General features: G+C 43.5%; 5 protein-coding genes, 1 long non-coding RNA gene and 1 pseudogene across 8 annotated transcripts; 4 read left to right on the top strand and 3 right to left on the bottom strand.

Moving 5' to 3' along the window:
• Nucleotides 1–20047: 20047 nt before the first annotated feature.
• LOC112166236 (zinc finger MYM-type protein 1) lies at nucleotides 20048–23975 on the bottom strand. The gene is made up of 4 exons (XM_024303027.2): nucleotides 23574–23975; nucleotides 23335–23460; nucleotides 22849–22942; nucleotides 20048–22653 (listed from the first exon to the last, which is right to left on the bottom strand). The coding sequence occupies exon 4, from the start codon at nucleotides 22639–22641 to the stop codon at nucleotides 20152–20154; it is 2490 nt and encodes an 829-aa protein (XP_024158795.1). The 5' UTR covers nucleotides 22642–22653; nucleotides 22849–22942; nucleotides 23335–23460; nucleotides 23574–23975; the 3' UTR covers nucleotides 20048–20151.
• An 816-nt stretch (nucleotides 23976–24791) lies between these two features.
• LOC112201582 lies at nucleotides 24792–26006 on the top strand. The gene is made up of 2 exons (XR_002936815.2): nucleotides 24792–24937; nucleotides 25838–26006. It is a non-coding gene; the product is annotated as an uncharacterized LOC112201582 (long non-coding RNA).
• A 2169-nt stretch (nucleotides 26007–28175) lies between these two features.
• LOC112165511 lies at nucleotides 28176–29853 on the top strand (annotated as a pseudogene).
• Nucleotides 29854–30335: 482 nt separating this feature from the next.
• On the bottom strand, nucleotides 30336–34140 carry LOC112202607 (pentatricopeptide repeat-containing protein At1g79490, mitochondrial). Of its 3 annotated transcripts, none has more exons than XM_040519381.1 (2): nucleotides 31351–34140; nucleotides 30336–30917 (listed from the first exon to the last, which is right to left on the bottom strand). In XM_040519381.1, exon 1 carries the CDS (start codon nucleotides 33932–33934, stop codon nucleotides 31400–31402), a length of 2535 nt encoding a protein of 844 aa, XP_040375315.1. In that variant the 5' UTR covers nucleotides 33935–34140; the 3' UTR covers nucleotides 30336–30917; nucleotides 31351–31399. The 3 variants fall into 3 exon arrangements, with proteins under 3 accessions (XP_040375315.1, XP_024199374.1, XP_024199373.1); XM_024343606.2 differs by having other exon boundaries at nucleotides 30338–30835; XM_024343605.2 differs by having other exon boundaries at nucleotides 30339–30798.
• A 1667-nt stretch (nucleotides 34141–35807) lies between these two features.
• Nucleotides 35808–37281, top strand: LOC112202609 (extensin). The gene is made up of 3 exons (XM_024343608.2): nucleotides 35808–35974; nucleotides 36050–36964; nucleotides 37065–37281. The coding sequence occupies exons 1-3, from the start codon at nucleotides 35893–35895 to the stop codon at nucleotides 37094–37096; spliced, it is 1029 nt and encodes a 342-aa protein (XP_024199376.1). The 5' UTR covers nucleotides 35808–35892; the 3' UTR covers nucleotides 37097–37281.
• Nucleotides 37282–38146: 865 nt separating this feature from the next.
• On the top strand, nucleotides 38147–42571 carry LOC112202608 (inosine-5'-monophosphate dehydrogenase 2). The gene is made up of 4 exons (XM_024343607.2): nucleotides 38147–39227; nucleotides 39548–39727; nucleotides 40730–40987; nucleotides 42049–42571. The coding sequence occupies exons 1-4, from the start codon at nucleotides 38235–38237 to the stop codon at nucleotides 42118–42120; spliced, it is 1503 nt and encodes a 500-aa protein (XP_024199375.1). The 5' UTR covers nucleotides 38147–38234; the 3' UTR covers nucleotides 42121–42571.
• Nucleotides 42572–61275: 18704 nt separating this feature from the next.
• Nucleotides 61276–61815, bottom strand: LOC112203318. Its single transcript, XM_024344305.1, has one exon. It carries the CDS (start codon nucleotides 61813–61815, stop codon nucleotides 61276–61278), a length of 540 nt encoding a protein of 179 aa, XP_024200073.1.
• Nucleotides 61816–121896: the final 60081 nt, after the last annotated feature.

Here is a 121896-nt window from a genome sequence, read left to right as displayed (position 1 = left end):
TTTCAAATCAGATATGTGAGCTGTTATTGCCATGGCGCTACCTAATATGCATTGTCTAGCTTAAATGAGTATCAGAATTGCAAGTCTGATTCTTTTTTCTTTTATTTTAATTGGATAACTTATTGTATATAATCAGAATGATTATTCAGTTTATTAGTCTAATAGTTTATACTAGTATGTAATCACATGTTCTGCATGTGTATGAAAAATTTAATTGTAAAAAAAAAAGTTATCTGCAGAAGTAATAGATTCAGTGGGTAGTTATTGCAGAGAGAAAACAGTGGGAGAGAAAAGTGGAGGTTGGGGAATCATTTCTTTTTAATTTTCTGAATAAAAATCTATTTTATAATTGTCCTATTTACCCTTGTAATTTAATTTATTCTTAAAGTTTTTTAATATTTCAGGGTTAAACCTGTCAAAATTTTCAGTTTTGGCTAACAAAGCCTCTTCTCTTAATAATAGTATAGATATGAATTTTTGGCTCAAATGACTCTTGTCATCTTCAACTTATTATCATCTTCAACTTGTTTCAGGTGATGCTTTTATCAGGGTATTCTGTGAGCAAGCTTTTGAATCTACCATCGCATTATGCAGCTAGTTTGATATTGGTTGCGTGCTGCGCGGTGGTATGTCTTCATATGATATAGACGTTTGTATTTATATCCTTCACTTCATCATCTTTCACTCTGAAATTAATTTTTTTATTTGTTGACTTCATGCAAGAACAACAAGTAACATTGTCACTTATATCGCACGGTATATATACTCTCTTCTTATTTAGTTATTTGTGTCAAAAGGTCTGGTTTTATTTTCTGTTGCTGAAAGTGCCAGTTTTCTGTCAATACTTTCTTAGGTCCAAATTGTCTATTTCAAAAATTATTTCTGTGTAAGTAGCATGTGGTACTCATCGCACTCCTCCATGTTGCGAGCAATAAAGTTTAGGCAAGTTCAATAAGTATAGTTATCTTCCTAGATAACTATACATAGATCTATGTATTTCAGCAATGAAATTTTTAGCACTTATCATTCTTAAGGTCAATGTGTGCTGCTACGGTTGTTCTAGTTCAGAAATTGGGTTAATTGTGAGAGTTGACGATACGAGCACGTACCACAAAGTTATTTTCACTTTGGATAGTTAGTGTTGTGAAAGCCTTGATCATTGCGGAATGATTTATTGTTTGATTTCCAAATACTATAGGGATATGCAGCTCGGGAGTTTGCCAAGTAGGGGGTTAAGCCAGGCGAACTAGCAGTAATTTCCAAAGAGGCGGTATGGTAAATTTCACTTTGTTTATATCTAGTTGATTGTGGATTTTGAGATATTTTATTCCATTAGTTGTCATTTTTTTGAAGAGTACATCAGAAAATAGTTTATATGCATGATGACTGCCCACTTTTTACATTATTGAAGATATAACTTTCATCATTCATGTGGATGTCGTGCTTACTGATTGTACTTTCTGTACAGAGTGGTTTATGCATGCTTGACTTTCCTTGCATGCAGGTTGTTGAGGATGATGATGAAACTGATATTGTCAGTTGCCGCAGATTAAAAGTAGAGAATGTAAAAGCAATATCCCCTATCTTGTTAGAGGTAAGGCCATGCTTTACAGGAATTAGACTGAATTTTTTATGGTACTGTGAGTTTACATTATGACTAGTAGATAACATGTCAACTGCGTTTTTGATAAAAACCAGTTTAGCTTCCTTGGTAAAGATTTAATCAGATATAAAAATGCTATTGAAGTTGATCTTCCTGTTTATGAGGCAATTGTAATATTTCAGGCTGGTGAGCAGATGGTTTTCTAATTTTACGATATTTCATTTTCTGTGGTGATTAATTGAAACCTTGATGCAAATTTATGAAAACTTTTTTTTTTGTTTCAGGTAACTATAGCAGTGACGAACTATTTGACAAGTTGGACACCCGTAAATTGAATGCACATTTAAAGGCACTGATATCTGGCCTTACAGCGGAAGTATTGCATGCAGCCGTGCATACAATGTGTCTATCACATTGGAATAATACGTTAGTGACTTAGTGCTGCCATCACTGATTTTGAACCTTGCATGTTTGGCTGTGCTTAATTAATATCAGCTGTTATATGTTGGTTAATTTTTTTTTGTCACATATCTTTGCTCTTCCAATATATAGTCTTAAATCGTATGTCATCATCCCCCTGTTGTAGCGATTCTTACTTTCTTGTTTCCTTCGTACTTTTGACAGTTGAACAAGAAAACTATCGAGGGTGATATATTAGCAACCAAGGAGGTGAAAGACAGTCAATTAAGAATTTTAAATGAGCTAGTCATACACTAAACAATGATATCTGTTACTTGATGGCATCTATAATTGTTGGTATTCTCTTTGCAGGTTGAAATGGTTTGTAGTCATCAGCGTGATATCGAAGAGCCTCATAGTGCACAAATGTCTAGGATAATGGAGAAGATTGGTGAGCTCTTCCTGAGTTCAGATTGGTGAGCTTCAGGTAATAGAGCTATCTGCTTGACTTCCTGAGTTCTTTATGCTTGAAACATCTCGACATAGAAAAAAATATATAACCTCTTTTGTATGCTATTATATGTAAGGTAGGGGATTGCTTAGCTCTGTGACTTTTAACACCTTTCTTAATTACATTTCAGGTTGATATCATCTCTAAGGGCATCTCCAACAATGTAGTCAAAAGCCAAAATGACTAAGGGGTTTTTTTTTGCACCATCTCCAACCCAAATCAAAAGGGTGTCAAAATGGCTTTTGAGCCATACCTTGAGTCAAAATGACTAAGGAATGAAGGTAGAAAGCCAAAATGACTTAGGGGAAAAAGGATGGGCCCCACCTTCCACTATTCAAAATGAGCGGCTCTGATTCACTCTTCATGAATTCGATTCAAAATGGAAGGCCTAGATTAATTGATACAAAAAATTAAAAAATAAATATATAATTACTTAATTTCTAATCTGACAGTCAGAAAAATGCGATTAATTAAATTCAACGGCTAATAATAGAGTAATGTAGTTTTAAACGAGAAAAACTTAAAAAAATAAAATAAAAATTTCTAAAAAAAATTTAAACGACGATATATTATATAAGATTATTATGTATGATATATAAATTCATTTTGTAGTTAAATAATTATCTAAAATAATTAAAATTATGAAATGACTATGACTTTTGACTAAAAGGGGTTGGAGATGTAAAATATGAATGAATAGTAATGACACTAGGGGGTGTCAAATTTTCCAAATGACTTTGACTCTTGACTAAAGGGTTGGAGATGCCCTAATCATAAGCGCAATATCACAGGATCCTATAGTGCACAATTTGATAGCTTAATGGAGAAGATCGGTGAGCTTCAGGTATGACCTTAATTATCTGGGACTTATTGGCATCCTTAGGATCTCATGATTAAAAATGGTAATTAAGGTAATGGAAGAGGGAATAAAAAGAGTAACATCTTCGAATATTTTAATATTCAGATTAATATGGGAGATCTTAGATAGTCCATGACATGTAACACCTTTACCAATCTGATTATCTGACTTGTACCTCTCATTGTCTTATTAAAACCAATAGTATTACCAATAGATATACATGCTTCAATTGTTCGAATCAAAACATGTGGTCTATACAAAAATTATTGATGGTGATTGTTATAAGACTTAGCAATCTACTGAATGAGCTGGTGCGAGCAAGTTAACTTGACCGTTTGGTATTGAACTATTGTCACAGGTATTTCCAAAGTCCCTCTTGAGAAAGTTTGCTTGGGCAATGGATGTTGGCCCTGACTTCAGATTCTGATCTTTGGAGATGCTCTGTGCTCTGAGCACCTCTGGTTAGTATCCTTTCATGGCTTCCGAAGAGACAAGCAATTAATGTCATTTTGAATGCATGGCCACAAGAAACTAATGTAAATATTTATTATAATCTGCATGGTTGCAGACTTGCAGATATATGGGTACAAAATGGCACTGTGGGCAGAGCATTTAGGACTTGTTGAAGAATGTCTCAATCAGCCAGAGTCTTGAATGTGTTCAAAGGGTAAGGTCATTAGGTGAGCAGAAATGGAGTCAATACTAGAGCTTCTGCAGGGTCCTTGTCCATTATGTGTAGGATCGATGACTTAAGAGATCGAAAGACTGCTTATCATCTTTGCCTACAAGAGAGCTTCTGCCAGAACAAATGAAGGTGCATTAAAGGAAAGCAGCAGTAATCTATGTAGTTTAGGTCTTCTTAGTTAGTGTACATACATGTACATTTGCAAGCATAATTAGCTATAAATGGGCCATGCTCGTTGTACCGCCAAAGGTACTAATTCCAACCAAAGGAATGACAGGCAGACGTGCCGCCAGGCGGGCTACAACCTCAGCGTCGGACCACCTACAGATCGCCGCCGACGCGCCGCCACGAGCTGTGTCAAGATAGCATCAGAAGCTTCTGAAACTGGGAACTGAAGCATATCAGTCCCACATCGAAAACAAAGACAAGATCGGTCTTTTCCTCACCTATAAAAGGTTCTCTCCTCTCTCCTCATTAATTACGCATTCAATACTTTCCTACTGTTACTTTGTCAACATAAATACATTGACTAACTTAGGCATCGGAGAGTTGAAGACCGCCCGGCGCGGTCTCCCTCTGACGCCCATTGTATTTTACTTAACAGGTAACGGGAACTACAACAACAACACTAGTATCGATCCGCCCACCGGATCAGCGTTAACTAAGATCTAGCTACCGCTAGACTTTTAGACATCAACATTGGCGCCGTCTGTGGGAACCCTTGAACTAAAGGTCATCCCACTACAATCACCATGACTAACGACAGTGGGGGAAACGCTGAAGAGCAGACAGAACTCCCCGCCATCCCCCAACCCTCCGACCCCGCGATCGGCGTTAACCGCGCACTATTCACAACCCCGGCCAACCCCGGCGGTGAGGCAAATCCAGGCAGCAGCCGCCCGTCAGGCCAGGATCTCGTCACCATGTATGAGATAGCACTGGCGGATCTTCATAAGGCAAACAGAGAACGTGAGGCGGAGCGTAAGGAGAAGGCCGAAGCCCAAAAACAGGTGGCTGCGCTCATGACACGTTTTGAGGAACTAAAAAACACTTTGGCGGCCACCGACCGCCCGGCACAGAGCGAGCAGTCACGCAGCACCAGGCGTAGTCGACCCAGCGCCGGCACAATGGTGCCAGGGCCGGTCGTACAAATGCATGTACCGCTGAACCCACCTGGGTTGTCGGGAATGGGACCGCCGCCCATACCCCAACTAATGTTAGAACAGGTGGCGGAATCACTTCCGCACACCAACCGCTCGAATGCCCGGGCAAGGACTGAGGGCGATCCTCCCATACCTAGGCGCAAGCCAACTCGGCAGGTCAGTCAGGCCGATTCCGCCGGCGATGCAACCGCCCAACTATTGGAAAGGATGCACCAACTGGAGCAGAGGTTGATCCGGGCGGAGACGGGCGTCCCGACGTCAACTCGGAACCCACTATTCACTTCCAGACCCGGCCCCTTTTCCGCCGCGATCCTGCAGGCTGTCAGACCAACATATGCAAAAACCCCAAAGATGTCGCAATATGGCGGAATGACCGATCCCTTTGTTCACATGGACACCTTCAAGAAGGTCACCAACAACAAGGGGTTCGACGACGCCACCTTATGCCATTTGTTCAGCGAAACGTTGGACGGCGAGGCAATGAACTGGTTTTTTGAATGTCCGCCAGGATCGGTCGGCTCATTCCATGCACTGTCGCATGCTTTCCTCTCCCGCTTCATCTTATTGTCCGCCGGACATCACAACACAAGTCAGCTGTTCGGCGTTAAGCAGGGGGAGGACGAATCATTGAAGGCCTTCGTCACAAGGTGGCGGGCGGCAGCATCTCAGTGCCGCGACCTAGACAAAACTATGGCATCGGCGGCCTTCAGGAAGGGACTCCTCAAGGGACCGTTCCTCTATCACCTCAATTACAACCATCCCAATGCAACGTACGACCACTTCATGAGTGAGGCGGTCATTCACGCCCAGGCGGAATTCATCACATATGGAGAGACCCCACCGCCAGCAACGCCAGCAAGGTCAGCACAACCATCTTCCAGTCACCAGGAAACCGCTGACAAGCCCCCCTCAGCACCGCCAACTGACAAGAAAAGAGAGTGGCAGCAGGGCCACCACCAAACCAAGCGGCAGAAGGGGCAGCATTTTTACAAGGGAAACCGCCCAACTCATGGGGATAACAACAACAAGCAGACGGAGTCCTCACAGCGGTATGCAGTTTTCACGGTCCTAACGGCCTCATATGAAGATATCTATAATCAGTGCAAGGATCAGATCCCACCGCCACCCCCTCCAAAGTACCCAAAAACAGGCAAACCCAAGAACACTGGCAAGTGGTGCAAATACCACGCGGACAGCGGCCACAATACAAACAGCTGCAATGCTCTCAAAACAGCCATTGAGACTTTGTACCGTGACGGCAAGTTGGAGCAGTTCAAGGTGCGCCAACCACCACCAGTGATTGCCAACGTTGAAACCTTGGGCCGCATCAACACCATCGATGGCGGTGCTCCAATCACCAACATGTCTCACAGGGCAAGAAAGCGCTATGAACGCGCTAACCACCCAAAGGAAGTTTGCAACATCCGCTATGAAAGATCCGCCAAACTCCCGAGATCAGGTTGGGAACCTATCACCTTTTCAGAGGAGGAGGAGCGCGGAGTACATTTACCCCATGACGACCCATTCTTAGTCGATGCCATTCTTGGCAAATTCTCGGTGGGGAGAATCTTGGTAGATAGCGGGTCCGCTGTCAACGTCATCTTCAGCGGTTGCTACGACCATCTCAAGCGGAACAAGAAACTACTCCAAGATCATGAGCCACTGCTCAGCTTCTCCGGAGACATCACACAACCGCTAGGGTCGGATTACATGAGACTAGTTATTGGCACTAGTCCCTGTATGGCGGAGGTGCACACGGAGTTCATCATTGTCGACTGTTCCAGTTCGTACAACGCCATCATTGGTCGACCAGCGCTTAATAAGCTCAAGTGCATTATTGCCGGGTACATGCTTCTCATGAAGTTCCCCACACCCAACGGCACAGGTTGTGTAAGAGGAAGCCAACAGTTGGCACGAGAATGTTATTCAACGACTATAGCACGGTCAACGCGCCGCCATGAAATCCTGACAGTAGGCAATGACCCACCACCACCTAATATCTTTGAGGATCCTAGAGATGAAGAGAAGAAATATGTAAAGAAGGAGCCGGTCAACCCGGACACATCGCTGAAGGTTGTCTGCATCTCAGACGAGCATCCTGAGAGGACAGTCCGCATAGGTGCCCAACTAGATCCAGAAGTGGAGGCAGAGCTCACTCAATTCCTACGTAATAACGCCGCCGTCTTTGCATGGTCCTATGCGGACATGCCAGGCATCTCTACTGAAGTAATCACTCATAAGCTGACCATCAAACCTTCCTTTTATCCCATCAAGCAGAAGCGGAGGGCTTTTGATGAGGAAAAGTACCAGGCAATTGGACAGGAGGTCGCCAAACTACGGGACATTGGATTCATCCGCCAAGTCATCTACCCTCAGTGGATCTCAAATCTGGTAATGGTAAAAAAGCCCAGCGGCAAGTGGCGGATGTGCGTCGACTTCAAAAATCTCAACAAAGCATGCCCGAAGGATAGTTTCCCGCTACCTCGTATCGATCAGTTGGTCGATGCAACTGCCAGACACGAACTCCTCAGCATGATGGATGCCTTCTCCGGATACAATCAGATCAAGATGCACCCCAGCGATCAAGAATGCACCACCTTCACCACCGACAAAGGCCTCTACTGCTACAATGTCATGCCTTTCGGTCTGAAGAACGCCGGCGCAACTTACCAGCGGTTGATGAATGCCATGTTCGCTGAGCATCTGGGAAAAATCATCGAGGTCTATGTGGACGACATGCTAGTTAAGAGCATAAAGGCCAGTGGACGTGTTGACAGGACCCGACCCAGGAATCACCCCACTTACCTGGATACGAGCCTGCGGGGCCCACTTTAAGCGAAATCCTACCGAAAATTCGGCAGAACCTCCCCTAAAAATGGGCTACCCAAAATTCCACAAACCTGGACAAGATTTCAACTATATCTTCTACTCAACCTACAATATCAAATTTACAATCCATGCACATATATTACATCCGAAAAGCTCAAATCCCAACATAATCCTCCGTAAGCAACAACAACCCATAATACAACATCCATCAAACTTCAAGAAAATGTTTATCAGAGCAACACTAAACTAAGCCGATATCATACAAGGTAGGTTAAGTAATAACCTACGGGCAAAAACGGAAGCGCTGATTTCCAAGTCCTTGAGCCTGGACGCAATCTCGGCTAATCTGAAATCTGGGCATTTGAAAACGAAGGGCCCAGGGGAAAAACATATAAAATCCATTAGAGTGAGTTGACAAAACCGAAACGAGAATCAAAACAATTTATGGTATGCTTCCCCATTTCTCTTTTTAACAAAACCATCATGCAGCCAAATCCTATGAAGTTCCAACTCAAATCCTTTTCCATGAAACTCATTTGATGACTAGGAAGGACTGCTTCCTAGGCATCTCATGTCATCGGGGAGGGACTGCCACCCGATGACGCATCGGAAGGGACTGCCAACCGGATAGGAGGAGGTGATTAGTTGGGACTGCCAACTAGCCACAGGTAGTAGACGGGACTGCCGACTAACTACTTCAAGTCATCTGGAAGGGACTGCCAACCAGGTGCGTCGGATGGGACTGCCAACCGAGCTGTAGTCTGGACGGGACTGCCGACCAGACTATTACTTAGAAGGGACTGCCAACTAGGTAAGATACGCATGCGCCAAAACTGGCCTCCTTGTCAACTGTTTCCTTTTTGATCCTTTTCTTTCCATAGAGTCACAATTTCTCACATAACAATCCATTTCAAAATTTTATACCATGCTGCATGCATTATTTAAATAAAATAAAGGTCCACTCACAAGTGAATCCCGCAGCTAACCCTGCTGCCTGTCTGTGTCCTCCTCGCTCGAGGGCTCAATATGTCCTGTCACAATAAAATAGGATATAATTAACCATATAATGAGATACTCTCAAAAACAACTCATTCCCCTCGGAATAAGCATCCGTTAATCACAAATTGTCATAAAACTCCCTCACTTAAACTTGGGATTAAATTCTATAATTCCTTAAAATCTCAAAGCCCTTTAATTCAAACTATTCAACTGATTTTTAATTCGATTTCTCAATCGTTCAAGGACCTCACTTAATTTAAATCTTCACAAGAACCTTTCGATAACTAAACAAATTTTAATTCACTTCCTTCAACAAAATTTTCCACCAAATTATAATATAAATCCTTTCCAAAAATTTCCAAATTCATTCTTAACCTTCCTTATTTCCACTCACAATTCCATCTCTAAATTTCAACTCCTCTCTAAATTCTCTTTTCCAAAACACAATCTCCACTCCAAACTCCTCCACAAAATAGAACAATTCCACATTCTTTCTTAATTTTTCTCTCCTTTGCAAAATCACAATTTCAACTCTAACAATCTCAAATTCTCTCTACTTCCTAACAAATAATTCATAATAGTCCTTTAATAAGAGAATTCACCCAACATTACCAACATGACAAATCCAACAACCATGTTCAACAATCCAAATCCAACAAAACCTCAATATCCAACAATTTCAAATTTAACACAAACTCAAAGATTAAATTCAATTCCAATCAACCTATTTATTCCAAAATCAACTTCATAACCCACACAACTATCTCTAAACCTGCAACAACAACCAAATTCAAGTAGGAATATCCAGAAAAATCAAACAAGAACCCAAGAATTCGAGAGTTACTGTTCACGGTACTGTTCACAGTCTCAAACACCTTCAAATCTTCCTCCACCGATCAAAACGAGCTGCAACAAGGTTAGGAATACGTTCAGTACTTCCCCAACAACCAAAACCCAAAGAAATTCGACCGGAAATCGCCGGAAAACTGAGATCAAAGCAAAAATCCATTTTTTTCCATTTCTGCAATTCTCCTCATATCTCCAAAACCAAAACTACCCAAGGTGAAATACTTACATAACTAGAAGGAGAAGGAAGAGAGGATCACGCCGTGCCCAACGATGCGTTCTGGGGTGGCCGGACGGCGACGAATTCGCCGGAGGAGTGCGACGGCGAAAAGAAAAGAAAAAAGGGGGAGGGGGTGACTCGGGTTCTACCCGTGCTCTCTCTCTTTTTTTTTTTGGATTCTTTCCCTTTTCTCTCTCTTCCATCTGTTTTAATAAGCCCTCATTCTACAAATAGAATCTCACATACAAAAAGCCATGCCAAAAATAGAAATTTCTATTTTTGGTCATAACTTTTCCGATATAAATCCAATTTAAACAAACTACGTGTCCACGAACTCGATTTTGCGTATTCTACGACAATCTCAAATAAATTTCCTAATTTACCGGACTAAAGAAAAAGTCACTCCTCGGTCAACCACGGTAAAAAGTAATTAATAGGTACGGGGCATTACACATGTGGCAAACCTCAGGATCATAGTAACCATCCTCCTGGCCTATGGTATGCGCCTCAACCCAGAAAAATGTTTCTTTGCAGTCACCGCTAGCAAATTTCTGGGTTACATCGTCAGCGAGCGAGGTATCGAGGCTAACCCAGATAAGGTACAGGCCATCCTCAACCTGTCGGACCCCAAGTATAAGGTGGACGTCCAGTGCCTCCAGGGCAAGTTAACCGCCCTTTCTCGATTCATCTCTCGACTTACTGACAAATGCGCCCCATTCTTCAAACTCCTCAAAACAACTCACAAGAAGGTCATTGACTGGAACCCAGAATGTCAGGCGGCGTTCCAGGGCCTAAAAGAATATCTGGCGGCAGTCCCTCTCTTTTCTGTCCCTGTCCAAGGAGAGACACTATTCATATATCTGGCGGTCTCGGCAACGGCAATAAGTTGCGCCATTGTTCGGCGGGAAGGCCGGCAGAGGTATGAACGGAGCAGAAACAAGGTATTCACCGTTGGAACAGCTGGCCCTCGCACTTATCATTGCCGCCAGACGCCTCCGGCAATATTTCCAGGCTCACACGATCCATGTGTTAACCAACCAACCGCTGAGGCAGGTGATGCAGAACCCTGAGCACTCGGGGCGCCTCAGTAAGTGGGTGATTGAGCTCAGCGAACTTGACATCGAGTACAAGCCAAGAACCGCCATGAAGGGCCAGGCAGTAGCGGACTTCATCGCTGAACTTACTGAGCGTCAGCTGGAACATGGTACTCAAACCAAGTCTGGAGCAGAAATAGTCAGCAGTGCAGAGGGAACCCCCCCACAGTCCGATTGGAACCTACACGTGGACGGCTCCGCCTGTGCCAAGGCCAGTGGCGCCGGAGTCATCTTAACCGGACCCGGGGGACTGAACGCAGAATACGCGTTGAAATTCAACTTCAAAGCTTCAAACAATATGGCGGAGTACGAGGCGCTAATCGCCGGTCTACTTCTCGCCATTGACTCAGGAGCTGACAACGTCAACATATTCAGCGACTCCCAACTAGTCGTCAACCAGGTCAACGACAGCTTCCAGGCCAAGGACCAGCAGCTAGCGGCATATTTGGGATACGTCAAAACGTTGCTAAAAAAGTTCAAATTTCACACAATCACACAAATCCCCAGGGAAAAGAATGCCAAGGCCGATTCACTGGCGAGACTGGCAACCGCCCAACCACATCAGAGTCCGACGGACACAAGGGTGGAGTATATCGACAAGCCGAGCATCACAAAGACCCTGGCAGAAATCTTCAACGTTCAGGTCAACCCCAGCTGGATGGACGAGATCATTACATATAAGCGCAACGGAACGTTGCCAGAAGATAAGGTCCAGGCAAGACAGCTCCAGCGAAGAGCAACCCGCTACAACATCCAGCACGGCAAGCTCTACCGCCAGGGATTCACCCATCCTAACCTCCGCTGTCTAACCCCAGAGGAAGGAAGGGTTGTCCTGGCAGAAATCCATGGCGGGGAATGCGGAAACCACTCGGGCGCCAGATCCCTGGCCAACCGCACAATGCGACAAGGCTACTTCTGGCCCACACTTGGCGATGACGCCCGGCGGATTTCGAGGTCTTGCCACAAATGCCAACAGTTTGCAGATCTCCCACACGCACCAGCGGAACCACTGTCAATCATCGTGGGCCCATGGATTCATTCCACGTGGGGCCTTGACCTAATGGGAAAGTTCCAAACTGCCAAGGGTCAGTTCAAATATATCATTGTTGCCATTGATTACAACAGCAAGTGGATAGAGGCGGAGCCACTAACGGCAATAACTACCGCCAAGGTAATTCGCTTCCTTTGGAAGAATATCTACTGCCGCTACGGTGTCCCACACATAATCATTACAGACAACGGCACACAGTTCAACAATGACGAGCTCATCTCCTTCACCACCAACTTGGGCACTAAGCTGAGGTTTGCATCTGTCGCCCACCCCCAAACCAACGGCCAGGTCGAAGCGGCGAACAAGATAATAAAAAAGTTGTTAAAAAAGAAGCTCGACAACGCCAAGGGTTTATGGGCGGAAAAGCTCCCAGAGGTCCTGTGGGCCATCCGAACAACTCTAACCTCCGCCACTGGCGAAACTCCTTTTTGTATGATGTTCGGCACAGAGGCTGTCTTACCCATTGAAGTCACTCAACCTACCGCTAGAGTCGAAGGCTACTGCCCAGAGACCAACAGCGCCGGCGTCAACTTGGACAGGGACCTCCTAGAAGAGAAAAGACTCAAGGCCCATTTACACAATTTACAAAACAAACAACGGGTATCACGTTTCTACAACGCCAGAGTCAAGGCCCGGAACCTCCAGCTGGGGGACTCAGTCATGAAGGAAGTCATTCCACCACCGACAAAACTCCGCCCAACTTGGGAAGGCCCGTACAAAATTGTGGAAGTCGTTAGCCCAGGCACCTTCTACTTATTGGACAAGGACGGCGTCACATCGGCCCGCCCTTGGAATACTGAACACCTTCGGTATTACTACAAATAGTCAGACCGCTACCCAGGAGCATCTTGACTTAGCTAAATTTTTTGTTCAAATATTTAGCTAAGGGAAGCTACCCAATGGGTACTACCCCACTTTTGTACACTGATCAGTCAGCTATCAATGAAACGAGGAATTATTTAAACCATTGTTACCAAGTCTAGCACTGAGGGCAACTGGCAACGCCAGCAATCGTCGGCGGACCTCGTCCGCTACGAGGTGCACTTGGACCAATCCTAATTCCTTTAATGTTTCATTGATCGACAAAAGAAAAATATAACTCAAAAACACTACACACACATCATGACAAACCAAGTCAGAAATTTATTTTACTCCCCAAAATTCTTTACAAACTGATATGCCTCGGCGGCTACAAAAAAAAGGGAAAGCAGGAAAAACTATGGAGGTCTCAGCTAGCTTCAGCGGTTGGCTTCGACTTCCGCTGCTTCAACAGGCGGCGGCGCGACCGATCGGCTCGCTTGATCGGACCCTCGAGCTGTCGGACTGGGGGTCTCTATGGTACCATCCGCCCGGGTGTGTGCCTCCAGAAATCCGGCAAGTGACACCTCCGACGGGGTCTGCTGGGGAGTCTGCTGGGACCCTTCCGTCGGATGTGGGCCACTTTCCCCGCTGCCCGAGTGAGTACCTGCAGCTGGGGCAGGCACGACTTCTGTCTCCGGCGGGACACTTTCAGCCGGCGGTGCGTCAGGCTGTGAGGCTTTGACAAAGTCAATGGTGCCCTTCCGCTTCAACATATCTATATTGGCCCGGGCGCCAGCCTTCGCCGCCTCGGTCAGTGCGTTCTTAAGCTCTGCCGACTGCTTGAACGCTTCAACAGCGGCGGCCGCGGCGGTACTCCCTTCAGCTCTCAGGCGGGTAACCTCACCCCCCAGCCGCTTCATTTCGGCCATCCTGTCGGCGGACTCCCGCTGCACTATAATGAGTTTTTTATCCTTAGCGGCTATCCGCTCCTGCAGCAGATCCGCTCCTGCAGCAGAGCGATCTCCTGCTCTAACTTGGAGACGCGTTCATTCTGCTCCAAGTCACGCCTGATGGCCACATTGAGCTTGCCGCGGACGTCTGCATAGTCACATTCCGCCTTGGCCAGCCCCCGCTCGACCTCCGCCAGTCTCTCCTTTGCCTCCGCCAACTCCCTCTGGAGACCTCCGATTTCTTCCCTCAGCTCTCCCTCAATCCGGGGCTGCTTCGACGCCGCCACGAACATATCATGCAATCCCGCCGATATTTGACCAAACGCCGAGCTGAAGGGCGATTGGTCAATTGCCGTCGGGCGCGATATACCCGCCAGACCGCCGAACCCCAGCCGCTCGCATAGATGGAAGAGGAACTCCCGCTCCCCTTCTGTCATAAACGGTGCATACTCGGCGAACGAGTCTAGCTCATTGACGGCGGGCGCATCTCCCTCTCCCTCCACCGCCGCAGTCTTCGAAGCAGCCTGACGGGCCTTCTTCTGACGGCGGGCCCCGACCACCTCCACCTCATCTCCCTCTTCCGCGTCAGGAGACTCAGCCGTCCGGCGCTTTCTCTCCAGCGCCCTCTGGTTCCAAGCGGCGGTCCTCGTCACCCTCACTGGCGGTTCCTCCCTTGTCACAATGACATCTTCCGCCGGTTGAACCACCTTCTGAGGACCACGCCTGTGGGCAGGCATCCGCTCCTTCTGTGGCCCGGCCGCGGCGCTTCCCCTCTGATCCCCGCCGGCCGTCTGGGTCCCCACCTGCACTGTTGGCAGACCATCCTCACCAAGATGAGACTGGTGCGGCATCGGCATCTCCACCGGAACCTCGGACTGGCTAAGCGCCAACGTCTCGGGGTTCACCACCGTCTGCTGGGCGGCCAGCCCCTCGGCATACATGGCCTCCAAAAAATTGTCTATCTCCGCCCGGTCCATGGCCTTTTCAAACGCGTCGCGACTCGATTTGTTGCCCGACGGAGTTTCTAAAAAAAAAAAAAAAAAAAACAACGGCCACCAGTCAGTCGCAATTCAAATAATATTAAGAAACGATGTGGTGGAGGATCCTCACCGATAGAGCGTGTTAATCGCAGGTCGACCAGCAACTCCCAACCAGTCAGCAGGCGGAAATCAAGCAAGTTTCGGTTCCGCCAGCAACCTCTGATCCTCGCCACGCGGCACTCTTCTTCGCGCGTCAGCGTATACCGAAGTCCCGCTGCACAAAAAAAACACGTCGTTAGTAAGAATACAAGTTCAAGCACGTAAGCACGCCAAACATTTTCAGCGGACACCGGACACCAACCTCGAATAGGTTGGAACTCAGACTTAATCCTAAATGACGGCCCTTCTTCATTCGACCTGGCGTGGTACTCCCAACCGTCTGTAGCGACGCAGAAGGTCCCCCGCCAGTAGGACATGGAGTCCCTCAGATTCTCGATCAGCTTGGGCGCTCCCTGCCGGCGACTCAAGTTTACTTGCCCTTTGCAGCCTCGGCGCTTCACATATACTAACTCGTAGAAGTGAAGCACTTCCGCCACAGTAGGCCCCTCGCACCCGGATAACCGCCAAAGGGAGTTCATGGCCAACATCAACCGCCACATATTGGGGCAAATCTGACCAAACGCAAGGCCAAATTCGCACACCAGGATCTGGAGGTTGGGCACCAGCGGGAACGTCAGTCCTTGACGGAATATCGCCTCGTGAACGGCAGCAAATCCAGCTGGGAGAATCGAGGCCTTCTCATCAGCCGTTGGCGGGCGCAGCTTCACCGACCCCGGCAAGCGGAACGTCTGTTTCAGTCGGTTGACGGCAGCGGCGGTCATCCGCCCACCTGCCTCGTCGACGGCGGTGCCATCTGAGAGAAACCACGCCGATTCAGCATTTTGCCCCGCTACTTCCTCTTCGCCAGCGGAGCCGCTAGCAGCACTATTGCTTGCCAAGCGCTCGTCGCGCCTAGTTTTGGCAGCAGCGGCCTCACCCGCCCTTGAGCTCTCTGGACGCGAACCACGGCCCATTGCTACGTCCCAGAGGATGGTCTGAAGCGGCTCAACCTCTAGAGGTTCTGGCAGTGAGGTTCCTGCATGGGCAGACGGACGCAACGAATCAATAAAAATCCTATCCGCCGCGCTGAACGACACGTCAGACCCAGAATCCTCACTGCTCGAAATCTCTATGACGTTAGCCATCCCAAACCCTAAAACCCACATCAGTTAGCACAAACACAGATCTAGCCTATTCTCACATCAAATATAGCCAAAGGCATCAAGAACAAAACCCAGAAAACTCCAAAGTACAAACAAACGCACTCAACCCAGACTCGGCTATCCAAGTCCTTAACCACTAAACGCATTGGCTAACCATAATTCAACCCCCCATAAAAAACCCCATTTCACACCTCAGACCACACCCAGAAAAACAAACACAACAAAACCCAGAAATTAGCAGAAGCAAAAGGGCAGAGAAGGGAAATCCAGGTACCAACCTCAGTGGTAAAGTCTTCGGCACGGTGGCGAACGGCAGTCCTGGGAGGCTATTATCGTACTCTCTCCGGGAATCGTATACCTAAAACTTCGGTAAACTCTCTCTCCGGTCTCGGAAAAACAGGGCTCGCAGACGATAGCTAGGTTTTCAAATTTTCACAAAGTGTCAAATCTCCCAAGGTTCCCCCCCCCCCTTTTATGTCGGCATCAACGCATCCTAAGCCGTCCGCTCCATAACGACATCACGTACCAGCCGTACACGTGTCATCAGCCTCCACTCACTCTCCGGAGTACTCGAGGCGTTACCTCGGTTACGAAACCTACAGTTACTGTCATTAAAGGCTAGAAGACGGACAGGCTTAGGAGGCAAGCCTACGCACGCTAACCCGCTGTAGGTTCGACACGTGTTAACCACTGTAAGGACAACTTCGTAACTACCCCCCGCCACCGCCAGCGGAATTTCTCCCTTGTCATTTTCCAAGAGACGAAGTCTCCGCTGAGCGAAACCCCGCCAGCGGAATTTCTCCCTTGTCGTTTTCCAAGAGACGAAGTCTCCGCTGAGCGAAACCCCGCCAGCGGAACTTCTCCCTTGTCATTTTCTAAGAGACGAAGTCTCCGCTGAGCGAAACCCCGCCAGCGGAACTTCTCCCTTGTCGTTTTCCAAGAGACGAAGTCTCCGCTGAGCGAAATACCGCCAGCGGAACTTCTCCCTTGTCATTTTCCAAGAGACGAAGTCTCCGCTGAGCGAAACCCCGCCAGCGGAATTTCTCCCTTGTCATTTTCCAAGAGACGAAGTCTCCGCTGAGCGAAACCCCGCCAGCGGAATTTCTCCCTTGTCATTATCCAAGAGACGAAGTCATTTTCCAAGAGACGAAGTCTCCGCTGAGCGAAACCCCGCCAGCGGAACTTCTCCCTTGTCGTTTTCCAAGAGACGAAGTCTCCGCTGAGCGAAACCCCGCCAGCGGAACTTCTCCCTTGTCATTTTCCAAGAGACGAAATCTCCGCTGAGCGAAACCCCGCCAGCGGAATTTCTCCCTTGTCGTTTTCCAAGAGACGAAGTCTCCGCTGAGTGAAACCCCGCCAGCGGAACTTCTCCCTTGTCATTTTCCAAGAGACGAAGTCTCCGCTGAGCGAAACCCAGCCAGCGGAACTTCTTCCTTGTCATTTTCCAAGAGACGAAGTCCCCGCTGAGCAAAGCCCTGCCAGCAGAACTTCTCCTTTGCTATCCCGCAAGCGGGGTGTCTTTCGCTATACACCTCTGGCGGAACTCCCTTTTCATCTTGCAAAATACCGCCAGGCACGTCTACCGGACGCTGCTTCCTGCTGCATCCAGCTGGGGGATGTCCGCCAAACGGAAAATCCCGAGGCTACGCCTCACTGACAACGACCGCTACGCGATGTTACCGTCAGACCGTCCCTACGGGACACAGGGACTAGTCAAACAGTCTACGACGGCCCTGATCAGGCACGTTGACCCCCGTCATTTGGGTGCTAAACATTGGGCTCGCTACCCGACACCCTCTGCTCCGCGCAGCTCCCCTCATCAAACAATTTACCGACCATCCGGAGGTCTATCTTCGCCGGGGAGTGGGGGACTCCCTGGGGGGCCCAGCAGGGGCCCACCCGAAAGGGTATAAAGCGTTTGCTCAGTAAAACCAACGGTTGACAACGCACTGACGCTAATTATGCTCTTGCAAGTCTAGCGGAGGAAAACGCTTCAAACCGCCGGATAACTCCCCAACCAAGATTGCCCTCCTTGACTGGGGACTTGGGGGACTTGTACATACATGTACATTTGCAAGCATAATTAGCTATAAATGGGCCATGCTCGTTGTACCGCCAAAGGTACTAATTCCAACCAAAGGAATGACAGGCAGACGTGCCGCCAGGCGGGCTACAACCTTAGCGTCGGACCACCTACAGATCGCCGCCGACGCGCCGCCACGCGCTGTGTCAAGATGGCATCAGAAGCTTCTGAAACTGGGAACTGAAGCATATCAGTCCCACATCGAAAACAAAGACAAGATCGGTCTTTTCCTCACCTATAAAAGGTTCTCTCCTCTCTCCTCATTAATTACGCATTCAATACTTTCCTACTGTTACTTTGTCAACATAAATACATTGACTAACTTAGGCATCGGAGAGTTGAAGACCGCCCGGCGCGGTCTCCCTCTGACGCCCATTGTATTTTACTTGACAGGTAACGGGAACTACAACAACAACACTAGTATCGATCCGCCCACCGGATCAACGTTAACTAAGATCTAGCTACCGCTAGACTTTTAGACATTAACAGTTAGAACATTTTACAAGTACAGACTCAATCTCTGTTGTCATAGCTTGAATTATAAGGATTGTAGTACTGTTTCTATGGTCATAATTGAGCATTATTTCTGGAAAAACGTTTATATGGATTTCTTCTTGTTGTCCAAGTTTCATTCATACAACACAATACAAAACAATGTGTTGTATGACTGTAAAAGAGTTCAAAATTAAGGCTGTTCCCACAACAGTCATTGGTCATTAGCCAATTTGATTACGATATTCACACCACAGCTAAACAAATATAATTGTTGTGTGAACTAACAACCAACAACAAAAGAAAACAAAATTCTGTTATGTGAGATTCATAACACACAACAGAAATAAATCATCTTTGTTGTCTGAGTAAGCAACAGACGAGAGATCATTTAACTTTGGTTGTGTGTTACATATCTCAGATAACAAAGAATGAGTTATATCTGTTGTGTGTTATTAATCTCAGACAACAAAGAATGAGTTATATCTGTTGTGTGTTATATATCTCAGACAACAAAGAATGAGTAAAATCTGTTGTGTGTTATGAACCTCAGACAACAAAGAATAACTTATATCTGTTGTGTGTTATTGTAATACCCCGAAAAATCCAAATTAATTTCCGAGGACATTTTAGAATGATTTCGTAGTCATGGAAGGAAGTACGAAGCTTTGAGGAGTTGTGGATTTAGCTCGAACAATTTTATTTCGAAATCGTACGTCATTTAGGGGCGTCTCAAAAAGTGACTTTTTATACGTACCGAATTTGGGAAAATTTTCTTCATGAAAGTTGTAGAGCTCGTCGATACGATCGCGTGCATATGTGGAACGCAAAAATCGGAGCTCGTATAAATTAGTTATGATTTTTTTTTAAAATTCCAATTTAGTATAAATATTTCATTTTCGGAAATTTCCGAGAAAATTCAGAAAAATAAAAAAAAGGGAGGGAGTCGGGCTGCTGCTGCGGAAACCGGCCGGAAATCGCAAATTTTCTTCCTTCCGCCATTTCTTCCTCCTCCGGCCACCATAGGACGTGAAATTCTTGGGGTAGCCTCGCCTCAACCTTGCGCACCTCCCCATGGCCTCCTTTCCTCCCCTCACGGCGGCTAAACGGCGGTGGAGACAGTGGCGGAACCAGGATCAAATTCCTGTCTAGGCTAATTAGAAGGGCACAATAATTTTTTTTTTTTTTGAGGTTTGGAACCCAGTGGGAGGCTCATCCTCACGCTTTTATTATTTTGGATCAAAACATACAACGGAGGGGACATAAAACCAAACCCCGTAAATTAAAAACTACAAGCATACATTTGTTGTAAAATAACACTAAACTAACTAAATCGTACCCTCCTAGACCCACTGAGTTCAAACTCAGCAATCACAGAATCATTATCAATGCTATCGGCAAATTCTTTTTCGATGTAGAGAACCATCAAATCATCAAAAAACTCATCTTCCATCTTATTTCGAAGTTTGTTTTTTATGATGGTCATAGATGAAAATGCTCTCTCTGTTGTTGCTGTAGAAACTGGCAGAGTCAGCACAAGACAAATCAATCTATAAATCATAGGAAAGAATGCTGACTTTCTTGATTCAACTAACCGCCGACACAAATCAGACACAGTAGTTGTGTTGGCAAATCTTGGATCCTTCTGAATACCAGCTACAAAATACCCACACTCCACATCTAGAGCAAGCATATCATATGAAGTAAAATCTTGAGGATAAAACCTCAAAGCAAGATTGCAAGCATCTTCACATTTAAATGATCGAAAATTATCGCGTGGATCAAATGTAGCACTAAGAATAAGGAGCTCCAACGAATTATCTGTAAATCTACTATCCAACTCTGCCAATTGAAAGTCTATCACAGCATTAAGTATATTGACCCGATAATAATGCTCATTTGTAATATTTTGTTCACAAGCCCTTATACTTTTCTTATAAGGAGCAGACATATCTGGCATAATAATATCATGCTCACAACAAAATGTTTCAACCCTCATAATCAAATCATCCCAACCATCTTCTCTCATATCTTGAAGTTTTGATTTTGTTATTGAAAGAAAATTGAGAGCATTCAATATGTCTATGGCTTTTTTTTGCAATGACTGACAAAGAAAATCAGTAATCTTCATGACATCATGCATCAAAAGCAAGCAAAACACAAAATCAAAACGCTTCATTGCATTACCTACACTCTTTGCTTCTCCTTGTACTTTATTTGGTCCATCTGCAACCAAATTTGCAAGAGTTGTTTGGGTAGCTCCAAATAACTTAATCAAACTTGAAATAGAGCGAAGATGTGAACCCCAACGAGTAGCCCCTGCTCGTTGCAAAGTGCAAGTCTGATTAGCACCTCTACCAGTCTCAAGTGCTCCAGCAGCCACTAAATTTGCAATTTCTTCTTCTCTAATAACTCTCAAAGCTGAATGTCTTTTTGCAGAAGAATCAACAAAATTTACAATCAAACTTAGAGTTGAAAAGAATTCCCAAATATCATGCACCCCTTTAGCTGCAGCATTTAAAGTCAATTGTAAGCGATGAGCAAAACAATGAACATAATATGCATATGGACACTCTTGACGAAACAAAGCTTGCAAACCATTAAATTCACCCCGCATGTTGCTAGCACCATCATAGCCTTGCCCACGCATATTTTCTACTTGAAGATCATATTGAGTAAGGACTTTAGATATCTCATCTTTTAGAGTTTGAGAACAAGTGTCTGCCACACTAAGCACTTTGAAAAACCGTTCTCTAATAAACCCATCACAATCAACAAATCGAAGAATGATAGACATTTGTTCCCTATTAGATACATCAACAGCTTCATCAACAAGGATACAAAATTTGGCATCTCCCACTTCCTCCCGAATCTTGGTTCTAACTTTGTTACCAAGTATATTTAGAAATTGTTTTTGAATAAGGGGAGAAATATATTTGGCATTACCAGGAGCATTTTGTAAGACTCTGCGAACATCCATATTCATTCTTCCAAAGGAATCCACAACCGCATTGAAATTGCCACCATTGGATGAATTAACCGATTCATCATGGCCTCTAAAAGCACAACCTTGGCGTGCCAACAACCTTACACTCTCTATAGTAGTAATAAGCCGGAGTCGGTTGTCTGCTACTTCTTGTGATGATTGTGTGCTAATCACTCTTTCAATATGCTTAGATGGGTTTCTTAGTGACTCCCACTTGTGCATGGCAATATTATGTGGGGAATTTATGCCTCCCACGTGATAGACAATGCCAGATTTTTTTGACATAACATTCTTCCAACCTTGAAACCCATGCTCAGTAAATGCTGGATGATGAGATGGGAAACTATCAAACAAGAAACAAGGAAAGCAAAATGCTTTGTCCAACTCTGCGGAATACTCAAGCCACGGCCATTCTTTGAACCACTTAGGATTAAATTTTCGACCTTGACCTCCGTCAAATGATAATGGGTAAAAACTTAAGTGAGGTTGATACGGTCCTAAGACCACATAAGCTCTTCGAATATTGTCACGCTCATTCAAAGGGTACTTGCATATTGGACGCCTTATTCCTGGATCACGTTCAAGAGAACTAACATCAAAACTTTCTTCTCTCTCAATTCTTTCATTATGACACTCTTCTAGTGGAATAGATGGTGAAGGGTTTAAAGGGACATCATTAACAGATTTCTCAGTCACATTTCTACTCCCACTCCCACTCCCACTCCCACTCCCACTTCTAATCTCATCGACACTATCACTTGATGGAGCACCACTTGTAAACCATGACAAAAGATTTTTGTACCTCTTGGGTTTCCGGTGATCTGTCATTATATTCAATACCTATAGTATTATATAGATACCACCATTAGAATTGTATATATATATATATATATATATATATATATATATATATATGTACATTTCATACATAATGCAACTACAACTAATTATACATTATTATTAGTTACTAACTAGCAGCAGACATTAATTAGACACTATACACAAACACTATACACATAATTAGACAAAACCCACCTCAGGATCAGTTGATAGAAGGCGCCAATATATGTATGCACGATCTCTCAGATCAGGATTGTCTGTCTCCACAGTAGCATTATTAAAAAAAAACCTGCAAGATGGACCGACAATCTCAGAATTTTTACTTGGTGCATATCTAAAGAAGTAGAGCTGTGGGCTGTGGCCAATGAGCAAGAACATGCATTCAAAATAATAAGACAGTTTTATGCCCTTTAGATATTGTATTATACTATAACAATCTAATTGAAACTATTTGCTTACAGTCAATTAAGTCCAAAAACAATATCAAATATTGTTTTATATCTTCTGAGGGGTGAAAATGCATTATCAACCGCATTGAACAATATTAGCCTACAGCCTACTGCACAAATAAACTGACTAAGCCGAGTGAAACAAACCCAAAAGGCCAAAACCGATATCCCCATCACAAATCCAACAATCCCAATCATCTACTTATACCCAAAACTCAAAATCCCAACTCACAATTCATGGAGCCATGGAAGGCCAGAAGTCCAGAACTCTTCCAGAAACCCAGGCAATCAGCCAAGTAACCAACTCTTCGGTCACTCCAGTCTACAACTCTGCAAGAAGCCAAGAATCTCTGCAAATCTGCAAATCGAACAAGATACCCAGTGAAATGGAATATACCCAGTGAACCCACATTAAGAAAATCGAACAAGATAAGAAATTGGCACAAAGGAGACTAGGAGAGTGAGAGAAACCTTGGGCTGTTGGGCTGTTGGGCATTAGATCGGGCAATGGAAGGGAGAGGTGGAGATTGGAGAAGAAAAGGCAGACCTGATCACCTGAATCACCTGATACTCTGAGTCTCTGATATTTCCGATCTGTGCAAAATAGGGGAGGACCAGTGGAGGCGAATCGCGAAGAGATGAGAGGACTGAGGAGTCAGAGGACTGCTTGACGTGATGACGTCTCAAACTCTCGAAGATGTGGCTGGGGGAGAACGCGGAGAAACCTCTTACCTCTCTATTCTTTTTTTTTTTTTTTTTTTCTTTGAGTATGGGCTGAAGTCAGATAGATTAATAGATATATATATACTTTGTCGTTTTTTGGCCAAAAAGTTGTCTAGGCTTGAGCCTAGATAGCCTACCGTGTAGATCCGCCACTGGGTGGAGATCGAAACCGGTTTTTGCTCAATTTTGAGTCAAAACCGATATCTCGAGTTCTAGACGTTCAATCTTTGAGATTCTTGGACAGATGCACTCGGAATGAAGTTCTGAATCACTTTCATGAAGAAATCGAAGCGAGTGGTGGACGTTTTCACGTTGATCGGAGCTGCTACCGGTTTCTGGAAATTTTCCGGCCAAACCGTGGCTTCTAGGTAACTTTTCGACCACTTCCGTTCATTTTCAGACTTTGTGCTAGTTAGGAAAGTGGTTGGGCTTGATGAGACGAAGAGGAGCAGCCAGGCTCCGACACCATTGGCGGTGGTCGGCGGCGGCTCTGTCCTTTTTCCGGCGACCCTTTTTCCGGCCACCTACGGGGGTCAAAAATGTGATTTCTTTACAGTTTTAGATTCTAGGTTTCGATACGATCGTTTGCATATATAATTCATAATTTTTGGATATCGTATGCTTTAGTTATGAATTTTACGGTTTTAATTAATTTCGATGGTTCGATTAATGATCTGTGAAGATCGGACCGTCCGATGGACTTGTAGTTTTGATATGTTGATCGTATGACTGTCCCGGTGACTTTGTGAGGTCACGGACGAAGATCAGACAATTGGATCTTCGTATAATTGTGAATTAGTGATTTGGAAGGCGATTCGTGAGAATCCGACCGTCGGATTTTCATGAAATTTTGTGGAGATGTTTATAAGGACGATTCAGGAAGATCCGACCGTTGGATCTTCGTGATAATTTTGGGGGATGATCCTATGGGCGATCCGTGAGGATCCGACCGTTGGATCATCATATAATTTCGATCCGACCGTCGATCGTCTTTATTTTAATTATGAGTTGTTGGCTAAGTTATGATCATATTGGATTTAGGTGATTGACGGTCTTCCTTTGTGAGCGGTTTTGGAGTGTTTTGTGAAATTGAAGACGCAGCGGGATTAGGGGTGAGTAAACCTCACGTGGTTCATATTACGAACCGAACACTTTTAAATTAATTTATTTTGTCGTAATTGTGTGAAAAAATATTTATGGAATAAATATTTGTTTTTAATCATATGGACTTGATCAACTACTGTCCATAGGTAAGTAAAATGTTTTAATTATACAAAATGAATTTCCTAATTTTCTTGTGTGTGATTTATAGTTGGTATTAGTGATTATCCCTGTGCGGATGATTACGTATATATATATTTACGTGGATATATATATGGAATGTTGTGACATTGAGGTGGGTGTGGAATTATGATAATTTGGTTGAGATATGATATTGTATTGGAAATTACCATGATTGTTTATGATGATGTTAACCGATAAATGTGTGTGATAATCATGTTGATCTTCTGAGTTGATTAGAGGGTAGAATTGTAGTGCTCTGAGGACTGAGAGTCCGAAGACCGCCGGTTAGATAATAACCGAGATGTAGTGCTCTGAGGACTGGGAGTCTGAAGACCGCCGGTTAAATAATAACCGAGATGTAGTGCTCTGAGGACTGGGAGTCCGAAGACCGCCGGTTAGATAATAACCGAGATGTAGTGCTCTGAGGACAAGGGAAAAGTCCGAAGACCGCCGGTTAAATAATAACAGAGATATAGTTGGATCCAAACAGTTGGGATGGACCAAAGTAGTGATATTGTGGATTAGAGGATTGTGGAAATGTATTCGTTGTGGATTTTCCGTGTTTTGGTTTGATGTTTCCTTACAGATGTTGAGATTGTTGGTTGTTTACTTGAGTTAAAAGAAAGATGATTTATAATCAACATTTCCTTCTTATTTACTCACGAGCTGTCAAAAGCTTACCGGGTTTGGTGTTGTTGCAATCCCGGTACACTATTCAAATTGTGTAGCGGGTAATCTTGCAGGTTAGGAGAATCAGGGCGGTGATCGTGCGGGTTAGAGTAATTGTTGTAGTTTTACAATGATTGTAATAGTGAGGTGAGTGATGCTCAATTTGAGCTTTACATATTTACTTTGTATAAGTGAGTTGTAATAATTAAATTGAGATTTGAAATTTGAGTGACTGGTGTTGTAGTTGATTTTTCATGTTTCGGATTATGAATTAGTTATTCAAAATTCGGGGCGTGACAGTTATGAATCTCAGACAACGGCAAAATTTCTTTTTGTTGTCTTTGTCGTTGTCTGAATGTGCCAAGGCATCCCCACGCATGCCATGCCAGGCACCTGCCTGCGCAGAATTCACACAACGGAAATATGTTTTCTGTTGAGCAAACAGTTATCACACAACGGTGGAATCACCGTTGTCTGATTTTTCAATCACACAACACTCACTTAGACTACGGTGAGCTTGGTCATCAGACAACAGAAATCCACCGTCGTCTGATGACCTTTTTGTAGTAGTGACTCTTGCAGTGAAGAGCTACAACATGGAGAGGTTGAAGCAAAATGTGCAGGTGTTCGACTGGGAACTAACAGAAGAGGATCTTGAGAAGATCAATCAAATCCCACAGCGCAAAATGATAGTTCGAGAAGAAGAGTTGGTTACGGCTACCGGACCATACAAGTCCCTTGATGAGTTATGGGATGGAGAGTATTGACTTTACACTCTAATTGCCGCACTTGTTTTTTTTTTTTTTTTTTTTTCTGTTCACTTTCCCGCGGCGCTGATCATTGTTGATTTAGGTTGGGAACTATCTTTCCTTTGTGTAAGTTTGGGCTATGTTATTCCATCTTCTTGGGCTTGCCCTTTGTCAAGTCCAGTATCCAAAAACAAGGGTGCCAGCTATGTCATGTATCTATGGCATGCATTGTATAAAGATTTCTATTCGATTCTGGAAACGTAATAACGTATTGCTTGGTTTTCATTCTCTGCAAGCCTCCTTTTTTGTAAGTGATCATTTGGAAATGAATGACATATGAAAGCCAGCGAGGCCTAATTAGCAATAGTTACGTTTCTACTTACATGAGTGAACATCCACTTCATGGATCCCGTAAAGAACAACTGGGAAATTAGGAAAAACCTTAATAGCATCCTACTATTGTTACTGAAATGTATCATCTTTAAGACTGGCTACGGAGGGTAAGCCAAAAACAAAAATCACCGTAGTACCAATAGGTAGGAGTTTTTTTCAAGAAAAGGAAATTGCATTAATTACGATATTGGGATGTTTACATCCACTATAAGTACATCGGATAGTCATTGTGGCCCATTCTCAATAAATATCCGATATCATCAAATATATATTAGATATTTGGTATATATCCCTGATAATATGAAAAAATATCTATAAAATCTAATTAAAAAAAAAAAAAAACTCTGTAATTCTCTAAATGCAAATCTTCTACCGTTTCTGCGAAATTTCTCTGACATTGTCAAATATCCCCGATCTTAGATTTTTGGTATATATCCTCGATAATATGAAGAATTATCTGTAAAATCTTATGAAAAAAAAATGAAAAAACTCAGTGATTCTCTAAATGCAAATATGTGTGAAAGAGATCTTCTCAAGACGAATCTAAGTAAGAAGAAATACCCTCAAGGTGATTATGGGTGAGAAGTAATTCTCTAAATGCAAATCTGTGTGTAGAGAAATCTCCTCAAAACAAATTTGGATGAGTATTCCCTTCGAGGGAAATTCAAGTGAAGAGAAATTTCCTTAAGACGAATCTGGACAAGGAGAATTCATGATGAAGCAATTTTAAAAAGTAACTCATTCACTTTATCTTTCTCAATTATATGAGATTGCCTCAAATATAGTAAAGTTTTAGACAAAGAGAATAGACTATTAAGCTATGATCCGCAAAAAAATGTGGTGCAATTATATGAATTATTTGATACCGTGTATTCTGTGACTTAATCTCCATGTAGTCTGTAGTTGAACAATAGCAAGAAAATAAAGGTTTAATTATTTAGATGAGGCCAAGTGACTTGACAGAAGGAACCATATAAGGCATATATGGATGACAAGATGGGAGCAAAGTATAGACTAGACTACAACAATGCATCTTAAAAGAAGTGAGAAATAATGAAGCTATTGTGTAGTATGTAGTTAAACAGTATAAAGAAGCTAGAGGTTCAAAGCATAATTATGGAACTACCAAATATGGTAACTATCAAATAGAATAAATGCATGTTAGAGCAGGCCGTACAATTATTCAAAAGATGACAAGTTCAATCATTCAAAAAAGGGCCGAGTGCGCCACTAACCACACTCGGGTCGCTCCTCGGCCGCCTAGACTGGCCTACATGAGCAATGACGTTACTGGCCAAGTGGAAGAGCGAAGAGAGTTTCATCGAGTCTTCTCTCCTTGACTGAAGAACAAACGAAATCTATAAAAGAACCCAGCTTTCAGCAAAATCAACCGAGATGGCAGCAACCCAAATCCCAGTAGTGGTTCTTGAATCCTCCGATGGCCACAGGACCATGCCTGTGCTTGGCTTCGGCACAGCATCCAACAATTTACAACCAGAGGTTCTGATGGAAGCTGTTCTCGAGGCCATCAAGCTCGGTTACCGCCACTTCGACACGGCTTCCCTGTACGGCTCGGAGCAGAGTCTGGGAGTAGCCATAGCCCAAGCACTCAAACTGGGCCTCGTGGCTTCTCGGGACGAGCTCTTCATCACTTCCAAGCTTTGATGTAATGATGCTCACCCTGATTTGGTTCTCCCTGCTCTAAAGAAATCGCTTCAGTAAGCCTAGCGATTTCGGAAAGAAAAAAAAGAAAAAAGAATTGACTCTCTCTAAATGTATTGGGTGCATGATGACTAATCTGTGTGAATTCTTTTGTGTAGGACTCTTCAATTGGAGTACCTTGATCTGTATCTGATTCACTGGCCCATCAGTGGCACGCCTGGGAAAGTGATGGAATTTCCCGAGGAGAAGGACCAAATGCCGATGGACTTCAAGGGTGTGTGGGGAGCCATGGAAGAAGCTCAGAGACTTGGCCTCACCAAATCCATTGGAATCAGTAATTTCTCTACCAAGAAGACTCAGAATATGCTCTCTTTTGCTACTATTCCTCCTTCAGTCAACCAAGTGAGTTGGTCCCTTTTTTCCCCTGGCAATTCTAGTAGCACTGAACTGATATTTTTATCAACATTGATCAAGTTTGCGCATGTATAGGTTGAGATGAGCCCATTTTGGCAACAAAAGAAGCTCAGAGACTTCTGCAAGGCCAACGGTATAGTTGTGACTGCCTTCCCCCCATTGGGTGCCATAGGAGCCAGTTGGGGTACCAATCATGTTCTCGAAAGCAAAGTGCTCAATGAAATCGCCGAGGCTCGGGGAAAGACTGTTGTTCAGGTTAACTAAACTGCCTTGTAGTTTTGTTGTAGAAACTTATTGGTACCCATTAGTTTTAAAAACATAGAGTTTGTGACTTTGATGTGGTACTTGTTCTGGTTGCAGGTGTGCATTAGATGGGTTTATCAGGTAGGAGCAACTCTTGCAGTGAAGAGCTACAACAAGGAGAGGTTGAAGCAGAATGTGCAGGTGTTCGACTGGGAACTAACAGAAGAGGATCTTGAGAAGATCAATCAAATCCCACAGCGCAAAATGATGGTTCGAGAAGAAGAGTTGGTTACGGCTACCGGACCATACGAGTCCCTTGATGAGTTATGGGATGGAGAGTATTAACTTTACACACTATGTATGTTTTTTTGTATAAAAATAAGTTGCCAGGTCTTCCCTCTCCGTCTGCTTCTGTGTTTAATTACTGCACTTGTTTTTTTTTTCTCTCTTCTGAGGGTGGTTTCCCGTGGCCCTGATCATTGTTGATTTAGGTTGGGAACGATCTTTCCTTTATGTAAGTTTGGGCTATGTTATTACATCTCTTGGGCTTGCTCTTTGTCAAGTCAGTATCCAAATAAATAAATAAATAAGGTGCCAGCTTGGTCATGTATCTATGGCATGCAGTGTATGTAAGACTTCTGTTCGATTCTGTAAACGTAATAACGTATCGGTTGTTTTTCCTTCTCTGCAAGCCTCCATTTTGTAAGTGATCATTTGGAAATGAATGACATATGAAAGCTAGCGAGGCCTAATTAGCAATAAAAAAGCTAGGGTTGTTCCATTTCTACTTACATCAGTGAACATCCACTTCATGGATCCCGTGAAGAACAATTGGGAGATTAGGAAAAAGCTGAATAGCATCCTACTATTGTTACTGAAATGTATCATCTTTAAGACTGGCTATGGAGGGTAAGCCAAAAACCAGGGCTGACCTTGAGTTTTTAGGGGCTCTAGGCGAAAAACAAAAATGGGGCTCCCCATTTTTAAATATATTCACAATTTTTTTGTCTTTAAAAGTAAATTGGTAACTTTAAACAATATATAATTACTAAAAACATAGCAATATAGCAATCCCAATATCATTTACCAAAATATTATATTAATTCAAATAAAGAACTTAAAGTTACAATAATCAGTATTTTTGTTACTGAAAAAGACTTAGATATCACATTACATTATATATGTTTTTTTTATTGAGACTTGGTTCCCTCTACTTGGGCCGGCCTTATACATGAGGTTCTTCAATAACTGGGGTACATTCACCTTCCTCCTTGCTATCTGAGTCTGGAGGATTGGTTCCAACCAAATTTTCATTGTTGGGACTTGGGAGGGCTGATGGAGCTACAGTCTAGGGCACCAGTTTGAGAAGAGAATCTTGGAACACTAGGTGAAGAAGAGGATGGAACCAGTGAATCCAGAGGCTGAGACACCAATTGTGGAGCGGTACACCACTAATACCAACAATGTCACTCGGCGTTGTGACCTGCGCAACAGCGGCCTGTTTCACAACTGCAATCGCTGTTGTAACCAGTGCAACACGAAGCTGAGCATCCTCCGTACTAGAAAAAAGAGCAGGAACATTACCCAGCAGAGAGACTGGCCAATAATAATGAAAAATTCATGACTGCCATCTGTTCCTTTTGTAGCCCAAGTTAGCTTTGACTTATTAACCACTAGACTGAACTTGTCAGCACAAACTTAAACAGTAAGAACAAGTGGTGAATTGACCAAAAAAAAGAACAAATGGTGACTGCTACAAGAAGAAACCTAATCGGAGGCATCAAATGCAGAAAAAGAAGCCTGAAAATTTAGACTGCCATCATATGCTTAAGTAGACAAACATTCAATAGCCAAATTCCATTCCTCTAAGTAACACCAGAGCTTATAATAGGGAAATGCATCATAAGAATAAAGAATCTACAAATCAATAAGCACGGCTGTCAACTGTCACTAGACATAAGCATAACCCAACATGGATCTGCAGGATACATATGTCAAAATATAGCACCAAACTTTCATAATACTCATTGATTCAGAACAAAGACAAACCGCCAACCCTTTATATACATGTTATCATTAATTTCAGACAAGGTCAAAAATAAGAAACTTACATTTCCAGTTCCAAAGCACAATCTGACCTACTTCAGCTATCGCAAATGTTTACATTCCTTTCCTTCCAATGAGCATTTTGGGAGGGGACAGAGATCTTAGTTCAGGCGCAGAACTAGGAAAAAGAGTGTTCAGCTTATGCATGAGGATGTCAGACCTAGATGGAATCTCATTCAGAAGAAACTGTTGAACTATGGGTTTTTTAAACCACTCCATGACAGCATCTCCTGGAGCCCTCAGCACTACTTTACTAACCTCAAATGGAGATTCCACAGAGCTCAAAATTTGTGCAATCACAATCTTTAAAGTTGGTCCAGTGACCAACTTAATACGTCTCGGGACAACACCATAATACAACATTCGTTTCCGGAACCTATGGAGAGTGTGCACAACTGATATGAGAGCAGCTCCAACTGATAAGTTCCTGACGTCAAGGGACCAAGCTATTTGTTGATCAAAAACTATTGCCTTTGGGAAAAGCTTATTCTCATAGGCGACTTTCCAAACACATCGAGCTCGGTTTATCTGTCCCATAAGAACAAGGTAATTGAGGAGAACGTTAACAAAGTACCTAGCAGGCCCCTCTTCCAACTCATAGTCAATACCTTGGAAAAATTCCCTCACAAAAGATAACACCGGTTGTTCCCTCTGTTCTGGGCCTGTGAAGAGTCCGCACATAAAAGCATGTGCCTTGTGTCTTGTAGTACCAAGTATTGACATCAAATGCCTCTCATTCTCTTCTTCCTGGCATCTTACAAGATGTGCTAGAATGGATGTGTACAGTACCAGATCGACTTTTGCAGCAGAGTTCACATAAGTTTCAAGGAGAGGCTTTGCTGACTCATACAAACCACTCTTCATACATGACTCAAACAGCTGTCTAATTATAAAATTATTTGTTCGGATCCCTGATGAACCCATGAAACGTAGCCACCGCAGAGCAACATCAACAGAACCATCCTTGATATACACCATCAGCACATCACTAGCACTCACATCAACAGAATATCCCATGCTCTTCATCTCAAGCAAAATTTTGGCAGCCACATCCACAAGCTTCTTATTTGCTAAGAGCATCAGAAGGCCAGTGTAAGTACTCATACCCGGTCTTAAACCTGCATTGGTCATCGAATTATACAGCTTCATGGCAGGATCTACTTGTCCAGAGGCAGCATGCATTTCTAATAGACATGAATATGTCGATGGAGTGGGTAGAAATCCAACCTTCTCCATATCCGTAAAGGTAGACATTGCAATATCAAGTTTTCCGGATTTTGCATGGGACTCAACAATCATTGTGTATAACCCAAAGTTAGGCCTAAAGCCTGCTTTCTTCATCTCATCCCAAAGTCTAAGGGCAGCATCCAACTTCCCAGCCTTCACATTTGACTCAATCATGGATACATACATAGGAGCGGATGGCCTGAAACCATAACCCTGCATTTCCATGTATACCTTCATTGCCATGTCCAACCTCCCAGCTTTTCCCATTGAATCAACAAGCGATGCAAAGACATTAAAGCTGGGTTTAACATTTTTTTCTTTCATTTCTTGGAAGAGCTTAAATGCTGCATCAAGGCGGCCCGACTTTGCCAAGTTTGGTACCATCAACTCATATGTTGATCCATCCAACGAACAATTTGCAGCTTGCATGCTTTCATATATCTCAAATGCCTTATAAGGTAAACCCTTATTTAAAAACAGCAGTATGAGTGAATTATATGTCTGAGTATCAACTTTACATCCTGAATCTTGAATCTTCTTAAAACAACAAAATGACACCTCCATTTTATCCGCTTTAGCCAAAAACTGAATGACACGATTATATGCAGTAGATGATAAAACCCCATTATTACTCGAATCCTGCACCATTTCATCAAATAATGATTGAATCCCATCAAAGTCCCTACTTTCATTCAGGCCATCAAACAATACGACATAACACTCATCACTTGGCAAATACCAAGGTTGCCTCTTAGCCCATCGAAACAAACTCAAAGACCCTTCACTATCATTAATCACCTTCAATGCTTGAGTGATGTGAGTCATGTTTGGCACAAATTGGAGTTTGTCCAATTGGGTCTCCAACTCAGGCCCCCATTTCCACCTCTTCACAACCTCAACAATCTTAGCAATCGCAGAGGCGTTCAGAAGCGGCTTTTTCAAACCTCCCACCATCACATGGTCATCGAGCCCCGGCTCGACAGACCTTATACCTTTCCCAGTGTAAATAACACTTCCTGATTCATCCAAATACTCAATTTCCTCAGTCCACTCATCACTGTTCTTCCCAGAAGAGTAATTTCTAACAAAAGCACACCCAACAGATAATGGAGTTTCAGAAAGATTTAATCTTGAAAACCCAGAGCTGCCAATGAAATTGGGTTTTAATGGTACAGAACATCTAGGAGAAATTAAGTTGGAACCCACTATAGAGCTCCAAAATCTGGAACTTCCTCCGTAACTATTGAGTTCTCTGGTGCAGAGATTAGGGTATGAATTGAAATTGTGAAATAAAGGGTTTAAGGCAGGGTTTTTGTAGAGTCTGCCAAAATTTCTAGGACACAACTTCCTCCTATAAATCATTGAGTTCTAAGTAGAAAGAGAGAGACTTGAATTAGGGACCGCAAGGGTTTAAGAGCTCGAATGCGTTACCTGATTGAGAAAAGATGCCGCCTTTTCAGAGCAAAAGCTTAAACCCTAAGTGCTCATGAACCAGCGACTGGGAGCGACTATGAGCAGGCAGCGTTCCGGTACTGTGGCTGAAAGAGCTGGAAGACTTGGTTTTTAGGAGGAAAATACTTCTTTGTAAAAATGGAAATTAAAATATTTTTCGTTTATTTATTTATTTTATTTTATTTTTTTAAAAAAATTTATACTTTTTTCCTTTTAGTCACATTACTTTACATCTTCCTATTTGCCACTTTCACTTTCTTTCTACACCCACACTAACTCTCTCTGGCGATGCCACCTATCTCCGTCGCCAGTCGCCACACACCTTGTGCTAACAACCCGGCCGCTTTTGACAATTAGTGAAAGCTCACTGCGTCATCGAATCATTTTCAAATGTTATTGAAATTTGTGCATGAATTAGTCGTTTTTTTTGAAATGTTAGATTTAATAACCACCTATTCAATTGTTGTGTAATGTGTAAATTTTCTAAAATTATCCACGTTTCTAGTGTTTACTATTTGGTCTTCCGAACATCTATCTCTTAGACTCCCAATATTCAACCCGACCAAAGCCAAAAGAATGTATTGATACTTGGAGGATTGTTCTCTATTTGGTATATGAAATGCATTATTTCATTCAATTTTAACTTTATTAAAAGTCTTTAAGATTAGCCCGAGTGATGTATAGAGAGGATGGAGAGCAAATAGTTCTTTCATGTCACAATCACCTTAGTTATATCAACACCTTACACTCAATTACTCGATTCAAAACACTTTGTCTAATTACACTATTATTCGAAAACCATTGTAGGTGTAGCAAGTTAACACACATTCTCTCACAATAACTAGTCACATGATTAACACTAAAAATTATGCTATTTGACTTGTGAAAGACAATATAAATTAGCTATTACTCTTGTTACCCCAAAAAATTTTTGAAACAAAAGTTTAGCAATTTCATTTTGTACGTAATTTTCTCTTTTCATTAAGAATATTAATGAGACAAAAATTTTCAAACAAAGACAATGTGATGGATAATTGGGTACACAATTAAATCAAGATAAAAATTAAAAAGATTAAAATAAGAACAACTAGGCAAGTAAAAACATGTATATTGTTTTATCGGGCTAGTTACTTAGACAAGTTGTAGGTATTGCGGAGTACCAGCCCATTCTCAAACTCACACGTCCACATTGTGTGAATGCATAAGACATTTGTCTCAAATACTTTTATCCTTTGTGCTAAAGTTGGGCGTTCTATGTTTCATAATCAAGTATGCAAATGTACTTTCAAATGAAAATGTAAATAATTTGAGAAAAGAAAGCAGATGGTTTTTGATATGAATATCGCATATACACTTGGTTTGGTTTTCTCCAGATATGAAAAACTAGTCCTGAGAGAGCTTTAATTTGAGTAGAAAGCAAGCAACACAAAAGGCCCAGAAAAAAACCACTTTCATTTTTCCCAAGATCAAGCAAGCATATATTCCAGTTTTGCTACATGCAAAAACTAATTAATGAGGCAAAAGATGATATATGCAGGCTGTGATAGAACAATTCATCTTCCTATAAAATACAGTTCTCCTAAGAACTTTTAACCCTTTTTTGTATTCCTTCAAACTCACATAACTCAGTAAAGTGATTGAAAGTTGGACTGTGCTAAAGAATCAATCTTTATGGCCAACCCGGTCTACATTGCCCTTTCTTTGGGCAATTCCAGAGGAGTCCAAGGCTGCTTGGTATATAAACTAAAGCTTCTTCTCTATTTTCTTGCTTGAGTTGATTCAATTCTAGTCTTTGAGTTTGTGGGAAGTGGATCAGATCGAGAATTGCTCAAGTGGTTAGCTTGGAGTTTTGGGTTTTTTGTTAAGTCATGGAAACAAGCAGAGAGTGCATGAGAATTTGCGTTCTTCTTCTCTATTTGACTGCAGCAACTATTTCCTTCACTCAATGTGGTAAGCCTCTTTCTCTAATTCAAGGATTTATTGTGGTATATTGTAGTTGACATGCAAGCCTAAATCTTTTGTCAGATGCAAGAAAATCACATAGATTACTAAAGGGTCTTACAAAACCCCCTCCAACCCATCACAGAAGTCTGTTTCTCAGAACGGCAAAGAAGTTGAATTTAGTAAAGCGCATTGAGTATAACCCATTTGGTTCATCAAAGCAACAAAACCAAGAACCCTATGGTTTGAATTCACCACTTTCATTGCCACCTTATGATTCACTAGCTCCACTTTCCTTGCCTGATCCAAATGCTCCTCCATTTTGTACTTACCCACCCAACACTCCACAAACCCCCTCTACAACTACTCCAACACCCACCACATCATCACCCCCAAGCCCACAATCACCTTATCTTTACGTTCCACCAATTCTTCCCACGCAAAGCCCACCACTAGTCCCAATAGGCACTATCCCAGGCCCACCACAATCTATCTCCGTACCTGGGCCGCCGGAGTCTATACCGAGTCCGACCATCTACTTCCCAGGCCCACCGCAATCTATCCCGACCCCTAATCCACCCGAAACCGTCCCAAGCCCACCGGATTACGAGCCCAGCCCGCCAGATTTTTCTATTCCAAGCCCGCCTTCTTTCGTCCCATCTCCTTCCTATGGGTTCCAACCAAGCCCACCAGTGTTCGAACCCCCTGTTGTGTTCCCTCCACCAACCACTCCGCCGAGTCCAAAGAAAGGCCCGACAGCGGCCCTTTGGTGCGTGGCCAAGCCGTCGGTGCCCGACCCAATCATCCAAGAAGCCATGAACTACGCTTGCGGGTCTGGAGCAGATTGTGATGCCATTCTGCCCAATGGGACATGCTTTGAGCCCAACACATTGTATGCCCATGCTTCGTTTGCCTTCAATAGTTACTGGCAAAGGACCAGGGTTGCTGGTAGCACCTGTTCGTTTGGAGGAACAGCCATACTAGTCACAGTTGATCCAAGTAAGTTTCCCAACATCTAAAGACTGTACTGCATTATCTTGTAGAACACTTTTGATTTTATTCGTATTTATCACATTATCTTTTGTGATGTGTTTCACAGGTTATGATGGGTGCCGGTTTGACTATTATTGATCACAATCACAAAAGCAGATCTCTTCTTCTTTCCCTTTCCCTTTAACTTTCCCATTTCTTAGTACGCAGGGTACACAATTTCGTATATGTAACCAGAATATGAACAGGAATTTTGTAAGTAAAATGTAGATTTAACTCTGGTTGTTCACAAGGTTATAGATTTCAATAATCTTGTGTTATGGTGATTGGAATGAACATGTCTATTCTCTGCATCTGTAATAGAAGAATGAGAAACCTAAGGTGACTCAGTTCCATTTCAGAGTCCAGTCAGGGAGCACTTTCTTAGTTTTTACTCCTACAAAGTACCAACCCTTTAAAGTTTAAACAAATAAGATTGAAGACTTTGCTACAATGGAGTACTTTGCTTTGCCAAATCAAATAGAAGATAAGAGGGTTTGCTTTTGTTAGTGCTCTATTGAGTATTAACATGTAATCTCAACACTTGGACAGGGTGCGTATAATAATGGAGTGGACCTAGTTAGAGATGGTTCATATCTTTGTTCCGATAGACATATACAATAGCTTCTACTAGCTAATTCTATATGGGAATCCCGACTATGACACTTTGTGAGGAGTTTTGTCAAATTTAACAGGAAAAATGGACATGTCAAATCCACATCAGATTAGATGGAGGGCTTTTCTCTTTCATTTCTTATGGTTAGACACTCCATGTAGCAAAAAATCACTCCGTTGAAATGCTCTCAAGAGTAGCTTATCATGCCAACTAGCATAACATTGGTTATGACTAAAATTCGCCAGATCATTTGCTATAAAGTTAGTCTCTCTCCAAATATCAACGAAATCAATACACTGAAAGTGAATTGTGGTTACTTTTCGAAGAGAAAACTTTAGTACAAGTTCTCTTTTCTTTTTTTTTTTGGATATAACAAGTTCTCTTTTCTTTGGTTAGAGAAAGGACTCAATTGGCTGATAAATTCTATCAAAATTAAATAAATAAATTTAAGTTTTAACCCGTACTTGGATACCATACCATGCACTCGCCCACACCCAAGCAGCAATATTTGGACATTTCCCTCCATATTTAGTCAGTCCCCACCAAGCTCACTTTGCCCACGCAAAACCCTGAACCCCTCCTCTTTTCACTCTCTCTATCTCTTCCTCTCGCGGCGGCGCCACCATGTCCATCATCGAAGACGGCTTCTCCTCCGACCGCCTCTTCAACCAGGGCTACTCCTACACCTACGATGACGTCATCTTCCTCCCTCACTACATCGACTTCCCCACCGACGCCGTCCTCCTCCCCACCAAGCTCTCCCGCCGCCTCCCCCTCTCCATCCCCTGCGTCTCCTCCCCCATGGACACCGTCACCGAGTCCCACATGGCCGTCTCCATGGCCGCCCTCGGCGGCATCGGCATCCTCCACTCCAACGCCGCCTCCTCCGACCAGGCCGCCATGGTCAGATCCGTCAAGGCCCGCCGCGTCCCCCTCCTCTCCGCCCCCGTCTTCAAGTCCCCCGAGGACCGCATCCACAACGACGACGTTTTCGACCACGGCGCCAATCCCTACGTCCTGGTCACCGAGTCCGGCGCCCCCAGTTCCAAGCTTTTGGGCTACGTGGCGAGCCGCGATTGGGTGAAGCTGGCGGACAAGGAGGTCAAGATTTACGATTACATGGTCAGCTGCAAGGACATGGTTTTGCCGTGGAGCTCCGATTTGGGGAGGATTGAGGAGTTCATGGCGGAGAAAGGCCGTGACGTGGCGGCGACGGTGAGGGGCGACGAGGTTGTGGACGTTGTGGGGAAGGAGGACGTGGAGCGGATCAGAGGGTACCCGAAGTTGGGGGTCGGGTCGGTTGGGCCCGACGGGTCGTGGAGGGTCGGGGCGGCGATAGGGACGAGGGAGTCGGATAAGGAGAGATTGGAGGAGTTGGTGAAGGCTGGGATTGATGTGGTGGTGTTGGATAGCTCACAGGGGAACTCCATTTATCAGATTGAGATGATCAAGTATATTAAGAAAATGTACTCAGATTTGGATGTGGTTGGTGGGAATGTGGTGACTGTGAGTCAGGCACAGAATTTGATTCAGGCCGGTGTTGATGGGTTGAGGGTTGGGATGGGGTCTGGCTCCATTTGTACAACTCAAGAGGTTTGCGCCGTCGGCAGGGGACAGGTATAAAGATGTATTCTTTTTGTTCAAGTATTGGTTTTGAGATGTGTGGAGTTTGATTAGACTGTTTAGATTATTAGTGGATGAACATTGGACCTAGGACTTGTCGAATTAATGGCATTTTCGCTCATTGGTGCTTGCTTTACTCTCTTGTTATGATATTAATGCCAGCATAGAACTTAACCAAAGGTTTGAAACCCTGCAGTGTGTAATAAATAGCACTATAATACCATTCTTAACTTGTGAAGAAGTGTGGATCGTGTGATAGCTATGCCTTCTTATACTGAAGGTTTTTTTTTTTTAATGTTGGCAATATGTTTCAGGCAACTGCGGTTTACAAGGTTGCATCTGTTGCTTCACAAAGTGGTGTGCCTGTCATTGCTGATGGTGGAATTTCCAATTCTGGACACATTGTCAAGGCTTTAACCCTTGGGGCTTCTACTGTCATGATGGGGAGCTTCTTAGCTGGAAGTACTGAGGCCCCTGGGGCTTATGAGAATCAGGTAATGCCTGAGATATGAAAGGTTTACTGCTAAAGCAGATATACTGCCTACACCATCTTATATAATTGTTACTTTCACCTTTCTTCCTTGCATGGGTATCATTTGAATATTTAATCTTTTATTTCAATTGAGGAATTTTAGAGGGGTGAGTGAGTTTATCCTTTATTAGCTGGTATAGAAACTCTTCTCGAAGATGTATGTTTCTAGATTTGTCACATGTCGTGGTCTTTGTTCTCATGGTTTTTGGACTACTTCAGCTATGGTTATATGGAATACTGCAAAGTACCTCTGTTTTAGTGAACCCTTGGAGTTGATGCACCATCGAATTTATAATTCTACAGTGTCAGGAATGACATCACATGGTTGTACTCTCTGCGATGACTAGAATTTCAATAGTATGAGGGTTTAAAATGCAATCTTGGATCTTTCATATGTTAAAGCTGAACTTATAATGGGGTTACCGTAGGTCCTGGGATATGTTTTCTTATGTTCAGTCATTATCATGTTGAGAGCAGTTGATTTAATCTTCATTATTGTGGCACAATGTCATTGATGCTAATTAAACTTACAATCCAACATGACAATGCCATTGCGTAAAGACTCGCTTTCTACTCTTGTCTTCTTGCATCTGAACATATTAGGTTTTTCCGTCATGTTTGGTAGATGAATAGGAAAACTGACCTTTTAGTCTTATTGAGATACCTCAAGTGGAGAAAATTGCCAATCTTTTTGTCACTCCAAGACCATATTTGTATTATAGGATTCATATGGCTTTTCAATTGGTACTTATTTCAGAATCAGAATGACAGATGAACATAGACATAGATTTTTATTTCAAAATCAGAATGACATATGTACTTGTGTATACATACTTGGGCTTTCAACAAGCTCAATGCTGTGTGTTATTTCTTAGGCATTTGTTAATTAACCTTCAGCATGCTTAGCTTGTACTGCTGAAAGACGTATTTCTGTAACATTAGTAATTTCATTTTTCTATACCAGAATGGTCGCCGGATCAAAAAATACCGAGGCATGGGCTCTCTTGAAGCGATGGCAAAAGGGAGTGATCAACGGTACCTGGGAGATACAGCGAAGCTGAAGATTGCACAGGGGGTGGTTGGTGCAGTTGCAGACAAAGGTTCTGTTTTAAAGTTTGTACCATACACAATGCAAGCAGTGAAACAAGGTTTCCAAGATCTCGGCGCTTCTTCTCTGCAGTCTGCTCATGACCTCTTAAGATCAGGGGTTTTAAGGCTAGAGGTATGGCTACCCATAATGCGCGTGTTGTTGTTTTGTTATTATCAAGGAATCATTTCTATCATATGCTTGAATCACAAATTATGTTATAGTTGACGATTCTGGCAATTATTAACTGTTCTTTATCTGTTCTATTTATCTGTTCATCACTTTCAAGTGAAAATCACCAATAAAAGGGGGAAGAAACCTATTAAGGCAGAATACCATGGAGTGTCACAAGTCACATGTATGAGCACTGACGTTTTAAGTTTTAGAACAGAACTAGGTGTTAAATTTCTATCTAGTTTGGATGATTTATGCCATTAAGAGCCATCTTGTCTTTGTCACGTTTGTAGAAGTGTTTGCAATGGGTTATAGAATAGTGTCATTACATTCTAAAATGTATCTCTCTTTATGGCAATAATCCCATTGCTAGTGGCTAGTGCCAGCCAGATTACCAGTTAGAAAAAATTGACAGCCTTTCTTTGTTTGTTAAGTTAACATGTTATAGGTTACTTAATCAAGAACTACCAAATAATAAACAGAGATTAGGGAGTTATGGGTAGGGCCTTTTTAAGTCCAAAGTGGATTCGAGAGGGTCAGCTGGATTTGTTTAAAAAACAAAAAAGAATTCAGGTGGGCTTTTACTTCAGAGGTATCTACCTTCCATTAAGGGCCTCAGAGCTGAAAGATTAGGTGCATGGCTGGGCTGCCACAATGTTAGGTTCCAGTTGGCTTTACATTAGCAATGTAGGTGTATGTCAAAGCAATTTATCATGTCCTTTATGAAACCTGGATGATGAATCATTCCCCTTATTTAATTATTATTATTATTCTTTTCTGGGAGGAATAGTGTGCTGTATCTATATGTTACTTTTTGCACACCCTGGATGGGCAAAGGCGGTTTAGGGTGTTAACATGCTATAGAACACGTGATATGATTTCCTACAATGCCACCTATTATATCAAGGAAAATTGCACTCCATGATCGCCTTATTATTGGTGCTGGAATCTGAGGTGTTGTGATGGCAATCTCTGAACCCTAAGATGGAAACACAGTCAGTTGATTATAATCTATTGTGCAGGTAAGAACAGGAGCTGCTCAAGTGGAAGGTGGAGTTCATGGGTTGGTCTCTTATAAGAAGAAGTCATTTTGATGGCAATCTCTCTTGAGCCTTCGTTATTGATGCTGGCGTGGTATTGATTCAGCAACCAAAAACTTGGCATGAGGAGCAAGGATCAAACCTGCCAAACTGGTAGAAGTTTTGCAAGAGTCTTGTTATTGAGGTGCTCTCTGGCTTCTTGTTGGTCATGAGGGCTTCCAGCGGCTTATGTTTCTTTGACTCTGCACTAAGTGGGATGTAGAACTAGTTTGATTTTGTCAGTACTGTTTAGGGTCTAGTTTTTGCTTGGATAGAGTTGAACTACTCTTTATTAGAAATTATGAGTTATGTTCGTTACTAATGTATGATTAGTGTCAATAAACATGCGATTCAATAAGTTGTGGTTCCAGCGTTCACCACATGGTTCTTTTCTAGATGGAATTGCAACCTATGGATTGATGTATTTGATGACACTCGATATAAATCCATCATTCTCATTGGATCATATCCATATATTTACTTCTAACTCTGTGTCGGTGCATGGATGTTATCAAATTGGCAGGCACTTTCCTTTTCTTTGAAGGTTGAAGATGATCCCATTTTTGACCTAGGTAAAGGGTCTCTTGGGTGGGCGCTTGTCTTCATTCTTCCGGTCCTTGTTAACTAGTAACTACTGATGAAAATGTAGTGGACAAAATAAATGACTAGAGCGTTATGAGTTTTCTTGATATATCTATGCATCTAGCTAGTTTGAGTCTATCTGCTACCTGATTCCAGACAAATGACTTCAATATTTGACCAATTCACTTTGACATTGGAGTCTTGAAGATGACCAATCTCCTAACAAATGTTGAATCAAAGTGAGGACCCTTTCCACATAAAATGATTTAGTTTTCATTTTTTTTAATTTCATGGTAAACCTTGAGTTTGGAGTGGACAAGGGCTACATCAAGATGAGATCACACATGAAAGTTTCAACAGAGAATTAAATGTTCTATAGACCTTGACTTTGGCATTCAGATTCAGCTTTATGTTGTGTTCTTACTTCCCAGGCATTATAAATAAGCTGCAGATGTGGGAGATTAAGGAGAAACTAATAACTACTGAAAAAAATGGTTCATAAGGCCTGTACTATTTACGTGGTGATTCCCTTGATCCTATTGTTATTCTTCTTCTCATCCAACGTCGTTTCTGCTGGAATTTCTTACATTCGAAAAACCAGTTAGTCTCTCTCTCCCTCTCTCCCTTCCTTCCTTTCTCTATATGTTGAGATGATATTATCTGTTTAATGTTATCATGAATATTGCAGAAGAGAAAAGGAATCACCATGTGAATATGGATATTATTAAAGGAAGGAAAATAGGCGTACCAGTACCTTCTACACCTGGAGATAGCCATGGTAATTGTGAAACTAGCTTCGGTTCTAGAATATTGATCATCTATTTACCTAGCTACTTCAAGTTTTACAAGTTTGTTAACGCATATGCTCACTTTTGATTTACTTTTACTCAGGTAACGTAGGTTGATGATGATGTATCTGACAGTACAAGGCACACTTGCTAGCTGGCCAGGGATCCCATAAATCTTAATGCATGATTAGTTTCTATTTTTGTTTGCGAGATTTTGTAGGTTGGAATGTAGTTTAATTGTAAATAATATCCTTGTTGAGATTTCAGCATGATGATAGGGGAGTAGGTTGATTTGTATTATGATAAGCAGCAATGTTAATTTCGTGAGCAGACGATCAATAAATTAAGGACTTCTCAAGGTAGGGGAGCCTGGGGAGAGCTTTATATACATGATCTAGGCATTAACTATATGGTTTTCGATGGCGCCCAAATTAGATGTTAGAATGATACTTCCACAAGGCATATGAATCATCATGTACGTACATTAATGAGGCTTCGCAACTCAATTGATTGATGTACGTATTCCAGTATGCAAGCAAGCTAGGCCCCTAGGCTAATTAAGAAAGACTAAATGGTTAATTGGTGATAGATCGAACACTAAAATGGTTATGGCTTACTCTACATGCTATAAGTAGTGAACCGCTCACTTATATCTGTTGTCCTTGGTATCAATTTTTGGATGAAATTTTTCTTTCTTTTGCTACTTGTCCATGAATGTGAGTACCTGGGATAACACTATTTTCATCGAGTTTTGGGTTAATCATTGCTTGATACGAACCCAAATCAGATGAGCCTCTAGACTTGAACAATAAGCAATCCGGTCGGGTTAGCATCAAGTACGTGTAACTCAATGTGACAAAGTAAATTAACAACTCAATTTAAGCAGGTCAACCCAAACCTTTAGGGTATGTGCCGACTTTTTTGCACTACTAGAATTTAGACCGAGTTAGATTAGGTTAGGGTGAGGCTATTGCCACCCTATCATCTTCTTAGTTCACCCGACATCTTATATTTTTTTTGTAAATATTCCCATATTGCCCTTGTATAAGACATCTAAAAAGCAATCAAAAAAAAAATTGAACAAATCGAATGATAAGCAGTTATTCAACACTAGAACTGCAGTAGCCATAACCAACGCATGCGGCGTACCTCTGTCAATGTGGCTGGGGGTGGCGGACGCAATCAATTCCTTGGCCTATGAGGTCGAGTTGCTGAGGCGCATGTCAAGCATGGTATGTGAATGGTTGCTATGGAGGCATTTCTATCATCTAAAGCCATGCCCAAAAGCTCCAAAGGAACTTGATGCTATCATTGTTAATCGCATCCATTATCCTCAATAATGGAGGTTTGGATGATTGTCACAATTAATAGAGGATTGTCATAACCCTAATTCTATATCATCTTCCTACTTATGTAATTCCATAATTAATGGTGATTGTCAACCCTAATTCTGAGCATAAATAGGAAGAGAAGAAAAGATCATATGATTTGAAAAGATTGGAGTTCTGGGTGGAAGACGATTGTGTTCTTAAATTTTTATTTTTCATTTCTCTTTGTAATTATTTTTGTAAAAGTAAAATGACAATTGGAATTGGCCTACTCATTTCATTTCATAGCCCCTTTATATAAGGAAGGAATTACAATAGAAATATCGATTACAATGATGATATTAAATGCTGATTTATCAGTCTTTGATGATGATTGATTGGTAATCACTGATTCCTTGATTCTCTCTTCGTCAGTTACTTTGACGAAGACACATAATGTTATTTTCCTTTAACACTCCCCCTTGTGCCAAGTCAAAGACGAATTGGTGCATGAGTTGTTGCCTTACTAAAAACCTTTCCAAGTAACAATAAAAACCCTGTGGGACAAAAAATATACCTTGGTCTAAGGAAAAGAGCACAACGCACCCTTTTTACATTTGAGGATGACATGTGTGTGTTAGACTCCCCCTGACGTCTACACCTCCCCCTGATACTTACATTAATCAGGAGAGCTTGAAAAGTCTTCGCATTCCTATACTTTTCACATGTTTCTCAAATATGGCCTTAGACAATGATTTTGTGAATAAATCTGCCACATTCTCCTCAGACCTTACTTGATTCACTTGAATCTTGAGGAGGGCCTGTTGTTGCTGATTGTAGAAAAACTTTGGCGATATATGTTTTGTATTATCACCCTTGATATATCCTAGCTTCATCTGTTCGATGCAAGCAACATTATCTTCATAAATGCAAGTAGGCTCTTCAGTGGTAGAACTCAAACCACTAGTCCCTCGAATATGTGTGATGATAGCTCTTAACCATACACACTCACGAACCGCCTCATGTAGAGCAATGATCTCTGAGTGGTTCGAGGAGGTAGCCACAAGGGTTTGCTTGGTTTATCTCCAAGATATCGCCGTGTTCCCAATGGTAAATACATAACCAGTTTGGGAACGACCTTTATGTGGGTCAGAGAGGTACCCAGCATTAGCAAAACCAACCAAAACGTCATTTGGCGTTTCAGTGTAGTGAGTGGCGCTTTCGCCATCAACATTTCCTTTAGGGATTGCAGTTCCATCTGCGGTCCCTCTTGTCTCTCTGTAGGGAAAGAACAGTCCCAAGTCAATGGTTCCTTTTAGGTATCGAAGAATGTTCTTGATACCATTCCAGTGACGCTGTGTTGGCGCTGAGCTAAATCTAGCTAACAAGTTCACTGAGAATGCAATGTCTGGTCGAGTACATTGGGCTAAGTACAATAATGCGCCTATTGCACTTAGATAGGGAATTTCAGCTCCCAACACCTCTTCGTCATCTTCCTTTGGACCAAATGGATCTTTCCTTGCATCCAAACTTCGACCGATCATGGGAGTGCTAGCAGGATGCGCTTTGTCCATGTTAAATCGCCTGAGCATCTTTTGGACATACGCAGACTGGTGGATTAGTATTCCACAAACCCGGTGTTCTAGTACAAGGCCTAGACAGAATCGAGTTTTCCCAAGATCCTTCATCTCAAATTCGGATTTCAAGTAGCTCGCGGTTTCTCTTATTTCATCAAGAGTACCTATCATATTCATATCATCAATATATACTGCTACAATTGCAAATCCGGAACTTGTTTTCTTTATGAATACGCAGGGGCATAATTCATCATTTTTATATCCCTTCCCAATCAAGTAGTCACTTAGACGGGTATACCATATCCGCCCGGATTGTTTCAATCCATAAAGTGAGCATTTCAACCTAATTGCAAACGCACTCCGTGGTTTAGAGTCACTTAACTTGGGTAATGTAAGGCCATCAGACACTTTCATATATATTTCTGAATCCCCATAGAGATATGCAGTAACCACATCCATGAGCTGCATTTCCAGTCCTTCAGAAACTACTAAGCTAACTAAGTAGCGGAACGTTATAACGTCCATTACGGGAGAGTATGTCTCCTCGTAGTCAATTCCAGGGCGTTGTGAGAAACCTTGCGCCACAAAGCGAGCCTTGTATCTCAGGACTTCATTCTTCTCATTACGCTTTCTGATAAAAACCCATTTATGTCCTACATGCTTTACACTTGGTGGGGTTAGCACTCTAGGACCAAATACCTGTCTCTTTGTCAGAGAATCTAATTCTGCCTGGATTGCTTCTTTCCATTTAGGCCAATCTGCTCTTCGTTGACATTCTGCAATAGAGCGTGGTTCGATATCATCGTGCTCTATGATTTTTTGAGCAACAGTGTATGCAAATACATCATCAATGTGTATGGAAGATCTTTCTATCAACTCATACGCACTTTCATAATCCATTGAGATTTCTTTGTTCTCTGGAATCATTTCAAACATCGGAGCGTCCTCCAGTATTGATTCATGGACATAACTATAATCTGAGACAATCTCATGAGAGAGATTCTCTACATTGATGATTAATGGATCGGTTTGTGCCTTACTCGCCTTCTTCTTCCTTGGGTGAGTATCAATAGAACCAAGTGTCCTCCCCCTCTTCCTTTGAGGAGCCACGGCCTCAACCACACCTCCACTAAGTGTGGTTGCAGTGCCTCTATCTGCGGCACCGTGCCCCTTGTTGGGGACTTCTAACCTTGCAGGCACATTTGCAATTGGTATATGTGATCTTGTCACTTTTGCGATATTAGTAAACGCATCAGGCATCGAATCTGCTACGTTCTGAAGATCTATTATTCTTTTCACTTCACTTTCACATTGTGGAGTGCGGGGATCAAAATGAGACAGAGTGGGGGCAAACCACGACAATTCCTGTCATTCCCTTGGAAAATCCTTTTTCCTATCTCCCCCTAATGATGGGAAGACTGTCTCATCAAAGTGACAATCCGCAAATCTAGCGGTAAAGAGATTGCCTGTCAAGGGTTCCAAATAACGGATAATCGTTGGAGATTCGTATCCAACATAAATATTTAATCGTCTCTGAGGACCCATTTTAGTGCGCTGTGGGGGCGCAATAGGCACATATATTGTGCAACCAAATCTACGTAAGTGTGAAATGTCAGGCTCATATCCAGTTACCAACTGGTACGCAGAAAATGGTTGGCTAGCAGTGGGTCTGAAACGAATAAGTAAAGCTGCGTGCAATATTGCATAACCCCATGTAGATATAGGCAAGTTGGTGTGCATAACCAATGCCCTAGCCACCATCTGTAGCCTTTTGATGGTGCCTTCTGAGAGACCATTTTGTGTATGCACATGGGGTACAAGATGCTCTACATCGATCCCAATAGACATGCAATAATCATCATATACTTTTGATGTAAACTCTCCAGCGTTATCAAGCCTTATAGACTTGATAGGGTGATCAGGGTGGTGAGCCCTTAAGCGTATAATCTGTGCTTGGAGTTTTGCAAATGCAGCATTTCTTGTGGGCAATAAAACGACATGTGACCAGCGTGTCGAGGCATCCACCAGAACCATAAAGTACTTAAATGGTCTGCATTCTGGATGGATAGGTTCACAGATATCTCCTTGTATCCTTTGTAAGAATGGAATGTTTTGTTTTGTATCTTTAGCATAGGAAGGTCTCGATCCTGTTTTTGCTAAAGAGCAGGCTTTGCAAAACGAGTGATGTGCCTTTGAAATAGTCAATGAGGCATAATGGGAGGGAGGTAGTGCTTTTGGTACTTCAAAAGACAATGGCTGCATTTGAGCAATACTAGGACCGACACCTTGTAGTGTGGCGGATTTTTCTCCCATTTTATTTTTCACTCGAAAGAAGGGATGTCTGTGTGAGTTCTTTAGAATACGGATCATCATGTCACGACCGGGGTGTCCTAGACGGTCATGCCAAAGCCTGTATGAGTCAGTGTCCCACATTTCATTATTTTTGACAGCATATGATTTAGGCCTAGGCATAGTCGAGCCGAGTCGGTTTCAGGCCCAAACCGAAGTCGAACCGATCCAATCTGAAATACCATTTTTGACACCGAACACCATATTGTTGCTAGCTGGGCTGAAAATTCGGTTGGGCCGAATTCTGGAATCGGGGCGGGTCGGTTTCGGTTTTATTATGGGCCCAAATTTTCATTTTCAAGCCCAATGTGAAATATTATTTCTAGGCATATTATAGTCAATTTTAAGCCCATAATGACTTTTTCAGTCTATTTTCACTTTCAGTCTTTCACAAACGTGAAAAGAAGCATCACAAAATCCAAGCACTTGCAAAATCTAAGCATCACTAACATTACAAACATTATTCAAAATCCAAGCACTCAAACTTGCAAAATCTAAGCATGAATGGATGATAACCTAAAATTTCAACCATAACACATAACATGATAACATCATAACTCAGCACATCTGCAAATGCATCAATCATCATATTATGTTATCAACATTTCAAACCTGCAAATGCATCACCATCACAGACAAACATGCAGCAAATGATAACCATTTCAAAATTCAAACCTGCAAAAGACTTAGATCCAAATCTAAGCAATTCAAATGAATCAAACCTGCAAATTATCAAACCTAAACTTTTAGACATCACTAAGCAGTTCAAGTGTCCAACATTAGTCTCTCAAGTAAGTTCAAAGCAATGAAGCTAAATAAGTTAAGTTATTGCAAACCGAATAGCTAGCATTGTAGGGAAAAAAAAAACATTGCTGCCATCAAAAACAGGCCTTCAGCAGCTCAACTCATCATGCCATCATCACAAGCAGTTCATTCCTCAGATGCCACCTGAGTAACCCCTGATTCTAGTTCAAGAAAAAGAAAACAGATAAAAGAACATGTATTAGACAAAAAAAAAACTAAAAAATATATGCAAATAGTCAAATACATATAATGACTGAAATTAAACAAACTTTTACCTGATTCAAGCTTTTCCCCAACTCAGTTCTAGTAGGTTCTTGTTATAATTGGGCCACACCATTAGCCCTTAACCAGTCACTGCAGCAAACCAAGCATTCAACCATCTTTGGTGTCAAGCTAGCCCTAAAAGGATTGATAACCCTTTTACCAAGGCTGAAAGCACTCTCGGATGCCACTGTTGAAGCTGGAACTCCAAACACATCTCTAGCCATTTGGGACAGAATAGGGTACCTCGGTGCATTCTCTTTCCACCAGTCCAATAATGGAAAATCCTTATTTGAAGGGTCCTCAGAAGCCTCTAACAGATACTTGTCAACCTCATTTTTAATCTCCACAACATCTTTCTCTTGTCTTAACATCATAAACTCATGCATGGTTTGAGCATGGCTGTCCTCTTCAGAAGCATCCGCAACTGCAGTGTCGAATTTGGGAATGGTTGCATGAGCAGAAGCTTGGGCAGCTTCTGGATCAGCCTCCAAATACTCTTGAAACATGTCCAAAAAAAGGCTTTTGATCTTAAAAACAGCGTCTGCAACCATCTCCTTGTCTTGCATCAGCTTGGGGAAGAAATATTGAAGATAAAGCAACTTGTATCGAGGATCCAAGACAATAGCAATCATGAGAACCTTGTTCATGTCTTCCATTTTCCTCTAATACTTGTCGAACTTCTTCTTCATAGATGTCCCAATGCTTACTAATAGATGATCATCGCTGCAAATGCATTTGTCTAGCTCTTGGACAATGGTGCACATCCACAACAAGGGCTGATTTGCTGTGACAACCTTGGTTCCACTAAACTTAAGTGTTGCATCATAAAAAATCTTCAGAAACTTCACCAACCTTGCTGCCTTGTCCCAATCAGCAGCAAGTGGAGGCCCATCCCTCTTCTTGCCGCCAACCCTTTCTTGAAAATAACTTTCAAATTGAGAATCCTCATCCTCCAATCTCAGAAATGCCTTTCTAAACTTAACAGCAATGTCCAACATAAAATAAATGCTGTTCCACCTAGTACAAACATCCAACGGAACTATGGACACATTAGAATCTACTTTTTCTTGCGAAGCACACTTTCTAAACTTCTCCAATCTTACAGGAGAAGACCTGATTTGTTTGACACAGTTCCTAATGGCATCAATGGATGAATCCAACTCCTCCATGCCATCCTTAACAATTAAGTTAAGGATATGGCAGCAGCACCTCATGTGCAAAAACTGACCATTTAAGACCAGCTCCTTCCAATTTCCTATCTTTTCCTTCATATAATCGAGGGCTACCTGATTAGGGCTAGCATTATCGACAACTATGATAAAAACCTTTTCTATTCCCCATCCTATCAAGCATGACTCCACAAGCTTCCCAATAGTCTTACCCTTATGGTTAGGAATGACAATGAAATTCAAGATCCTCTTGTGTAAAACCCAATTTTCATCAATGAAGTGGGCTGTGAGAACCATATAATTGACATTTTGGATCGAAGTCCAAGTGTCAGTGGTGAGGGAGACTCTCTGAGAGTAGGTGGCTAAAATGTTTTTAATCCTAGTCTTCTCACCTTGGTAGAGATCCCAGATATCTCCAACTACTTGCCTACTGGAAGGTGGTTTAAATAAAGGCTGAGTTACCTTCACAAAATCAATAAAACCTGGTGCCTCGACAAAACTAAAGGGTAACTCATCCCTAATGATCATTTTAGCACAAAACATTCTAGACCTGCTTTCTTCATACCCAAGTGCATTAATATTACCTCCATTATCAGCATAATCAAAGACCAGATGCTTTTGTGTCTTCAACGGTATGTATAAGGGACACTTCCGGCAGGCATACAACATGTGGTTCCTCATACTTGAAGTCCCATTCGACTTGGAGTGCACATAATATGTTTGCGGGCAGTAGTTGCATTTTGCTCGAGGCTTATCCATCTTCGAACCATTAGGATTGGTGAGCTTAGTGAAGTGATCCCAAGCTATGCTCTTGTTCTTCCTTTTAGGCGCAGAGTCAGCTGCAGGTTGCTAAGATGCTGCAGTATCAGTAGTAGTTGCAGTAGTAGAAGTAGGCTGGGCTAATGGAACAACTCCCATAGCTGCTGCAGGATCCAGCTAGGATTGAGTGGTACCTATGCTTGATCCAGTTGGAGTTCCTTGAGTTCCTGGAGTTCCTTCCATCATCTGCAAAAAATATCGAACACAATTTTAGCCTCAGATGTTCTAAAAAGGCTGAAGAAACAATTTCTTTAACTATATGCAGTAAGCCATAAAGTCAATAACAAATGAAACAAATCAGAACAATATCCCAACAAAAACAAATCAAGTCAGAAACAAATCATAAATCAAGTTCATAATCTGAGCAAACAACAATAAAAAACAAATCAAGTTCGTGACCTTAATTTCATAATCTGAGCCTACAAGGCCACAACAATAAAAAAACAAAACCCACAAACACCAACAATCAACAATCGGTTGCAAAGTAGAAACCAAAGTTGTAAAACCCACAAACAATATCAGAAATCAAAGCAGAAAACTAGAAAACCCTAAATATAAATTTCTAATTAACAAACATGCATCACATACCGGAGCCCGGAGAAGATAGAGACGTCGAAGATGGCTGAGAGAGATGTCGGAGATGGAGATCCGTGGTGTTTGTTCGTAGAGACTGAGATCTCCTGTGTTGAGAGATAGAAACCAAAGTTGTAAAACCCACAAACAATATCAGGAATCAAAGCAGAAAACTAGAAAACCCTAAATCTAAATTCCCAATTTCACTAATTTCATCACATACCGGAGCCCGGAGAAGAGAGAGACATCGGAGAAGAGGGAGACGTCAGAGATGGCTGAGAGAGACGCCGGAGATGGAGATCCGTGGTGTTCGTTCGTAGAGACTGAGATCGGTAGATCGCCTGTGTTGAGAGAAAGCGACTCGAGAGAAAGTGAGATCTGAGATGAGTGAGATCGGTATTAGGTTTTCTTTTAGATGAATAGATTCAGTGAGGTAAGGTGTACTGAAAAAAAAAATAAAACCAATCAAATATTGACACATAATATAAATTATATATTTTTAATATATATTAGGAAATTCGGTTGGGTCGGTTTTCAACTGGTCGGAAACAAGTTCAACACCGATTCCGACCCACATACAGTTGGTTTCGGTTCGGAAAATATGAGTTTTTTCCCTTCTTAATTCTGTTCGGAAACCGAACCATAGTTTTCGGTTCGAAACGGTCGGAAAATCGTATGTGATTCGGTTATGCCCAGGCCTAATATGATTCAATGATCTGAATCGTAGTGAGGTACAGTCCACTAGATTGACTCATAAGTTTCTCTAAAATGTGTTTCCTTCCACATTCATTAGAGGTAATATAAAGGTATTCAGTTCCATTCTCATAGTGTGTTTCTATGCTCTTGGTGCATATAGAGCGTCTATGACTTTAAATGTTGTGCCATTAGGCAGCAAAAATTTGACAGTTCCTCGCTCTTTTATTACTTGTGATGATCCAATCATCGTAGTCACAGAGGAATTATAGGCTATTAATTCAATGAATAATTGCCTATTCCTTAATATGGTGTGGGTAGTCCCACTATCAACTAAGCACTCAAGTTCTCCTCGATTCATTCCTACAAATAAATGGGAGGTATTATTAATTAATTTTGAAATTATAACTCATATCCTTTAGAGCATGTCTATTTTAGGAGAATGATAATTTTTTTTTTCTAATAATTTTTCTCTAGATGTATTGCTTTACATCTTTATAGTACTTTTTTGAACCATGTGAATATGTGTAGTAAATAAAAATTGAATAAATTCAATGCTTCAAAATAAAATCCGAAATTTATTAATAAGCCAACGATAATCAAATCAAGGTCTTGTTCAGAAATCTAATTCATCAAACTATTATTGAAATAAACTTTAAGACCAAGTAATTGTCTAATTAAAAATGAGGCATTATGCCTTCATAATTGTTTTTGGAAAATAAAATAAATAAAGCAGATCAGTCAAAATCTGAAGCATCCATTGACTGAGCAAGTTCCTTGTTGCCATTGAAGTCTGCAATTGTGAGGTTGACGTCTGGGTCATGGCCTCCTTCTTCCATATAGTGAGCCTCTTGTTCTTTAGATTCCCTATACCTCTTGTAATTGGCTGCTACTTTGTTGCTTGCTTGGCAGTTCTTGTACCAATGCCCCATGACTCCACACCTATAGTATAGTTCATTGCCAACTCTACTCTGTTTGACTGAAGGGTTCTTAGGTGCCCTTTGCACCTTGTTTCCATGACCACTAGGGCCAGCACCACCATCTCTGCGTCATACATTGGGAGGGCCTCCACGGCCCATACCACGATCCCCACGTCCCTTGCCACTTGGTGCATTGTTGCCACTTGGGTAGGGATCAGCACGTCCAACCCCTTTTATATTGGGGTTCTTTCCACCTTTAACTTTGCCATAATTAGCCTCAGGAATTTTCTTTGTCCCAACGGGTCCTGACATTGTTGCTCAAAAGAACCTCATCATGTCTCTCAGCCACTTGCAGTAGGTTGATCAGCTTATTGAAAGTTGTGATTCTTTTGTTATCATACTCCAGCCTATACTGGTTCGCTAGTATAATTACTGAAGTAGGAAAAGTGGAAAGAGTCTTCTGAATCATATCATCTTCTATGAGTTCCTTTCCACAGAAATTTAGACGTGCCTTTAGGTGTAACATGTCCTTGTTGAAGTCATTGACCCTTTTGTAGTCAAGCAAGCGGATTTCCTTCTACTGAATGGTCAGTTATGGGAGCAAGGTGTCATGAATGTTCCCAAAACGTCCCTTAAGGGCATCCAACAATTCTTTGGTTGTCTTTAACTGAAGGTATTCCCAGCGTAAGCTAGGATCAATATGTCACCTCAGAAACATTAAGGCGTTTGCTTTCACCTTATCAGACAGTCCATCGTCTTTGGGGTCAGTGGGAGTTTTGATGGTGGCAGTGTATTCTTTTGCCACAAAGGTAGTTTCTACATCGGAAACCCAACGGTGGTACTCAAGTCCTTCTGAGTCCAAAATGTCAAATTCAGGTCGAATTGGATTAGCCATCTACATAAACAAGAGAGAAGAAATAAATTACGTAGTCATAAAGACATCCATGTTAATTATTTTCCAAAACATATGAATTAGATTTCAAGACCAAGATTCGTAATGGTCACATTTTTCGATGTTATGTGAAAATACTTTATCACGGTAAGTGTGTATAATGCACATGAATTTTCATTATCATGGCAAAATGGAATTTATATGTTGCATTACAAAAATAACCATAACACATTTAATAATAAATAAAACATAGCATATAAAAATAAATTTCATGGCATGCACAAAAAATTCACAAATATACAACAAAATATATGCTACACATAATGAGAGCAATAATATATCATGCGTAAAAGAAAAATCACGAAACATGCTTAAAATTTCATAATAAAAACATAAGCAATAAAATATAAAGCATGCTTAAACATAATTATAAATCACGCTTAAAGATTAGCATATAAAACATAAATAACAAGGCATGCTTGAAATGATCAAAATTATCTAATTAAACATGTTCAATAACAAAATATAATAAATGCATAAACCATAAAGTATAAAGCATGCTTCAAAATAGAAAATATAAATAAAATTCACACGCTTGGCTAAAATCATAAAATAAAATAAAGAAAACATACTTGATTTCGAGAAAACAAAATGATCCTATCGTACGCGCGTGTTGATGCAGGTGTGTGTAGCGATGATTTCCTTTTTTTTTCTTTTCTGGGCTGGGAATCCTTTTCTTCTGGGCAGCAGGGCCTGTTTCTTTGGGCCGAGTTTTTTTTTTCTGGGCCGGGTCCTTACTTCGGCCCTAGTTTACCTCCTTTTGTTTTTTTCTCTTATCTTCTTCCTCCTCTTGCTTTCCTTCTTTCTGGTTTGCAAAACTGCAGGTACAGCTGAGGGCGCGCCTTGCAGGGATCGGTGATGCGCGAAGGGGTGGAGGCTGAAAACTGGGTAGCGCGGGGCTCGGGGCGTTGTTGGTATCTGCGCTGAGGGCGGGCAGCACTGGTGGGCAGTGCCGGTGGGTAAGCTGCAACCGGATCTGTGCAGGCGGGGTCGTGCGGGGTTGCAAGACTCAGGGCTGCTGGAGGCTGGAGCGCACTGGGCTTGGATCTGCAGGTGTCGGGGAGGGGGCTTAGTTGTTGCGCGGGGCAGTGGGCTGCTGGGCAGGGCTGTCGGGTGCCGGGGCTGCTAGGCAGGGTTGTGCGCGCTAGAGGCTGGATCGAAGGCAACGCTGCGTTGGTCTTGCGTGTGCTTTGGCGCCGGATCGAGATGGTGGCGTTGGAAGTGGGTACTGCAGGCGCGTCTGGGCTGTCTGCAAGGTTTTTTTTTTTTTTTTTTTGAGGGTGGCTGCAAAGAAGAACTTCTAGGGTTTCAGGTTTTTTCTTTTTCTTTTTCTTTGCTATTAGCTCTGAGCGTGCTGATAACGTGTAAAAGTAAAATGACAATTGGAATTGGTCTACTCATTTCATTTCATTGCCCCTTTATATAGGGAAGAAATTACAACAGAAATATCATCATTAATGATGATATTAAATGCTGATTGATCCGTCTTTGATGATGATTTATTGGTAATCACTGATTCCTTGATTCCCTCTCCGTCAGTTACTTTGACGAAGACACATAATGTTATTTTCCTTTAACAATTTTCAATTTTATTATAGGTAAAAGAAATTAGTTTTTCTAACTTGTAAGGGCAAAATTGGAACTTTATGGGTAAAAATTTGAGTGTAGGGTGAACTAAGCATTTAGTAGGGTGGTAATAACTGCACCCTTAGGGTTAAATAGGATTATATATATAGCATGAAATGACATAATGACCCTCTAAGACGAATAGCCAGCCTCCCCTAACCATGATTGCTTGACCGTCGACGTTCAAATATTCAAAATGACTCATTAAACAAGAAAGAAAAAAATTGTATATCGAATACGGACTCGGCTTCTCTGCTTGGATTCTCTTTGCTATAATCTGCTTGGATATCAATGTGAGCTCTCCACGTCAGCACATCTAAATCCAAGGGCTATTAAGCTGACAACACACAAAGAGAGGCTCTCTCTCTAACGATATGAAATAGTTGACGTTAAGGCTTTTTCAAGTTTCCCTCCAACATTTTTCACCTTCTGCTAGGTCCCTCCAATCAGACTCCCTCTACAAACCCAGCTGATACGTCTCTTATTCTTCACTAACGATCACTCTTTGTCTCAGTCCAAATTTCATTCATCTTTGGATTCGGTTTGTAGGTGCTGGTACTTTGATTTCATCATTCAGGTATTTGTATCTAGCTCTTTAGCATTAATCTTATGGATCCTGATCTTATCCCATTTAGCTTTTTAGTTTTGGGTTTTGGTTCTTTGAAATCTCAGTCTTGTATCCATGGGTGTTTATCCTATTAAAGTATTCTATGTATATATGTTTAGCTAAGACATGATTCAATCATTCTTATTCTCTTGATCTGATTCTATGGTTTGTCATATCAGGAACTTCCATTTTTTTGTTTTGTTTTAGAGCTAAAAACTGAACACAGTACCGAAACAGAGTAGCATAGCATATAAGCCAAACTTCATAGCATGATCCATTTTGCTTCTGAATTTGATTGGAATGTTAATACAGATTTTATATGTTATAGATTGAAAATAAATGATTGAATGGAGGCTATGGATAGAGATGACTCGACTAGTCCAGATTACAAGCCAAGGAATGGTATGGAGTTTGACTCGGAAGAATTAGCATATGAGTTTTATAACATGTATGGGCGAAGAGTTGGGTTTAGTATTAGAAGACATACACATTACAAGAACAAGCATTCTGGTAAGCTTATCTCAAGAATATTTGTTTGTTCTAAAGAAGGTTTACGTACAATAGATAAGCGAGACCATTTGACGAAGAATCCTCGAGCGGAGACACGAACAAGTTGTGATGCTAAAATGATCATTAAGTTGGATAAATCAAGTGGTAAGAACAGAGTTGTTCAATTTGAAGAAATTCACAGCCATGATCTTGTAATACAAGAGTGTGCTCACATGCTACCATCTCAACGAAATGTAACTTCTTCACAAGGCGCTGAGATGGAATTGGTACAAGATTCTGGAATCCCACTGAAGCTTTCATTTGAGTTAATGGGCAGAGAAGTTGGTGGAAGAGAGGCTCTTGGATTCACTAAACAAGATCAGAAAAATTATCTTCAATCTCAAAGGCAAAAGAAATTGGCATATGGAGAAGCAGGATGCTTATTAAAATACTTCCAAAATCAAGCATTAGAAAATCCCTCATTTTTCTATGCTGTGCAATTGGATAGTGATGAGCAAATAACAAATATTTTTTTGGGCTGATGCTAGGATGATACTTGATTATGGTTTATTTGGTGATGTTGTGAGTTTTGACACTACATACAGAACTAATGAAGCCAATTGTCCATTTGTAAAGAGCCTCATATGGGGCCATGCCGATGTTGGAGTGATAGCTGTTGTTGTAGGCAAACTCTACCAATGGCAGATGATCCACCCAACTTCCCTTAAAGTCCAAAACACAAGCTTTAAGCATATCCTCCATCACCTGATTCACTCTCTCAGTCTGCCCATCTGTCTGTGGATGAAATGCAGTGCTCATAGCTAAAGATGTGCCAAAAGCCTTTTGGAATCTGGGCCAGAACTCCAATGTGAAACGAGTATCCCGATCAGAAACAATCGTAACAGGCACACCATGAAGCTTCACTATCTCATTCAAGTACAACTTACACAACGTGTCACCTGAGTAAGTCTTTGCCACAAGAAGAAAGTGTGCAGACTTTATCAATAGGTCAACAATTACCCAGATCGAATCATAACCTTGTCTGGGCCTAGGCAATCCAGTCACAAAGTCCATGGAGATATCGTCCCATTTCCATACAGGAATCAGTAAAGGTTTCAGCAACCCTACGGGCTTCTGATGCTCTGCCTTCACTTGTTGACATGTAAGACACTTTGACACATGTTCTGCCACATCCCGCTTCATTCCATACCACCAAAACTGTCTTCGCAGATACATATACATTTTTGTACCCCCTGGATGTATAGTGTATCGAGATCTATGTGCTTCCTGCATGACCTCCTCCTTGAGGTTATCAACACTCGGGACATACAATCTTCCTCGAAATCTCAACCCTCCATCTGCCCCAACAGTCCACTCAGAAGGGCCCTCCACATTCAGATCAGCAGTCATCTCAGCAATCCTCACCTGAGCAAACTCATCAAGTGTCTGACCCTGAATGATCCTGGAAACCAAGGTGGACTGTAAGGTGATACTACCGAGAAAGATTTCATGTCCTCCTCCTGTGGGCATAAGATCAAACTCGGATGCAGCTTCCAACATGAGCGACTCCTGTACCATAAGTGATGCCATGATTACTTGGGGTTTCCTACTCAAAGCATCCACCACTACATTGGCCTTTCCAGGATGATACTCCAAAGTGAAATCATAGTCCTTGATGAGCTCTATCCATCTCCTCTGCCTCATGTTCAACTCATTCTGGGAGAACAGGTACTTCAAACTCTTGTGATCAGAAAAGAGTTCGAACTTCTCACCATAAAGATAGTGCCTCCAAATCTTTAAGGCAAACACCACTGCAGCTAGTTCTAGATCATGAGTGGGGTAATTCCGCTCATGAACCTTCAGTTGTCTAGAACCGTAAGCAACAACACCACCATTCTGCATCAACACACACCCCAGACCCTAATGAGATGCATCACTGTAGATAACTAAACCACCACCGCTAGTAGGAATAGTCAACACTGGAGCCGTAGTCAACCTAGTCTTCAGCTCGTTGAAAGCCTTCTCACACTCATCCGTCCATACAAACTGAGTGTCCTTCCTTGTCAATTTGGTCAAAGCCGAAGCAATACCAGAAAACCCCTCAATGAAACGCCTGTAATACCCTGCCAATCCAAGGAAGCTACGGATTTCTGTAACAGTAGTAGGGCGACTCCAACTCATCACCGCTTCAACCTTCGAAGGATCCACCAAAACTCCATCCTTCGAAACTACGTGACCAAGGAACTTGACTTCCTTCTGCCAAAAATCGCACTTCTCAAACTTGGCAAACAATTTCTTCTCTCTTAGCGTCTGTAGTACAATCCGCAAATGCTCCTCATGCTCATCAGACGACCTTGAATAAATCAAGATGTCATCCACGAACACTACAACAAATTAATCCAAGTAAGGACTGAACGTGCGGTTCATCAAGTCCATGAATGCTGCTGGTGCATTAGTTAGACCAAATGGCATGACAAGAAACTCATAATGTCCATACCTGGTCCTGAACGCCGTCTTTGGAATATCATCATCCTTCACCCTTAACTGGTGATATCCAGATCTCAAATCAATCTTTGAGAACACAGTAGCCTCCCTAAGTTGATCGAACAAGTCATCAATCCTAGGTAAAGGGTACCTGTTCTTGATGGTCACCTTGTTCAGCTACCGATAATCCACACATAATCGAAGTGAATTATCCTTCTTCTTCACAAACAGCACTAGTGCGTCCCAAGGAGATACACTAGCCCTTATGAACCCTTATGCAAGTAATCCCTCAATCTGTACCTTCAACTCCTGAAGTTCAGCTGGAGCCATTCGATAGGGTGCTTTCGATATAGGAGAAGTACCTGGTATCACATCAATAGCGAAGTCCATTACTCTTTTCGGAGGTAACCCCAGTATCTCCCGGAACACATCAGCATACTATGAAACTATAGGAATCCCTGTAATCCCAGAAGCACTACTCCCTGATTCGATATGAGCCAAAATCCCCGCCCTCATGGCCATGTCGGACTTTAGACAACAGTAATAAAATACTGGTTGTCCAGGAATATGGAAGGACACAATCATCCTAAAGCAATTAATCACTGCATGGTTCGGGCTCAACCAATCCATACCCAAAATCACATCATAAGTGTGATCTGGAATCACAATCAAAGATGTAGAGAATTCTCTGCCACATATCCCAATAAGGCAATCATCACAAAACATATCAAGTTCAAGAGAGACGCCAAGAGGTGACGTGACACACAAAGATCTAGTAAGAGGCATAGCAGTCAAATCCAACACATCTACAACTGAACTAGATATGAAGGAGTGGGAAGCTCCCATATCAAATAATACTCTAGCAAGGTAGTTATAAACAGATAAGGTACCTTCTACCCCAGTGCCTCTCTGGCCAATAGCTAAGATTCTTGCAGGTGCCGGAGGCAAAAGTCTTTGCTGGTCACGCTGTCCTCCACCTTGAAGTTGAGTACACTCTCTAGCGAAATGCCCTTCCAACCCACATCTGAAGCATGACCGTTTCTTTGGTCTCATCGAACTACTGATACCTGCTACTCTCTTCCCCTTGTCTCAGAAATCTCTTGCTGCTGCCTAATCATTCTACCGAGGTGGGTTTGCCTCTTCTAGTACCATTGCCTTTGCCGTCATTTATGCCACAGTCGCTAACTCAAAAGATGCTACTGCAACCCGAAGGTTCTCATTCAACCCTCTCTGAAAGTGTTTAGCTAACCTTTCGGCATCCCATGGTCTTATGAAATGATACATCCGAGAGAACTCTGCCTCGTAATCCCGAACAGTCATATTCCCCTGAGTTAACTCTAGAAACTCCTTCTCCAATCGCTCCACAACGGACCTAGGAAAGTACTTTTCCTTGAAGCACCTCTCGAATTCCTCCCAGGACATGGCAGTCACGTCTTCACTCCTCTCAACAAAATCCCACCAAACACGAGCCTCATCTCTCAGCGTGATGGTTGCGACGTCCTTCTTCTCAACACTAGTGCAGACGACCATTCTGAAACAGTTCTGCAAATTCCTGACCCACTGATAAGCCTCTAAATGATCGGTACTCCCCTTAAAAGGGACAGCTCCAAGCTTGGAAACCTCCTTGACCAACCTTGCCAGATGTAAAATATCCACTGGTGGAGCAGGCGGTTCAACCAGAGGCACCTCTTCCTCGTCCTCGTGCATCTCGACAGGGGGAACCCTGCCTCTACCTCAGCCTCTGCCCCTACCGCGGCCTCTGCCTCGGCCTCTACCTTCGCCTCCCACCAAATCCATTTCCTAATGAACATAGCATACCTGGTTAATACACGCATAATACTTAAACATAGCATAAGTCAAATACAAGTCCATACTAACCAAGTTACTAACAAGTCCAGGGTAATTCAAAACTCCTAATATGACCTAACATCCTAGACGACTTCTAACGCTCTCACGTACCCAATGAATTTGTCAATACTGAAGAGCACGCGATGGGGATCCGCTGCAGACGGGCCATCACTCGGAAAGTATTGATACATCACCAAATGTGTACCTTACGCTCTAATACCAAACTGTCACGCCCCAAATTTCGAATAAATGATTCAAATCCGAAACATGAATAATAACAAATACAAATAACATTCTGAATTTTTTTCTCAGAAACAACCATGCCTCACACCACTCAATATTACATAACCCAAATCCTCAAGTTACTTATTACAGCATACTCTCACAAATTAAAAATCTTAAAGCTCAAATGAGCATAGCAAAACTCATAATAATGCTGTAAATGAAACACCACTACTCTAAGCAGACTGATCTCCGCCCTGGTTCTCCTGACCTGCAGGATTATCTGGTACACCGTTTTGAATGGTGTACCGGGATTGCAACAACACAAAACCCGGTAAGCTTTTGAAAGCCCATATGAGTAAATTTAGAAATTGCACAGTTTAAGTTAACGATAACAACTTAAACATTCTTAGCACAAATCAAACATTCAACCTCAATTTCTAAACCATGTTCATCTTCAAGCAAGACTCATCCTCGACACCTCTCAATGAAGATCGTACTTGAGAACTCATCTTTTTTTCTAACAAAGGGTATTCAAAGGTTTCATGTAACCCTTATCTGTTACTCCCCTGAATACTCTGACAGACATCCTATGTGTTCAAAGGCTTCATGTAACCCTATTCTGTTACTCCCCTGAAACACTAAGGCTGACAGACTAGAGCTCTAACTGAATCGTAACCTGTTACCTTGGCCAAGGTTCAGTGTTATGATAATATTGCCTCAGTCACTATTGTGACATGATCCATAGATCAAAACATATGAAAGTCGTCCTATATGACTCAATGTTATACTTTGATTTCCTCACACTTCCTCACAAAAATATCAACAATTACATGACATAATGTAAGTACTCAAGATAATAAATCATCATTATCATCAATTAATTCCTTCACTGTCACACCATCCAAATATATATATTCCACGTAAATATATATATATATATATATATATATACGTAATCATTCACTCAGGAATGACCACTAATACCAACTATTGTTCAAATGCAATAAAACAAGAAATTCATTTTATATTTTAAATACATTTTACTCACCTATGGACCCCGTAGTTCAACAAGTCCATATAATTTAAAACAAATATTTATTTTCTTAAAACAGTTCCCACAATTTCACTATTGAATATAAATCACTGAATTTCGGTTCGTAAATGAACCATGTGCGAATTACTCACCTCGATATTCCCGTTGCGTCTTCAAATTAACACAATTCACAACCGAACTTGCTCACCCAAGTAAGACCGTCAATCACCTAACCAAATATGACTTAAACTTAGCCAATAACTCAAAAACATACTTAAACGACAATCCAACGGTCGGATTCTAACTTATATGAAAATCCAACGGACGAATTCTCACGAATCGCCTCCCCAATCACTGTTTTGCAATTATACGAAGATCCAACGGTCGGATCTTCACCCATGACCACATAAAGTCACTGGGACAGTCACAGGATCAATATCTGAACTACAAGTCCATCGGACGGTCCTATCTTCACAGATCACAAAACGAACGATCGAAATCGATCGAAACTTAAAAATTCATAACTAAATCATACGATATCGATCTAAAAATTGCGTATAATATATCGACATGATCGTATTGAAATGTATCATCTAAAAATGAGCAGAAACTGCTCTTGTGACCCCCGGAGGTGGCCGGAAAGGGCCGCCGGAGTTAGTGACAAAGCTGCATGCCGACCACCGCCAATGGTGTCGGGGCCGAGCTGCTCTTCTTCATCTCATCAAGCTCAACCAAAAACTCTAAAGGTATGCTATCAGAAAACATCAAGAAGAGGTCGAAAATTACTGAAATCAGTCACGGTGGTCGGAATTTTTCCAGAATCCGGTAGGTGCTCAGATCGATGTAAAAAGTTCCACCACTCGGCTAGATCCCTTCGTGAAACTTGTTCAGATCCTCAATCTAAGTTCACCAGTCCTAGAAACACAAGAACTGATGGCCGGTAGTATAAGGTATCGGGATCGAAAGTTGGTTTTCGATCTAGATAGGGGCGAGCTCCAAGGAACGTGAATCTGATCACTCCAGGTGCGATCCTTCTGGGAGGATGATCAGAAGGTTGAGGCAAGTTCATGAAGCTATGGATCTTGGGTTGTGGTGGCCGGAGCTAGGTGAAAACCGACGTTGATCGATTTTGTTTCAAAGTTTGCAGCTCCGATCTGCCGGATTTGAGGTCGTTCCGATGGAAACAGTCATGTCTAGCAGGTAGGCGACGTCGAGGAGAAGCCAAGGAAGGTGCTCTGGTGTCGATTGGTCATCGGAGGTGAGAGAACGAAGGTGACAAAGAGAGGGGTCACGGCTGGGCTCGGGAGAGAGAGAGGGTTGGTGTTAACGTTAGTGACTGAGGGGTCTCTAATTAGCTTTAGAGAGAGAAAGAGAACGACACAAGCGAAGTATAGTGGTTCGTCTCCCGCCTTAGCGGGAAACTACCTCCACTTGAATGTTACATTAGTGTGTTGAGCCTTGCGGCCCAAGGGGATTACAAAAGATGTTGTTTCTACTGAAGAATATGGTAACTAAGAAGCATGATGGAGAGAGAGAGAGAGAGAGAGGACACCGCATGTATAGTGGTTCACCTTGCCCTTGAGGCAAGGCTACGTCCACGTAGAGATTCCACTAGTAGTGAGGCCAAGTAGCCTTTGTAGAGATACAAGTATAGGGATCATGGATCCATCCCATCTAAAAAGGGAAGGACTTCCTTTTATAGCTAAAGGAAGCATCTAGTTTACATTTCCAATGTGGGACATAATACCCATATTGCCTCTCTTGAAGCCTCTTGGAGAGCATGGGAGGGTGGCCTCCCTATGAGGTACCAGCCGAACTCCACTATAGCGAGGTAGCTCGGGTGTCGGTCTATCGGATGCATGTTGTAGGCGGGACTAGCCATGTCGCGGGGCCCACCTAAGAGGTCGTTGCTTATGCTTGACAGTATGTAATATAGGCGGTATGTACAAGTCCCCCAAGTCCCCGAGTAAGAGGCGCTTCTTGGTTGGGGAGTTTAAACATGATGCCGCCAAGTATGAGTGACGACCTTGTTGAATGCCATACCCATACTAGTCCCCCAACTCCATGAGCAAGAAGGGACTCTTCCGGGTGTGAAGTTTCCATGACAGGTTGGTACCACGGGGCCCATCATCTAGCTAGTACCTGCAAATAAGATAAGAGTGTACAAAGAGCATATGGATTGTGCTAGGGCAATCTAAGGACATTTGAGTCAAATGCATCGAGGTGCATGAATGTTTATATGAGATGTTATTTACACATTGTGTGTATGAACGTACTATGTAGTGTTGACATACGACATAAAAGTCTAAAATGTATGTGGTTATAAGTGTAACGAAGTGCATATGATGCAAAGATGTGTGATGAACGCGATGACGTGTACATAATGATATGTATATATTGTATGTATATGATGCACGTGTGAGGATCGGGAGTGTGGTTACTCGCCAAGTCCCCCAAGTTACGTAGTAAAATAGGAATTTGGATTTAGGTTACGTTCGACGAAGCGGGTAAGGCTAAGAATGAAGCTCCGGTATTGAAGTAACCATTGACAATACTAGTGAGACTATGGCGTGACCATGATAGTCCCCCAAGTATAGGTTAGAGGAAGGAACTCTAACTTACTTAACCCGAACGTATAAGCCATAACCCGATTTTTTGGCTCATGTGTAACGGGAACGTAAGAGATGAGCTCGCTCATATTGAGCGGCTGTGAGTTTTGTTCTATGGTCTTATTAATGGGATGTAAAAGAAATTTAATTGTTGCGATCAACAATAGGCGAAAAAATTTCAATATTTTCATTAATAGACCATAGTACAAAAAGTATGAGCGTGAAGCTCAATGATAGGTCGGGTACTACCTCCACTTATGATAAGTGGTATGAATAAGTCCCCCAAGTGTAGAGAATGCTCGGGAGGTGAGATGACTCAAAAGCAAGGGATTGGACCTTGGCTTATCCATTGGGTATACCTTGCTCGGGGCAAGGATTATAATGCAAGGGACTGGACCTTGGCTTAAGTAAGGGGCGCTACCTTTTAGTTATCCTGTTGGGATACCTCGCTCGAGTAGAGGATTTATGAGGTCCTGTAGGCCTCGTGTACCTGGTGGGGTAGATAGGCTTGAGCCTTTTGTACCCGGTGGGTTTGAGCCTCTTGTACCAGGTGGGGTATAGGCGTCTGCCTTCAGTATCCGTTGAAGGGCCTAGTCTCTGGTACTAGGCTGAGTAGTGAGAGGTCTTGATGCCTCTTGTACCCGATGGGGTAAAGTGAGGGCTTGGTGCCTCTTGTACCCGGTGAGGTAGCATGAGGGCTTGAGGCCTGAGCCTTGTGTACCCTATGGGATAGATAAGGGCTTGAGCCTCCTTAACCCAATGGGGTTGAATGAGGACCGGTAGGCCTCCTTTACCCGGTGGCGTGGCCTCGGGCAGAATGATGATTTGTGGCTAGTAACCTCGTTGGGGTGTCCGGTGGCTTTGGCCTCCGGTATCTGGTAGCATGGCCCTGGGCAAGATGATGGCTTTTAGCCTTGTAATCCCGTTGGGGTACCCGGTGGTGTGGCCCGGGTAGAATGATGGTTTTCTTTACCCGGTGGCGTAGCCCCGGGTTGAATAAGGGCCGGTAGGCCTCGTAACCCCGTTGGGGTACCTCGCCGATTAAAGAGGATTTATGTAAGGATATGACCTTGGCTTATCCACTGGGGGTACCGCGATTGGAGCGAGGATTTTAAGTGCCACATGTTATGCTCATTTAGTGCTGCATGTATGCATGTAGCAATTTTAATTGACAGGCAATTAAATTAAAGCATATATGGCATGTATGTTTAACATGTACTTGTAGTGGAAATGCTAGTAAGAATTTGCACTTGTAAGCATGCCTAAGAATTATGGAGACATTCCACAACCGTGACATAAATATTTAGGCATAATAGATATGATATCGAAAATTAATGCATTTTGTAGACATGCTTTGATTATAGTAATCGCTATTGAAGCATGTAAAGCATTGCATTAGCTCAAATTGAGAGAGAGTAAAAAGAAGATACTGTGACTTATCTTATGCCGATTTTGAGTAGGTTGGAGTTGGAATAAGTACCCAAGTCATGTTGGAGTTGTCCAAGCATAACGCTCCATTGTTTCGGTGAATAAGGTGTTCCGGTAACATGTATCAACTCGTCATCGAGGTACTCTTAGCAAGTAAGTAAATGCTAGATAGGATTCCTTGAGACAAAATAGATGATTAATATGTGGATTTGTAAAATTAACATCCATAATTTGCAAATGTATTTTGAAACAAATTTTAAATATATGTACCAATTGAGCAAAATGTATAAGCAATGTAGTTGTGTACTAAATGATGACAAGTGGCGTGTGGTTGCCCGTCATTAATATGAATTTCGATGGGCAATGAAAATTTGTACACATGTATTTTTAGGTGAAATGGCATGTAAGATGCAGAGGATAAAATGCATAGAGTAGCATACATGTGCAATTATTGAGAATTATGCTCAGTATTGTGCCACTTGTATATATGGTTTGATCGAAAGACCAAGCAATCATGCTCCATACATTTGTATGATAAAAAAGCTCAGGTTGCCGGGAACTTTAATTTGTAGTATACCTAAGACATACATAGGTGGTTACACATCGACATGTCTAGTACTGTGGGCATGTTTAATTATAGGGAGCTAGGTGTCCAATTGAATATAGGTTGTATGTGTTACTGAATAAAGCTACAAGGCATACATGTGTAAGAGCAAGTTCACCCGTTGGGTCACCAGGTCACCCACTATTCAATGCTTTTTAGTGTTAATTTCACCCTCTGGGTCACAAGCACAGTGTATTTCGTGTCCTGGGTCACCCTGTACAGTGTTCTAGGTCACCATGGTGACCTGCACAGTGTATTTTGTGCCCTAGGTCACGGGCACAGTGTATTTTGTGACTCAGAGAATGAAAATATACACTAAAAAGTAGTGAATAGTAAGTGACCCGGTGACCCAACGGGTGAACTTGCTCTAAGTATATCCTGCATTCATGCTCTAAGGTACCATGTAGGTTTGCATGGACAATATAATTAATTGATACGTGGCACTAATTACACATACCATGTGTAGAGTGGAACGACATGAATTCAAACATGATTGAAGTTTCATTTGAATAACACAGTATATATGAGTAGTCGAGTACTTATCTTTGCAGGCTTGCAGCCTTGTAAGAGGGCTGTTGTTTGAAGACTGCAGACTGTCTGTAAGATATTTACAGGTGCCCGGAAAGGTAAAAACTAGATTAAATTGTGCAGGCAACTGAGGCAGATGTGTCCGTGGATTTCATGGAAAGGGAAATCGATGACTTGGTGTTGCGGGTTGTCCAGAGAAGATCGATGGGTGTCCAAGCAACCTCTTTTTTTTTTTTTTTTTGATGTCCCGGAGAAGGAGGTGACAAGGAGGTCCCGGAAGGATATGTGCAGGTACCCGATCCCAAAGCCATATGTGCTGGAAGGATAGTTCCCGGCGGCTGTGACTCGATCCACCAAAGCTACTTCAAGGATTTGTCGAGCTACCACTAGTACTTTAAACGAGCGGTGTTGTGTGCAGATGATGATCACGTTCAGTGGTGAATCTTTGAGTCTCAGAGCCTGTGGATCTCGGCTAATTGAGATGGTAACGGTGAGAGTACCGGACTGCCGGGGTGGGTGGTGCCAGGAGGTTGAGTACCAGCCTTCCAAGTGCCCGCTAGCACTTTTTTTTTTTTTTTTTTTTTTTTTTTTTTTAAACTACCGGGTACCAAGAGGTGGACTGTTCACGTACCGGGAGAGTCAGCGAGAGCTAGATTGATTTTAGGCGGGATGAGACCGAGACCTGGTGAGATGAGTTACTGAGAGGTGCCGCTTGAGAAATCGATTCCGGGACTTGGTGAGGTTGACCGGTGTGCCAAACTTGCTACCGGAATGAGGTGAAGGACCGAGAGCTGAAGAGAGATGTTGGGCTAGGAGGCGTGGGAGAGATGAGTCTCCGGTGATGGATAAGGTGATACCCGGTTGTGCATCTGGCTTATGTAGATCAACAAGTGAAGGTGCCGGTATCAAGGATCTTGAGGATACCTGGACAAGCGGGCTTACTCGAGTCCACAAAGAGGATGTCCCACTGGCAGGTAGATCGGGCTGGCGATGATCTCTGGGAAGAGGAGAATCCAGAAGGTCCTGAGGTGATATATGACTTAGCGAGATCATGTTTAAAATTTCTTGGAGCCTCGGGCCTGACAGGTTGCTGACTCAGTGGGTCTGCAGGTGGGATCCTGGAGCTGTAGATGTCGTTCAGAAGTCCAAGTAGCCGGTTACATCTCATGTCAGCGGGTACCGGGTACATGTTATGTGAGCGGGTACCGGCTCCAAGTGGGATCCTATAACTCCCAGAAGCAGAAATGTTGATGAGCGGGTACTGGGTAGGCTGTTGGTTACCGGGTAGTGCCGGAGATTGAGGTTGTCAGTGATGAGAATTCGGGAGGAGGCATGGGTGCCGGCCAGGTTACGGATACCGAGCTCCCAATCATGACATGTCCAAGAGCGGGAGAGGTCTGTTACCGGGAGTTGTTGACTCGGTGTTTGACTCGATGACAGAGCTTTGTGGATCTGGGAAGGTGAATGCCACTGAGACCCTTGGTGAGTTGCTGAGGGAGCTAGCAGTGAGGTGATGGAGTTACCGGTGTTGATCTCTGGGAAGTGAGGATGCTGTTGGGGAGGCCTGGTTCCTAGAAATTTCGAAGTACCGGGCGGGTTGCGCAATGGTACCCGTACGTGACTCGTTGAAGGGTCTGGGAAGGTGAATACCACCGAGACCCGTGGTGTGCAAGTGAAGCTTGATTCCCCTGACTTGTGAAAGTCCCAGAGGCTTAGGAGTGGAGGTGCCTGCTGACTCAAGTACCTGCATGTACCCATGTACCCGGATGGCTCGTGTACCCGGATGACTCACATACCCGGATGGCTCACGTACCCGAATGGCTTATGTACCCAGATGGCTCTTGCTTAAGGTCGGAGGTTCATACCCACACTTAGGGCCCCTCCTTCTAGCGCCAATGTTTCTACTGAAGAATACGGTAACTAAGAAGCATGATGGAGAGAGAGAGAGAGAGAGAGAGAGAGAGAGGACACCGCATGTATAGTGGTTCACCTTGCCCTTGAGGCAAGGCTACGTCCACGTAGAGATTCCACTAGTAGTGAGGCCAAGTAGCCTTTGTAGTGATACAAGTATAGGGATCATGGATCCATCCCATCCAAGAAGGGAAGGACTTCCTTTTATAGCTAAAGGAAGTCCCCATCTAGTTTACATTTCCAATGTGGGACATAATACACATATTGCCTCTCTTGAAGCCTCTTGGAGAGCATGGGAGGGTGGCCTCCCTATGAGGTACCAGCCGACCTCTACCATAGCGAGGTAGCTCGGGTGTTGGTCTACTGGATGCATGTTGTAGGCGGGACTAGCCATATTGCGGGGTCCACCTAAGAGGTCGTTGCTTATGCTTGGCGGTATGTAATATAGGCGGTATGTACAGATGTAATGGAGTGTCTTGAGTTGTGGGAGGAGGCATTCCTTTTATAGGTGAAGGAAGCTATCTCCTTTACATTTTCTTAGATGTGAGAGAAGAACCCACTATTCTAGTATAGAAAAACTATGTTGTGAGGGCAACTTTGCAAGGCCGGAAAGGTGGCTTCCCGGCGACGTATTTGCCACTTCCGGATACCATGGCGTAGCTTAAACATAGGGCTACGGGATGCATGTCTCGGTTGGGCCTCACCATGGATTTTGGGTGTCCCAAAGAGGGTGTTACTTATGCTTGGTGATGTAGCCAATCCTCCATGCATAGTGGGAGGTATCTACAAGTCCCCGAAGTCCCTGAGTAAGAGGAGCTTCTTGGTTGGGGAGTTCTAAGCACGAAGTCATCAAGCATAAGTAACCGGGCGGCACAGAGCCCTTACAAGTCCCAGAACTCCGTAAGCAAGAAGCGACTCGTTAACCTGCATAACAAAGACAAAAACACGTATATGTAGAATGCTCGTTGCATTGGGCAACAAATGTGAGTTGTATTGATATGCGTTGGCCTATGCGAATGTACAAGTAGCATGATACATGTTGATGTATACATGCAAATGGTGCCGAATATGATCGGTTATGACATAGAAACTCGAGAACGCATATGGTTGTGTGAGCAAACGGATTGCATATGAAAAATGAGTGATGCGCGCAAGAAAACGAAAGAGGTCGAGTTTGACGAGGTTACGCTCGGTGTAAGTTGCATGAGTGCCATGAAAGCAAGCGTTTGTAATTCGTGAATGATGAATATGCGAACGCTTGTGTTTGTTTGGTTGTCGCTCGTATTAATGAAACGCGAAAAGAATTCGATTTGTCACAATCGGTAAACAACAAATGGTAGAAAAATTCAAAGTTCCATTAACGTGTAATGTGTCGAGGAGACATGAGTGTAAAGCTTGGGAATGCCGGGAAGGCGTGAGCGGAAAACTCGGGGTTGCTGGGAAGGCATGAGCAGGAAGCTCGAGGATTGCCGGGAAGGCATGAGCGGAAAGGTAGTGAGAGGGAAGCTCGGGGTTGCCGAAAAGCTCGTGGGTTGTTGGGAAGGCATGAGCGGGAAGCTCGTGGGTTGCCGGGAAGGCATGAGCAGGAAGCTCAAGGGTTGCCGGGAAGCTCGGAGTTACCGCGAAGGCATGAGTGGAAGCTCGTGGGTGCCGCAAAGGCTTGAGCGGTAAGCTCGTGAGCGAAAGCTCTGGGTGCCGCAAAGGCGTGAGTGGTAAGCTCAATGGTGCCGGGAAGGCATGAGCGGTAAGCTCGTGAACGGGAGCTCGGGGTGCCGGGAAGGGCTGAGCAAAAGCTCGTGGGTGCCGCAAAGGAGTGAGCGGAAGCTCGGGGTGCTGCAAAGGCTTGTGAGAGTGAAAGCTCGGCGGTGCCGCTGAGGTGAGAGCGTGAAAACTCGAAGTTGCCGCTGAGGCGAGAGTGTGAAAGCTCGGTGGTGCCGCTGAGGCGAGAGTGTGCAAACTCGAAGTTACCGCTGAGGCGAAAGCGTGAAAGCTCGAAGTTGCTGCTGAGGCGAGAGAGTGAAAACTCGAAGTTGCCGCTGAGGCGAGAGTGTGCAAACTCGAAGTTGCCGCTGAGGCGAGAGCGTGAAAGCTCGAAGTTGCTGCTGAGGCGAGAGAGTGAAAACTCGAAGTTGCCGCTGAGGCGAGAGCGTGAAAGCTCGAAGTTGCCGCTGAGGCGAGAGCGTGAAAGCTCGAAGTTGCAGCTGAGGCGATAGTCTGAAAGCTCGGCGGTGCCACTGAGGCATGAAAGGGCAGCTCAAAGGTGATGCCATGTGGCATGAGCGTAACCGTTGCTAATTATGCTGGGCTATATGTACAAGTCCCCGAAGTCCTCGATCAAGGAGGTTTTCTTGCGGGGTTGATACCAAAGCGTAGCTTTGTGCCGTATATCAAGCATAATTAGTGCAAGTACGTTGTCCATATAGAATTGGTCAGAGCAAACGCTTTTGCCCTTTCGGGTGGGCCCCTGCTAGGCCCTCCGAGGAGTCCCCAACTCCTGGCTATAGACCTCCGTATGGTCGGAAGATTGTTTGATGAGGGGAGCTGCGTTTAAGCAGTGGGTGTTGGGTAGCGAGCCCAATCTTTGATACCCAAGTGTCGGGGGTTAACCGCCGGATCAATGGCTGCCGTAGGCTACGTTAACCGGTCCCTTTACTTTTTCCCTGAGGAGAAAAGCTTGACTGCGATGCCGCGTAGCGATCATTGTCATTATGAGGAGTTGCCTTACTGCATGGCGGTAGGCCGTAGACCATAGACTCGTGGCGTCTAGACCCGTTTTAGGTCTATTTCCCTTGGGGAAAGTTTGACAAAATATGGTGCCCAAAGGCTAGCCAATATATTTACATATAGATTATATGTAAAGCATGTTAATTGTATGAACAACAAATAAGCATGGTATAACTTGTTTAGGTAAGTGTCACATGTTTATTTAATTTTGGAATTAAATAGAAGCATGGCATATGTGTATAGCATGTACTTGTAGTAAAGTTGCTAATAACATTTTGTATGTTGTAAACATGCCTAAGGATCATTTAGACATGTAAACGCATATCAAGTGTGATATATAGTAGGCATGCTTAGAAGTAGTAAAAGCATGGTAATGGCATGGCACTAGCTCAAATTGAGAGAGCATAAAGAGAAGATAAAGTTACTTATCTTATGCCGATTTGGAGTAAGTTGGAATTAGAATTGATATAAGTACCCAAATCATGTTGGAGTTGTCCAAGCATGACCGCTCTGTTGCTCCGGCGAAGTTCCGTAGTAGAAGTGATGATGCTTTTACCGCTTGAGGGGGTGATCGGTGATTATGCCCCTTAATATAAGATAAATAATTAGTAACTTAATCATAAGGTTTCATGTAAATGTGTTGAAGTGTAGCATGTGATGACTTAACGACATTAACTTTGATCTAGATGCTCGAGTCTCACAATCATGAGCGAGTGTAAATTTGTATTTCGCTTGAATTGTGTAAGGCCAAAAGTAAGAATTAATTAACTTTTTAGACATGGCATACTGAGTTTTGCATGATATGAGGAGTCATAATTAATAAAGTGGCTATGAGACATGTACGTGTAACAAAGCTATTGATGCTTAATTGCAAGTATGAAAGTGTTTGGGGGAAGCAAATAATTGAAATGCTATGAAGCATAGACGTGTCAATTAAGTATATGTGTTGAGGCATGACCCATATCAATTGATCATGTAGTACCCTTACAGAGCATGTAATCAAGTAGTTTATGCCATACAAACTGAAAATATGATTGTAAGACCAAGGCATGCAAGTTCAACGTCAAGTTTGATAATGTTTTAGGCAGATAGGCCAAACACCAATTAAACGTGTACATGCAAGTTTGCAAGGAGCAATATATTTGTGTAGCTAAGTAGTTAGATGGTTAGGCTCAGTGCCGCTGCACATATAATTATATATGACAAAGGTCGTGCATGCTTTTGAGAAAAAGAATAGAGGCATTTAAGATTCTCAGAACAAAGATGCCAGGCATATATAATTTAAAATGTCATATGGACAGGCAGGGCTGGTCCTGAGATTCTAACGGCCTGAGGCGAAAAATTAAAATGTGGCCTCCCATAGGTGTGTGTCTGTATGTGTGTGTTTGTGTGTGTCTGTATATATATATATATATATATATATATATATATATATATATATATATTTGCTCTAAATAACAAGACAAAATCATGTATTTTGAATAAAAATAAATATGAAATTAATAACAAAACAAAAGTATATGAATTTTTATTCCCTTCATAAATTTCTGAATTAAACCAGTTAGTCATATTGAAAAAGGAAATGGAAAGTTTATATGGAAAAGGAAGAAAGAAAGAAAAAAAAAACAGTGGGCTGGGCCATGGGGTCCAAGAAATATTAACTTGAGAGATTGAATGAAAAAAAGAGAAATGAAACAAAAATGGGAATCTGGGATTCGAACCTTGATGGGAATATTGCTAACTGACTTCAGTCCCGCTGGAGCAATGAGTCTTATATTGTTTGTAAAAGCAAACAGAATATATATATACTATCATTAACATATCTACAGAAATTTCTGAGGCCCCCGAGAGCCGGTGGCCTGAGACGGCTGCCTTAGGCGGCAGCCCTCAGGGCCGGCCCTGCGGACAGGTGTAGGCATTGCACACCAATTATGCTTTTCATTGTACAAGATCATCATGTGCCGCATATAATTAGTATACCAGACTATTGATAAACAATGGGCTCATTCTCGATGAACTGTCGTTGAGTAGATGTGCAAAGATTGGGCACGTGGTGCTTTTTTTATTTATTTTATTTTAAATAAAGCTCTATAGCAGATAAAGGGTGAGGGATAGAGACTTAGAGACTTAGCTTTGCTGGTTGCTCTCTGGCCATCATAGAAACCCACAGTTCGACTGCATAAATGAAGGCAGAGTCTGCCTCAGTATATGCATCTTTCGGCATGTGAGAAGATTGGAAGATCGTTGAAACCTCCTTGGGTGAGGTCGGTGCAGATCAAAGAAGATGGTGGTAGGTGTCCAAATCAGATTTGGTTGTTGCTTTACGTCGGTGACTGCTGCAATTGCAAATTGCAGATTGGCAGAGCTTGGATAGCGGGGGTGCTACTCAGCCGAGCCTTGGCCTTTGGTGGAGGCTAGCGGAGGATGCTAGCGGTGGCAGCTTTGGTCGGCGGTGGCTCGTAGCGGAGCTTTGGCCAGCGGTTTGCGGCTGGCGGAGGTTTTGCCTGCGGTGGCCTCTAGCGGTGTTGTAGCTAGCTGAGGACATGGCGCTCAACCTAGAATTGGCGCTCAACCTAGAATTGGTGCTCAATGAAGAATTGGAGGTCAGCGGAGACTTGGAGTTCTGCGGAGGCTTGCTGGTTAGCAGAGGCCTGCTAGTCAGCGGAGCCTTGATGCCTAGTGAAGACTTGGCGGAGGAATTCGCAGCTGATGGTACTTAGCGGAAGGGATTTGCCGCTGATGGTGTCCAGCAGGGAATGGCAGGCGGTTGTCGCTGAAGGTTTTGCCGCTGATGGTTGACCGATGGCCTTGCAGCTGCTGGCGCTATGTTGATGCTTCTGGATTACCACTGGGTGCTGGCAGCGGAGTTGGGTCGCTGACCACTAGCGGGAGATGGCCGCTGGGTTAGCCTCACTAGCGGAGGAGATGATTCTTGGGGGAGCCTTTTGGTGCTCAACGGCAGAGCCTGGTAGAGGTAGACTCGTGATGGAGTAACGAGTTGAGCTATGAAGCTTGGCGGCGCTATGTTCAGAGGAGCGGAGCCTCAGAGTTGGGCGGAGATTTGGAACTGAATGGAGTAAAGGTGCTCGACGGTGTAGTTTTGGCAGTCGGTTTTTGCGGCTGGCGGAGGTTTTGCCGTTGACGTCTCCTAGCGGTGTTGTAGCTAGCTGAGGACTTGGTGCTCGGCGGAGAGTCAGACCGAAGAGCTTGGGGTCAGTGGTGTACAGTCCGGCGGTGTATAGTTCTGTGGAGCGGAGCTCGTTGATGGAGTGGAGCATGGTCAGCGGGTCATTGACGGCGGTGGATATCAACGAAGAGCCGGAGATTGATGCTCCGTCAAGGCTTTGTTAGTGCTTGGAGCTGGCTGTGTCATGCTTGGTGGATGGGATCCGCTGATGGCGTTGGCGGTGTAGCCTAGCGGTGGCCTGACTAGGTGTTGTAGCTTGACAGAAGCTTGGTGCAGCCTGACAGAAGCTCGGCGGTGCCAATCGAACTGAAATTTGAAACTGGCGCCAGTCCCCACTAGTGGAGGATGATGATTGAAGATAGGATGGGTGCCCATAGAGGTTTTCTGGATGTCCAGAGTGAATCACCAAATTTTTTTTTTTTTTTATATCGCTAGGATGGGATTTTTTTCTGTAGGTCAGCGTTGACCTTTCTGAGATGGGCGTTGACCAGAGTTGACCAACACCATCAGCGTTGACTTAGCTTTGTTCGATGTTGACCGCTCATGATCAGCGTTGACCAGACCTGACCGGCGTTGACCAAGAGTTGACTTGGTAGATGGCACAAGTTGCCGCTAAGAATATCAATTATATAACTCAAAGAAAGAAATTATTTTGAGCTCGGTTAAGAAGACTTAACTCAATGGTAAGTGACGAAGCCTTTGTGTTGGCTTCCCACAGACGGCGCCAATGTTAACGTTAGTGACCGAGGGGTCTCTTGTTAGCTTTAGAGAGAGAGAGAGAGAACGACACAAGCGAAGTATAGTGGTTCGTCTCCCGCCTTAGAGGGAAACTACGTCCACTTGAATGTTACACTAGTGTGTTGAGCCTTGCGGCCCATGGGGATTACAGAAGATGTAATGGAGTGTCTTGAGTTGTGGAAGGAGGCATTCCTTTTATAAGTGAAGGAAGCCATCTCCTTTACATTTTCTTATATGTGGGACAAGGACCCACTATTCTATTATAGAAAAGCTATGTTGTGAGGGCAACTTGGCAAGGCCGGAAATGTAGCTTCCCGGTGACGTATTTGCTACTTCCGGATACCGTGGCGTAGCTTGAACATAAGGCTATGGGATGCATGTCTCGGTTGGGCCTCACCATGGCTAGTGAATGTATAAAAAGTCAATTTTCACAACCCCCTAAATAACGTTCGTTTTTGAAATTAAAACGTTCGAACTAATTCCACCACCTCTCCAAACTTCGTACTCATGCTTATGACCACGAAATCATTTCCAAAACTCATCGGAAATTAATTTAAATTTTCGGGGCATTACAAAAGTACTTCACAATAAACAGTGATACATGCCAATCAAAATTCAGCTGTATAGTGAACTGAGTATAAGAACCCGCCCGCTTTAATAATTCTTTACCTCATGTAAAGCACAAGTACACGATTTGATACTTCCAGCTTGTTGGCCATGGTATAGAGATCGGTTCTAAACAGAAAGGATTTCTTTGAATGGCTAAAAAGGTCCGCAGCAAATGTTGTGTGGATGGTGACCCCGTCCCTAAGGAAATTGTTTCCCCACGTGCACAAATCCTTTAATGTCATTGGCAGATTCGATGGCAAGTTTTCAAGGTTTTCATTATCATCAAACACATCTCTCATTCTCTTCTTGGTATTAACACGCTTTATTTCCTAGTTGTGTAAATCAATAAGACTACATGTTACCAACTCTTCTCAGATTAACATATATATTGCAATACAACATGAAACAAAATTGCACATTGAACAAAACCATTTTCAAACTAGCTAAATCTACATAAGACTGATTGGTTACCTTATGCTCAATGGCTTTAGGGGTGCCTTTTCTCCAGGGGTAACAACCAGGTTTCTTGGCCAGGCAACACAAGTACCAATGGTATCGGTGACGGTGACAATGACAATCTCATCATTCACTGGAATAGGTACCAGGGCATCATCAACAATGGCTCGAACGACTGAGACGCGCACATTGTCCTTTCCTAATGGAACACCATGAATCAGCTGATCGCTCGACACAACATTCACTTGAATGATTGTTCCAATAGCAACAATGTTGTCCACCCTATCTATTGCCATGCCAGTTCGCACTCATGAACCGCAGCAGTTGTCTCCTAAGACAAAAAATGAAAATAAACAATTAATTCACATATTTTAGTTTCATTCATAGTTTCACTAAAGCTGCAAACTATAGGAAATGAGAAAAGAGATAAATGAAGGGAATAATGGTGTTACCAGATCATCATTTGCAGAAGTTTTGGGAGCCATGATGTCTCTAACCTCCTCCTCGATTATTGTCGTTAGCTTGTCCTTCCCTTCTGATACTTCATGGTTCTCTTCAACTAACAGCCCATTATCATCATCATCTAAAACCAACCTCTTCTTCACTGCGTTGAGTTCATCGTCCGGATTAGTCTGCAGAACCTTCTCAACTTTTCGGGAACAGCTCCCTTGTCCTGAACCAGGATCCTGAAGTGGTGTGACAAGTTTTGGTGACTCTATCTTCTTCCCATCAATCTTTACCTCCAAAGCCGCAATCTTGGATGTCCAAAATTCACGCTTCTCAGCAACCACTCTTTCTCTCTCCTGCTACCATATATAAAGCTCTTTCATTTGCAAGAATGGTTTCCTTCTCCTCCTCCATTATCATCTTCACACTTTTCCTTATTGTCTCCTCAACACTTTTCTTTTGCCGTTTAGACAGGTCAAAGAATGAAGCTGGTTTGATATAACCACCAACTCCTCGTACCCTGCCAGGATGCTCGGGTCTCCCCAATGCCAAGGTGAGCACATCATCAGAACTTTGTGTGGTAAGTGATCCATCAGACTCTTTCTGCTTTAACTTTTCCTGACACAAATATATGAAAACACTTATGATTCAGGATCTTGTACAATACCAAATCCCCCTACAAAGTAACAGAAAATGACTTACAATTTTATTGGCTGTCTGTTGCACCTCAACTGCTTTAAAGTTACCGTTCTTATCTTGCCGTGCTTTCACCCACATTGTGGCACGATCGAGTTCCTCTATCAGGATTGTCGTAGACTATGACACCTGAGAACCATATTAGAAGTGGAACAACATCATGCTTTAATTAGAACGTTTATGTTATGAAACCAAAACTAACCAATTCTTCTTGTAAATTAGCGTATCCTTTACGTGCCATAAGGTGAGGATAAATGCTTTCATTTCTTTTTTCTATTTGGGCTTCACGCAACTCCTACAAAGCAAATGATTATGAACAAAATTGGATTCAACTTTCAACATATGTGAACTGAAACCAACAGATGGACTTAGTTTATAAGAGTTCACATACCTGAAATGCATCCGAAATCGTATCAGCAACAAATTGTTCCCAATGTTCCTTGTTAATGCATCGATAGTCATTTGAAGGATTTTCCTACAACTCAGGTGTATCAATGTATGGTATAATGTACTTGTTGGTCAGTTTGCTTTTGAAATCCCGCCATTTGTTTGCAGCTGAGGATATTACCAATTTCCTACATTCTTTAGGAATCACAAATGCCTCCTGCATAAAAAAAATGAAGAAATAAGGTAAGTTTACATCTAAAACTAGTGAAACTCAAAGCTATAGGTTAGTTTAAGGGATAGTATAAATACCTAAATCAATTCCCATATTTTCTGTTTTTCATCAGGGTCCACTTCTCTCCAATCACCAATGACAATGGGGATCTTTGTACGTGCTAAGACCCCAATGTAAGACTGCATTTCTTTTGCAGCCTTACCAACTGGTTCCCCTTTATCATTGATCTCCACATTTAGCCGCTTTCCCCTAATCAGTCGCCTTGTAATGTGACTCATTGTCACCATTCCTCGCTTTAGCAGCCTCAAACCACCTGTTATGTTGATATCTTCTTCATTACTAGCTGCTACTCGCTTTGCTTTCTTTGTGGACTTAACAGTCTTTCCAGATTTACTGCTTGACACATCCTTCATAGACGGAGCATTAGAACAGGGTGTGCCCTTCTTCTTTTGGGATGCAGTCTTCTTCGTTGGCGACAAAGTCCTCTTCTTTGGGGATATAGCCTTATTATTTGGCGACCAAGTCCTCTTCTTTTGGGACACATCCTTCTTATTTGGAGATGCAGCCTTCTTGTTATTAGACACAGACTTCTTCTTTGGTGAAGTTGTCGGCTCTGTATCCTTAGGTTTAAGATTCTTCATTTGCACAGCTTTCATTCTTAAAGGGACAGCTTTAGCAGCTGCTACTCTATTCTTTGGTGCCATGATCTGAAACACATAAGCAAAATGGGTCAGCTACATGTTAAGTAAGATGATATATGCCGCATTTATTCTAATAATTAACACGATGTAGTAGCCAAAAGCACACACTGAGGTAATAGATAATGATTATGTCAAATATATTTCATCACCTTATAACTTAAACTTTAACAGTGTTAATGTCTAAAGTTGAGCGGTAGCTAAACCTTAGTAACGCTGGTCCGATGGGCAGACCGATACTTGCGATATTCTCAGAGCTTCCGCTATCTGTCGAGTAAAATACAGAGGGTGTTAGAGGGAGACCACATTAGGCGGTCTTCTCTTCTCCGATGCCTAAGTTAGTCAATGTATTTATGTTGACAAACTAACAGTAGGTAAGTAGTAAATGCGTAATTAATGAGGAGAGAGGAGAGAACCTTTTATAGGTGAGGAGAGAGCTGATCTTCTCCATGTTTTCGATGTGGGACTGATATGCTTCAGTTCCCAGCTTCTGGAGCTTCTAGTACTGTCTTGGCGCAGCGCGTGGCGGCGAGTCAGCGGTGATCTGGGGGTAAGCCGTGGCTCAGGCGGTAGCCTGCTTGGCTGTGTTCTCGTAGGTTACTCCTTAGCGGGAGTTGGTACCGCTGGCGATAGCATGAGCGTGGCTCATTATAGCTAATTATGCTTGCAAATGCCTATGTAAGTACAAGTCCCCCAAGTCCCCAGTCAAGGAGGGCAATCTTGGTTGGGGAGTTGCCTAGTGGTTCGAAGCGTTACTTTTGCTAGACTTGCAAAAGCATAATTAGTGTCAGTGCGTTGTCAACCATGGACTTACTGAGCAAACGCTTTATACCATTTTGGGTGGGCCCCTGCTAGGCCCCCCAGGGAATCTCCCACTCCCCGGCTAAGATAGACCTCCGTTTGGCCGGTGTATTGTTTACTTAGGGGAGCTGCGCTGTGCAGAGGGTGTTGGGTAGCGAGCCCACCCTTTGATACCCAAGTGGCGGGGTCAACGTGCCTGATCACGGTCGTCGAAGACTGTTAACGTGTCCCTTTTTTTGTCCCTAAGGATCATGTTTTGACTGCAACGCCGCTTGGTGGTCATTGTCAAAGTGAGGCGTTGCCTCGGGAATCGTAGTTGGCGGAAGTCCTTTCGCTGATAGTAAGTGGCCAGCAGTGTCGCGGGGACCTGCTTGGCGGTAGCCCAGTGAATGGCGTTGCAGTCAGCGGTGACGGCCTTACTTGCAAAGGAAAGGGTGAAGTTCCGCTAGTGGTATTGCACTTAGCGGCGACTATCTGGCTTGCAAGATGAAAAGGGAGAAGTTCCACTAGCGGAGACTATCTCGCTTGCAAGATGAAAAGGGAGAAATTCCGCTAGCGGTGTTGCGCGTAGCGGAGACTATCTGGCTTGCAAGATGAAAAGGGAGAAGTTCTGCTAGCGATGTTGCGCTTAGCCGAGACTATCTAGCTTGCAAGATGAAAAGGGAGAAGTTCCGCTAGCGGTGTTGCGCTTAGCGGAGACTAACTGGCTTGCAAGATGAAAAGGGAGAAGTTTCGCTAGCAGTGTTGCGCTTAGCGGAGGCTATCTCGCTTGCAAGATGAAAATGGAGAAGTTCCGCTAGCGGAGACTATCTCGCTTGCAAGATGAAAACAGGAGAAGTTCCACTAGCAGTGTTGTGCTTAGCGGAGACTATCTCGCTTGCAAGATGAAAAGGGAGAAGTTCCGCTAGCGGTGTTGCTCTTGCCAGAGACTATCTCGCTTGCAAGATGAAAAGAGAGAAGTTTCGCTAGCGGTGTTGCACTTAGCAGAGGCTATCTCCCTTGCAAGATGAACAGGGAGAAGTTCCGTTAGTGGTGTTGCGCTTAGCGGAGACTATCTCGACGATTGGTGATCCTCCTTTTCGATGGTTACTTTGGATAGACGCTTCATATGACGGCGTTCGACACGTGGCCAGCATGTACTGGGTTAGCATGTGGAATGAAGTCTTCACAGCATGCCCGTCGCTTCGCCATAAATGAGAGTAATTATTGATTTTATAACCAAGGCGATGCCTTGGTTAATCCGGAGATTAAGTGTGACCTTGGGCCACGTGTTCGGCTGTCGTGTGACGTCGTTTTTCAACGGACGGCCTGGATTGCTTTGATGTTGACATAAAAGAGAGGGAAACGTGGAGGTTTAACACTTTGTATTTCTGAACTAATATCTTCGTCTGCAAGCTTCGCTCTGAGATCCTGGAGGAAGATTTCTACGATTCAGTGAAGTTATCGGTGTTTGAAAGACTAAGGAGATAATCTCCTGTAGCGAAGACGAGCGCCTTCGATCACACCAAAGTTTTCGTCTCTGAGGTTGGTAGCCTGGACCCCATCCCTGTTTTATTGGATTTTTGTGTTCTCTTCTGCCAGTTTCTGGGTTTTCGATTTTGGGGTGTAATCTGTTGTTCCCCGGTGTGCTCTAAGGGTGTAAAGCGAGTTTTGGGGATGGGTTTTGGTGTTTGATGGAGAGTTGGGGTTTAGGGACTTGCTAGATGATCGAATCTGGGCTGAGTGTATAGGTGCGTTTTGTTCTTGTTTTGGCATTTTCTAGGCAAGTGTTTGCTGTTCTTGGATGAAACTGACATAGGGATAGCTTAAATTAACTGGTTTGGGTTTTAGGGTTTGTGATGGCTAGCATCGTAGAGATCTAGGGCAGTGAGGATTCTGGATCTGACTCGTTGCATCTGTCTGCCGATGCAGGAACCTTACTGTCCGAGCAGCTACAGACCATACCTTGGGAAGTAGCCATGGGTCGTGCTGGGCGTCCAGAGAGTTCTAGGGCGGGGGAGGATGCCGTCACCCGTAATAGGCATGACAAGGGTTAGAGAGCAATAGCGTCGCTAGCAGTTTCGTTGATGGGAGTGAGGCCAGCGGGGAGGAGATTGAGTCTGCATGGGTCCTCCCCGATAGTACAACTGATGACGAGGCGGGAGGACAGATGACTGTGGCTGCCATAAACCTTCTGAAGGGAGTGTTCCGAATGCCCGGGGTGGTGAAGTTGAACCCACCAACCGCTGATGAGAAGGCTTCCATTCTGCTGGAGGGATATGTCGCCATTCATGAGTCCATCTTCCGCCAGGGAGTGACTTTTCCCCTTCTGCCAACCTCCAAATTTTGGTTTGTAAGTTTGGTCTCGCCTTTAGGCAAATTTGCGCTAACATATGGCGGTTATTGATAGCGCTCAACTCGCTGTGACGCCTGTCCGGCTGCGAGGGTCCAACAGTGGCGGAGGTGCATACTTCTACGAACTCGTGCATGTGAAGCACCAGGGTTGCAGTGGTCAAGTGAACTTGTCCCGCCGCCAAGGAGCGCCGAAACTGATCGAGAATTTGAAAGATTCCATGTCTTCTTGGCGGGGGACCTTCTGTGTTGCCATCGCCGGGTGGGAATACCAAGCGGGGTCAAATGAGGGGGCGCCGACATTTAGGATTAAGTCAGAGTTCCAGCCTATCCGAGGTTGTTGTCAGCTTCCGCTGGCCAAAGTTAGTTTGCTTGCATGATAATTTTGTTTCTGTTCTAACGATTACTTCGTTTTTTTTTTTTTTTTTTTGTAGTGGGCTTGCGCTATAAGCTGACGAGCGAGGAGGAGTGCCGCGTTGCTAGGATTAGAGGTTGCTGGCAGAATCGAAATCTGCTTGACCTTCATCTACTCACCGGTTGGGAGCTATTAGTCAATCAAGAGTTGACGCGCGCTCTTGGTAAGTAACTTCCGCTGACTCTTGCCCTAGTTCAGTTTGCATCAGGCTAAGTCCCCTTTTTTCTTTTAGATTATCCACCTGGTAACAAAGCGAGCTGGGACCCTTTTGCTAAGGCCATGGACCGCGCCGAGATCAACGACTTCTTAGAAAGCATGCATGCCTCTGGGCTGGAGGCCCAAAAGACTATCGTCGACCCCTAGACACTGGCGCTGAGCCAGTCCGAGGTTCTGGCGGTGTTGTCGATGCCTCACCACTCGCATCTCGGCCCTGATGGTACGCCCGTGGTTCAGGTTGGAGCTAGCATCGACCGCTGGGTTGCTGGCTGGAGCAAGGCCCCTGCTGCGCCTGTGCAGTAGAAAGAAAGAGTGCCCGCCAGTTGGTGTGGGCCCAGAAGGAGAGGGAGGTGCCCTCGGAGGGACGGGTGACTACTGCGGGGTTGACATTGTAGAAGAAATCGAGGCCTGTCACTGTTGCTGCTGGTACGACACTGGCGGTTCTGTAGAGGAAGCAGCGGCAGAATGACACTAACGAAGAAGAGGTCGACTGTCATCCCCGTCCGCCAGCAGAAGAAAGTGAAACAAGCCCCGCCGAAGGTGACAGTGGTCGTCGCTGGGAGGCTCAGGCGAGCGATCTGGACTCGTTTGCCGCGTACGCAGAGTTCCTGACCGACCATGAGTGGGAATTTCTTTTCCACCTCTGCGAGTGGCTCGGGTTCAGCGGCCTAGAGGGAATTGTGCGCTCGACCTCTGTTAATCAGTCGCCATTCAGCTCGGCCTTTGGCCATCTCTCTATTGGGCTGCAGGAGATGTTCCTAGCAGCGTCGAAGCAGCCCCGGGTTGAGCGGCAGCTGAGGGAGGAGATCAAGGGTCTCCAGAGGGAGCTGGGGGAGGCCAAAGACAAGTTGGCTGATGTGGAGCAGCGCCTGACCAAGGCAGAATGTGATGCTGCGGATGCTCGCGGCAAGCTGTTTGTCACCATTGAGAAGGACTTGGAGCGGAATGACCACGTCTCCAAGCTAAAGCAGGATATAGCACCGCTGAAGGATCAACTGGCGGCCAAAGTCAAGAAGATTGAGATCCTTCAGCGGGATTCTGTCGCCAAGTCCGCCGAGGTGAAGAGGCTGGAATCTGAGGTTGCCCAGCGGGAAGCGGATAGGAGCCGCACTGAGGTTGCCTCAGTACAGGCGTTCAAGCAGTCCGCAGAGTACAAGCAGGTAATGACGGAGGCGGCAAAGGCTGGCGCTACAGCTGACCTGGAACTTTTGAACCAAAAAGGCTCCATTGACTGGGTCAAGGCCTCCCAGCCTGCTGGGCCGTCAGGGAAAAAAGTGCCTCCTGCGAGTGGTATGGTTCCTACTCAGGCTAAGGGTGCCCGCTCAGGTAGAGGAGAGAGTGGTGGGCGTCCAACGGATGACTCTCAGCGGACTCCACCTCCTACTCAGTCCAAGGTCTCTCGCACTGGCTTTCTGGCCGCCCATACTCGAGCAGATGGTACCATCATAATGCCAAGTCCTACCGCTCGTGGGTCCGATCAGACGAGTCGTATGTCCGAGCAACAACCGCCGCCAGAGGGTGAGGATGTAACTGCAGCTCCCCAGAACCCATGAAGACTGCTTTATGGTTTATGTAGTAGTGCCGCTGAGGCCTTGCTATTTTTTTTAGTGCCGCTAAGGCTTTTTTGTAATTCCACAATATCCTTGGGCGGGAAGTCCCGACCCCTAATATAGAGTTGGTATTTTGCTTCTGAAATTTTCGCAAAGTGTGGATGTTTTTGCTGACTGCATTGTTTGAATATTTATGAACTGCTAGCATTTTGGCTGCTTTTTTGTGACTCAATGAAACATTAAAGGAATTAAAATTGTTCCAAGTGCACGATGTAGCGGACGTAGTCCGCCGGACATTGTTGCCGTTGCTAGTTAATTCTTGTGCTTGGACTTGGCGACAATGGTTTGAATAATTCCTCATTTCATTAATAGCTGATATGTCAGCGTTTACAAAAAGTGGGGTTGTACCCGTTAGGTAGCTTCCCGTAGCTAAATATTGAGCAAAAATTTAGCTAAGTCAAGATGCTCTTGGGTAGTGACATGACTATTTGTAATAATACCGAAGGTGTTTGGTATTCCAAGGGTGGGTCGTTGTGACGCCATCCTTGTCTATTAAGTAGAAGGTGCCGGGGCTAACGACTTTAACAATTTTGTATGGACCTTCCCAAGTTGGGCGGAGTGCCGTTGGTGGTGGAATGACTTCCTTCATTACCCAGTCCCCCCGTTGGAGGTTCCGGGCCTTGACCCTGGCGTTATAGAAATGCGATACCCGTTGTTTGTTTTGCAAGTTGTGCAAATGGGCCTTGTGTCGTTTCTCCTCTAGGAGGTCCCTGTCGAGGTTGATGCCTTCGCCGTTGGTCTCAGGGCAGTAGCCCTCGACTTTAGCGGTGGGTTGAGTTACCATAATAGGTAGGACGACCTCAGTTCCGAACATCATACAGAATGGTGTTTCACCAGTGCCGGATGTTGGGGTAGTCCTGATGGCCCACAGAACTTCCGGAAGCTTCTCTGCCCATAAACCTTTGGCGTCGTCTAGTTTCTTTTTGAGCAACTTCTTGATTATCTTGTTGCTGCCTCGACCTGGCCGTTCGTTTGGGGGTGAGCGACAGATGCAAAATTCATCTTGGTGCCCTGGTTAGCAGTGAAGGATATGAGTTCTTTGTTGTTGAACTGCGTGCCGTTGTCTGTGATGATTGTGTGGGGGACGCCATAGCGGCAGTAGACGTTCTTCCAGAGGAAGTGAGTTACCTTGGCGGTAGTTATTGCCGTCAGCGGTTCCGCCTCAATCCACTTGCTATTGTAGTCGATGGCGACAATGATGTACTTGAATTGTCCCTTGGCAGTTGGAAATTTTCCAATTAAGTCTAGGCCCCACATTGAGTGAATCCATGGACCAATGATGATTGACAGGGGTTCCGCCGGGGCATGTGGGAGGTCAGCATATTGTTGACATTTGTGGCAAGACCTTGATACCCTTTTGGCATCGTCGCCTAGTGTAGGCCAAAAGTAGCCCTGTCGCATTGTGCGATTGGCCAAAGAACTAGCGCCCAAGTGGTTTCCACATTCCCCGCCATGTATCATTGTAAGAACGACCCTTCCCTCCTCTGGGGTTAGACACCGGAGGCTGGGATGGGTGAACCCCTGGCGGTAAAGCTTGCCGTTCTGGATGTTGTAGCTGGTTGCTCTCCGCTTGAGTTGTCGTGCTTCTACCTTATCCGCTGGCAGTGTCCCATTGCACTTGTATTCAATTATTTCGTCCATCCTACTGGGATTGACCTCAATGTTAAAAATCTCCGCTAGGGTTTTTGTGATGCTTGGCTTGTCAAGACATTCCACCCTTGTGTCCACTGGACTTTGGTGTGGTTGAGCAGTTCCTAGTCTTGCCAGTGAATCAGCCTTGGCATTCTTTTCCCTGGGGATTTGTGTGATGGTGTGAAATTTGAATTTTTTGAGAAGCGTCTTGACGTAACCCAAGTATGCCGCTAACTGTTGGTCCTTGGCCTAGAAACTGTCATTGACCTGGTTAACGACTAATTGGGAGTCGCTGAATATGTTGACATTGTCAGCCCCTGAATCGATGGCGAGGAGTAAGCTGGCAATGAGCGCTTCATACTCAGCCATGTTGTTTGAGGCTTTGAAACTGAACTTCAACGCGTATTCCACTTTCAGTCCCCCGGTCCTGTTAAGATGACTCCGGTGCCGCTGGCCTTGGCACAAGCTGAGCCGTCCACGTGCAGGTTCCAGTCTGACTGCTGGGGGGCTTGTTCCTCAGTGGTTATTATTTCCGCGCCAGGCGCTGCCTCTGTGTTAGGTTCAACCTGACGCTCGGTGAGCTCAGCAATGAAGTCTGCCACCGCCTGGCATTTCATGGCGGTTCTAGGCTTGTAGTCAATGTCGAACTCGCTCAGCTCGATGGCCCACTTGCTGAGGCGCCCCGAGTGTTCAGGGTTCTGCATTACCTGCCTCAGCTGCTGATTTGTTAGGACATGAATTGTGTGGGCCTGAAAGTATTGGTGGAGGCGTCTAGTAGCGATAATGAGTGCGAGAGCAAGCTGCTCTAGTGGGGGATATATTGTTTCTGCCCAGTTCATGCCTCTGCCAGCGTAGAATACAAGGAGCTCATCCTGGCCGTCCCGCCGGACAATGGCGCAGCTCACCGTTGACTGTGATACCGCTAGGTATATATACAATGTCTCCCCTTGCACAGGAATAGAAAGGAGTGGTACTGCTGCCAAGTACTCTTTCAAGCTTTGGAATGCCACCTCACAGTCTGGGTTCCAGTCGATGACCTTCTTGTGGGTCATTTTCAGAACTTTGAAAAATGGGATTCGTCTGTCAGTGAGTCTGGAAATGAACCGGGAGAGAGCGGTTAGCTTGCCCTGGAGGCTCTAAACGTCCTTCTTCCACTCTAGCGCTTTCATGTTGAGGATGGCCTGCACCTTGTCAGGATTGGCCTCTATGCCCCGTTCACTGACTATGTAATCTAGAAATTTGCTGGCGCTAACACCAAACAAACACTTTTCTGGGTTGAGGCGCATGCCATAAGCCAAGAGAATGGAAAATATGATTCTGAGGTTTGCCACGTGTCCATTGGCCTTGATGCTTTTTACCAACATGTCGTACACGTAAACCTCTATGATTTTGCCCAGATGTTCAGCGAACATGGCATTCATCAGCCGTTGGTAAGTTGCACCGGCATTCTTCAAACCAAATGGCATGACATTGTAACAATATAGGCCCTTGTCGGTGGTGAAGGAGGGACACTCTTGATTGCCGAGGTACATCTTGATTTGATTGTAGCCGGAGAAAGTGTCCATCACGCTGAGCAGCTTATGTCCAGCGGTTGCATCGACCAGTTGGTCTATGCGAGGTAGCGGGAAGCTGTCCTTGGGGCATGCCTTGTTGAGTCCCTTGAAGTCGACACACATCCGCCACTTTTCGCTGGGCTTTTTTACCATGACCAAGTTGGAAATCCACTGAGGGTAATTGACTTGGCGGATGAACCCAATGTTCTGGAGTTTGGCTACCTCTTCCCCTATTGCACGATATCTCTCCTCATCAAAGGCCCTTCGGCACTGCTTGACATGGTAGGCGGATGGGTTAATGCTTAATTTTTGTGTGATGATCTCAGGGGAGATGCCTGGGATGTCAGCGTAAAACCATGCAAAGACGGCGGCGTTGTCACGTAGAAACTGGGTGAGTTCAGCCGCCACCTCTGGGTCTAGCTGAGCGCCGATGCCGACTGTCTGCTCAGGGTGTTCGTCGGAGATGCTGATAACCCGTAAGGATGTTTCTGGGTTGACAGGCTCTTTTTTGACATACTTCTGTTTGTCATCCCTAGGGTCCTCAAAGATATTTGGTGTCGGTGCATGGTTTCCTACTGTTAGGATCTTATGGCAGCGCGCCGATCGTGCCACTGTTGTGGAATAGCACTCCCGTGCCAGCTGTTGACTTCCTTTGACACAGCCCGTCCCATTCGGTGTAGGGAACTTCATGAGAAGCATGTATTCGTCTATGATGCATTTGAGCTTGTTAAGTGCTGGTCGACCAATGATGGCATTATATGAACTGAAGTAGTCCACAATGATGAATTCCGTATGAATTTCCGCCGTATGTGGACTAGCGCCGATAACTAGTCGTATGTAGTCAGAACCCAATGGTTGCGTGATGTCACCGGAGAAGCTAAGTAATGGCTCATGATCCTGTAGTAATTTTCTATTCCGCTGGAGTTTGTCGTAGCAACCATTGAAGATGACATTTACATCGAATCAGCTATCGACAAGGACCCTTCCCACTGACCATTTATTGAGTATGGCGTCGATCAAGAATGGATCATCGTGGGGAAAATGTACTCCACGCTCTTCCTCCTCTGAGAATGTAATGGGTTCCCAACCAGATCTTGGGAGTTTAGCGGACCTCTCATAGCGAATGTTACAAACTTCGTTGGGGTTGTTAGCGAGTGCATAGCTCTTTTTTGGCCTATGAGATATGTTGGTGATTGGAGTACCGTCGTCAATGGTGTTGATGCGGCCCAAGGGTTCAATGTTGGCGATCATGGGAGGTGGCTGGCGCACCTTGAATTGTTCCATCTTACCATCTTAGTACAAAGTCTCAATGGCTGTTTTGATAGCGTTGCAGTTGTTGGTATTGTGCCCGCTGTCATCGTGGTATTTACACCACTTGTCGGTGTTTCTGGGCTTTCCTACCCTTGGGTGCTTTCTTAGGGGTGGTGGCGGAATCTGGTCCTTGTACTGGTCGTATGTCTCCTCGTACGAGGCCGTGAGGACTGTAAACACTACGTACCTCTGGGAGGACTCCGTCTGTTTGTTACGATTATCCCCATGAGATGAGCGGTTTCCCTTATTGTAGTGTTGGTCCTTCGGCCGCTTGCTCTGGTAGTTGCCTTGTTGCCACTCTCTCTTCTTATCAGTTAGTGGCGTAGCAGAGGTTTTGCTAGCGGTTTCCTGATGGTTGGAGGAGGGCTAGGTGGACTTTACAGGTGTTGGTGGTGGTTGGGGGGGGGGGGGTTTCTCTGTATGTGATGAATTCTGCCTGTGCATGGATGATAGCTTCGCTCATGATATGGTCATAAGCGGCATTTGGATGATTGTAATTGAGGTGATGGAGAAACTACCCCTTGAGTAGTCCTTGCTTGAAGGCTTCCAGTGCCATTGTCTTATCAAGATCGCGGCACTGGGATGTTGCCGTTCGCCATCTAGTGATAAAACGCCTTCAATGTTTCCCCTGCCCCTTGCTTGAGGTTGAACAACTGAGTTGTGTCGTGATGTCCGGCGGCTAACAGGATGAACCGAGCAAGGAAAGCATTTGACAGTGCATGAAATGAGTCGATGAATCCGGGCAGGCACTCAAAGAACCAGCTCATTGCCTCACTATCCAATGTTTTGCTAAACAAGTGGTAGAGGGTGGCGTCATCAAATCCCTTGTTATTTGTTACTTTTTGAAGGTGTCCACGTGGACGAAGGGATCAGACATGCCGCTGTAGTGTGACATCTTTGGTGTCTTTGCATGTGCTAGTCTGACGGCCTGCAGGATCCTGGCGGTGAATGGCCCTGGTCTGGATGTAAAGAGCGGATTTGGAATTGGCGCTGGAGTGCCTGCCTCCGTCCATATTAGCCTTTGCTCTAACTGTTGCATCCTTTCCAAGATTTGGGCGGTGGCATCGCCAGTGGGCCCTGCCTGGCGGTTCCGCTGGACCAACTCCTGCCTGGGGGCAAGTGGATTACCTTAAGTTCTAGCCCCAGTTGCCGAGCAGTTGGTGTTTGGTTGTGATTCCGCTTCCCGCTCTATCATTAGGCAGGGCAGAGGAGGTAGGCCCATTAATTCTGGTGCGTTTAGCGGTACCTGCATCTGTATGATTGGTACGGGTACCACTCCGCCAATATTAGGTCGACTGTGACTGGTGCTTCGCGATTGCTCGCTCTATGCTGTGTTAGCATTTACTTCCAGCGCCCTTTTTAGTTCGTCGAACTTTGACACCAGTGTAGCGACTTGGTTTTGGACCTCTACCTTCTCATGGCATTCTTGTTCGCGCTTCTTGTTTTCCTTGTAGAGGTCCGCCAATGCTAGCTCATACATAGCAGTGAGGTCCTGGACCGGTGGGCGACTGCTGTCCGGTTGGGTCTCCGCTGCAGTTTGGGTCAGCGGGACCTGAGATGAGCTTTGGGGCCCCACGCTAGGGTTGGCTGGGGTGTTGAATAGTGCCCGGCTAACATTAACTGCTGGGTTAATGCTAGCCGCGGGGTTGGTGGGATGGGGGTTGGCGGATTGGTCTGCTTGCTCCTCAGCGTTTTCCCCGCTACCGTTAGTCATGGTGGTTGTGGTAGGATGGCCTTTTGTTCAGAGGTTCCCACAGACGGCGCCAATGTTAATGTCTAAAGTTCAGCGGTAGCTAAACCTTGGTTAACGCTTGTTCGATGGGCGGACCGATACTTGTGATATTCTCAGAGCTTCCGCTATCTGTCAAGTAAAATACAGAGGGCGTCAGAGAGAGACCGCATTGGGCGGTCTTCTCTTATCTGATGCCTAAGTTAGTCAATGTATTTATGTTGACAAAGTAACAGTAGGTAAGTAGTAAATGCGTAATTAATGAGGAGAGAGGAGAGAATCTTTTATAGGTGAGGAGAGAGCTGATCTTCTCCATGTTTTAGATGTGGGACTGATGTGCTTCAGTTCCCAGCTTCTGGAGTTTCTGATGCTGTCTTGGCGCTGCGCGTGGCGGTGCGTCAGCAGTGATCTGGGGGTAAGCTAGGGCTCAGGCAGTAGCCTGCTTGGCTGTGTTCTCGTAGGTTACTCCTTTGGCGGGAGTTGGTATTGCTGGTGGTAGCATGAGTGTGGCTCATTATAGCTAATTATGCTTGCAAATGCCTATGTAAGTACAAACAGCTAAAAGCAACAGTGTGAAAATAAAACCTAAGCCCTAATAAGCATAAATATCCAAAAACATGATAACCCTATTAGCTACCTATTCCTATAAACCTAAGTCCTCAACGATCTTCTATCAGCATCCATCTATCCTTTCTCCATCTAATACATACACACAAACAACAATTAGGAACTAAACTATGGCCTAGGATCATAAAGCACTGAACTCATACATCTATATATATAAGGTACAGCAACTTCATTCATAAACATACCAATTGATTAAACTATCACCTAGGATCAGCATAATTCAATTCTATATCATCCATCCTTTTTCCACATATATACACATATAGAACAGTTAGGAGCTAAAGATAGCATCATCATAGCATCATCAAACTAGGTCACCACATGCATATAAACATATACAAACAACCAACTAAATTTATCAACATACCAGTCAACTAATTTAACAAACTAACAATGCTATTCACATTAACACCAGAAGATTACTGCTTACCTCAATTTGCTTAAGTCACAGCCTAGCTAATCATCACTCCCAGTACTCCAACCTTTCACTACAGCAACAACAACAACAAAGCATTATCAAAAGATATTAAATTTACTTAAAACAAACAATCAGCAACTTGAAGAACAAATACCCAAATGGAATTGAAGAATAAACCAACAAGGCAATCCAAATTCCCGAATAAACCAACAAGGCAATCTAAAATCCCATTACCAAATCAAATTTTCAGCAATTTATCTTGTCAATTTATACCTACAAAACACCCAAATCGAATTGAAGAACAAACCCCATCCCCAAATTCATAAACCCAATTGCATGCAAATACCTAAGATTCTAAACCCCCAAATCGATATCGAAGAAAACCCTAAAATCCATTTCAGCTTGTAAATTGATACCCATAAAACACCCAAATCGAATTGAAGAACAAACCCCATTCCCAAATTCATAAACCCAATTACATGCAAATCCCAAAAGTTCTAAACCCCAAAATCGCCCCTAAAACCCAAACCAAACCAAAGTCGAAACCCTAACATCGACGAAGAAAGAGGCTTACCAATGAACAACAGTAGTGAATGAATTCTTCAGACCCGTTCCTTCTTCAAATCGAAGAATAGTGTCAACAGATTCAACTATCCTTCTTACTTAGCTAACAGATCTTCTCTGCCCAAAATCCAGCTCGGGAAGTGCTTGTAGCTTCTGTCTCTTCTAGGGGAGAAGACCCTCTCTTAGCTGATAGGAAAGAATTGATGAGTTTGTGTGGAGAAAAAACAAGCTAGCTAGGTCGAGAGAGGCGCCATGGAAAGAAAGGTAATAGTTTTTGAAAAATTTAACTAAGTGTGGGAAAAACACGGGGTCTTAGTGGGCAAAAGGGGTGAATAGGTTTGAAAAAAATATTTTTGGTCAGACTAGGTCACACTATTCCTCCATTTACTCAGACAACATATAAATGTTGTCCTAATTTTCAACCTTTAATGAGAATTTATCAGTTTTCTTAGATGACAGTTATCTGTCGTTCTACTTTTTCAACTTACAAAAAAGATGAAAAAAACTGAAATAGTATTTATTCTCATGCTATTCATACAATAGAAATAATTTATATGTTGTCTGAAGAAGTTTAAAAAATTCAAACGACAGAAAACAAGAATTCTGTCGTCTGAAGTGTGTCGTCTGAAGGCATTATTGGCATAGTGTGTGTATATATATATATATATATATATATATATATATATGCCCTTTTACTGAGTGATTCATTTTTTTAGTCATTTTAAGGGATCAATGATGTGCTCATATTTTCCAATATTTCTATGCCTCTTAATCTTGGTTTTTATGTTTAGTTCTTCTTATTTATGATTCATTTATATCTTTTAGTGTTTTTGTAGGTTTATTTCATAGAAAGAAGAAAAGAAGCCAAACTGAGCTAAGTAGGATTGAAAGGCAATGTGCAATCTGAGACTGGGAATCTGTCTGTGCAGAACATCCAACTTCGCCGAATAACTAAGAAATTCTCAGATCAAATCAGACAATGAGCCTTATATCATTGGAAAGCTACGGATGTCTACTTTCTGCAGAATTTCACGGATCTTGATTTCGATACTTCTAGAGAAAGTTATAATTATTTGAGTGAAGATAGGTCGGACAGAAAATCTGCTTGAAAATTTACAACCATTCGTGGAGAAGTCAAGTTCCGTGGTACAAGATCATCAATCCTAATGTTTTAAGGAAGTTAATTCAGATGAAGATTCAATGATGAACTTATTCCTACTTCTACAAGAGATATTTCAATGTTTTCCCATTCCAAATGAAGAAAGGAATCTAAACCCAAGTTTTACAAGGAAACATGAAGCCAAAGATGAGCAGAAATCTTCCCTATATAAGGGAGCACTAATTTACATGAGAAGAGGAGTCTAGGGAGCACAATGTAGATGCCTAAGGAGTGGAGACGACTCATCCATCTTCCCTTTCTTTTCCCTTTCCATTCTTTTTATGTTTTCCTATGTTTTACTTAGTTATCTTTTGTTAAACCTTTTCTAGGGTTAGGATGATGCCCTATCATAATTGTTTATGTACTTTGATGTTTTATTGATGAATTTATAGTTTCTTTATGATGAATGCTTAATCACTATTTGAATTGATGCTTTATGTTTAAGTTCTTTGATTGATCACCTTAGGGCTTTGCATATAGTAATTGGAAGACAAATTTGAAGCAGAGATGCAATATAATTTGATTAGCTTCTTGTGATTAAGTGTGGTAAATTACATTATTACTTGAGAAAGACTAATGGTTTGCTTGATTCCCTTGTTTTCTAAAGCGTAATGAGTCTTGCATGTTAAATTTATACCTGAGAAGGATAAACTACATAGTTAGGATATAAGTCCTTTACCCGAGAGGGAGAGCATCATACACTTAAGGAAACTATGGTCTAGAGTACCTGAGAAGGACTTAGATACGGGAATTATCATCTAGAGAAACAAAAGAATCTGTTAATTGCATTAAAAAATAAATAGGATTGTTAGTGGTTGATTATGAAACCCTAATGACACGTTTACTTACTTGGAATGGAAAATAATCATGAATCGGAGACAAATGGAATGGGAGAAGAAAGGAACCGGTATTGATTCCGGAGGAATGATTCCTAAACCCATCTCTCCCCTTCGTAATCGAATTCCTGAGTATTCAGGAATCGATTCCTGATAAGGAGGTGCGACCTACATCCATTCCGATTCTTTCATGTGTTAGTAAACGCAGGAATTCTTTTACCCGTAATCATTCCGATTCCTTTATGTGTTAGTAAACGCATGAATGTTTTTACCCCGTAATCATTCCCTTTCCTTCCAAGTAAACGTGCCCTAAGTTTTATCATTATTTGTTTGTTTCTTTCTTTCTTTAATTTTCACATTATTTGTTTATTGGAAAACCCAAAAATCAATATCTTCTTTTGCTTGATTGTTTATGTGATTTTGTTAATTAGGTTAGGATTTAAATTGATTATCAATTCTCAGTTGGAACGACCTTGTACTTGCACACTATATTAACGACGATTCTTGCGCTTACGAGTTTTAATTAAAATTTCACAACAAGTTTTTGGCACCGTCGACCGGGGATTGACGATTGATTTTGATTCTAACTTGATTACCAATCTTGATTTTATATATTTTTTTATTTAGTTTCTATAATTTTTAGTTTTAAGTTTGCTAACATTTAAGTTTTTGTGTTTCAGGTTCTGTACCTTTTTTGTGATATTGATTCTGAACATCTTGCTGGAAGTTTTAATAGCCTCATTGCATATCACCGGAAAGCTACACGAGTCTAGTTTCCAACGAAAGAAGCAGATCATCATTCGGAGCTATGAGCTCAGAGATATTTGAGAAATACTAAACAGTGCTCAATTTGCTCGAAAATTTTTTCCTGATGACTTCTGCGATCTTTTTGACTTCAACATCAACTGTGTGCTATTCTTCAATAAATCCCAGGGAGCTCTAAACTCTTCTCTTTACTTTCTTGTTTTCATTTTTCACTTATCTTTTTTCCATGCTTTTATGTGCATTGCATGCTTTCATTCTTTCAACATTGAGGACAATGTTAGATTTAAGTGTGGGGGAATGGATTTTGATTTTTGTTTCTATTACATTGTTAGTTTTGTGGGTTTATAAAATAAATAAAAAAATAATACTTGTTTTCTTTGTTCTTTTTGCGTCTTTATTTTTGTTTTTGTTTTTGTTTTCTTGAGTCTTAAGAGGCCTTTCAACAACTATGATGAGTATATATTTCAGAAATCATGGCTTAAGAGGATCATAAAATTGAGATAATGTTTGACTTTATTCTTTGGTTAATAAGGATGTATGGTTGTCATATGTATGTGTAGTGGATGTGGTTGCTTACATGGTACAGAAAAGAGCATGTTAGGATAAGTTTTTGACTCATACATAACCTATGTGAGATATTTGAGTCTGTTTGTCTTTTTTTTGTTGAGTGTTAAATGAAAAAAATATATGTAATCTTATTTTCTTGGTGATGATTTTGTTGATCTCATTATTCTTCCATCTTGATTGATTACTTGCCATAGATTAAGTTTAATAGACTATAGAATGCTAGAATTCACTCTTATACTTATTGAGACTTTTATCAATACATGCTTGGACCTTGGAAAGGATAAAGGCACCCTAAGAAATTATCAACATTGCCAAATTGTCGTGTGTCCCTATTTGTGTGCACAAGATATGTAACCCCCTAGATAAACCCTTTGAGCCTACATTGAGCCTTTTCTTTCATCACCCTCATAATCCTTAACCCCTAAACCTTAGTATAGTTTTATCCTTACCCATGTTCTAAAGACTTAGTGGTGCTAATTTTTGAAACATACAAGAGGTTTTTGGCATCAAGAATGAAGATGGAGAAGAGAAGGAAGTTCAAGTGTGGGGGTAAGACTTGTCCATAGAAAAAATATGTGTATGTATGTGCCGTGAAAAGCAGAAAAGAAAAAAAAGAAATTGAAAAAAATAATTATATGTGATGGCAAAAGAAAAAATATGATAAGTGTTTATGGATTTTAGTCCCCGCATTGTGGATTCGGAGTTTGCATTGAAGTGAAGGTGTCACGCCCCCAAATCCAAGGCCAATATTGTACTGAAATATGGCTCGTGAATTTGTGACGTGAGTCAAAACAAATAAAATTTTCTTCTTGAATAAATCAACAGGAAGTAAAAGAAAATAGATACATGTTTGAATAGTACTTTTATTAGAAAACAAATATCGGTAAAATATTTACATAACCAAAGTTAAGCAAAATTCGAATCAGTACAGGTATTCACTAGAAATAGTAGTAGAAAAATATTATTTATTCTAGTAGGTTCATCCCGTTTCCCCAAGCATCTACTCAATACCTGAAAACAAGAAGGTGTAGCATCATGAGCAACACAAGCCCAGTAAGTACACAACTTACATTCTTATATTAATGTGTCTTATAAGAAATCAAAACTGAACAACCAATTAAAATGTACCAAGAACCATTTATATGTTCATACAAATTCTTAAATATGTATATATACACACACAATACATACACACACATATATACAAATATATTCATTCGTGTGAATGGTTTATGAGACTGGTAATAAATCACTTAATCACATCTCCTTATTGAACCAACAAATATTGCAGCATTAATATGTGAAATAACATTAAAGCAATACATGCTTGATCACAACCAACAAATATTGCAACATTAATATGTGAAATAACATTAAAGCAATACATGCTTGATTCTCTTTTTACTAACACCTTCACATATTAAAAATATATCATAGATAGATATTTGATCAAAATAATATAAGTACACTTCTCTTTTTAGTGAATTTTCGGATTAACTGGTAACAAATCACAAATCCACGTGTTAGGGTCCGACGTACTATACCAAAAACACGGGAAAACCAGGTTGACTGGTACCAAATCACAAATCCACGTACTAGGGACCGACGTACTATTCCCAAAGTACGGGTAAGCCGCAGCATACCAAAGACACAACTAAGGCATGTATACTCAAAGTAAGCACACTTCCTAAGAGTATAATAGTGCACTATCTGAAGGGACTAGGGCCCACAGCTTAACAACCACGAAGCACAACCACGAAGCATAACCACGAAGCACCACGAAGCACATTTACCAGTAATTCACTTAAGCACGGGGTTGTTGTAATCACCCGGCTTCATAATTATATTTTTCAGACATAATCAAATTCACAATATACAATCTTTATAAATTATAGATCGTAATATATGTATATGTACACACACATATAGATACATATACTTAGGAATAATCTCATATGAAAACATGTATAACATAATTGTATATCACAAATAAGTAAATTCACTAGCAAACAACATAATTAAAAAGAAGCTTATACATAATGGAAATCAAGTAAAATAGATAATAATAAAGCACAAACATTAAATAACTATAAACAATTAAATTATAGTTAGTATAAACATTAAAAAGAAACTTATGCATAATTGAAATCAAGTAAAATAGGTAATAATAAAGCACAAGCATTAAATAAGTAACTATAAACAATTTAACAAAATTATATTATAGTTAATATTTCAGTCCTTATGTCCAAATCCATTGAAGTTCATCAACCATGTTCATGTTTCTCCGATTAGAGTCATCAAACTTCAAGATGTGTTATGTTGTCCATCACAAGTCCGAATTAGTCAAATGAGTACACCATTTCAAAGGGTTTTTCACAAGGAATCCAATGGAATAAGTCATGTAGTCCAGATCAGAGTGATATAGTCCAGAAATGGTGAAGAACCATAACAGTGCAGAAACCGATATTTTTAATACTGTCCTTTGATATCTAAGTCTTTACGTATAGTATAAAATTACCATTAATTCTCAAACTTTCCAGATCACAAGTAGAGGTCCTAAGCTTCAAATTGATATAAAGTTTGTAGAAAATGGATAAGAAATGAGGGAGATATGAATTTTTGAAGTTGTGATGGTTGTATGAGATTTCCAGCAAGTTTAAAAGTTGAAAACTTTGATTAGCCATAACTTCTTCATTTCTTAACCTTTTTTAGTGATTCAAAAGCCTAAATTGAAGAACTTTTGATGAGGAATTTAATACTGTAATTAGTTTTGACAAAACAGATTTTGTTATATACGAAAATACTGGTTTGCAGCAAAGCAGATCCTTTTCCATCTTATCATTGATTATGTAGTTTGATAAATCTTAAAGACAAAAGAACATAGGAATGTAATCATGTACTTACTTAAGAAACTCAGGGGTGAGGTGAAGATTTTGGTCTTGAATTCAAGCTTGGACTTCTTTAAGAAAAACAAAGGGAGCTTCTAAAGAGAAAAAGGATGAAGGATTTGTGTGGGAATCTTGAGTTTTCTCTACAACTAAGGAGGCTTCAAATCAGTTTTGCACTTGATTTTTAAGCTTGTAGGAAATATGATAGAGATCATGTGTTTATATAGGCTAGAAATAAGCATAAAATAAGTAAGTGACAAATTATTATAAGGTGAGTGACTAATTACTATTTAGGTTGAATGATTAAAATGATAAGATAAAATTAAAAAAAGTAATAAAAGAAAGAAAGCATAAATCCACTTGCTAAATATATATATATATATATATATATATTTATATGTGTGTGTATATATATATATGTATGTATGTAACACACACATATCCATATGCACATTTACCCAATTAATAAGTAAAGAACTCTAGTAAAAAAAAAATTACAATAATTAGTACTAAAATGACATGCATCACAAAAATAACATAGATGAGAGTCTTGAGCTCAATAACAAAGATTTTTCAAATATAGTTAATAATATAGTGTTTTATAGTTGACACTAATTTTCGGGTTATTACAGAAGGCCCATTCAAGAAAAATTTTGTCTTTGTTCAATTCACAATGTTCAAAGAAAGTTTACAATGAAACATGAGCCTAACATGATGACATTTGGCCCTTTATCAAGACTTTGGAGGAGTCTATGACATTTTTACTTGATGGAATTTCAAGATTGTCTCTCTACATCAACAAGAGCTCTATTAGGTTTTTAGGATACTTTGTTATTTTCCTATCCCTTCGTTTCTATAAATCCTAAACCTTGGCCCCATTACAACCTTAATTATAAGACCTCTTTGATCCTTGAAAAGAGCAGCTTTTGATCTGTGGAGATGAGTTATAAGAGTTGAACCTATGGCTTGGGTCCATTTGTGCAAGTAGTTGATATCCTTCATGAGATCATACTTGAAAAAATATTTTCAGAAAAAGCATTTTCTTTCTATTATATGTGAGCTATTTGTTTGTCTTATATATTATCTCTCTCACATATAACTTGAGTGAATATATGCTTATGCATGAGCCAATGAATCTGAGAGAAGAAAGAGGGTAAACCGGTGAGGATTTGAGTCATAACTTGTTTGAAGCATGCTTAGATTAATATCACCAATGTTGCCCCCATGTCCTACATGTTTATATGTTAAGTTATATGTTTTTGTTAACTGTCGAACAAATGTTGGATTGATTCTTGATTGTTGTGCTAATCTTGATGCCATGAAAGTATGAGATTTTTTAGACTAACGTTGAAAGGCTTAGTGTGTTTTTGTTTGTTTCGTTTTGTGTCTTTGAGTTTTTAGTTTTCATTGTTTTGCTCGAGGACAAGCAAAGTCTAATTGTGACGGTATTTGATGTGTTCATATTTTCCTATATTTCTATGCCTCTTAATCTTGGTTTTTATGTTTAGTTCTTCTTATTTATGATTCATTATATCTTTTAGTGTTTTTGTAGGTTTATTTCGTAGAAAGAAGAAAAGAAGCCAAAATGAGCTAAGTAGGATTGAAAGGCAATGTGCAATCTGAGACTGGGAATCTGTCTGTGCAGAACATCCAATTTCGCCGAATTACTAGGAAATTTTCAGATCAAATTAGACAATGACCTTATATCATTGGAAAGCTACGGATGTCTACTTTCTGTAGAATTTTACGGATCTTGATTTCGATACTTCTAGAGAAAGTTATAATTATTTGAGTGAAGATAGGTCGGACAGAAAATCTGCTCGAAAATTTACAACCATTCGTGGAGAAGTCAAGTTCCGCGGTACAAGATCATCAAGCCTAATGTTTTAAGGAAGTTAATTCAGATGAAGATTCAATGATGAACTTATTCCTACTTCTACAAGAGATATTTCAATGTTTTCCCATTCCAAATGAAGAAAGGAATCTAAACCCAAGTTTTACAAGGAAACATGAAGCCAAAGATGAGCAGAAATCTTCCCTATATAAGGGAGCACTAATTTACATGAGAAGAGGAGTCTGGGGAGCACAATGTAGACGCCTAAGGAGCGGAGACGACTCATCCACTTCCCTTTCTTTTCCCTTTCCATTCTTTTTATGTTTTCCTATGTTTTACTTAGTTATCTTTTGTTAAACCTTTTCTAGGGTTAGGATGATGCCCTATCACGATTGTTCATGTACTTTGATGTTTTATTGATGAATTTATAGTTTCTTTATGATGAATGCTTAATCACTATTTGAATTGATGCTTTATGTTTAAGTTCTTTGATTGATCACCTTAGGGCTTTGCATATAGTAATTGGAAGACAAATTTGAAGCAAAGATGCAATATAATTTGATTAGCTTCTTGTGATTAAGTGTGGTAAATTACATTATTACTTGAGAAAGACTAATGGTTTGCTTGATTCCCTTGTTTTCTAAAGCGTAATGAGTCTTGCATGTTAAATTTATACTTGAGAAGATATAAGATCTTTACCCGAGAGGGAGAGCATCATACACTTAAGGAAAACTATGGTCTAGAGTACCTGAGAATGACTTAGATACGGGAATTATTATCTAGAGAAACAAAAGAATCTGTTAATTGCATTGAAACATAAATAGGATTATTAGTGGTTGATTATGGAACCCTAAGTTTTATCATTATTTGTTTGTTGGTTTCTTTATTTAATTTTCACATTATTTGTTTATTGGAAAACCCAAAAATCAATATCTTCTTTTGCTTGATTGTTTATGTGATTTTGTTAATTAGGTTAGGATTTAAATTGATTATCAATCCTCAGTTGGAACGACCTCGTACTTGCACACTATACTAATGATGATTCGTGCGCTTGCGAGTTTTAATTAAAATTTCACAACAATCAATTATTAGACCAACTTTCCAGTTACATATCGACATCTCAACTGTTTTATATATATATATATATATATATATATATATTTATATACTCGGGCCCTTCTAGTGAGGGTTCTCTTTTTTTTGGCCATTTTAAGGTATCAAAAATGATCTTGCTTTCTAATAACTTATTCTCACTCCCCAATTTCTTCGTATTCACTTTGCACACGTGACATTTCCACTAAGGGACTCTTCTTTGTACATATCAAGGTATTACATGTGTGACCTACTATGTAATTTGAATTTGACGGTTTAAACAGCTCAAGTTTAATGTAACTCCTCATTGCTCAAAATTTGCAAAGAGAATTTAAGAGCAGTGCCGTAAGATTTGAACCATTCCAATTATTGAAATAGAATTTTCATAGGAGATTCCGCACTAGACACTAAATAGTTGACACTATATATGCAAACTAATTTTGACAAATCGTTCAAGATTTAGGTCTACAAAACCTTTTTCAAATTGAAAATCATGGATTCGGAAAAAATGAAAAAAATTGAAAGCGAAACATTTAAATGTTGAAAGTGGCAATGAAAAAAAAGGGGCCGTGACCACTTACCCAAATATTGCCCAACATTTCCCCAAACACTCCACCTACTTTGTTTGTGCCCACTCACCCAAACCACTAGTGACACGATGCATATAGGCTCCGAAAATACCACGAATTACAAAACTGCCACTAACCACTAAATACACGACTCAATCGTGCCAGTTTTCTCTCTCTCTCTCTCACAAGTCAAATCGGTTTGAAACTCTCCGTCCCTCCATATTCTACACTCTCTCTCTTTCTCTCTATCTCTCTCTCCAACCCTGAGTAAACGACCTCGATACTCACTGAAGGAGGTCGAGTATTTCCGACAACGCTTCTTGTTCCTCCGGCTTTGTAATTATATAAAGAGGTAAAAATTCGATTTCCGACTAATTTTTCCAGATTTTCTAGTTTTCTACCTAATCTGTTACATAAATGTAGCATTTAAACCTGTTGATGGCTTCAATTTGGTTCATTCCTGTGAAATCAGTGATATTGACTTTACATGTGCGAAAATCTGTAAAAATTAGGGTTTCTGATTTGCATGTGTGGAAGTGTGTTCAGGAAGTTGTTCATTTATTATAAACTGGTAATTGAGTGATAATGCAGAATGATTGGAAGCCTATTGTGAAGTACTCCTAACCATAAAAACATAACTCTATTACCCCCCCCCCCCCCCAGTAGACTTTGTATTGGGGGTCAATGATCAATGTTCTGTTTATTTCAGTACTGTAATCAGCTATTTGAATGTAAAAGTGGTTATTTCTGGTGGTCTACTGGGGGGCAATAGGGAGATTATTGCCAACCAGTAAGGTCTTAACTAATACATAACTCTATTACCCCCCAGTAGACTTTGTATTGGGGGTCAATGATCAATGTTCTGTTTATTTCAGTACTGTAATCAGCTATTTGAATGTAAAAGTGGTTATTTCTGGTGGTCTACTGGGGGCAATAGGGAGATTATTGCCAACCAGTAAGGTCTTAACTAATACATAACTCTATTACCCCCCAGTAGACTTTGTATTGGGGGTCAATGATCAATGTTCTGTTTATTTCAGTACTGTAATAAGCTATTTGAATGTAAAGGGGGTTATTTCTGGGGGGCAATAGGGAGATTATTGCCCCCCAGTAATGTCTTAACTGTTGCTCATTTGTCCATTGTAATTAGGTCTTTGAAATGTGTTCTTCTGGTTTTTTGGTTTTTTAAACAGCAGTAGTCTGTGACTGATTGAAATGGTGTGTCTACTGCTGGTCTAGTGGGGGCAATACACACATTACTACCTCCCAGTAATGTGTGAATTTGAGAAGTAATATGTTGTTTTGCGTGTAAAAATGTGGAACACACTATGAACCATAGGAAGTTGTGATTTGTTTGGGGGTCTATTGGGGGGCAGTAGACTCATTATTGCACCTCAATAATGTTTTATTCCGGGCCAGTAATCTTATAATGTTGTTACTAAAATGATTTTTGGTTTTTTTTTTTACTACGCAGAATGACTAGACCTAAATTCACCTTGTTGAGTGATTCTGAAGAATCTGTCCGCAGTTCAGAGGGGTCCGATGCGGGAACTGAGAGTACATTTAACCAGACACTTCAACAGAAACTAGACCAAATTAGAAAGACGAAGCGACAAGAGGCAGACGAGATCACCGATGAAGGCTCTGCATAAGAAGGGGTCAATCAAGATTCGGAATAATCACTCGAAGACGAATCAGAATCACAAGGTGAACAGACAACGAAGAGGTTTTTCATAAAGACAAGACAACAGCCAAAAAGGAAAACAACTGAAGAAGAAGACGAATCAGGAGAAGAAGAAACAAGGAAGAGGAGAAATGTTCAACCGCCGAAGAGTAAGGAAGAAGGAAACAAAAGGGACAAAGAAGAAGGAAGAACCGAAGAAGGAGGTCCAAAAAGCTAAGATTGAATGCAGGCAGTAGAAGCGCACACTCAGTGCCTTCTAGAGAGTGGTAGACGCACACAAGGACAGAATATCAGATGAAACAAAGGACATTTTGAGAGGTATGGATTTTGGTGAGATGATCGAACCATTCTGGGGAGACAAGATAACTGAGAACCAGCTCCATAAACATGAGCGGACTTAGAGGTAATAATGAGGCACTTCGACTGCAAGGACAGCAAGTGGAAGTTTGGTGATGTTGTTATGGAAATTACGGAAGCAGACATCATGGCTTTGTTTCACCTTCCTGCAGAATGAGAAGTGTTCAACGTGAACAAGAGGGTGGTTAGGGACGAAATGGAAGACTCCCCAATATTTGGCAGCCCTTTGAAGAAGCACGCTGTCCTTAGATCTGATGTGGAAACAAAGCTCATAACAAAGTTGAATAAGCCAGCAAAACTGAAGGACGCACGAAAGTTAGCCGTGTTGATGATCACGTACCTGTTCAGCACGTTCTTCTTCAGCAGAACCGGGGCTCAGATTACATGGGATATAGTCGCGGTTTGAGAACACATTGGGACCATCAACATGTACAATTGGCCAAGGTTGATTCTATACTTCTTGATGGAAAGGCTGCAAAAATATAGGAGAAACAGTCCTGCAACAATGAATGGATGCCTGCTTCAAATTTATTACAGGTTCCTGGAGAAGACAAAGACGAAGACCTGGATCCCGGGCAAGCAGAATGAAACTCCAAGGTTTCTTCGATGGTCAATAAAAGAAATTTTCAACTTGGAGCAGCTTTTCAAGAATGAGAACCTGGCTGTGGTAAGCAAAACAAGAAAACTGTATTTTCATACACGTTATGTTGCTGGTTACGTAGAACTAACTTATAAATGTAACAGGATCTAATCAAAGCTGGAACGTGGACTGCGGACATAGGACTGGGCGACTTCTAGTTGGATGATGAGGTGCAAGACACCCCAAGCTTGGACAACTGGGTGAGTATAACTACCTGAGCTTGTCTGTTGCTAATTACTGGGGGGCAATAATCACATTATTGCCCCCAGTAATGTCTTAACTTGGTGAAGTAATTACATAAATTAGTGCTTTGAAATGTATTCTACCTGTTTTTGTGCTAATTAAAGAACATTGGCCAGTGAAACATTCAAAATGTAGTTATTCTAGTTGTCTACTGGGGAGCAATAATTAGTTTACTATCCCCCAATAACAACATTATTGGGCCCTAGTAACTTAAATGGTTTTGTGCGACTATTTGCAGGTTCCCCAGGCAAGCCAAGCCGAAGAGGAATAAATCGAAAGGCACTGAAATAGGGGCAGCCATTGGTGAAACAAATCCTACTAAAGAGATGGACGAAAAGCTAGGAATGCTTGCCAAAGCAAACAAGGACCTGAATGCACAGAACAGGGATTTATGGACAAGGCTAAAGCTGGCCGATGAGAGGATTAAAGGTCTCGAGGTTGAAAAGAGAGCCAAAACAACCTCATCAGGGCTCTTGATAGGAGCACAATGTGTGACAATATTAATGAGTATATGCTCCATTTTAGCCTTATTTCTCCCTTAAGTTTAGTGTTTTGAGTCATTGAGTCGTTTTTAGAGTCTTGTTGAGTGTTTGGAGTGAAATAGGCGGAAAAAGTAAAATTCATGAAAAATCCTAGCTGGATCAGGATTCCTCACTGTCGACTGTTTTTGCGGTCTTTACATTTTAATTCCCTTTATTTTCTCTAGAAAATTCTGATATTCTCCTGCTTGTTGTAGGAAACATTGCCTGGTGGAACTCTTGGAAACAGCAATGATGGAGTCATAAAATAAAGCATTAAGATATTTGACCAAGCAATGAAGAAGGGAAATAAAGGAGAAAGACGTTTTCAGTTGGGGAATAAAGGAGAAAGACGTTTTTAGTTGAGGAATAAAAGAGAAAGATGTTTCAACTGGAAAATAAATAAGAGAAAGATGTTTCAGCTTGGAAATTAAAGGAATTGCCCCATTATGAGAGGAGTTAAGGCCTTAAAGGAGATGTTTCAGTTGGAAAATTAAAGGAATTACGATGCAATCCCATCCGTCCAACGATGAAGGGTATGATCGACAAAAGCTGACCAATGCTCCCTTATAAATAGGCAACGTCCAGAATAGAATTGGCATCACTTCCCAGCCAAGATAATTCATTGCCTATCACTTCCTGGCTAAAAACCATTCCAAGACTGCCCAATTCACTCCTTAAACCTCCATCTCCTACAAGACCGTGACCGCCATCCATCCATTAATCTACGAAGCTCTTAGGCGCTGAGTCAAGGACGCTCCACCACCCTAGTAGAGACGAGTTCATCACCGTGTTGCTAAGCCGCTGAGGAAAGCTTCAAAGTGTAACTATGACTCTATTTACAATTTTTATTTCGGTTTTGTGTGTTTGGATTTGCGAGTTGTGTAATTGGAGACACGAAATTTTCAAAATATTTTTATTAATATTTTTGAGATTTTCAGTTTATTATTGAGTTAATTTTGAGAATTCTTTTATGATGCATGTTACAATCTTGTGCCCTTTTACGTGTTTAGGTAATTTTCAGAGTTAGGTTAATAAGTTTGCATGCTAGAATAACGGTGAGAGTTCTTGTGTGTTTGCTTAATTTGCCAAGAGTAATTGTTATTTGTTAAGACGCTGAGTTAAACAAGTAGTAATTAGTTCTAACGAGTGGTAAAAATCATGCTTTAATGATTAAACGATTCTGGAAATTACGTGTTAAATTCTATGTGTAATGGTTAATTTGCATGTGTGAGTTGATTTGAGGGTTAGATAATACTACTAGTTAAGAGAATTACGTTGAGTGTTTCCGAAAATTAGTAGTATTAGGCTTGGTAAGGACTTTTCTGATCCATGCCTACATTAGAATGAATCAGATAAGTGGATTGATCCGCTGAGGCTTTTCACTTGAGCTCTTATCTAGGCATTTAAGATGGGCACATTTTTGTAGCATGTTGAAATGGATTTTCTGTTTTTACACTTAGTAATTTCTGAGTGGTATTGGTCTAGGTTAGGGAAGTCGATCATTGTATATAGTTTTATTTGTTTTGTTTTTATTTTAAGTAGATTAGGAACCAAATTTCAAAACCCCCCATTTTATTCTTTTATTTGTTAATTGACCTTTTTGTGTAGGTGTACCCTACAATCCCCGGACTGAACGATCCCTGCTTATCCTATACTGACAACTACATTTTGCATGGTTAAATTGTGAGGCTATTTCAGCTGCATCAGCTCTATACATTAGGCTCGGAAAGGAGAAGGGAGAGGTGCCTCCACAACAAAAACATGTTCAGGTAGTTCCATTTACACCCAGAGTGGCATAAGAAGAAGTTGAGGAAGAAACTCCAAACTTTGGAGCAAGTCTGGGAGAGGAAACAAGTTATGCAGCCACTGTGGGACATGAGACAGAAAGGGTGAAAGCAGCATGTCCAGTGTCAATGGAACTACCTGAACAACAAGAAGGTAGGGAACAGGAGGAGGAAGCCCATCTTGATATGATCGTGAACATGATTGCTGAAAATGAAGAGAATGTGGAACTTGGAAAGAAAAAGGAGGAAAAAGGTGCCCCAGGCAAGCAAACAGAGAAGAAAAACATGGAGATCATGTCTATAGAGAAAATGTCAAGACATACAAGCGGGGTGCGAAGAAAGCCAAAGAAGATTACTGGGAGTACGACACACCCGAAGAAGCAAAGATGAGGAAGAGAGCCCCACCTAAGAAAGCTAGGATCGTGCCGCAGACCCGAAGAAAAATGGAGAACAAGATCAAAATCAAGGGAGTCAACTGTGAGAAGCCTACTTGGAGGACACTGGATCCGGCAATCGGAAAGCACTTTCAAGAATTCTTCAATGCTACTGCGAAAAACACGTAAGTACACAGCCTAGTTTCAATTAGTTTATGTATATCATATGGTTTTCAAACCAATTAGAATCGATTGTTTCTGTTTATGCAGTACCGAATATTGAATCAGCAGCGACCTTTTACGCCGGATAACCAAGCATGACCTCAGAGTGATCATTCAAGAGGGTGATGTCGAAACTGATGTAAGTCTGGTCCAATCAGTAATGTCTACTGGGGGCCAATAATGTGATTATTGCCCCCCAGTAAAATGGTTATTTTTTAGGCAATTAACTTTAATTTTTAGGGTTTAGGTTCTGATGGTGAGTAATATGACACCATTGTAGGTGATCAGCGTTTATATTGACTTGTTGAAGTCTGATGCCGGAAAGCTAAAAGCTAAAGTGGGATTTCTCAGTATAGACGCAGCGGTAAGTATTCGGAACCAAGCAAATGGAGTTTTGTGTTTATTTAATGTTAGTACACTGTGAATTACTGAAATGTAACCTCTGTTTGGTGGTTTATTGGGGGGCAATACACACATTATTGCCCCCGGATAATCTTTTCATTGTGGTTTATTCATCGCTTATTTCATGTCTTTGAAAACTGTTCTGTAGATTGGAGTTTATTGACTGTAAATGGAGTGTTTTGTGATGGTCTATTGGGGGGCAGTAGACGTATTATTGCCCCCCAAAAGGGTTTATGAACCATACATTTTTCGAAAGTAAACTTGTATTAACTGGGTTATGTTGTGTACTGTTAATGCTCAAAAGTCTGGCGGTAGCCAAACCTTGGTCTAACGCTGGTCCGGCAGGCGGACCGCTACTCTACCGCTCTGAGGATTACTGCTAGCTGCCAAACATAAGATAGGGCGTTAGAGGGAGACCGCGTTGGGCGGTCTTCAACTCTCCGATGCCTAAGTCAGTCAATGCATATAGGCAGCATAACAATAGTGAGTAGTAAATGTGTAATTAATGAGGAGAGAGGAGAGGACCTTTTATAGGTGAGGAAGAGGATGATCTTCTCCTTGTTTTCGATGTGGGACTGATGTGCTTCAGTTCCCAGTTTCAGTAGCTTCTGATGCTAACTTGACACGGCGCGTGGTGGCGCGTCGGCGGTGCTTTGGGGTTGATCCGGGGCTCAAGCGGTAACCCGGCTAGCTGTCTTTACGCCAGTCACTCATATGGTGGGCGTTGGTACCCCTGGCGGTACAATGAGCGTGGCTCATTATAGCTAATTATGCTTGCGAATGCACATGTATGTACAAGTCCCCCAAATCCCCAGTCATGGAGGGCAATCTTGGTTGGGGAGTTGATCGGCGGTTTGAAGCGTTTCTCCCGCTAGACTTTGCAGAAGCATAATTAGCGTCAGTGCATCGTCAACCCTGGATTTACTGAGCAAACGCTTTGTGCCCTTTCGGGTGGGCCCCTGCTAGGCCCCCTAGGGAGTCCCCCACTCCCCGGCTAAGATGGACCTCCGGATGGTCGCTATTATTGTTTGTTGAGGGGGAGCTGCACGGAGCAGCGCTGCACGGAGCAGAGGGTGTTGGGTTGCGAGCCCAATCTTAGCACGCAAGTGACGGGGGTCAACGTACCTGATCAGGGCTGTCGTAGACTGTTGACTAGTCCCCGTGTCTCGTAGGGACATTCTGACCGTAACTCCGCGTGGCGGCGTTGTCAGAGAGGCGTGGCCTCGGGATCCGCCGCTGGCGGAAGTCCCCCGCTAGATGTAGCAGGAAGCAGCGTCAAGTAGACGTGCTTGGTGGTATTTTATTGAGCGGTATTGCGCTGAATAAAGTACGCAGCTTGTCAGATGAGAAAAGGGGGGGGGGTCCGCTAGCGGTGTGCTGTGTAGCGGAGGACGCCCCGTTTACCGAATGACGAGAGAAGTTCCGTTGGAGACTTTGATGGTGACAATAGAAGTTCCGCTGGCGGGGTTTCTCTCAGTGGACTGTCACCTGGGAGATGACAGGTGAGAAAATCTGCTGGCGGGGTTTCGCTCAGCGGAGACTCCACTTGGAGGGTGACAAGTGAAGATCCGCTGGCGGGGTTTCGCTCAGCGGGGACTCCACTTGGTGGATGACCAGTGAGGATCCGCTGGAGGGGTTTCGCTCAGCGGAGACTCCGTCACTTGGAGAATGACAAGTGAAGAGCCGCTGGTGGTGTTCGCTCAGCGGGGACTCCACTTGGTTGAGGGTTTTCTTCTCAAGTGGTTACTTCCCTTGGAAGCTAAAGGAGACGACGGTTGACACGTGGCTAACTCCTAGAGGGTTAGCGTCTGGAGGCTTGTCTCCTAAGCCTAGCCGTCTTCTCGTCATTAATGCGAGTAATGATGGATTTCGTAACCGAGGCGACGCCTCGGTTAATCCGGGGAGTTAGTGAAGACGTGGGACACGTGTACGGTTTCTATGTGATGTCGTTTTCTAGCGGACGGCTCAGGATTGCTTGATGTTGACATAAAAGGGAGGGAACTCAGCGAGTTTCGACACTTCTGGAAAATCTTCAAATCTGAGTCGCCTCCTTCGAGCCTTGTTCGTCTGTGAATTGCGAAGAAGATTCCCCGGTTTGGGTGGAGCTGTCGGACTCGAGAGGACGAAATCTCTGTCAGTGAAGACGAGTTGCACGCCACAGCCTCGACGTGAGGTTGGTATTTCGAATCCTTTTCCTGTTTCCTTGAATCTGCAATGGTGGTTTCTGGGTTTTGCTGCTTCTGTTAATGGTGTGATGTTGCTTCTTTGGTGTTCTCTGAGGGTGTAGAGAGAGATTTGAGGGAGGTTATGGTGTTTGACAGAGAGTTGGGGTTTTGGGTTTTGTTAGATGGTCGAATCTGGGTTGAGTGTGCGTTTGTTCTTATTTTGGTATTTTTCTGGGTAATTGTTCTTGATGTTTTTGCACTAAACGAATATAGGTAAAGGCTAGATCTTGTGTAAACTGACCGGTTTGGGTTTTAGGGTTTGGGATGGCTAGCGTCGTAGAGATTACGAGCAGTGAGGGCTCCGGGTCTGACGTGTCATTCAGCGCGGCGGATAGGAATTTTATTGACTCGTTGCGTTCGTCTGCCCGTGCAGGAACCTCACTGCCAGAACCGCTAGACATCGAGCCGCTACAAACCATACCCTGGGAAGTAGTAATGGGTCGTGCTTCGCGCCCCGAGAGTTCTAGGGTCAGGGAGGCCGCCGCTGCTCAGAATAGGTGTGAGGAGCGGTTGGCAAGTAACAGCGCTGCGAGTGGCTCCGCTGACGGGGGAGATGCGACAGGGGAGGATACCGAATCGGCATGGGTTCTTCCGGATGGGATTCCTGTTGACGAGGCGGGAGGGCGGATGACCGTTGCCAATGTCAACCGGATAAAGCGGATGTTTCGGTTGCCCGGCGCGGTTAAACTGCGTCCACCGACGGTGGATGAAAAGGCTTCAATTCTTCGCCCGGGGTTTGCTGCTGTGCATGAGGCAATATTCCGCCAGGGAGTGACACTACCGCTCGTGCCGAGTCTTCAGATCTTGGTGTGCGAGTTCGGCCTAGCCTTTGGGCAAGTCTGCCCCAACATGTGGCGATTGATGTTGGCGATGACTTCGCTGTGGCGGTTGTCCGGCTGTGAGGGACCAACCGTGGCGGAGGTGCTGCACTTCTATGAGCTGACGTACGTGAAGCGTCAGGGCTGCGGAGGTCAAGTGAACCTAAGTCGCCGCCAGGGAGCCCCCAAGTTGATAGAGAACCTGAGGGATTCTATGTCGTATTGGCGGGACACCTTTTGCGTTGCCACGACGGGGTGGAAATATCAGGCGGAATCCAATGACGGGGAACCGGCGTTTAGGATTAAGTCAGAGTTCCAACCAATCCGAGGTGGTCTGTCGGTGTCCGCTGAATATTGCTGGCGGTTTACATTGTGTCTAGTCTTGAACCTTGCTAATCGTTTACCCTTGTTTTTCAGTGGGCTTGCTCTACAACCTGACTCGTGAAGAAGAGTGTCGTGTGGCGCGCATTCAAGGTTGCTGGCGGAATCGCAATTTGTTGGACTTTCGCCTACTTACCGGTTGGGAGCTGTTGGTCGATCAACGATTGACCCGCGCCGTTGGTAAGAAATCTTCGCTATCTTGTACACTTAGTTAATTTGGCCCTATGGTTGATTGAGTTGCTTTCTTGTTTGTTTAGAGACGCCGCCAGGTAACGCTAGGAGCCGTGACGCCTTTGCCAAAGCCATGGACCGCGCGGAGATTGACAACTTTTTGGAGGCCATGTATGCCTCAGGGGATGCGGCTCAAAAGACAGTGATAGACCCGGTGACGCTGGCGGTGAGCCCATCCAAGGTTCCGGTGGTGCTGCCAATGCCGCTGCACTCCCACCTTGGCGCCGACGGCCTTCCCGTTGCTCAGGGGGGTGCCAATGTGGGGGGTGGAAAGGAGGGGTCTGGCGCCGCGCCGCAGACAGAGAGAGTGTCCAACGTGCGACGTGGGCCACAGAAGGTGGTGCGGCCGGCGGGGGATGCCGCCACGGTGGGTCAACAAGAACTGGGGCCACGGCCTGCGGCCGCTGGACAGACGCGGTTGTTGCGGAAGCGTCGGCAGAATGACTCCGACGAGGAGGATGATGATGATGCTGAGGTTATCGGGGTCCGCCAGCGAAAGAAGGCCCGCGAAGCTCCGGCGAAGGCGCCAGTGGCCGCTGCAGAAGAGGCGCCTGCGAGTGACCTGGACTCGTTTGCCGCCTATGCCGAGTTCATGACTGACAATGAACGGGGATTTCTCTACCACCTCTGCGAGATACTGGGGTTTGGTGGTCTGGCGGGGATTTCCCGCCCAACGGCGATTGACGGGTCACCCTTCAGTTCATCTTTTGGTCACCTTTCGGTTGGGCTGCATGAGATGTTTATGGCGGCGCAGAAGCAGCCCGGGGTTGAGCGGCAGCTCAGGGATGAGATCAGCGGTCTCGAGAGGGAGCTGGGGGATGCCAAGGACAGGCTGGCGGATGTGGAGCGGCGCCTGACGAAGGCAGATTGCGACGCCGCGGATGCTCGCGGCAAGTTGGAAGTGGCAATCCGGCGGGACGTGGAACGGACCAACCACATCTCCAGGATGGAACAAGACATGTCTCTGCTGCAGGAGCGGGTGGCCGCTAAGGAGAAAAAGATTGATATCCTGCAGCGGGAGTCTGCCGCCAAGCAAGCAGTGGTGACGAAACTGGAGGCTGAGGTAGCTCGCCTGCGGGACGAAGGGACCCGTGCTGCTGCCGCCGCTGTGGAGAAATTCAAACAGTCGACGGAGTACAAAAAGGCGATGACTGAATCGGCGAAGGCCAGCGCCCTAGCCAACGTGGAGATGCTGAAGCAGAGGGGTGCCATTGACTTTGTGAAGGCGTCCCAGCCACCTGTTCTGCCAGTCCAAAATGCTCCGCCGGTGCAAGCTGCGGTTCCTGTCCAGCCTGAAGGTGTTCGCTCAGGAAGCGGGGAAAGTGGTGCACAGCCAGCGGATGGTTCTCAGCAGACTCCTCTGCCTACCCAGTCGGAGGTGTCCTGTGCCGGTGTCCTGGCGGCACATACTCGGCCGGATGGCACCATAGAGACTCCAAGTCCTACCGCCAGAGGGTCTGACCAGACAAGCCGCGCACAACCACAGCCGCCTGCGGAAGGTGGAGATGTCGAAGCCAACCCGAAGAGCTGAGCTCCTATGTGTGTTGTTTTTTTTTTTTTTTTTTTTTTTTTGGCTGAGTTTCGACATTTTGAAGTAATGAACAACTTTGGGTGGGGAGTCCCAGCCCTGAAATGAAATTTCAAAGTTTGATGTTTGTCATGATATGTTTGTACTGCTAGAGTTTTGACTTAGAGATTTATCTTTTGCCAAGCAATGAAACATTAAAGGAATTAAAATTGGTCCAAGTGCACAACGTAGCGGACGTGGTCCGCTGACGATTCCTGGCGTTGCCAGTTGCCCTCCGTGCTAGACTTGGTAACAATGGTTTGAATAATTCCTCGTTTCATTGATAGCTGACTGATCAGCGTTTACAAAAGAGGGGTAGTACCCGTTGGGTAGCTTCCCTTAGCTAAATATTGAACAAAAATTTTGCTAAGTCAAGATGCCTTTGGGTAGCGGCATGACTATTTGTAATAATACCGAAGGTGTTCGGTATTCCAAGGGTGGGTCATTGTGACGCCATCCTTGTCCATTAAGTAGAAGGTGCCTGGGCTAACGACTTCCACAATTTTGTACGGACCTTCCCAAGTTGGGCGAAGCTTTGTTGGCGGTGGAATGACTTCCTTCATTACCCAGTCCCCCAGTTGGAGGTTCCGGGTTTTGACTCTGGCGTTGTAGAAACGCGATACCCGCTGCTTGTTTTGCAGGTTGCATAAGTGGGCCTTGTGTCGCTTTTCCTCCAGGAGGTCCTTGTCCAGGTTGATGCCGTCAGTGTTGGTTTCTGGGTGGTAGCCCTCGACTCTGGCGGTAGGTTGAGTAACCTCTATAGGCAGGACAGCCTCCGTTCCGAACATCATGCAAAAAGGAGTTTCACCGGTTGCGGAAGTTGGGGTTGTTCTGATGGCCCATAGAACTTCCGGGAGTTTCTCCGCCCATAGACCCTTTGCTTTGTCGAGTTTTTTCTTCAGCAGCTTTTTGATTATCTTGTTTGCTGCTTCGACCTGACCGTTGGTCTGGGGGTGGGCGACAGATGCAAAACTCATCTTGGTACCCAAGTTGGCGGTGAAAGAGATGAGCTCCTTGTTGTTGAACTGTGTGCCGTTCTCTGTGATTATTGTGTGTGGGACACCGTAGCGGCAGTAGATGTTCTTCCAGAGGAAGTGAATTACCTTGGCGGTAGTTATTGCCGTTAGTGGCTCCGCCTCTATCCACTTGCTGTTGTAGTCGATAGCAACTATGATGTATTTGAACTGGCCCTTGGCGGTTCGAAATTTTCCCATCAGATCCAGGCCCCAAGTTGAGTGAATCCATGGAGCGATGATGACCGATAGTGGTTCCGCCGGTGCATGTGGGAGATCAGCAAATTGTTGGCATTTGTGGCATGATCTCGACATCTGGCGGGCATCATCGCCGAGAGTAGGCCAAAAATAGCCTTGCCGCATTGTGCGATTGGCTAAGGATCTGGCGCCTGAGTGGTTTCCGCATTCTCCGCTATGAATTGCCGCCAGAACAACCTTTCCCTCCTCTGGGGTTAGGCAGCGGAGGTTGGGATGGGTGAATCCCTGGCGGTACAGCTTGCCGTTCTGGATGTTGTAGCGGGTTGCCCTCCGCTTGAGTTGTCGCGCCTTAACTTTGTCTTCCGGCAATGTGCCGTTGCGCTTGTCCTCAATGACTTCATCCATCCAGCTGGTATTGACCTCAATGTTGAAGATCTCCGCCAGGGTTTTTGTGATACTTGGCTTGTCAAGACACTCCACTCTTGTGTCCGCTGGACTCTGATGTGGCTGGGCGGTTGCCAGTCTTGCCAGTGAATCAGCCTTGGCGTTCCTTTCCCTGGGGATTTGTGTGATGTTATGAAATTTGAATTTCTTGAGGAGTGTCTTAACGTACCCCAAGTATGCCGCTAACTGTTGGTCCTTGGCCTGGAAGCTGTTATTGGCCTGGTTAACGACCAACTGGGAATCACTGAAGATGTTGACACAGTCAGCCCCTGAATCGATGGCGAGGAGTAAGCCGGCAATGAGTGCTTCGTACTCCGCCATATTGTTGGAGGCCTTGAAGTTGAATTTCAATGCGTATTCCACGTTCAGCCCCCCTGGTCCTGTAAGAATGACTCCGGCGCCGCTGGCCTTGGCGCTGGCGGAGCCGTCCACATGCAGGTTCCAATCTGACTGTAGGGGAGCTGGTTCCTCAGTGGTTACCATTTCCGTCCCGGGTTCAGCCTCCGTGCCGGGATTGGGCTGACGCTGGGTGAGCTCAGCGATGAAGTCCGCTACCGCCTGGCCCTTCATGGCGGTTCTTGGCTTGTAATCTATGTCAAATTCACTGAGCTCGATGGCCCACTTGCTGAGGCGCCCTGAATGTTCAGGGTTCTGCATCACCTGTCTCAGCGGTTGATTAGTTAGCACATGGATGTGCTTGAAAATATTGGCGGAGGCGCCTGGCGGCAACGATGAGTGCGAGAGCTAGCTGCTCCAAGGGTGGATATCTTGTTTCTGCCCCGTTCATGCCTCTGCCGGCGTAGAAAACTGGGAGCTCGTCCTGTTCCTCCCGCCGGACAATGGCGCAACTCACCGCTGATATCGATACCGCTAGGTATATGAACAGTGTCTCTCCTTGCACAGGGATAGAGAGTAGTGGGACTGCCGCTAGGTAATCCTTCAAGCCTTGAAACGCCGTCTGACATTCTGGGTTCCAGTTGATGACTTTCTTGTGAGTCGTTTTGAGGAGTTTGAAAAATGGGGCACACCTGTCAGTGAGCCTGGAGATGAATCGAGAAAGGGCGGTTAACTTGCCTTGGAGGCACTGGACATGTACCTTATACTCAGGGTCCGCTAGGTCGAGTATGGCCTGTACCTTGTCCGGGTTAGCCTCGATTCCTCGTTCACTGACGATATAACCCAGAAATTTGCTGGCGGTGACGCCAAAGAAGCATTTTTCTGGGTTGAGGCGCATGCCATAGGCCAGGAGGATGGTAACTATGATCTTGAGGTTTGCCACATGTCCGCTGGCCTTTATACTCTTGACCAACATGTCGTCCACGTAGACTTCGATTATCTTGCCCAAATGTTCAGCGAACATAGCATTCATCAACCGCTGATAAGTTGCACCGGCGTTCTTCAGACCGAAAGGCATAACATTGTAGCAGTACAGGCCTTTGTCGGTGGTGAAGGTGGTACACTCCTGATCGCTGGGATGCATCTTGATCTGATTGTAGCCGGAGAAAGCGTCCATCATGCTGAGGAGTTCATGCCCGGCTGTTGCGTCAACCAGCTGATCAATGCGTGGTAGAGGGAAACTGTCCTTTGGGCACGCCTTGTTGAGATTTTTGAAGTCGACACACATCCGCCACTTGCCGCTAGGTTTCTTGACCATGACCAGGTTGGAGATCCACCGGGGATAGACTACCTGGCGGATGAATCCCATGCCCTGGAGCTTGGCGACCTCCTCTCCTATGGCGCGGTATTTCTCCTCGTCAAAGGCCCTTCGCCTCTGCTTGATAGGATAGAAGGATGGCTTGATGGTTAGCTTGTGTGTGATGATTTCAGGAGAGATACCTGGCATGTCTGCATATGACCATGCGAAGACGGCGGCGTTGTCCCGTAGGAATTGAGTGAGTTCTGCCGCCACCTCTGGGTCTAGCTGAGCTCCTATGCGGACTGTCCGCTCTGGGTGCTCGTCGGAGATGCTGATGACCTTCAACGATGTTTCTGGATTGACCGGTTCCTTCTTCACATATTTCTTCTCCTCATCCCTAGGATCCTCGAAGATATCTGGCGGCGGTGCCTGATTTCCTACCGTTAGGATTTCGTGGCGGCGGGTTGACCGCGCAATGGTGGTTGAGTAGCACTCTCTTGCCAATTGCTGACTTCCCTTGACACAGCCCGTGCCGTTGGGTGTGGGGAACTTCATGAGAAGCATGTATCCGGCGATGATGCATTTGAGCTTGTTGAGTGCCGGCCGTCCTATGATGGCGTTATACGAACTGAAACAATCCACAATTATAAATTCAGTATGTACCTCCGCCATACATGGACTGGAGCCGATGGTTAACCGCATGTAGTCAGAACCCAGCGGTTGAGTGATATCGCCGGAGAAGCTAAGCAATGGCTCATGGTCTTGTAGTAGTTTCTTGTTCCGCTTAAGGTTGTTGTAGCAACCGCTGAAAATGACATTGACAGCAGATCCGCTATCCACCAGGATTCTTCCCACTGACCATCTGTCGAGAATGGCATCGATCAGAAATGGGTCGTCATGGGGTAGATGTGCTCCGCGCTCCTCCTCCTCTGAGAAGGTGATGGGCTCCCAACCAGACTTTGGGAGTTTGGCGGATCTCTCGTAGCGGATGTTACAGACTTCCTTTGGGTGATTGGCGCGTGCGTAACGCTTTCTTGCCCTGTGAGACATGTTGGTGATTAGAGCCCCGCCATCGATGGTGTTGATGCGGCCCAGTGGCTCAATGTTGGCAATTACAGGTGGCGGTTGGCGCACCTTGAATTGATCCATCTTGCCGTCACGGTACAAGGTCTCAATGGCCGTTTTGAGAGCGTTGCAACCATTGGTATTGTGACCGCTGTCCTCGTGGTATTTGCACCACATGCCGGTGTTTCTTGGCTTGCCCTTTTTGGGGAATTTCGGTGAGGGTGGCGGTGGTATCTGATCCTTGCACTGATTGTAAATTTCCTCGTACGAGGCTGTGAGGACCGTGAATACTGCATACCGCTGAGAGGACTCCGTCTGCTTGTTGCGATTGTCCCCATGGGATGGGCGGTTGCCCTTGTAGTGGTTGTCTTTCTGCCTCTTGCTTTGATAACTGCCCTGTTGCCACTCCCTCTTCTTGTCAGCTGGCGGTGCAGTGGGGGCCTTGCCGGCGGTCTCCTGATGGCTGGAGAGGGGTTGAGATGATTTTGTTGGTGTTGCTGGTGGCGGTGGGGTTTCTCCATATGTGATAAACTCTGCCTGGGCATGAATGACCGCCTCACTCATAAGGTGATCATACGCCGCGTTTGGATGATTGTAGTTGAGGTGATAGAGGAATGGTCCCTTGAGGAGTCCCTGCTTGAAAGCCGCCGAAGCCATTGTTTTGTCGAGATCGCGGCACTGAGATGCTGCCGCCCGCCATCTTGTGACGAATGCCTTCAATGATTCGTCCTCTCCCTGCCGGACGCCAAATAACTGGCTCGTGTTGTGATGACCGGCGGACAACAAGATGAATCGAGAGAGGAAAGCATGAGATAACGCCTGGAATGAGCCGATGGACCCTGGCGGACACTCGAAAAACCAACTCATTGCCTCACTATCCAGCGTTTCGCTGAACAAGTGACACAGGGTGGCGTCATCAAATCCCTTGTTGTTGGTGACCTTCTTGAACGTGTCCATGTGGACGAAGGGATCGGTCTTACCGCTATAATGTGACATTTTTGGGGTCTTTGCAAACGCTGGTCTGACGGCTTGCAAAATTGTAGCGGTGAATGGTCCTGGCCTGGACGCGAAGAGTGGGTTTGGGGCTGGCGCCGGGGTGCCTGCCTCCGCCAGGATTAGCCTCTGTTCTAACTGCTGTATCCTCTCCAAGATTTGGGCGGTTGCGTTGCCAGCGGGGCCTGCTCGGGCGTTCCGCGGAACTGACCCTCGCCCGGGAATGGGTAGATTGCCCTCAGTCCCTGCTCTAGTCCTCGAGGGGTGGGTGCGCAGCGATGACTCCGCCTCCTGCTCCAACAGTTGGGGGACAGGGGGTGGTCCCATTCCTGCCAGCTCAGGTGGGTTTAGCGGTACCTGCATTTGCACAATGGGTCCTATACCAGCGGTAGGCCGGCTGTGTCTGGTGCTGTGTGACTGCTCACCTCGTGCTGGGTTGGCGTTTGCGTCCAGCGCCCGCTTTAGCTCGTCGAAACGTGTCATCAGCGTGGCCACCTACTCTTGGGCCTCAGCCTTTTCCTTGCGTTCCTGCTCGCGCTCTCTGTTTGCTTTGTGGAGGTCCGCTAGCGCCAGCTCATACAAGGCGGTGAGGTCCTGACCTGGGGGGCGGCTGCTGCTTGGATTTGTTTCACCGCCAGGGTTGACCGAGGTGCTGAATAATGCGCGGTTGATGCTTACCGCTGGGTGGGCGGGTTGGGGAACGGCGGACTGGTCTGCCTGCTCCTCGACATTTCCCCCGCTACTGTTAGTCATGGTAATTGTGATGGGATGACTTTTTGTTCAAGGTTTCCCACAGACTGCGCCAATGTTAATGCTCAAAAGTCTGGCGGTAGCCAAACCTTGGTCTAACGCTGGTCCGGCAGGCGGACCGCTACTCTACCGCTCTGAGGATTACTGCTAGCTGCCAAACATAAGATAGGGCGTTAGAGGGAGACCGCGTTGGGCGGTCTTCAACTCTCCGATGCCTAAGTCAGTCAATGCATATAGGCAGCATAACAATAATGAGTAGTAAATGCGTAATTAATGAGGAGAGAGGAGAGGACCTTTTATAGGTGAGGAAGAGGATGATCTTCTCCTTGTTTTCGATGTGGGACTGATGTGCTTCAGTTCCCAGTTTCAGTAGCTTCTGATGCTAACTTGACACGGCGCGTGGTGGCGCGTCGGCAGTGCTTTGGGGTTGATCCGGGGCTCAAGCGGTAACCCGGCTAGCTGTCTTTACGCCAGTCACTCATATGGTGGGCGTTGGTACCCCTGGCGGTACAATGAGCGTGGCTCATTATAGCTAATTATGCTTGCGAATGCACATGTATGTACATGTACATAGTACTATGCGATAATTAATCATGAGATGAAGAAGGAAGCAATACCAAACTGCTTGAGTATGGTGTCGAAACAATGTTGATCGAACCGTTGTGGTCGATCTTTTGTTTCCCAAAGGTGCTAGTACCAATTCACCACAACACAAGCCGGCACTACAGTTTTCTAGTAATCAACAACAAACTAAGGTGCTTTGATAGGAGCAATTTAATGCGATATTTTAATAGTTATTTCCTCATATTTTACTTAGTTATTTCCTTAAATAAATAAATTTTAATTTAGTTTTTATTTTCTAGGTACATCGGAGAAAATGGGGAAGAAATGAGCTGAAAGAAAGCACATGGCCAAAAGAGAGGAGTCCTGATGACACTAGGAAACCACATGGCTTGAAGATGA

This window comes from Rosa chinensis, chromosome 5, assembly GCF_002994745.2.
Source record: "Rosa chinensis cultivar Old Blush chromosome 5, RchiOBHm-V2, whole genome shotgun sequence".
Lineage (NCBI taxonomy): Eukaryota > Viridiplantae > Streptophyta > Magnoliopsida > Rosales > Rosaceae > Rosa > Rosa chinensis.
Note: the sequence above shows the minus strand (reverse complement) of the source record. Positions and strands in the feature narration are given on the sequence as shown.

What these genes read in the sequence shown, in the direction of transcription:
- LOC112166236 (XM_024303027.2), bottom strand. Translation starts at nt 22,641, where the DNA reads ATGACAGATCACCGGAAACCCAAGAGGTACAAAAATCTTTTGTCATGG.
- LOC112202607 (XM_040519381.1), bottom strand. Translation starts at nt 33,934, where the DNA reads ATGATTTATAGGAGGAAGTTGTGTCCTAGAAATTTTGGCAGACTCTAC.
- LOC112202609 (XM_024343608.2), top strand. Translation starts at nt 35,893, where the DNA reads ATGGAAACAAGCAGAGAGTGCATGAGAATTTGCGTTCTTCTTCTCTAT. An exon ending in TATTTCCTTCACTCAATGTG is followed by an intron (nt 35,975 to 36,049) that starts GTAAGCCTCTTT and finishes ATCTTTTGTCAG; the next exon opens with ATGCAAGAAAATCACATAGA. An exon ending in ACTAGTCACAGTTGATCCAA is followed by an intron (nt 36,965 to 37,064) that starts GTAAGTTTCCCA and finishes TGTGTTTCACAG; the next exon opens with GTTATGATGGGTGCCGGTTT.
- LOC112202608 (XM_024343607.2), top strand. Translation starts at nt 38,235, where the DNA reads ATGTCCATCATCGAAGACGGCTTCTCCTCCGACCGCCTCTTCAACCAG. An exon ending in GCGCCGTCGGCAGGGGACAG is followed by an intron (nt 39,228 to 39,547) that starts GTATAAAGATGT and finishes AATATGTTTCAG; the next exon opens with GCAACTGCGGTTTACAAGGT. An exon ending in CTGGGGCTTATGAGAATCAG is followed by an intron (nt 39,728 to 40,729) that starts GTAATGCCTGAG and finishes TTTCTATACCAG; the next exon opens with AATGGTCGCCGGATCAAAAA.
- LOC112203318 (XM_024344305.1), bottom strand. Translation starts at nt 61,815, where the DNA reads ATGCACGAGGACGAGGAAGAGGTGCCTCTGGTTGAACCGCCTGCTCCA.